At 46.5% G+C, this 143,499-nt stretch overlaps 3 protein-coding genes across 4 annotated transcripts; all 3 read right to left on the bottom strand.

Annotated features, from left to right (window-relative positions):
- Nucleotides 1–28,655: 28,655 nt before the first annotated feature.
- Nucleotides 28,656–31,155, bottom strand: RPLP1 (ribosomal protein lateral stalk subunit P1). Its single transcript, XM_032417719.1, has 4 exons — nt 30,929–31,155; nt 30,145–30,219; nt 29,008–29,125; nt 28,656–28,778 (listed from the first exon to the last, which is right to left on the bottom strand). Exons 1-4 carry the CDS (start codon nt 30,998–31,000, stop codon nt 28,699–28,701), a joined length of 345 nt encoding a protein of 114 aa, XP_032273610.1. The 5' UTR covers nt 31,001–31,155; the 3' UTR covers nt 28,656–28,698.
- A 15,693-nt stretch (nt 31,156–46,848) lies between these two features.
- KIF23 (kinesin family member 23) lies at nt 46,849–73,201 on the bottom strand. Of its 2 annotated transcripts, XM_032417470.1 has the most exons (23): nt 72,695–73,201; nt 71,449–71,577; nt 67,414–67,519; nt 66,865–67,001; nt 66,565–66,674; nt 65,946–66,116; nt 64,654–64,695; nt 63,849–63,961; nt 63,576–63,697; nt 62,194–62,296; nt 57,892–57,971; nt 57,683–57,802; nt 57,323–57,449; nt 56,808–56,966; nt 55,719–55,876; nt 54,851–55,024; nt 54,388–54,567; nt 53,788–54,099; nt 50,766–50,996; nt 49,809–49,891; nt 49,579–49,657; nt 48,851–48,921; nt 46,849–48,079 (listed from the first exon to the last, which is right to left on the bottom strand). In XM_032417470.1, exons 1-23 carry the CDS (start codon nt 72,770–72,772, stop codon nt 48,064–48,066), a joined length of 2,901 nt encoding a protein of 966 aa, XP_032273361.1. In that variant the 5' UTR covers nt 72,773–73,201; the 3' UTR covers nt 46,849–48,063. The 2 variants fall into 2 exon arrangements, with proteins under 2 accessions (XP_032273361.1, XP_032273362.1); XM_032417471.1 differs by lacking the exon at nt 64,654–64,695.
- A 7,925-nt stretch (nt 73,202–81,126) lies between these two features.
- Nucleotides 81,127–121,178, bottom strand: PAQR5 (progestin and adipoQ receptor family member 5). Its single transcript, XM_032417391.1, has 7 exons — nt 121,014–121,178; nt 103,083–103,210; nt 100,336–100,541; nt 95,523–95,649; nt 88,363–88,459; nt 86,368–86,509; nt 81,127–83,198 (listed from the first exon to the last, which is right to left on the bottom strand). Exons 1-7 carry the CDS (start codon nt 121,062–121,064, stop codon nt 82,957–82,959), a joined length of 993 nt encoding a protein of 330 aa, XP_032273282.1. The 5' UTR covers nt 121,065–121,178; the 3' UTR covers nt 81,127–82,956.
- Nucleotides 121,179–143,499: the final 22,321 nt, after the last annotated feature.

The following is a 143,499-nucleotide window of genomic DNA, read 5'->3' as shown; positions in this document are numbered from 1 at the left end:
AAAATACTTAGAGATTAGGGATAGTGGGACCTTAACCTAATAAAGCGTATTCTTGGGGCACCTGGGTGGCTCAGTCTGTTAAGCAACCAACTCTTGATTTAGGCTCAGGTCATGATCTCAGGGTGGTGAGATCAAGCCAGGCGTCAGGCTCCGTGCTCAGCAGGGAGTCTGCTTGAGATTCTCTCCCTCTCCCTCTGCCCCTCCCCCTGCTTGTGTGCTCTCTTCTCTCTCTAAAATAAATGAATAAATAAATCTTTTTAAAAAAATAAAGGGTATTCTTGAAAAGTATGCAGCAGCAAATGTGCTCAGTGATAAAACATCAGATGTGTTTTCTTTAAAATGACAAATCATGTTATCTAGAATTAAATCTAACAAAAATACTCAAGACCTATAGGAGAAAAATGTAAAACTGTACTGAAGGGCCTAAAAGGAGACTTAAATAATAGAGCAATATAGCACGCCCATAGAAGGGATGTCTCTATATCATTAAAAACAATGATCTCCCCCAAATTATGTCTATAAGTTCAATGCCATTCCAATCAAAATCTCAAAGGATTTTCTCATAGAGCTTGATAAGATGATCTTAAAATAATATGGGAAGAAAGAGGGCCAACAATAGCAAGGCAATTTTGAAAACCAAACTTGGAGAATAAGGAATTATTATAAAGGTATCTATTGTAATTAAAACTGTAGTACTGCTCCAGGAATAGATAAACAAGTCATGCAATAGAATATATAGAACCCAGAAATAAACCCATAAACATAGCTAATATGTACTAGAGGTAGAATTACACATCAGCATAATGAATTCTATAAATAATGAAGATAAATAATGAATAAAAGAATGAATTATTCTATAAATTGTACTGGAAAAATAGCCAATTGTTTGGGGGGAGAAAAAGTAAAATTGAGCCTTTCCCTCACATTGTATGCAAACACACAATCCAAGGTGAATAAAGATCTAAATGTGAAAAAAAAATCAACATTTTTAGAAAAAATAGGAGAAAAAAATAAATGTATAACATCAGTAGAGGAAAAAAATTAATCAAGATATATTAACTACAAACTATAAAGTTTTTAATGTTGGAATATATTAGAATTTAAAATTGCTGTCTGACAAAGGCTTTTATAAATGAAATGGAAAAGACAAGTCACAGATTGAAAAGATATTTTATTTTATTTATTTATTCATTTATTTTTTTAAGTAGGCTCCACCCCCAGCACAGAGCCCAACAGGAGGCTTGAACTCACGACTCTGAGATCAAGACCTGAGCTGAGATCAAGAGACAGACGCTTAACCAACGGAGCACCCAGGCGCCCCCAAAAAGGATATTTTAAACAACAAAGGACCAGTATCCAGAATATATAAAGAACTTCAACAAATCAGTAAGAAAAAGACAAACAACCCAACAAAATTGGGCAAGGCATACGAACAGAAGGGAATAGGGTGGCGAATAATCACATAAAAATAAGCTTCATCTCCCTAGTAATCAGGGCAACACATGGGAACAACAGGGATTCTAATTCATACTGATCAGATCGGCAAAATTTTGCAAGTCTGAAAACGGTCATAAGCAAAGGGCACTTTTATGCTTTTTGACAGGAGAGTGTGTTGGTACAATCACTTTGAGGAGGAATTTAAGAATACCTAGTAGATCTGAAGATGGTGAAATCTCACAATACAGCAAAACCAGTTCTAGGTAGCCGCTCTGAAAGGACCTTCAGGCGCATAAGGAGACGGGTATGAAAATGTCCATTGCAGTCCCGCTTGTGCTAGTGAGAAAGTGGAGATAAAGATCATTGGGAGAATGGAGATCTACAGATGTGGTTTATTCAGACAGGGAAATGTCATACAGCAGTTGAAATATACCAGATGCATACATATTCCCTCTCACATTTGTTCGCTACGCTTTATATATGCCACCTTTTGAGGTACGTCGTATCTATTCACTCCTTTCCATCTGCCCTGACAATTCCCTGCCATCTTTTAGACACCTAATAGGCCCCCCTGCTCCATCCACATTGCTCCCCGCGAGCTATCCAGCAGCCAAAGTCATCTTTCTAAGAGGCACACCTGACATCACTTTTTTTTTATTAAAGATTTTTATTTATTTATTTGAGAGAGAGCATGAACAGGGGGAGGGGCAGAGAGAGAGGGAGAAGCAGAGCCCCCGCTGGGCAGGGAGCCCGATGTGGGACTCGATCCCAGGACCCTGGGATCATGACCTGAGCCGAAGGCAGACGCTTCACCGACTGAGCCACCCAGGTGTCCTTGACATTGTCTACTTGACTGCTTAAAACCCTCTGATGACCGTGGCCTACAAAAAAGCCCAAATACCTGAGCCGAGCCCACCCAACTCTCACCGATCATCCTGCCCACCTTTCCAATCAAGTCTCACAGGATTGTTCATGGTTGACCAGACATGCCAGCTTTTTGGCCACCATGCCTTGGTCATAGGACTTGCTCCCTCTGCCTGCAGTGAGCTCTCCCTTCCTTAGGCCCTTCTCATCCGCACTGGTCCACCTGGCGAAGTGCATCAGTGTGCAAGTGTCCATACCCAAAGCTCAGCTCAAGAATCCCTGTGACTCCACACATCCACAGCCCCCATTCCCCACTCCTCTGTTCTCTGTAATCCCTCTGACCACCGCTCAGGTACAAGCCCAGGTTCTCTTTGCTGTGGGAACCAAGGCAAGTCATCTCCCACTCAGAGCCAAAACCCACCCCTGAGCAACAGCACTGATCTTCTTTCCAGCGTCCCATGTAGAGGCTGGTGCGCACAGAGAGCCCCAGACTGGGGTGAGAGGCCGGTCCTCCTGCCCCGATCCCGCTGCTCCTTCCCAGCCTTGTCAAGCTGCATCGCTATACATAGCTGTTTCCCTGCTTCCTTCCTCTGCATCCCTGCACCAAGTTCACACTCTGGGACCAGCACTGAAGACTCACCAGTTGAGCCCAAAGACCCAGGAGCTCCAGCCCGCTGGGTTCATCATGGGAGAACTTCCGTAGGAGAGAACCTCACCCGCCCCGCCCCCCAGGAGGTGCCCATGCCACAGATGCTCAAAGCCAAACTCCCATGTCCTTCTCCACTTTCCCACACACGTGGCCCAGAGAATCAGCCAAGAGGGAGGAGAAGGAGCCTGGATTACAGAGGGAGGAGGGCAGCCGGGAGAGCAAGATTGGACACAACCAGGGAGGAAGGAACAGCATCAAATGCTACTGAATATTCTCGTTGGCAAGTTTGTCCAGAGGACAGCACAGAGCCCAGCCTGGTGGACAACGAATCAGAGGCAGTATCTTCACCCTGCCCCCGCCCAAGCTGTGTCAGGGCTGTAGCTTTGTAAAGCTTTTTAAAAAATCGTTATGAAGACACCATTTTATGGAAGCTTGATCTGTGGAGTAGAAGTCTCTCCGCCTGGTGAGCACCCCAGGTTTGGGCATGTGCACTTGCAGGCTGGAGCCGCTGGGCGCTGCTGTGCAGAACAGAAGGAAAAGCATTTGGACATCCCCGAGGAGGGAGGGGGAGAGAATCAGAAAGGGAAAAGAGAGGGAGAAACCAGTCGGTAGGGGAAGGTTGGGCAGCTGGGGGCGAGGAGGCAAGGCAGAGTTGGAAAATAAGAGTGATTTTAAATCACCGCTGGGTGATGCTCAGTGTGGCCCCTCCCTGGGTGGGTGGAAGAGTCTGCCACGTTCCCGGATCCTAGTGTGTGTGTGCATCTCTCTCGGGAGTGGAGATGGAGTGGTGGGTTATGTGGGGTAAAAGAGCAAGAAGGTCCCTGGATCTGCACCTTGAGAGCGTGGGGTCCCTCCGGGATCAGTGGAATTCTTTGGAGGGTGGAGAGGTTTCAGAATGGGGATCTAAGATGCTCTGATCTAGATCTTAGGTGCCTTCAGCCGACATCTGAATCACTCTTGTTAACTGCAGAGCATCCAGTAAACTTCAAAAAAGCTGTTCACTTTTTCAGAGTACACTCAAGCCCTCCAGCATAAATGGATAGGTGTGCGCACCGACCACGTCGTCACAAGTGATGTTTAACATTCCTTCCCTGCACCTGGCCACAGCCCATGGTCACTCAGTTATAGAGGCCACAGAGATAACCCAGGTGAAAGCCCATTTACAGATGGGGTAGTGAAGGCCCAAAGAGGGAAAGCGACTTTCTCAAGACCACACAGCTAATGGGTGCAGAGCTAAGGTTTACTTTTCCTACCCCCAGGTTTGGGCTTGTTCCTCAGGGTACTGCAGCTGCTTGTGGGTTAGGCTGGAGCCAATTCAGGTTTGAGGGCAATTCATTAAAGCATGTCCCCAGAGTCAGAACAGAAGACAAGGAGGCCTTGTTTTCTAAGTGAATCTCCCAAGGCTATGAGCTCCAAGCAAACACATTCCTGAATGTTTGCCACCACATTTAAGACCCAAGTAGAGAAGTTATAAATGGGCTTTTTCTCTCTGCAGATAAGAGAACCACAGGACATCAGGTCTGCAAGAGACGGATTAGTGAGATGGTTCCCTGCCTAGACTCTCTACAGCCTGAGAATCTGAATTCTCTACCAGGCACCCTTAGAGCTTCATAGGCAGGGAAGATGCGTGTGTCTTTATAACTTTGTCAACAAACACGGGATATATTTTTAAATTGTGCTTACTTCTTTCATCAGAGAAAAACAATAGGCATTCAATGAATTACATTAAATGTTTTGCAAAATTCTAATTTATTTCACTCATCAAGAATCCATTTCTTAGGGCGCCTGGGTGGCTCAGTCGTTAAGCGTCTGCCTTCGGCTCAGGTCATGATCCCAGGGTCCTGGGATCGAGTCCCACATTGGGCTCCCTGCTCGGCAGGAAGCCTGCTTCTCCCTCTCCCACTCCCCCTGCTTGTGTTCCTGCTCTCGCTGTCTCTCTCTCTGTCAAATAAATAAATAAAATCTTTAAAAAAAAAAAAAAAAGAATCCATTTCTTTTTTTTTAAAGATGTATTTATTTATTGGGGGGAAGCAGAGGGAGAGGGAGAGAAAGAATCTCAAGCAGACTCCCCTCTGAGAGCAGAGCCCGACTCGTGGCTCGATTTCACGACCCTGAGAGCATGACCTGAGCTGAAATCAAGAGTCAGCTACCTAACCGACTGAGCCACCCAGGCGCCCCAAGAATCCATCTCCATGACCAAATGTTAATAACCATTGAAGTTAGGTTCTGGATACATAAGGGATTCATTATACTATTTTCTCTACTTTTAAGGTATGTTTTTCAAATGCCATAATAAAAAGTTAAAATTATATGCATATTTTTAGAAGTCTGCTTCTTAAATAAGTATCAAAAGGACTTCCATTGTAAACATTTGGCCTCTTGGTTAAAAAAAAAAAAAAAGCCAAGGGGTGCCTGGGTGGCTCAGTCAGTTAAGCGTCTGCCTTCGGCTCAAGTCGTGATCCTGGAGTCCTGGGATCGTGCCCCGCATCCGGCTCCCTGCTCAGCATGGAGCCTTCTTCTCCTTCTCTCACTCCCCCTGCTTGTGCTCTCTCTGTCAAATAAATAAAATCTTAAAAATAAATTAATTAATTAAATAAATAAACAAGTCCTAGAACTGTAACATCCAGCATGGTGACGATCACTAATAACACCGGATGGCATGTTTGAAAGTTGCTAAGAGAGTAAATCTTAAAAGTTCTCATCATAAGAAAAAGAAATTCTATAACTATGTATGGTGACGGATGTTAACGAGACTTACTGTGATCATTTTGCAACATATACAAATATTAAATCACCTTGTACACCTGAAACTAATATAATACATGTCAATGATACCTCAATTTAAAAAAATAGCTCTCATTTGAAAGATGAAATTAAAAGTGCTTCACTGAAAGTGGAAATTGAGACTCAGGACAGTCGGGGGCACTGCATAAACCCTACCACAAATTGAGACAGCAACTGCTTCTCGTCGCTCTTTGTCACACAATACTGGGGGTGTGTTGCTGGGTCCCATGTTGATCACTGACCCCGCTGGGCTCTCGGCGCCCCCAGCAGGAGTGGGTGCCCCCTCTAATCCACACTGGCCACATGATCTTAGAATCCCTCCCTCCCCATCTGTGTCCTCAGCTACCCTCTGGGCTCCTTGAAGGCAAGGATGAGGCCGGCCCATCTCTAGATTCTGGGCTAGCCCCCGTGCCCCCACACAGTGAGAGTGGGCACTCAGTAAGTAAATATTAGATGATTCTCAAGTCAAACCGGGTAACATTCTGGGGTTGGAGTCCAGAGTAGGGAGAAAGATGGGAGAGAAGTGACCTAAGAAGTGAGGCAAGACCCACGCTCCTCATCTCCACTACATTGCTTGTTATCCAAGGGGCCTCCGTCTCTCCATCAGCAAAATGGGAATAAGAAACTTGACTTTGGGGGCGCCTGGGTGGCTCAGTCGGTTGGGTGTCTGCCTTCAGCTCAGGTCATATCCCAGGACCCTGTGATGGAGTCCCAAGCCGGGCTCTCTGCTCAGCAGGGAGTCTGCTTCTCCTTCTGCCGCTCCCCCTGCTTGTGCTCTCTCTCTCTCAAATAAATAAAATAAATAAAATCTTAAAAAAAAAAAAGAAAGAAAGAAACCTGACTTTGCAGGGTCGTGAGGAAGAAGAGAGATGATGGATGTGCAGTGCCAGGTCCATAGTAGGTGCTAAGTAAAAGGCTGCCCATGACTAAAACAATGACCCTGGGATGAAGATGACGTCTGATGCTGAGCTTGGGCCAACGGTCAGTGTTTCCAGCAGGGGAATGCAGGGTTACCAGACGACATTAGCCAGAAGTTCAAGATCTTTTTATAAAAGCCAGGGAGGAGAGCAAATTCACAGGTGTTGAATGCTTTCATATGCCGTAACTTTAATCCTCTTGTCCAGGAGGGAAGTGAGTGTTTCATGCCCCGGTCTACAGGAGGGAAGGAAGACGTGCCGCCGCTCGCCCAAGATCTCAGGGACGGAAACTGGTGGCATTTCTGGCCTCTGGGGCAGGAAGTATTCCTGGGCTCCCAGTACTCTCCTTAGTCTCTTTAAATTAAATCAAGTCCTGGAAGCAGCTCAAAACTCACCCTTTTCGGCGCCCAGTCCCTGTGCCTTTGTTTAACAGCAAACATGGTTCCATTCCAGGCTGGCCTGGTTTGAGCTGATGAGGATAAGGCTGTCAGCCGGGAGGCGCACCGAGCTTCTCTTTTCCCTCCCCGCCGCCCAAAGAACACGACCCTCTCTCTCCTCCAGGCCTTGCTCGCCTTGGGTTCAGCTCTGAGCACTCCACCCTTGGAGACCCTTCCCTCCCTTCGGAATCTGGAGTGAAGAACTCCGAGGGGCTCAGAGGTTGGAGAGGACCTTGCCCAGAGGGACCAGGGAGCAAGAGAAAGGACGAACCCAGGTGGGCGATCCCAGCCGCCTCTTCACAGGCCATGTGATGCTTGGTCAAATGACTTCACCCCACTGTGCCTCAGTTTCCTGCAAAATGGGGACAACGGTGCCCGCCTCCATTCTCAAGGGTTGCTGTAAGAGTCTTTGCGATGACAATGTGTGGACAGTGCCTGGCCAGTAGCACGTGCTCAGTAAATACCAGTTTCCTAGTCTGTCGATCCAGAGCAAAAGGGCCTTGGCCGTTTCTGTGCACCACCAATAAGAGTCTCCTGTTTTTCTATACGATGATTCAGTTTTAAAACTCCATCTCACGCAAGCGGAAAGCCAGCAGCCCTTGGAAAGTTTTTATTTCTTTGTTTCATCAGTATTTGTTGAGTGTCCACCATGTACCAGGCACTGTTCTGGGCACTGGGGATACACGAGTGAACCCCAACCCCTCATCCTCACAGAGAGTACGTTCCAGGGGGAGAAACAGTGAACGAAGAGAGAGAGAACGTGACATCATTGACAGCGTCAGGGAAAAGAAACCAAGGCACGGGGTAGCCTAGAGAGACAGGGTACCTGTTTCATTGAGTGGGAACAGAAGTGGACTCACCCCAAAATTAATAAGGCTTACGCTTCAAGGCTTTTTGTGTGGTCAGGTCCCTTCCTGTTCCCATTCTAGATACTTCCCTACCAAATTTTGTAGCCCCAATTGGGGATGCTTTTTCCTAAAGAGCACTCTCCAAAATTAAATAAGCTTCAGGCAGGCCCCACAAAATCTGGTTCTGGGCCCGGTGGCCAGGGAAGCCCTCTCCAAGAAGGTGATACGGGAGCCTGGACCTGAATCCATAGAAAGGAACCATTCTAATGAGCAAAACAAAATTCTTGGCCCCGCGGAAGCCAGTGATTCTAAAAGGCCCCCAGTCTACCTGCTTTGCCGAGTGGAAAGGCTGACTCTGAAATCCTACCTCCAGCCAGGTCTCCAAAACAGGTGGAGCTGGAGAGTTCCTGTCTCCCCAGACCCCCCTCCCCACAGGCTATGGGCCTATGCCAGGCCCAAGCGTGGATCGGAGAGGGTGGGAGCTCGGGGAGGACAGGAAGCGTGGACCGGCCGTGGGCCCCGGGCAGTGGCAGGGACTCGAGGCCAGAAGGAGGAAGGAACCCGACAGACAGCATCCAGTGCCGATGAGAACATGGAGCAACTGGAACCTTCACGCGCTTCTGGTGGGAAAGCAGTGATCCAACCATTCCGGGAAACAGTTTGGCAGTATCTTGCAAAGTGAAACACGTACTTCACACATGACTCAGCAGTCACCCTCCCTGGTATGTATTTTAGAGAAATGAAGCCTTATGTTCAAACAAAAACCTGTACACAGATGTTCCTGGGAGCTTTATTCATAATAGCCAAAAACTGGAAAAAAGCCAAAAACGGCCCACATGTCCACGAGCGGGTGAATGCGTGAACAAACTGTGGTCTGCCCAGCAGTGGAGTGCTCCTCAGCATTACAAAGGCACAAAGTATGGATACACCCAACAGCACGCGTGAATCTCAGACATCACGCTGGCTTCTGGAAGAAACCAGACACAGCAGAGTTCATCTGTAGGATACCATCATGTGACATACGTTCTAGCTCTAGGAGCAGAGGGCAGATGACTGCCAAGGGGCAGATGGACATAAATCGTGATTGTGATGTACACGTTGTCAGAACTCATTTTATTGGATATTAATTGCTCATTAGAATGCGCGCATTTTCTTATATATGTTACAGCTTAATTGAGTGATAGCCTAATGAAGTTGACATGAAAGTTCCATCACCGTGGAGTCCAAGGGAAAGACCCTCCTTGAGCTCAGCCTTCCGCCCCCTTCACTTTATACATCGGGAAACAGGCCCAGAGAGGGGAGTGACTTTCTCAAGGTCACACAGTGAGTCAGGACTATTAACAATGAGCAATTGAAGGGCTACTTGAAGTTCACAGAGTGTTTTCCAAACCTGCTCTGACTCAGTGCCCCGGATACTTTGTGAGGCTGCAGCACTGTCATTATGCCCGGGTTACAGATGAGCACACTGAGGCCCAGAATGGTTGGAAGACTCACCTGAGGTCACAGAGCCCCCTTCATGACCTACCCTGTTGACGGAGTGGGAGTACAAACCCAGCTACTCTGCTCTCAAAACCGAGTCCTTCCCTCCTCCCTCAGCACACCTCCTCTTGCCCACTGAGTTGGTGTGAGCTAGAGACCCTTCACGGAAGCCCCAGGGCCCGGAGATGGAGGGAGGGACAGCATGGAGCTCCGGGGGGCTTTTCATTGTGGGGCTGCAAGCTGGGCCTGGCAGGGCACACCCAGGGGGCAAGGGGGTTGGTTGGGGGGGGCGGGGACAGCCCTGGCTTTGCTCAGAAAGATCCGGTTTCCCCTGGATGCTTTTTCCAGCATGGCCTGCCAGGGGAGATTAAGATCGCAGAGAGCAACATGATGCCGCTAGAGAAGGAGATTAGTGGGTTCCAGGGTATTTGTCTCTCTCAGAAAGGCGGTTTGTTTGGGATCTGACTCCAAGCCACGGGATGAAGCCACGCCAAGCCCTGCTGGAGCTGACTCCAGGAGAGAGACAGCCCCTCGGGCAGGGAGAGGGAGGGAGGCCAGACCTAACAAGACTGGGGTTTTCAGAATCCCGGAAGGACCATGCGGGGGTCCCTCTGGGGTCCCACGTAAGCCTCCATTTTAGCTGAGGCCGGGCTGCATTACAGACAGACCGCTGGTTGGCTGAAAACCCACCTGGCCTTGACCCTGTCCAGCCAGCCTGGAATGGGAGTAACTGGGGTTGTTTGCTCCAGAGTGGGAGGGCCTGGGCCCAGAGGGTAAGGGGGAGGGGGTCGGGGGGAGTAGCCACTAGCATGAAGGCTGGCAGAACCTTAAAAACAAGTAAAATGTGTAACACAAAACCTTACTGAGGTTCTCACTGACCCGAGCCCAGTGAGATATCGGCTGTATCTTCACTAAGGTTCCTGTTGCCCCAGCGACTTTGGAGTGGGAGACCGAAGAGAAAGACCTAGCCCAGAGTTTGGGTCCGCTCCAGGGAACAGATAAGGGAACAGCCAAAAGGAAAAGTGGGTCTCACGGAGGCAGGAGTCTGAGCCAAAGTGGGTGGGGACAATTTGCAGGAATTTGCATCTTAGAGGCTTTGTGTCCCCCGAGGGCTGACATGAGAGTCTCGGTCTATGTCATTCAAGTTTCCGGGGGCCGGGGACTCTGGCGGCCATCTGAGTCACATGTGTTCGTGCCATGGCAGTGGGGGTGGGAGTGGACACAAAATTGGATGTGGCGTGTCTCCTGCCCTCAAGCAGCACCCAGCGGAATTCCGCAGTTCCGGCAAGCTCGCCGCAAGCTCTGGGTGGTGGGGACAGAAAGAGCATGATGGGCAGGGGCAGGGCGGGTAGAGAAAAGCCGGGAAGAGGGAGGGACAGAGGGAGGGAGGTGGATTTTTTTTCCGCAACCTGGAGACAGTAACATAAGGAAGCCCTCTGAAATGAGATCACATTTAGGCCAAACAGTTGCCAAATCAGTAGGATATGGCCTTAGGGATATGTGGAGAGGGCCCCTCGGGGAACCTGGCGTGAGCACAGAGGGGCGAGGCACAGAGCACCGAGAAGCTGGGGCAATGGAGACATGAAGGGGGAGCCCTGGGGGAGCAGGTTGGCCAAAGTGTTAGCCCTCCACCTTGCCGGGCATGCCAGGACCTTGCTTGAAGATTACAGTCCCGGAAAGGAAACACCTATGAAATAGTCACACAAATAAATACAATGTTTGAAATACTGATAGTGTTGCAGGGCATACCATTTCAATAAGGCTCTTTCCAAGCCAACCCCAGAGAGCGTCAGCTTGGTCAGGGCAGCGATGTCTGCGATCAGAGGGGAAGCGTGGGCAGAACCAAGTGGCCGAGGAAGGCGGGGTGGGGAAGAGCGCTCTAGGCCGAAGGAATGGCCAATGCGCAGACCTCAGGGCTGGACAGAACATGGCACCGTTCAGGAACTGAAGTGAGTTCCTCCTTGCACCTCCCCCATTGCACTGCACACGGGCCTGGGCCTCGCGTGTGTGCCCGAATTCACAGACTCCCATGACTGCTAATTTGCTCCCACACTCATCCCTTTCTGCAACTTACACTGATCACCTCGGGGCACCACTGCATATCCCCGCAGCTGCATTTCTTAGCTCACGGCCACCAGATGCACACCAGTTTTGCTCAGTTTTGTGAAAGTGGGCCTGCCTGAGTCCTGCTTGGGTCCTCCCCGCTCACCCCTCCCCATCCTGCCTGGGAGGCGCGATGCCCACAGGAACCCCCTTGGTGCAACACAAATTCACCATGCCATGAACCCTGGATCAGAGGGGGCTAAATAGGTGGTACCCCTTTTTCTCCAGCAGGCCCTTTTGAGACTCATCTCATGAGGCTCTGTAGAAGGCTCTGGGAGACAGAACGGAGGCAAATCCGTCTTGCATCCAACAACGCGTGCACAGATGGGCTTTGCAGATGGCTGGGTCCCAAACCCCCAGCCTCTCTGCTCAGCTGCCACACCCCTGACTTGACCACGTTTGAACACCCAGTCTGGTCCCCATGCTGACTTCTCTTAATAGCCAGTCAGCATGTTTACCAAAAATGTGTTGACCTTTACTTTCCAATGGCAGGGACAACGTGATACATTACTTCCTTGTTTGGAGGTTGCTTGCTCAAAGGCTAAGTGGCCACTCCACCGAACCTATCTGGTAGCCTGTATTTTCACCGGCCGCTCCAATGCAGCCTGAGGTCCTGGTGTAGAGCCCAGCACCACTGCCTGGGTGCTGGGAGCCTGGGCTCCCAACCAAATTCGGCCATGCGTGCTATACGACCCTACACAAGTCCCGGGCCTCTTTGTCTCTTCCCTACGAACTAAGGTAGGATGGACGTTCTCCAAGGTCCTTCAAGCTCCAATCAGAGGATCACGCTCCTTCCAGTGCCCAGAGAAAATCAAGTTCAGGTCTGCCCAACAGACCACCTCCCCAGTTAACGTTCTCCCTGTAGATCAATCACTTCTTTATAGTACCTTTAATACCATGTATCTTTAATACCACGCTTTTTGACTGGGATTTACGGGAGGTGGGAGGTGGTAGTGTATGTGTATGTCCCAAAAATTCAATGCAACATTTTTTAACAAAATAGGGTGTGGGAAAAGAATCAAGACACACTCCAAATACAACTCGTAGAAGGTCCAAATCAGGTTGTGTTTTGAAAAACATGAAAACAGCAACAAAGTGGGCGGTGCTTCTTGGCTGTCACTGGCACCAAGAGAGGCCAGATTCCTATGTGGGAGCAACTGCTTGTGACTGTCCATATTAATTAGGGGGTGACCAGGAAGCCGAGCTTGAAGCCTTTGACAACCTAACGTGATTATTTCTTACATATAGAAGCATTTTACCATATTGTATAGTTAGATCTAGGATGTTGGTTGGGATTGGGGTTGACAGGTAAAAATAAAATGTTCCCCCTTTAAAAATAATAGAAAGAACATAAACAGAAGGAAAGGAAAGGAAAAGAAAGATGTTCCCAGAAGCATTTTCACTGAACAGCTCATTTTCAGAGATAAATTACTGACATTAAGCAGGAGATACTGTGAGCTCTTCCCATTTGCATGGTAGTAGTATTCCGGGGAAACGCAGTGTATATTAAAGCCTTGCAAATATATTTGGTGTTTATTACGTAAATCGGAGTTTAGTGTTTAGCTCAGATAATCATCTACATCAATGTCTGGAAAGACGTTCTAAAGTCATGTGGAATGCAAGACAATTCTTCATTGTGAGATGGGCCCAGGCACTGCAAAATATCTAACATCTGGCTCCTCCCAGGCTCCCCAATGCCAGCAGCACCTCTGTCAATCCTGTGACCCCCGGAAATACCCCCCCCCCAACATTTTAATCCCCTGGGGCTTTCCTACCTTCATGGTGAAATGATCTGAAAGAACACAGTCGCCAGATGCACTAGGGTGGGTGAGGACAGGGCTTGGGGATGGTTTCAAGGACCCCACCATTCTTTCCATGGGCATTTTTTTTTTAATTGAGTTATTCACATATCATAAAATTCACCCTTTGAAAGTGGTTTTTAGTATATTCACAAAGTTGTGCAACCCTCACCACTAATTCCAAAACATCTTTATCAGCCCAAAGCCTCGTACCTGTTAGCAGCCACTCCCATTCTCCCCTCCCCACGCCCTGGCAAGCTCTAATCCACTTTCCACCTCCATGGATCTGCCTACTCTGGACATTCCATATAAATAGAATCATATAACATGTGGCCTTTTATGTCTGGTTTTTTCACTTAAAACAATGTTTTTCAAGGTTCACTGATATTGTAGCATGGATCAGTACCTCATTCCATTGAATGGCTGAATACTATTTCATTATATGGATATACCACAACTCATTGGTTGATTCAGCCATTGATGGACAGTTTGACCATTATGAATAGTGCTGCTATGAACATTTATGTATAATTTTTTGTGTGGACATATGTTTTCAATTTTCTTGGGTATACACCAAGTTGTTGCTGGGTCATATGGTAACTCTACACTTAAATTTTTGACGACCTGCCTGTTGTTTTTTTTTTTAAGTGATTACACTATTTTAAAATCCCACCAGCAAAGTATGAGGGTTCCAGTTTCTCTACATCCTCACCAGCACTTGTTACTGACAGTCTTTTAGAAAACAGCCACCCTAGTAAGTGTGAAGTAATGTCCCATTAGGGGTTTTGTTTACATTTCCCCAGTGACCAATGATGTAACACATCTTTCCAGGTACTTATTGGCTATTTGTATTTGTTCTTTGAGAAATGTCTGTTCAAGTCTGTTGCTCATTTTTAACTGGATCGCTCGTCCTCTTGTTGAATTGTAAGAGTTCTTTATATATTCCTGATACAAGTCCCTTATCAGATGTGTGATTTGCAAATGTTTCTCCCATTCTGTGGGTTGTCCTGATGATGCCTTCTGGAACACTAAAGTTTTTAATTTTTAATTTTAAAATTTTAATTTTGATGAAATCCAAAGTATCTCTTTTTCTTCAGTTGCAGTATGCCATGGATCTTTGAACCAGCTGTCCCAGCAGCCCCACCTCACAGGGCAAGGCCAGGGAATGGAGGCTGCTGTGATTTGAATGTGGGGGCCACACTCTCCCAGCTTCAAAGCCTCTTGCTGGGATTCCATAAACAGGGTTTAATTTCTCTAGATAAAAAAACCTCTGTCCCTGCCCAAGTAAATAATGTCCCCAGAATGGGCAGCACCAACCTTACCAGTCATTCAAACCTTAGAGGCAACTACTACCCTCCTGGCCCTTTCTCAAAGAGCAAACCAAGCTGAGGGTATGGGGACCCTGAACCCCGAGTGGGCACCACGTGGGTCAAGGGACACCAGAGAGGCAAGCTGGACAGTGGGGAAGGCCAAGGTCACCGCTTTGCAGAGGGAAGTCATCACAAGCTGTGATGGGCCTCAGCTGGGAGCCCGCCCCTTCCCTACCTCAGGCCACGCTCGGGTTGCACAGCAAAGGGCCCTGCTAAAACGTAAAGATGTCTGCAGGCTGGGGACACATTCCTGGACAGCTGATGCTGGACTGCTCTGGGGAAATCAAGGAAATCCTGCAGCTGGGGAAATCGAGGCCCAGTGACACCAAGGCCCTTACAGCGAGTCCACACTATCCTCCTGCTCCCCCTGCTGACCTCCAGTGAGCATGTTGGCTGGAATGAGGTTCGTGGGTCTCTGGCAACAGGCAGGGCCCATGGGACATGAGCAGTTTGCTTGGGCAGAAGAGGCACAGAGAGGTCCATGTCCCAGCGGGTGAGCCCACTGACAGAGCAGAGCAGGGAAGCCTGAGCAGCACAAGGTCGTGACCCCTTGGCAGGCAGGCGACTCACCTCTTTGGGACGACCCCACAAATCCCATTGTCTTAATAACAGTAACAGCGGCCGTTCCTTAGTGCTTCCTTGAGCGCCAGGTACCGTGCTCAGAAATGTACACGCACCACGGCACGGATCCTCCCGACAACCCCACGAGACCCACAGTAAGTTTCTTCCACGAGGACACCGAGACTAGAAGAGGTTAAGTGACTTGCCCATGATCACGAATCGTAAGAGCTGAGCAGGCTTTCAAACCCAAGCCCGCCAGCTCCAAAGTCAGTGCTCATAATGGCCATACCTCCTGGGTTCCGGAGACCCTGGAGTTCTCAGCTCTCCAGTTGAAGATCCTCCCCTGAGTGAATGGGTGGGCTGTTACCCTTAGCCGGCTTCATCAAGCTGAGCTTGGCTCTGGAGCCATCAGAACCCTAGTCTGTTCCCCCAGGGAAACCTGGGCTCTCCTCTGGTGTCACAGCGCCCCCTGCTGCTCACTCCCCACTCTCTTCTGCAAGAATCTCTTACTGCCAAAGGGCCACCTGCTAACAGAGGCTCTGGGGGTTCCCCAGATGGGAGCCCCACTCCCTCACTAACACCCTATCCTCTTAAAGGTCCTCCGGGGGCCTGGAGCAAAGCAGAGAGAAAATATGCATGTTTGTTTCTGGGTGCTGAGGTCGGCCCCGGGGCCCCAAATCCCTCTAGCTTGCCACCCTCCCGTCACAGAGCAGGCAAGAGGAGCCTCCACACACTGGAGGTCAGCGACCCCACTCCAGCTCTTCACATTCCTGCAGACGTGTGTAAACCGAGTCTCGGTTCCCTCATCTGCCAACGGGAGACAGAATTGCCTACTTCCCTCCAGCACCCCATACTGAGCTCCTCCCCTTCCTGAGCCTCAGCTTCCTCATCTCCTGATGTTTCTTGGGCACCTGGCCTTCACCTGCATTACCTCATTCAATCATCACGGTAATACACGAGGTGGGATAAGGAAATCGAGGCTCAGAGGAGTCAGGCAAGTTGCCTGAAGTCACACAGCTGGCAGTATCTGGAGCCAGGATTCCAACCCAAGCAGCCTGGCTCCAGACACCCGGCTCATAACCACCATGTCACAGTGTCGTCCAGGGGCAAGATGCCTTATACACTATGAAATGTGCAGACTTGGCATGGGGTTGGGGAGATGCGAAGGAGGAAGAAATTAGAAAAATTAGTAATTAGAAGAATAAGGCCACAGTGGGAAGACTCCTGGGCTTGTATCCATCTTGGCAGACTTCCTGGAGGAGGTGGGGGCTGAGCCAAATCTCTCGGTGTTACAGGGTCCAGTGGTCAGAAGGACTGGTGGAAAAGGGCCTGCCTGCCCTCCATTTGCCCATCCGGAAAGGAGGGGTTCCCAACTTCACAGGAACCTCGAGAGAACAGGCATGAGGGACCATCACACTAATAAACACATTTGCTGGGTATCTATATGGGCCAGGCACAGTACTAAGTGCTTCATGCGGATCATCTTTTTTAATCTCCCAAGAGCCCTGTGGGGTAGGAACCATTAATACCGCCCCTTGACACTTGAAGAAACTGGACTTTCCGAGACTTTGAGTGTCTTTCCTGAGTCCTCACAACAACCAAGAGGAGAAGGCAGGATTTGAACCCAAGTAGCCTGACTCCATGCCCTGTGCTACACGCCCGAGTCATAGAGCTACACTTTCCCCAGGAAGAAAGTCTCTGGCAGCAATCCTCACTCTCCTGCCATCTCCGTGTGGGCATCCTTCCTAGATGTTCCTCCGGGTGACTTTGCTCTCGGCTGAAGCAAAACAAGGAGAAGAGGAAAGCCTTCCTTTCTCCCGTGTCCCAGCATCCAGAAGGTGTCAAATGGAGGATACTCCCAGAATGAAAGGTTCTTGCTTGGGGAAGGACAGATTATCTATGTCTCTGGCGCCCCCTGCTGCCCCAACAGAGAACTTCATGAGACGGCCTCGCTAGGGGATCACCCCAGTGCAGGCAGGCAAAGGGGGTCAGGAGCAGGCTTCTGACAAGCCATCTGTGAAGAAGGACCAGGTTGTCATTGTGGTTTTTTTTTTTTAACTTCCAGTCTGTCGCAGACTAAGACTTTTTGTAAGATGCAATACAAATGAATTAGGGGAAAAAAGGAAATGCGGCTTAAATATTATAGGCAGCCATGTCAAATTTCTATAAAAGCTTCTCAATGTGACTCTCAAGTTCTCAGTTCTCTAAGAATTCCCTGGGCCTGTCTTCAGGTGACAATGGTCTGTGAGCCAGCATGGGCCCAGGGATCTCAGTTTGAGTAGCACTGGTCCAAAGGGCCACTGGGCAAGGCCGGCCCAAGATCGATGGCTAGCTAGAAGGAATCCGTCCCCTGAGGCACTGCCTCAGCGGACAGCAAGGGTTCCTGTGCCATTCGGAGACTGCTAACACTGTTAGCTGCTGCTAACTCAGGGGACAGCTCTACACCTGCAGTTGGGAAAGAAGGAGTGGCTTCAGCCTAAGAGAGCCCCAGGGACAGCGTCCCACAGAGGGTGCGCAGAAGCCAGGCCCTGGACTCTGCCCTCCCCATCTGTAAGCAGGAAGGTGAGCCTTTCTGAGCCAAGGAAACCTCTGGAAATAGCTCTATCCTCTAACAAGCTGGGAGGTTGGGGGGTGGAGGTCTGAACCTGATGTGAGACCAGGATGGTGGATGCCCTGGTTTCTAGTCCAAATCACCTCCCCATTCTGAGTTTCGTCTTCCACAAATGTTAAAAATGAGGGGATCCAGGGGCGCCTGGGTGGCTCAGTCGGTTAAGCGTCTGCCTTCAGCTCAGGTCATGATCCCAGGGTCCTGGGATCGAGCCCCACATCGGGCTCCCTGCTCAGTGGGAAGCCTGCTTCTCCCTCTCCCACTCCCCCTGCTTGTTTCTCTCTCTCGCTGTGTCTCTCTCTGTCAAATAAGTAAAGTCTTTAAAAAATAATAATAATAAAAAAATGAGGGGATCGGATTGTCTCTGAGGTCCCTTCTAAATCTAACATGCTGTGTTTGTCCTGGAAGATCTACCGCCTGCGCTCGGCAGGGGAGGGCGGGGAGCGCAGCAAGGCTAATGCACAGCCAGGAGGAGAAAGCAGAGTGGAATGGAAATGTATTGGTTGTGCATTACAGGCTGTCCCCAGGGCTTCTTGAGGACAAGGGTGATCCAGGGCCAGGGAGACCAGACCCGGCTTCTGCGCGGTACCTTGGAGGGCAGAGGTGTGGCGGATCAGCTGGGCAGAGGCATTTGCTGGAACTGAAGGAGCACTTGAGGGAGGGGAAAACGGCTCTTTCCACTTTAGCTAGTGGCCACACACAGCCACACTCATCTTGTCACCAACCCCCCCCCCCCCCCCCCCCCCCACCACTCTCGGGCCCCGCTTGAAAGAGAGCAAACAGCCACGGAGCAAGGAGCCAGCTTCCCACCCATTCCCAGCCAAGGTGAACAGGCTGTGAGTTTGTTGACAGAGAAAAAAGTCATCAATTTTTCATTACCCAGTGAAGGCAACAGAATGTCTCGGGATGTCAACAGTTTCCAGGCAACAAAGACAAACCAAATACACAGTCCCCTCACCTAAAAAGATGTTTCCTTTACAAGCATCAGCTTGGATGGGGAGCCGGGGGAAGACGAGAGGCTGAGGCAAGGTGAGATCACTTGGCAGGCGCAGGGCCGGATTGATCCAGACGTTGGGGGTTTGTGGCTGTCTCCAGTGACCCTGTTAGCAGATCTTGTCAGACTATGACTCAAGCTGAGCCTGCTTTTGGAAGCATTCAGGCCCAAGACGTCAGAGCAAGACCCAAGAGATCAGCTGGTGTAGCTTATTCATCCCTTCATTCAAAACAAACATTTTGAGCATTCTTAGGGCCTTGCACTCAGGCCTGGGGCCCAGTCTAGCTGCGGCGATGCGTCCATAGACCACTTCCCCTCACCCTACAGATAAGAAAACTCAGAGCCAGAGAGAAGAAATGACTGTCCCAAGATGACGCAACCACGTGGAGGCCGAGCTGTCCTTGAACCCACAGCTGAAGGCGCTCTGCAGCCGTGCCGTGGTCCCCAGCAGGCTCAGGACTGGGCTCTTGGCAGGGGGCCCACCAAGTGGCTGGCCCAGAAAGAGGCTGGTCCAGAATCAACACAGGAAGCTTTCTAGAGACCCCTAGCAAAAGTGTTCAGATATCGAATCTAAAAACTAAAAGGAGATCATTAGAATCTCTTGTGGTGGGTATATTATTGTGATTTTTAACTCTCAAGGTGGTTCTAACCAAAACAGGAAGGATGGCCCTTTCCGGAGCACTTTGTCAGGCCTGCAGGCCTCCAGGATGTCTCCTTGTGTTTGCACTGACATTTCCCAGTGAATGTCAATGACGACTCAAGAATAAGTCAACACAGGTCCTCACAATAAATGCCAAAGCTTGTTAGCAGAGTAAACCGTGTGCTTAGCCTGTCTTAAAAGAATCTTTGCTGAGTAAACAGAAGGAAGGCTTTCCTTGAGAGCAAACAGAGCAAGGAGCTGGGTGCGCCCGGAGGGCTGGTAGGTGACTCCACTGGCGGACGCTGTAGAGCCATCTTCGAGGGGGGCCGCGAGGTCAGGGGGCTTATCTAATGTCACACAGCCCCTTCAAGCAGAACAGACCTCTCTCCCCAACAGCCTCTGATCCTTCAAGGAGCCACCTCTCTTGGGAAGGAGGCAGAAACCAAGACTGAAAGTAGAACCTAGAGATGCATCTCCTTTGCTCAGAGATGTCAAGGAACTAACGTCTTAACCTTCCCAGGACCATTTTTTATTTTTAAACACGATTACAATGAAAGGTAGCCCTAATGGTGGCTCGTCAGAAGGCAGTGGGAAAGATGTTTTTGGTCCAAATGGGCTACCAGCTTTCTGTCTCTAATTGTCAACACCGATTCAATATTATCCTTGGTGGTAGTGGATAAGGAAATGAACCTTAATAGCTGCTGATCTTTAGCTCACAACTTACCACTTCCTTCTTGGCCTTATTTACATGAGCTTCTCATTTTCCCAAGTAAAGACATATTACAGTCTGAAATCTTTGACCCATAAACTTGTTAGTCTCAAAAACCCAAGTGCAACCGCTGACTTAAAATCATCTCAAATAGCTTTTCACCAAAAAGAACCCCTCAAATATTCCATTTTCCATTTAATTTATGGATTCCTTGCCTCTTTCTTGAAAGAATAAGAGAGCGTAGATCAAAGTATAAATATGCAGCGAAATTATTAAAAGAGCCACACACAAAAACTTTTTTTTAATTAGCACCAAGTAAACAAGGAGGAAACATTACCCATCTTGGGTCAGTTTAACTGCTGAGAATAGGCATCCAGCCTGGCACTGTTCCTCAGTAGCTGAGACGGAGGGGCAAGGGTGGTAAGTCACAGAGCTCTTATTATGATAAAAGAGGCATGGCTACCAATTCCTCAGAGGATACGAACTTTCTCTTGGCCCTAAATTTTAAAAGAATTTTCACATGAGACCTTGTAACAACAAAACAGCCTCCACAAGTTTTATGGCAAAAGCAGAAGTGGTTTTCACGTGGCTGTTTCTTCCAACAACCTTGGAGGAAAGCCAAGGGCACGCCAGATAGCACAGCAGCTCAGCAACGTGCTTCTTTGTTTTTCGACAAGAAATGAACTTGAGCACGTTAAGAGGAAAAGTCAAATGTTCTAAGTAAATTACACAGGAGGCATGACCATATTAAATAAAGTGCACTTGGTTTCCTCTTGGCGGAGTCACTGGTGGGCATACAAACAAGCCTCTCCTTCCTGAGGTGGGGACTCACTTGCTCACCCCTGGGCCAACAGCCCACCACCCCAGCCTGCTTGACTCACACACCCCACCCAGCCCAGGTGTGCTCTGGTAAGAAAAAGCCAACTGATCTAAGTAGCCAGTCGGATGATTGGCCACTGTGGGGCAGCACTGAGCCAGCATCTGGAAAACAAACTTCCAAAAAATTCCCTTCGTAAGCAAAGCCATCCAGCATATATGCAATTCTACCAATCCACTAAATCCATTAATCCTGAAAATCCCATATCTGGTTATTTCCACAAATATTTAAGGGTGGAAAAATAAAATAGCCCCTCCAATAGTAGAAATGTGTTCTGTGATTCTCTTTTTAACTTTTTAAGTGTCGATCCATCATACAAAACAGCAAAGAAATACTAACATTTTTTGAACAGGAACTGTGCTGAGTGTCTTACATGTACCAGATCATGTAGTTCTACAAAAATTCGATGAGGTAGGTGTCATCATTATCCTTATCATGTAAGTGAGGAAACTGAGGCACCCAGGGTTTAGACGACTAGCCTAAAGTCACACAGCCCTATTCAGTGGCAGAGTGGGATTTGAGTTAATCCAGGTAGTGTGACAGAGAGCATTTAACCTACCTCCTTAAAGACCTGTGGTATCTTAGAGCTGCAAGAGACATCTAGTCCACACTCCTCCCAGAAGCAGACATCGTATTCCCCATCCCAGCCTCAGGCTAATGGCCAGCAAAGTTTTTCCTTACTTTTCTTATTTTGAGCTAAAACTGTCTCCCAGTTGGTCAGAGTTCTTCCCTCCAGAGCTACATAAAATAAATTCAGTTTTCCTTCCTTTTTTTTTTTTAAGGTTTATTTACTTATTTATTTATTTGACACACAGAGAGAGCACAAGCAGGGGGAGTGGCAGGCAGAAGGGGAGGGAGAAGCAGACTCCCCACTGAGCAGGGAGCCCAATGCGGGGCTCCATCCCAGGGACCTGAGCTGAAGGCAGATCCTTAACCGACTGAGACACCCAGGCGCCCCAAGTTCAGTTTCTCTTCTATATTGAAGCCCCTTCACTTTTTAAAAAAATTAACGATAGTGTTAACTGTTGCTCCCCAACCACCACCTCTCAAAAAAACCAGCCCTGTGGCAGGAATGGGTCATTATTCCTAATTTACAAATGTGCCCCATCCCATTCCTGCTGGTTAACAGCAAGTGCTAGAATCTCCTGATGGAGAGGTGTAGCAATAGATTAGTTGCTTTAATTGGCTAACCAGTGCCGGAGATGACAATGCCATTACCAAACCAGACTTAAAGGCTATTAAAAGTAATACGTGGTTGTGATTTTTAAAAATCCAAGCAATATGGAATGGATAAACTGAAATGGAAAAATTCACTCCCATCCTCCCAACCCTTCTCCTCAGAGGTAATCTTTTACCTTTTACTTGTTTTGTGTTTTTCTTTAACCCTTCCAGAATTTCCTTTACACATACAAACACATGCATGTGAATCTTTCAGGGTCATATTACATATACTGGTCTTCAACTTGCTTGTTTCATTTAACACCGTATTCTAGATATCATTCAATAACAGCACTCCTGTTAATAGCTACATGAAAGCTTCCTCACATGCAATTTTCTTCTCTCTTACAAAAATGCTTCATTGAAATTGTACATACACTTTTGGATGGATTTCTACAAGTGAAATTCCTGGATGAAAGAGTACTTCTAATTCTGAGGGATGGAACCCAATCACCCTCCTTAAAAAGTGGTAGTAATTTACACTCCAACCAACAGTCCATTTTCCAAGTGTGGTCAACGCAAGAACTAGCTTTTTTTTTTTTTTTTTAAGATTTTATTTATTTATTTGACAGAGAGAGACACAGCAAGAGAGGGAACACAAGCAGGGGGAGTGGGAGAGGGAGAAGCAGGCTTCCCACTGAGCTGGGAGCCCGATGCTGGGCTCGATCCCAGAACACTGGGATCATGACCTGAGCCGAAGTCAGACGCTTAACGACTGAGCCAGTTTATTATCCAACTGTTAAACCTTCCTTCAACATTTGAAGACAGTTACTAACTCAGTCATTCTTTCAGACCGTGTTTATCATGCACCCTGTACTTGTCAGGCACCGCGTGAGCAGCTGGCTTTGCCCTAAACCAGGAGCTCCCAGCGCTAACCACCAGACTCTTGCAGAGGGTGGCTGAAAACGCAGATTCCCCATCCCCCTTCGCCCGCCCCCCAGGTTTTGGTTCCTCGGCCTGTGAAGTGTGCAGGGGCCCAGGAAACTGGGTAGTTGTTGCTGTTTGTTTCATTCGGGTGTTTTGTTTTGTTTAACGGCTTCCCAGGTGACTCAGCTGGATGATGAGCAGCCAAAAGCAGAGCAAATCTCACTTCTTTCTCTGGGTGAAAACGCTTTCTGGAAATGAAGGTGCTGGGAAGAGTCAGTACCCACTTCCCTAAAGTAAAACAGGGAACTAGTTGGGGTGATATTAACTAGTAATGTCCAACCGCCCCTTCCGTCGAAAACCAGCCCTGGGACATTATTCCCAGTTTACAAATATGCCCCATTCCTGCTGGTTAGCGAAAGTTCCGGAATCTCCCGGCAGAGGGGTTTCACAACGGACTAGTTGCTTTAGTTCACCAACCAACGCCCAAGCCCGGGAAGCCTCCCCTAAACCAGACTTAAAAGCTAGTTGTCGGGGCACCTGGGTGGCTCAGTCGTTAAGCGTCTGCCTTCGGCTCAGGTCATGATCCCAGGGTCCTGGGATCGAGCCCCACATCGGGCTCCCTGCTCAGCTGGAAGCCTGCTTCTCCCTCTCCCACTCCCCCTGCTTGTGTTCCTGCTCTCGCTATCTCTCTCTCTCTGTCAAATAAATAAATAAAATCTTTAAAAAAAAAAAGCTAGTTCTTGCGGAACCATGTTAATGAGCATGCGCAAAAGGCTCCGCGGACCCCAGCGCGTCCCTAATGGACGATGGGCCTCGGTGCAATTGAGGAGTTCGGCTTCCCTCGGCCACACTCGGCTTTTAGCCCCGCCTCTCGTCCCGCCCTCCCAGCACGGACGTTGATTGGCGAACAGCGGCCTATAAAAGCTCGAGGGCGGGCGCACAATTCTCAGGCACCTGTGCGGGTTGAAGACCTTTTTTCTCCGATCCGTGAAGCCGAGGCGAGCAGAGGACCCTTCATCCAGCTGCCTGCCCTCCGTCTCCAAGCTCGTGCACCTTCTCCGTCATCCTAGACGACGTGGACGTGACAGGGAAGGTGACAGGTCACTGTGTCCGGAAGGCAGTTTGCGGGCTCCGGGGCGCCACACCTTTGCTTCTGCTGCCTCACCGGCTGAAAATTCCCGGTTCGGCACTGAAGCCTGGCTCGGGCCTCACCTGGGGAGATCTCCGGACGCCCCTGCTTTCCGTTCACGGAGCCGGGTCCCGCGGGTTCCCACCTCGGGGCCTGACCGCCCACACCTGTACCTGGCAACCTGGAAGGTGCGTATTAAGTGGGGAATGAATGAATGAATGAAGCTTGCGGTGGGGGGCAGGCCTGGCTTTGTGCCCCTGTACGGCCTGCTACAATGATAAGACCATTCGCTGGTCCAGAGACTTGGGTTCCAGTTCTGGCTGTCCCATTCCCTGCTGCTGAGCAAGGTCCTCCTCCGCTCTGGGCCCCGAATTCCTCACGTGTAAAAGGAGAGGGTTGGACAATGGGATGAATGCATATTGAACACCAACAAGGAGCCAGACATTGTGATAAGTATTGGGGATACAGGTGAGCAACACAGCCCCAGTCCCCAAGCTTACTGTATGGAGGAGAAAGATACTGAACAAACTCTCACAAACGCCTAATTACACATCTACTCTAAGCAGCGTAAGACAGGGAACTTTCAGCAGAGAATTTAATACAGCCTGGGGTGGGCTTCTGAAGGCTTGAAGGAATAGAATTAACTGGGGTAGGTGGTCAGTGGCCTGGCGAGAGTGGGGAATAGCAAGTGCGAAGATATGGAAGGTGAAACATGCACATTTTTTTTTCATTGTAATTGGATGTCCTAATAACCCTCAAAGTATACAAGCCAGAGGAGTGGAAGCTCTGGTGAGTTAAATGGAATAGAAGTTGGAGGGTTCTTTGGAAGCCCCTAACTATTTGAGCAATCCTGTGAAAATACGCAATGGCCCCTGACCCCGTGTCCTCATCTAAGTGTTCTGGAAGATTGTTCAATCAGACCTAACAGCTCAGGTTCGTGATGCAGGCTGCGTGGCCTCTGTGATCTGACTCTGAGGGGCATCTCCTGGCTGCTTCAGAAGAACCAGAAATACCAACGCTCTCTTGAAAGTGGCCCATGTCTACCTCGAGCTGAATTATCCAGGCTTCTTTGCAAAGACAAGAAGATGGAGAAGAGGCTTGTACGGTGACAGAAAAAAATCAAAGGCTCACCACCGAACCTTACAAAAGTGCACGTGTGGAGGGGACGCTGTGTCGTGGTAGAAATACTGGAGACAACAGAGGTGGCAGGCCCAGCTTTGCCTTCCATTAGCTGTGCAAACCTGGCAGGCACTCAGACTCTGAGCATCAGCCTGGTGTGTGACTAGGGCAAATTCTGTGCTCTTGACAGGGTCAAGTTCAGAATGGGAAAACCCGTGAAAGTTATTTCTAAATTATAAAGCACTATGCAACCAAACCCATAGGCACCTGGCTCACGTTGTTCCCTCAGAATTTTACTGAATATGCTCCTTCAAATTATGGGGAGAAAGGATTCGACATATTTTATTTGAATTTGTAGCAATATACCAAGTTGTTTTGTTGCATAAATATTTTGAATTCTTTCATTTTAATTAGAGTGTTTCTCTTTTCCAAAAGGTGGTTTTAGAATTTCATGTGTGGTTCTCTCATTTTTAGAAGAAAGAAGAAAAAAAAAAAAAGTAAAACTGTTGACAGGAGCTTTGGATTTTTTTTTATCCCATTGTGTAACACATTCAGTGACAATATGGATTTTTTTAAAAATTGTTGTTCTTAGATGGTTTGTCAGCAAGTCTGTTCCTAAAATTCTCCCCTACACCTAATCCTGGCTTCTTGCTGATGCAAGATTATAAAAGGGGTGAGTGAGCCAGCCACGGACCTGGGTATGCTTTCCTTGTGGCCGCCACAGGAGAGAGTTGAACAGAATCTTAGGAACAACGGAACTTATTAAACAAAGTAGAGTATGTTTGGTGAACAATCAGTAGCGCAAAACCAGTCATGAGAAACCAAACTTGCTGCCTGATTGCAAAGGACTGGCAGGGAGAAGTCTGAAGAGCACAAGGCTTAGGCTTGCTGGACCTAGGGATTCCTCAGAACTGTGTTCTTTGTACCTTACACAGAAGGGAAATGGCATCTACATACCAGCGAGCATTGATGGGCAAGTTCATTCCCCAATACAAACTAGATATTCCCATTTTGCAAAGAAGAAATAAAGGGTCAGGAGAACTAAAAGGGGAGTGGAACTGGGCAGACTTTTTAATTATCAAATGAATAAAAGGTTAGCATTTCTGCATGTATAAGTGGGTCTCCTACTTCATCAGATCATTCTTTGGAAAGGTTTTAGCTCTATTTAGATTTTTTACTACGTTAAAAGATATCTTTTCAAAAGCTGGGCCCACCCATGAGGCCATGTTAACACTTGAGTCTTGCTATAGTGAACATTTGTCACTGTATAGTTTGGGTAACCGAACTTGGTATTTATATCTCAATTTACCACTTAATTTTCAGCTGTTCTAGATGCTGTTTTCCTTTATCTTCTTGTTAAGTGTTCTTTTTAATCTGTTCAAAATATTTCCTTGGCTAAGTGAAGTGTCCATATTCCCTCCTCACACTTAACTGCTCACCGACTGCAAGGAATTCCTGTTATCTCAGAACTGTCTAAAACCCAGTGAGGCAGGCCTATCGTTATAGATGAGTAAACTGATGCAGGAGGGGAAAAAGGAGCAGCGGCACGGGGAAAGATGCTAAGAGCAGGCTTAGCAGAGCCTGGTCTGAATCCTTCTACCCATTTACTAGCCTTTACCTCATGTTAACCTCTGAGCTCCCACTGACCCATCTGTGACATGGGGTTACCATGGGATTGTTGTGCAGAATGACAGGACACGCTAGAGATCAGCACAGCATTGGCTGTTAGCTGATGGATGAAGATAAGGAGGAAAAACACTTAAATGTGGGCGTAGACCAATCTTTAGGTAAGCTCTTCACCGGTCGGGCTTGAACTCATGACCCCAAGGTCAGAGTTGCATGCTCTACCAAACCAGCTAAGCGCCTCACAATCGCTTTATGACCCGTTCCTCACGTGCACAAAGGATTCATCTCTAATACATGAGAACTCCAAAATTTGAATGACAGTAACATCTATGTACTACTATTCATTGCACTTCCTCAAGGTCCTAAATTGATCATCCCTTACCTTTCTTGTCTAATCCATCTTATTTTTGAGCTTTAGGAAAAGGGTAGTGTGCTGTATGCAGTTTACCAGGACTTGTTCTTTATCTAACCTTACTTTTAAGAATCCCTCTATATCCGGAGCTCATTTTCAGGGCTGATAATTTAGGATCATTTGTTTTCTGATTGATGGAACTTTGAGGTTTTTGCTATCTTTTAAGTACTGCTTTAAACATTCCCAAAAATGCACCGACATCCATAATGTAGCTTCTCTTGGGTAATAATACATAGAAACAGAATTGCTGGGTTGTGTTCAATTCTGTAAGGTACACGAGCCATTAACCCATGTGGTTCTAAAACTTAACACTAATGGTCTTACACACTGGACAGCTGGGGCTAGGAATCCTGCTTTTCACCAACTCCTGATCTCCTCTATTAAATGGAGACAGAGGAAAGGGCAAGATGTCCAGGTGCCTGGCACCTAACAGATGCTCTGAAGACAAAGTAATCATATTTTATAAATCCATCTTAGGGTGCCCTGGCATTTTGAAGTGAACCAGTCTCCACACCAGTGCTCAGCCTGCCCCCTTCCCCAAACCCTGCTTCGTTAGTGTCAAATACAGGTTTGAATTTTGGTTTTAGCCTTTGTGTAAATAAGGACCCAAACCTGATTTTTGAGAGTGAGAGCGAGAGATCAGAGGGAGAGGGAAAAGCAGACTTGCCGCGGAGCAGGGAGCCCAATGTGGGGCTCAATCCGGGACCCTAAGACCATGACCTGAGCCCAAGGCAGACGCTTAACTAAGCCACCCAGGTGCCCCATCAAACCTGAGTTTACACCACTTCTTCAGTACTGCTGAATTATCAGCCCAGGGACATAACAGTATTCTACCTCTGATGGCTCAGCACAGCTCAAAAATTTGTAACCAGGATTCTACTTGGGATTTTTAAGAGGCCTTGATTATACCACCACCGCTGCCTCTTATTCCTGTCAAGGGGACAAACCCTGTCATCGTGAACTCACACAGGTGACCCCGACAAGGCATTTGCTCTGATCCTTCTCCCACCTCTCCATGCAGTTCTAGATGCAATTATTAGGTACATTCTTGGTACAGCATGTGGCTGGTGTACTATTTCTCACCATGAGATGGTGGCAGGGGGAAAAAACTCAGCTGGTGTCATACCAGAAAAGGCTGAAAACCAGTGTTGCAGAAGGGAGATCATCCATACATAGCACATCCCCAAATAAATGGCAAAACCAACAGCAACCAAGAGTTCAGCTTTTTATTGAGCAGCTTATAGAAGAGGTTTAGTCAAAAAGACCAAAGCCCATGTCATCATCAGACTCCTCAGATTCTTCCTTCTTTGCTTCCACTTTCTTCTCCTCAGCTAAAAAAACAGAAAGTCAATCACACCTGCTCAGTATTTTAAACTCCAAAGAGCTCCAGGCCCTTCAACTTACATGGTTAAAAATACCCTAGCCTTCCTTCCAACTATGTCCCTGAGTTTAGGATTTCTACACATCATCTACTCTTAGCAAATTAAGTATTATAGGCAACATTGCTCTTCATCTCCACTCCTCCCTCCAATACCAAAAAAAAAAAAAAAAAAGGTCTACCTGGGGCAGCAGTGGTGGAAGGAGCAGGACCTCCAGCTGGCGCAGCGCCAGCTGCTGGGGCAGGTCCACCAGCTCCTACATTGCAGATGAGGCTCCCAATGTTGACGTTGGCCAGGGCCTGCAACACACGTGCATACACAGATCACACTCAGTTCTGGCCTTTTGTTATGGTACCGATCCCCTTTTTGAACTGACAGTAAGCAATTCCCAACACTATTACTGTTCTTCCTTCTTCGCTGGAGTCTGCCAGTGACGTTTTGTCTTCTGCTTGGATTAGACATAGATAGGGCCACACAGCTGTATTAAAAATTAATCACACACACAAAACTACTCAAGCTTTAAATCTTGAGTATTGCATTGCCATACTTAAGTAGCAAGGCAGAATAACTAACTGAATTCCTTCCTTTTATAGATGAGAAAACTGGCCCACAAAAGCTGGCTTAAGTTGTTGGCAAAAAAACTCAAGCTTCCTTAAACACTCAAACCAGGATTCTTTCCACGGTTCCAAATTTCTTAACAGTGAATTCAATTTTTCAGACTGCTAAGTCCAGGGACTTTATTAAAGGCACAATGTTTTCAATCATTCAAGTCTTTGGACACAACCTGAAGAGATGAAGCTAAAAGCCACTTACCAAAGATTAAGTAACATATACAACAGAAAAGGGAGCCAGTGCCAAGTTCCTTGGGTAGGAATCTTGTCTTCATTAGTCTTTTTGGATATCCCAACAAATAGTAAATGGTCAATGAAAGGCCACTACACCCGATTTCCATGAAATCAGAAGGAAGGATCTCCTTGGAACGGCATGGGTGGTGGTATCCCCTGGGTGACCCTTTTAAGGAGGAGTCATTTGGTGCGTGTGTATGTCATATATACATATACATACATGTACAAATATGTGTGTGTGTCATGGCTTCAGAACAGAAGGAAAGAGAAACCAGATTGAAATCAAGAAGGAAAAGACAAGATAAACTTTAATTAGGTTCTAGAAATGGAGCTATGAGGAAATAGAACTTAAAAAAGGTCCAGTGGAATACGGCACCTTCCAGTCTTTTTCGTGTTACGTGAGCACCTGACTTAATAAATCAGTAATGTCCCCAAATTTGCTTCTCCACATCACTTTGCTGCCACCAGCTTACCTTTGCAAACAAGCCAGGCCAGAAAGGTTCAACATTCACACCCGCTGCTTTAATGAGAGCATTGATCTTATCCTCCTAAAAAAGATGAAACAGCAATCCATCAGAGCAAAGTGTAGTTTTCGTAAACGTCTCCAAAATACTGCAACTGAAAGTAAATCACTCAAAACGTGTGTACAAAACCATGTTTAACCACTTCAAATATTCTATCTGTATTTCATGTATCCTTATTTAAAAGGACCATTTCGTACTCTTACGATTACCACGAGCAAGTGAAATGCACCCGGCTCCTGTGTGCCAGGCACCTTGCAAGGCGGCGAGCCCATCGCTGCCATTTCGCAGGCTGGGACTTGCCCAAGTCACGCCGCTATTTTAAGTTACGAGACAGGGCGGGAGGTGGAGCAAGCTAACGTGCCCTCCACATCACGCAGCCTGGCCCAACAAGGCCTACCAGGAGGACCACAGGAATTCCAGGCCATCACACCAAAGAGGGATAGTGACCTACGTGAGGGTGAGGATGCCCACACGCCGCGGAAGTTTCGCTGAAGCAAGCTTCCAAAGCCGGAGCGCGCAGCCCAAGTGTACCCCAGCCCCCCAGGAAGCTGCAGCACGTGGCCGGGACCCCAGGCCGCCCCGCACGTGGGCCCGCCCGCCGCCGGGTGCCCGCCCCGCCGCGAATGTCGATGGCCGCGGCTCCGGCCGGAAGGGCCTGGCAGGGAGGCCCGGCACGCGGAGAAAAACGGCCGCCCGCAGGCCGACCCCGCCGCCGGCCCGGGCCCGCACTCACCGTGACCGTCACCTCATCGTCGTGCAGGATGAGGGCCGAGTAGATGCAGGCGAGCTCCGAGACGGAGGCCATAGTACGGGCGAGTGCTGAGCGGACGCTGCCGGGCGCGGTGCTAGTCGCCGGATGAAGTGAGGGCCTCACCCCAACGCGGCCTTAGCTTCCTCGGAAGGACCGAGCACCTTAGCGGCAGCTGAGGAAAGAAGGTCCGGCGCCTGCGCGCAGCCTCTTATACTGGTCACGCGGACCAATCGGTGCCCGCGCCTGGCGGAAGAGGCGGAGCGAGAACCGCCCGCGCCGACCACTGTTGGCGCCTGCGCACAAAGTGCGACTCGCTCGTTAGTTAAAAAAGTTGGTGGGTTCCTGCAACTGCGGGTTCGTTGGGTTAGGCTAAAACTCAGGACTCGTGAACAGTAAAAATATTTTTAGGAAAAAGTTATCTAAGTAAATGGCTTTCACCCCCATCTACTGTAGCCCGTGTGACACTATTTGGACATATAATGACGCCGCCAGCCTCTCCTAGCTGGCTGTGACCACCTGGAGCGCAGGAGCTAAATTTCAGCCTGGCGGCCTCGGGTGCTTAGCACAGCGTCTCGGATGAATTAAGTGATGTAGGAGGAAATGAGAAGCTTCCAGCGTGACGATAGCAGTACCATTGGAGCGCCTACTGTGTCCCAGGCACTGAGCCACACTCTACAAGGATCCATGTAATCTTCACACAGCGTAAGAGGTAAGTACTATTATTATAAGTATAAAAGATCTATTGAGAATGTAGGGGAACTTTCCATATCAATTTCATTTTTTGTAACTAAGGCACTCTGTGTTTGGGTGGAAGTGTCTTGAAACTGCCCTTAAGACGTTCAAGACTTCTTGAAGCAACTGCAATCTGTCTAGGTGCTGCATTGCTATTTTGTATCTTTGAAGCTTAATAAAACTGGATTCATGTTGAGAGTTGGGCTTTTTTTTTTTGAAGTATAATTGACATAACATTTTTATTTCTGGTGTATAGCATAATGATTCGATATTTGTGTGTATTGCAAAACATATGTCAACCATTTTTAAGGTCTACTCTCAGCAACTTTTAAATATGAAACACAATATTATTAACTATAGTCTTCATGTTGTACATTACACCTAGTGACTTATAACTGCAGGTTTGTAACTTTTGACTCCCTTCACCCATTCCACCGCTCCCTCTGGCAACCACCAATCTGTTCTCTGTATCTATGAGTTTGGTTTGTTTATTTTTGTTTGTTGTTTGGATTCCACATATAAGTGAGATCATTTGTCTTTCTCTGACGTGTTTTGCTTAGTGTAATGCCCTCAAGGTCCATCCATGTTGTCTCAAATGGCGAGGTGTTATACTTTTTTACAGCTGAATAATATTCGTGTGTGTGTGTGTCGCATTTTCTTCATCCATTCATCCATTGATGGACACTTTGGTTGTTTCTGTGTCTTGGCTATTGTAAATAATGCTGCAGTGAACATCGGAATGAATATATCTTTTCAAATTAGTGTTTTTGTTGTCTTCCGATAAATACCTGAGAGTGGAATTGCTTGATCATAGGTAGTTCTACTTTTAATTTGGGGGGGAACCTCTGTACTGTTTTCCAGGGCGCCTGCACCAATTTATATTCCCACAAACAGTGCACAAATGTTTCCTTTTCTTCACATCCTTGCCACCACTTGTTCTTGTCATCTTTTTTTTTTTTTTTTTTAAAGATTTTATTTATTTGACAGAGAGAGACACAGCGAGAGAGGGAACACAAGCAGGGGGAGTGGGAGAGGGAGAAGCAGGCTTCCCGCTGAGCAGGGAGCCCGATGCGGGGCTCGATCCCAGGACCCTGGGACCATGACCTGAGCCGAAGGCAGACGCTTAACGACTGAGCCACCCAGGTGCCCCTGTTCTTGTCTTCTTGATGACAGCTTTTCTAATGGTTGTAAGGTGATATCTCACTGTGGTTTTATTGATTTCCCTGATGATTGGTAATGTTGAGCATCTTTTTCATGTGCCTGCTGGTCATCTGTATGTCTTTGGAAAAATATCTATTCAGATCTTTAGCCCATTCTTAATGAAATTTTTGTTGATATTGAGTTGTAGGGGTTCTTTATTCATTTTGGTTATGAACCCCTTATCAGATATATGATTTGCAAAAATTTTCTCCTATTCAGTAGGTTGCCTTTTCATTTTGTTGATGATTTCCTTTGCTGTCCAGAAATTTTTAGTTTAATGTAGTCCCACTTGTTTACTTTAGTTTCTGGTGCCTTTGCTTTTGGAGTCAGATCCAAAAAATCTTTGCCAAGACCAATGTCAGGGAGCTTACCGCCTATGTTTTCTTCTAGGAGTTTTATGTTCCAGGTCTTACATTAAAGTTTTTATTCCATTTTGAATTAATTTTTGTGTATGGTGTAAGATGGTGGTCCATTTTCATTCTTTTGCATGTTTCTGTCCAGTTTTTCCAACACCATTCATTGAGGAGAATGTCCTTTCCTGATTATATATTCTTGATTCTTATGTCATAAATTAATTGACCGTATATGAATGGGTTTATGTCTGTGCCATTGATCTGTGTGTGTGTGTGTGTGTGTGTGTGTGTGTTTAAGATTTATTTATTTATTTCGGAGGGGGGAGAGAGACAGAGAGTGCCTGAGCACACAGGGGGTGGTGTGGGGAGGGGCAGAGGGAGAGGGAGACAAGCAGACTCCCCACTGAGTGGGGAGCCTGACAGGGTTTAATCCCAGGACCCTGAGATCATGACCTGAGCTGAAACCAAGAGTCAGATGCTTAACTGACTGTGCCACCCAGGCACCCCTTAATATCACCCCCCTTTTCCAGTTTTACTGATAAAACCCTAACAGGGTTTTTGGAATGGAATTTGACCAGTTGACCTTAAATTTTCATGGAAGGCTCAAGGACCAATAAAAATGAAGGCAGTGTTTTAAAGTAGGAATAGAAGCTTTACTTAAATGTCAGTTCCATGGAGGGCACACACTTTGGTTTGCCACCACATCAATTGTGCCTAAACAGTGCCTGGCACATGGGGGCACTCAAATAAATACATGCTGAATGAATTAAAACTATGTTATTGATATACAAGTAGATAAACAGACCAATAGAACAGAGAACCTAGGAATCCACTCTCCTACATATGGGAACTTGGTAAGTCAGAGGTATGACTTTATAAATGGGGAAGTGAGGTGGTTAGGGGGAAGAGTACCTTTTCAAAAAAACATAACTGGAACAATTGATGTTCTATCCATATGGAAATGTGGAAAGAATATTTTTAAGTCCATCCTCATCATATATAATGTGAAAAGAAAAACTCTAAAATGTTAGAGGAAAACAGGAATCTGATTATAAGGGAATTCTAATCATAATTTTTTGGTAAAACTAAAATAATTCTAAAAATTAAGTTTATTTTTTAAAAAAACCACCATAACCAAAGTAAAAAAAAATGTCAGATTGGGAGAAGATACAAGGTCCAAAGTACCCAAAAGCTCTATAAAGTCCCACAAACCAGTAAGAAAAGACACAACTGTCCTGTTTTGCAAAACATCAGAAATTACCAAGTAAGGGGCACCTGGCTGGCTTAGTCCATAGAGCATGTGACTCTTGATCTTGGGATCCTGAGTTCAAGCCCCACACTGGGCATAGAGCTTACTTAAAAAAAACAAAACAAAATTATCAACTAAAAGTAACTATCTAGGGCTAAGAAATTTTTACTTAAACTGTAAAAATGAGACAGTCATTAGCTAAGTGGTTGAAAGCTTTGATGTCAGGCTCAGACTTGGGCTTAAATATCAGCTCCATCATTTATGATTTTGGGGGTCCTTGAGCAAGTCATTAATCCTCTCGATCTGTTTCTTCACCTATAAATTATAGATTACACCTGTACAGGGTGTCAGCTGCTGAGCACCCAGTTAACCACAGCCATTCTTCATAAATGTTTAGGAGAACTCTAAGCAAAACATCAATTGCCCATGCATTTCCCTTTGTTATGTGTAGTTCACGGACTTAAAATGGATTCAACATCATACTTTGACTTTAGACAAATTCTACTACCCTCATTCCCCTATCATAGTACAAACGTCCTGTTAAGATGTATTTTCAAAAGACTAAGCAATATGCCATTTAAAACATTAAAAATAAGAAATGGAGAGGTTAAATCCAGTAACATCTACTGAAATAGGATTAAACTTTAGTGCTCTGGAGCATTCTAGAAACACAATTGTGACATTGCTTACTACTATACTGTTAGTGACAAGTGGTTTTTGTGGACTAATATTCCACCTTCACTATTAATGTAACAGATTACCATTGTAGTAAAAAAAAAAAAAAATCAGCCTCCAAAGAAACCCTAATTTAATCAGAAGAAAAATGTGTCTTTACCCAGGTAATAATGTCTATTTCACCATGTTTTTCAGTAGTGCTTTTTCTAATTTATGTTGTCCCCATACCATGTTTTTTGTTTAAATGTCTAGAAGAGCATACTTAATACAAAGATATAACGGTTGTTACACAAAAAAGACATTATCAATTTATTGTCAAATTACTTTATATTTCCTACTGCCTTTTTTTTACAATTGCAAAAATTCTACTTTTCATTTTTTTCTATTGAAATGTGTTTGACATAATATTTTATAAACTTACAGTGTACAACACCTTATAGAATTTGATACATTTGTACATGGCAATATGATTGCCACTGTATAGCATTTCTATCAGATTACATAATTATGCTTTCTTCATAGTACTTACAATAATTAAGTCCTAGTCTCTTAGTAAGTTTGATGTTTGTAATACAGTATTACTGTAGTCAGTGTACTGTGCATTAGATCTCTAGGACTTATTTACTACTTGTTTTAAGTTTATACCCTTAAAAACATCTGTCTTGTCTCCCCACCCCCCATCCCTTGATAACCACCATTTTATTCTCTATTTTTACAAGTTTGGCTTTTTAAAATTGCACATGTAAGTGATATCATACAGTACTTGTCCTTCTCTGGCTTACCTCACTTAGTATAATGTGTTCAAGGTCTATCCATGTTGTGGCAAATGGCAGGACGTCCTCCTTTCTCACGGCTGAATAACACTCCTCTGTGTGTGTGTGCAGTGCATGCGTGCACCACATTTTTTTATCCATTCATCTACTGATGGCCACTTAGGTTGTTTCTGTATCTTAGCTGTTGTAAATAGTGCTGCAGTGAACATGGGAGTGCAGATATCTTTTCACGATAGTGTTTTGATTTTCTTCAGGTAAATATCCAGAAGTGGAATCATATTGTAGTTCTAATTTTAATTTTTGGAGGGACCTCCATACACTGTTTTCCACAGTAGCTGTGCCAGTTTACATTCCCAGCAACAGTGCACGAGGGTTCCCTTCTTTCCACATCCTTGCCAACACTGGTTATTCTTGTCTTCTTGACAATAGCCGTTGTAATACCTGTGAGAAGATATCTCGCTGTGGTTTCATTTGCATTTCCCTGATGATGTGTGATGTTGAGCATCTTTTCATGTACCTGGTGGCCATCTGGATGTCTTCTTTGGGAAAATGTCTATTTAGTTCTTCTCCCCATTTTTAAATCAGATTGCTTTTCTCTTATTGAGTTGTATGAATTCTTTATATATTTTGGATATTAAACTTTTTTTTTTAATATTTTATTTATTTATTTGTCAGAGAGAGAGAGAGAGAAAGAAAGAGCACAAGCAGGGGGAGCAGCAGGCAGAGGAAGAAGCAGGCTCCCCACCAAGCAGGGAGCCCAACGCGGGACTCGGTCCCAGGACCCTGGGATCATGACCTGAGCCGAAGGCAGACGCTTAACTGACTGAGCCACCCAGGCGTCCCTGGATATTAACCTTTTATCGGATGTGTGGTTTGCAAAAACTTTCTCCCATTTTGTAGATTGCCTTTCATTTTGTTAAATCTTTTGTTCAAAAGCTTTTAAGTTTGTTGTAATCCCTTCTGTTTTTACTTTTGTTGTTTGATGTCATATCCAAAAATCACTGCCAAAACCAGTCTCAAGGAGCTTCTTCCCTATATTTTCTTCTAGGAGTTGGATAGTATGAGTCCTTACGTTCAAGTCTGCAATCCATTTCACGTGAATTTTTGTGAGTGGTGTAAGATTGGTGTCCAGGTTCAGTGTTCTGCATGTGTTCAGTTTTCTCAACATCATTTGTTGAAGAGTCTTTCTTTTCCCCATTTGGTGCTATTGGCCCCCTTGTTGAATATTGGTTTAATGTATAAGCAGAGGTTAACGTTGGGCTCTCTGTTGTGTTCTGTTTGTCAATGTGTCTGTTTTTGTGCTAGTACCATACTGTTTTTAATACTATAGCGTTGTAGTATAGTTTGAAATCAGGAAGTGCAATACCTGTAGTTTTGTTCTTTTCCTCAGGATTGCTTTAGCTATTTGGAGTCCTTTGTGGTTCCATACAAACATTGCAGCTTATTTTCTATTTCTGTGAAGAATGCCATTAATATTTGATGGGGATTGTGTTGAATCTATAGATTGCTTTGAGTAGTATACACATTTTAGCAATATTAATTCTTCCAGTCCATGAGCATAGGTTGTCTTTCCATCTGTTTCTGTCTTTTTCTATTTTTTTCATCAGTCTTGTAGTTTTTGTTGTACAGAACTTTCACCTCCGGGGCGCCTGGGTGGCTCAGTCAGTTGGGCGTCTGCCTTCGGTTCAGGTCATGATCTCAGGGTCCTGGGATCGAGCCCCATGTCAGGCTCCCTGCTTGGCAGGGAGTCTGCTTGTCCCTCTGCCCCGCTCCCCCTCTCCGCCTGTGCTCTCTCTCTCTCAAATAAATAAATAAAATCTTAAAAAAAACAAAAACAAAAACTTTCACCTCCTACATTAAATTTATTCCTAAGTATTTTATTGTTTTTGATGCTACTGTGAATGGGAAAGCTTTTTTTTTTGTGACCATTATTACCTTTTTCTTAGACTTGACAATCATTTTATTGAAACATAATTGACATACAATGTTTTATTAGTTTCAAGTGTACAACAGATTGATTCCATAGTTCTGCACAGTACTCATTGCTCACCATGGTAAGTGTAGTCACTCTGTGTCACTACACAACATTATTACAGTATCATTGACTATATTCTCCATGCTGTACTTTTCATCTCTGTGACTTATTTATTTTGCAACTGGAATTTTCCTCCAATCCCCTTTATTTTGCCTATCCCTCCACCCATCTCCCTTCTAGCAGCCACCAGTTTGTTCTCTGTACTTAAGAATCTGTTTTGTTTTTTAGATTCCACATATAAGTGAAATCATATGGTATTTGTCTTTCTCTGTCTAACTTATTTCACTTAGCATTATACCCTCTCAGTCCATCCAGGTTGTTGCAAATGGCAAGATCTCATTCTTTTTGATAGCCAAGTAACATTCCCCGCACGCGCACGTGTGTATGCCACATCTTTATTCAACCACTGATGGACACTTGGGTTGCTTCCGTATCTTGGCTATTGTAAATGATCCTGCACTGAACATAGGAGGGAATATATCTTTTCAAATTAGTGTTCATTTTTGAGGGGTAAGTACCCAGTAGTGGAATTACTTGATCATATGGTATTTCTAGTTTTAATTTTTTGAGGGACCTCCCTACTGTTTTCCACGGTGGCTGCACCAGTTTGTATTCCCACCAACAGAGCATAAGTGTTCTGTTTTCCCCACATCCTTACCAACACTTGTTATTTCTTGTCTTTTTGATACTAGGCATTCTGACAGGTGTGATGTGATATATCATTTTGGTTTTGATTTGTATTTCCTCATGGTAAGTGATGGTGATCATCTTTTCATGGGTCTGTTGGCCATCTGGATGTCTTCTTTGGAAAAATATCTACTCAAGTCCTCTGCTCATTTTTAAATCAGATTATTTGTATTTTTTTTGGTGTTGAGCTGTATGAGTTCTTTACATATTTTGGGTATTAACCCCTTATTGGGTATATCATTTGCAAATATCTTCTCCCATTCACTGGGTTGCCTTTTTGTTTTGTTGATGGTTTCTTTTGCTGTGCAAAAGCTTTTTATTTTAATGTGGTCCCAGTAGTTTACTTTTGTTTTTGTTTCCCTTGCCTGAGGAGACAGATCCATATATATGTTGCTAAGGACACATTCCATGAGATTACTGCCTATGTTTTCTTTTAGATTTTTATGGTTTCAGGTCTCACATTTAGGTCTTTAATCCATTCTGAGTTTATTTTTGTGTATGGTGTAAGAAAGTGGTCCAGTTTCATTCTTTTGCATATAGCTGTCCAGTTTTCCCAATACCATTTATTGAAAAACTGTCTTTTCCCCCATTGTATATTCTTGTCTCCTTTGTCATAGATTAAGTGACCAGGTAAGTGTGGGTTTATTTCTGGGCTCCCTGTCATGTTCCACTGATCTGTGTGTGTGCTTTGTGCTGGTACTGTATTGTTCTGATTACCATAGCTTTGTAGTAAATCTTAAAATCTGGAATTGTGATACCTCCGGCTTTGTTCTTTCTCAAGATTGCTTTGGCTATTTGAGGTCTTTTGTGATTTCATACAAATTTTAGGATTAAAAATCTGTGAAAAATGCTATTGGTATTTTGATAGGGATTACATTGAATCTGTAGTTTGCTTTGGGTAGTATGGACATTTTAACAACATTAATTCTTCTGATTTATGAGCATTGTATCTTCCTATTTGTGTCACATCAATTTCTTTCATCAGTGTTTTATAGTTTTCAGAGGACAAGTTCTTCACCTCTTTGGTTAAGTTTATTCCTAATAATTTGTTGTTTAAAGCCACTGTTCCCTTACGGATTTTCTGCCTGGATGATCTAGCCATTGATGTTAAGTGAGGTGTTAAAATCCCCTACTGTTATCGTACTACTGTTAATTTCTCCCCTTATGTCTATTAATATCTGCTTTTATGTATTTAGGTGTTCCCATGTTGGGTGCATAGATATTTACAATTGTTATACCCTCTTGTAGGATTGGTGCCTTTATCATTATGTAGTGTTCTTCTTTGTCCTTTGCTACATTGTGTTAAAACCTGTTTTGTCTAGGGGCACCTGGGTGGTGCAGTCAGTTGAGTATCAGACTTGGTTTTGGCTCAGGTTGTGATCTCCGGTTCATGAGTGAGCCCCACGTCGGGCTCTGCATGGAGTCTGCTTGAGGATTCTCTCTCCCTCTCCCCCCACACATGTGCATGCTCACTCGCTCTCTCTCCAATAAGTAAATCTTAAAAAAAATAATGAAGTTTGTTTTGTCTAATATAAGTATTCCCACCATGGCTTTTTTTTTCTTTTTGCTTCCATCTGCATGGTATATGCTTTTCCATCCCTTCACTTTCAGTCTGAAGTGAGCCTCTTGTAAGCAGCATATAGATGGGTCTTGGTTTTTTTATTTTTTATTTTTATTTTTATTTTAAAAGATTTTATTTATCTATTTGACAGAGAGAGACACAGCGAAAGAGGGAACACAAGCCGGGGGAGTGGGAGAGGGAGAAGCAGGCTTCCTGCTGAGCAGGGAGCCCGATGCGGGCTCAATCCCAGGACCCTGGGATCATGACCTGAGCCGAAGGCAGACGCTTAACGACTGAGCCACCCAGGCGCCCCCTCTTTTTTAACCCACTGAGTCACCCTATGTGTTTTGATTAGAGCATTCAGTCCATTTACATTTAAAATAATTGTTGATAGGTATGTACCTATTGCCATTTTGTTAAATGTTGTCTGGTTGTTTTGTAGCTTTTCTCTGCTTTTTTCTACTTCTCTTCCTCTTTTCCCTTGTGATCTGATGGTTTTGTTTAGTGTTATGCTTGGATTCCTTTCTCTTTTTATTTTTTGTATATCTGTTATAAGTTTTTTTTTTTTTTAAGATTTATTTATTGAGAGAGAGAGAGCACAAGTGAGAGAGCACAAGCAGGGGGAGCAACAAAGGGAGAGGGAGAAGCGACTGCCCGCTAAGTAGGGAGCCGGACACGGGGCTCGATCCCAGGACCCTGAGAATCATGACCTGAGCCGAAGGCAGCCGCTTAACCGACTGAGCCACCCAGGTGCCCCTCTGTTATAGGTTTTTGATTTGTGATTACCACTGGGTTCATGTATAACATCTGATGTATATAGCAGTCTGTGTTTAAGTTGACGCTCTCTTAAGTTTGAACACATTCTAAAACCTCTAAATTTTTACTCCACTCTCCATGTTTTATGTATACGATGTCATATTTTACATTCTTTTGTGTATGCTTTGCTTAATTTTGTAGAGATAATTGATTTTGCTACTTTTGTGTTTTAACTTTCATATTGGCTTTATAAGTAATTAACATACTACCTTTATTATATTTTTGTTTTTATCTGAAATTTTTTCATTATTTTCTTCTAGTTATGGCCTTTTTTTTTTTTTCCAACTAAAGAATCCCCTTTAACATTTCTTACAAGGCCAGTTTAACTATAACGTTTGTTTGTCTGGGAAACTTTCTCTCTCCAGTGATAACCTTGCTGGGTAAAGTATTCTTGGTTTAAGTTTTTTCCCTTTTAGCCCTTTGAATATATCATGCTACCTTCTTCTGGCCTGCATAGTTTCTGCTGAAAAATCAGCTGATAGCTTTATGGGGTTTTCCCTTGTATCTTGTTTTGGTTTGCTGCTTTTAAAATTGTGTCTTTATTATTACTTTTTGCCATTTTAATTATTATGTGTTTTGGTCTGGACCTCCTTGGGTTCACCTTGTTAGGGGCTCTCTTTGCTTCCTGGACTCAGATGTTTGTTTCCTTCCCCAGAGTGGAGAAATTTTCAGCTCTTATTTCTTGAAATGATTTTCAGCCCTCTCTCTCCCTCTGGCACTCTATAATGTGAATGCTATTATACTTGATGATGTCTTTTCTCAGGTCCAGTGAGCATCTTTATGACCATTACTTGGAATTTTTTAATCAAGCTTATTATCTCGCTTTCATTTAGCTATTTTACTGTGATTTTGTCTTATTCTTTGATTTGGGACATATTCCTTTGTCTCCTCATTTGGTCTGTTTTTATGTATTCGGTAGATCAGCTGTATCTCCTGGTCTTTAAAACAGTGGCCTTGTGTAGACGAGGTCCTGTGGTGCCCTATAGTGCAGTGCCCCCGTGGTCAGCAGAGCCAGGTGCTCCAGAGGGATGCCCTTTGTGGGCTTGGGTGCCCTCGTGGCTGAGCCGTGACCGCCTCCAGCCCCGCTAGCTGCAGTCGGCCTGCATTGCGTGCTGTGGCGTCCTGGGCGTTTACTCCCCCGCTGTTGCGAGGCCTCTGCAGCGGGGCTTTCATTAGTGGACAGAGCCGGCAGTCAGTCCAGCTGTCTGCACTTAGCCTCTCTGCCACAGCTGTGGGCACACTGACGGGCAGGGCTTGCTGCATGCCCAGTCAGCTGAGAGGCTCAGTGCAGGGACTGCATGCATGTTGGTGCGTGGGCTTATTTCCACCACGCCTCAGGACAGGAGTCACTTTGGAGGGATACTGGGAGGCGGGCAGTTGGGTTGGGCGGGTCCGCAGGAGAACACTGGGGTAGGGGCACGCAGTGCTAGCAAAGTAGAGGGAGAGTTTAGTGCTGGCTCCTGCAAGCATCCAGCCATCTAGGCTGGGGAACCAGCACTTTTGTTCCTGGAGAAATCTCCTGCGGATCCCTACCTCTCCAAACACATTCTAAACTTAGTCAGGATATCTCTTTCAGGTATACCCTAGGTGCTTCTCAGACTGCTGTTTTCGTGCTGTGTCTCCAGCCAAGTTATTTAGTATATTGGCTCTTTAAGGGTGGGGACTCCGTTTCCTATCACCCGCCCTCTGAATTTTAAAGCTCCTGGGCTGAAGGCCTGTTGGTTTTGAAAGCCAGATGTTATGGGGACTCCTCTTCCCCAGTGTGCGTCCCCAGTGCTGGGCGTGCCTGGTGTGAGATCTCATCCTCTCGCTTCTTCCTGTCTGTGGCTAGTCACACTGGGGGTCTGGTTCCCAACCCCGTCTCCACCCCCCTGCACTTTCTGATGTGGCCTTCCCGATGATTAGCTGTGGAAGGTCTGTTCTGTCAGTCTTCAGGTCATTTTTGGAGTTAGTCATTTAGATGTAGCTGTTGTCGCAGTGTGTCCATGGGACAAGGTAAGCTCAGGATTCTCCTCCTCTGCCATCTTCCCAAAATTCCCTCAGCAAAAGTTTATTTCTTTTTCAGATGTTTCATACCTAGTGTATAGAAATGCAACTGATTTCAGTATGTTGGTTTTGTATACTGCAACTTTATTGAAATCATTGGTTAGCTCCAACAGTTTTTTGGTTGAGCCTTGGGATTTTCAGTGTACAGAATCCTATCATCTAAAAATAGTGACAGTTTTACTTCGTCCTTCTCAGTTTGGATGGATTTTTAGTTCTTTGTCTTGCCTAATCGCTCAGGCAAGGACTTCCAGTACTGTATGGGATAAGAGTGCTGAGAGTGGACATGCTAGTCTTGGTCCTGATCTTAGAGAAAGAGCTTTCATTTTTACCTCCACCGGGTATGATGTTATTTGTGGGTTTGTTGCATATGGCCTTTATTATGTTCCATTTATATCCCATCTACCAAGGGTTTTTACTATTGAAAGTATGTTGTATTTTGTCAGATTGCTTTTTCTGTGTCTATTAAGACGATCATATGATTTTTATCTTTCATTGTTTTAATGTGATATATTACATTTATTGATTGGCATATATTGAACCATCCTTGCATCCCAGAGATAAATCCCATTTGGTCATGGTGTATAATTTTTTTTTTTTTAGATTTTTTTTAATTTTTATTTATTTGAGAGAGAGAGAGAGAATGAGAGAGAGAGCACATGAGAGGGGGGAGGGTCAGAGGGAGAAGCAGACTCCCCGCTGAGCAGGGAGCCCGATGCGGGACTCGATCCCAGGACTCCAGGATCATGATCATGGTGTATAATTCTTTTTATGTGTTCTCAAATTCAGTTTGCTAATATTTTGTTGAGAATATTTGCATTTATATTCATCAGGGATACTGATCTAGTTTTCTTATGGTGTCCTTATCTCTCTTTGGTATCTGGCCTTATAGAATGAGTTTGGAACGATCCCTACCTCCTCAATTTTTTGCAAGAGTTTGAGAAGGACTGCTGTTAATTCTTCTTTGAAGGCTTGGTAGAATTTGCCTGTGAAGCCATGTGGTCCTGGGGTTTTCTGTGTTGGGAGGGTTTTGATTACTGATTCAATCCCTTTATTCCTTATTCATCCTTTCAGATACTCTATTTCTTCCTGACTCAGGCTTGGTGGATTGTGTGTTTCTAGAAATTTATTCATTTCTTCTAGGTTGTCTAAATTGTTGATGTACAGTTGTTCATAGTAGTCTCTTATGGTCCTGTGTATTTCTGTAGTATCAATTGTAATGTGTCCTTTTTCATTTCTTGAGTCTTTCTTTTTTTCTTAGTCTGGTTAAAGATTTTGTTTACTGTTTCAAAGAACTGGCCTTTAGTTTTGTTGATCCTTTCCATTTTTCTGGTCCCTATTTCTTTATTTCTACTCTGATCTTTATAATTTCCTTTCTTCTGCTAACTTTGGGGTTGTTTTCCTGTTCTTTGGGGGAAAGGTTATTTGTGATTTTTCTAATTCCTTAATGTATGCATTTATTGCTATAAACTTTTGTCTCAGAACTGCTTTTATTATATCCTGTAAGATTTGATATGCTGTATTTCCATTTTCATTTGTTTCAAGGTAATTTTTTATTTCCCCTTTGATTTCTTCTTTGACACATTGGTTGCTCAAAAGTATGTTGTGTAGTTTACACATATTTGTCAATTTTCCGGTCTCCCTTTTGTTGATTCCTAGTTTCATACCATTATGGTAAGAAAAGATAGTTGATGTGGTTTCAGTCTTCTTAAATTTGCTGAGATTTGTTTTGTGCCCTATCATGTCATCTGTCCTGGAAAATATTTCATGTGCACTGAAGAAGAATGTGTATTCTGCCTCTGTTGGATAGAATGCTCTCATATGTCTGTTCTTTTGTACTATAGTTCAGTTTAGTTTCTTTGTTGATTTTCTACCTGGATGATTTATTTATTGCTAACAGTGGGGTACTGAAGTCCCCTACTATTAATGTATTGTTGTCTGTCTCTCCCTTTAGATCTTTTGGTATTTGCTTAATAAATTTTGGTGATCCAATGTTGAGTGCATATATATTTACTATTGAGTTGTATCTTCCTGGTGTATTGACCATTTTATCAGTATATAATGACCTTCTTTGTCTCCTTTTGTTTTTAGGCTTGACTTGCGCCTGCTTTCATTTGGTTTCTGCTTGCCTGGAATATTCTTTTAATTCCTTCACTTTGAGCCTGTGTGTATTTTAAGAGTTGAAATGAGTTTCCTGTAGGCAGCATATGGTTGGGTCTTGTTTTTATCCATCAAGCTACTCTGTGCCTTTTGATTGATGAATTCAATCCATTTATATTGAGTAATTATTGATCTTAAGGACTTAATACTACTGCCTCTTATATTTTGCCTTCAGATTGTTTCTTTTCCCTATGTTTCCGTCTGCCTTTATATCGTGGTGGTTTTCCATGATGATTTGCTCAGTCTCCCTTTTTTTATGTTTTGTGACTTTTCTCTAGATTTTTGCTTTGTGATTACCATGTGGCTTACATAAAACATCTAAGGAGTCCTCTTTTTATGCTGATAGCACTTTATCTTCATATAAAGCTTCCGCCCTTTTACTCCTCCCCTTTTATATTTTTTATGTCATAGTTTACCTTTTTTTTTTGCTTTGAATTATTGAGGAATTATAGTGGTGGTAGTTTTTTGTTGTTGCTCTTAAGCCTTTATATTATAATTAAGTGGTTAACACATCATTCTAATATACAGTTTTCTAAATGTTTTTCACCTTTGTCTAGAGTATAGGTCATTTCATGTGCTTTTATGTCACTAATTAGCGTCTTTCCATTTCAGCTTGGAGAAATTTCAGTATTTCTTGCAAGGCAGATCTAGTGGTGAACCCCCTCAGTTTTAGTAGGGAAAGCCTTTATTTCTCCTTCATAGCTGAAGCATATTTTTGCCAGGTAAAGTGTTTTTATTTTTCAGCACTTTGAATGGATCATTCCACTCCCTCCTGTTCTGTAGAATTTCTGAGAAACCCATCATTAAGCTAATGGAGGTTCCTCTGTAGGTTACTTTGTTTCCTGGGTGCCTTTTTTTTTTTTTTTTAAACAGATTCATTATAGGGGCGCCTGGGTGGCTCAGTCGTTAAGCGTCTGCCTTCAGCTCAGGTTATGATCCCAGGGTCCTGGGATCGAGCCCCACATCGGGCTCCCTGCTCTGTGGGAAGCCTGCTTCTTCCTCTCCCACTTCCCCTGCTTGTGTTCCCTCACTTGCTGTGTCTCTCTCTGTCAAATAAATAAAAACTAAAAAAAAAAAAAAAAAAAAAAAACATTCATTATAATGTGTCTTGGAGATCATCTTTTTGCATTGAGATAATAGAGTGTTCTGTTAGCTTCTTGGACTTCTCCACTTCCTTCCCCAGGTTTGGGAAGTTCTGTTCTATTTCTCTAAATATACTCTCTGCTCCCTTTTCCCCTTCTCCTTCTGGTAGACTATTATATTTTTCTCATCATACGTGATAGCTCTTATAGGGTTTCTTCTTTTTTATTTTTTTTAATCTAAGCTCTCCTCTCCTGGGTCATTTCTAAATTCCTATCCTCCAAGCACTAAATTCCTTCTTCAGTCTGATCTGCCCTATTTCCTAAGCTCTCTAATGCATTTCTTTATCTCATTCACTGAATTCGTCAGCTCCAGAACTTATCTGGTTCTTTCTGAAAATTTCAAACTCCTTGGTAAGAAAACACCTCCTGTTCAATAATTTTATTCCTAAATAGATGAGCTTATAATAAAACTCATGTGCTTCAAATTTCTTTATAATAGCTATTTTGAATTATTTGTCAGTTAAGTCACAATATTTTGCACCTTTGGTTCAGTTGCTGGACCATATTACCATGATTTTTTATAGTGCTTGATTAAATGTACCTCTGCCATTGCATTGAAATAGCACACTTTTCTTAGTTGTTTACTTTGTTATAGTTCAACAGATTGGCAATTGCAGACCTTTCTTTTGTTTCCCAGAAGGTGGTGCAATAGCTCAAGTTTTTGGCTTCTCCTCACCTGAGCTGGTTCTGGAGCTGCACTCAGGACTACATGTAAAAAAAAGTCAGTCCAGAAGCTGGCAACAGAGGTAGGGAATGAGGGGAAGTGTAGGCTTAGCACCGTGCTTTGTGGTTGCCTACAGGCTGGTAGGGGGAGCCTGAAACAGGGTAGTCCCAGAGGTCCTTGTGTGGACCTCTTACTGAAATCCCAAAGCAGATAGCAGGGAATGTTCCTTCAATGTCCTTTGATAGTCTTCTAGTTTCCATTTCCTCTCCCTCTCCATCTCCCCAGTCAAGGAGGTCCCTCCTCAAAGCTGTGCTGCTGGGGTGAAATGCGTCCCTGGGCAGGAGAAGTACCCTGTTTTGAAGCTGTTCCTTTGTGTGCTTTAAAACAGGATGAGAGAAACAAATGAGCATCAGCTCAATGCAAGGCATGACGCTAGATGCTAGGAGTATGCGTTAAATGACTGTCGCACAACTGTATTTCTTAGTGTTTATTTCAATTCTTTTCGCATAGCTATAAGGTCAGAAAGTGGATATATACATACAAAATTCAAAACAACTTCCTAAAATGGCTTTAGTATTAGCCAGTTATTGACATCCTTATTTTGAAAGTTTGAATTGTCAAATGTGTCTAAAGTGCATTCTTGCAAGCTAATCTATAGCAGCATTTGTTCTGTTTATAAAACCTTAAGTATCCAGACAAGAGCAGGAAACGTCACAAAAAAAAGTGTGATCTACATATTATTTTTCCTTAAGCACCCAGGACAAAACACTTGTGTGAATTAGTTATTAAGTATATAAGAAATATACAAAACAATAGCATTATTAAAAAGTTCATATGGCAAGGCATGGAATATAAAAAGTGTGCTGAATCCTAGATATCTTTGGAACCATAGGGGGATCTCTGATCTGCACCAGTGTATGATGTATCTGAGGTCTGTGATATTCAGTATTCAACAAAGCTGCAAGATGACTCAGAAGACTCCTGGCATGGCTTTGGAGAAATCACCAACACAAATGAGATTGTCAGGTCATGGTTTCTTGCGCCTAAAACGTGAAAACCAGCATTTAGTATTGACTGTTGCAATCAGTGACACATTCATAGCAATTGGATCTCCTAGGAAAGGCTTTACAAGAACTCAGGTTTTACTGTGAGAAAGTTCAAATCCTGAGAAAGCAAGTAACGGTTATAAAATATATGTACCCAGTATTAAATTTAAAAAGCAGGATTCCTGCCTTCATCCTATTGCAGTGATTTTCCAACTTGCCTAAGGAATACATGTGTTAAAAATGGACACAAAGATTTGTATAGGTAAACATTTGAAAGGGGGTTTTACTAATATGGAAAATGAATAGACCAGACTCTTGGGTATGTGCTTTAATAGAAGGAAAAGTGTGATTCCTTCCCCTACCATAAATTCCACATTCCGTTTTATTTTAGTGAACACTTCGCACTATAACGAGACCAAGAGGCAAGTTTGGAAAGAATAAAGAACCGGAAGAGCTGTCATCCCTGACTAAAGCCTCCAGCCTCCCTCCTTACAGGTGATCTTAGTCCAGCCTCTGAGAGCTTTATGAGCGCTAACAGAGTATCAATGAGCATGAGCAATCTTCCGTCACCTCCTGTTAATGCTCTTACCACGCGTTCTGAGGTTCTCAGCCCTGCTGTTGAAGTCTGCTAGAGGACCCAGACAGTCCAAGGGGTAAACAGAAACCACATATGTCCTCTTAGAAGTGGATAGTAGGGAGAAGCGGTGATAGTGGAAATACTAGAGGAGGGAGAACACACACAGAAAGGCCCAGTTAGTCAGGACTCACTTGGGTTGTGCATGATGCTGATATCCAGGTCCCAGCTGAGATCCTGCTCTCATCTCCACAGCCACAGAACACTAATAGGAACATTACAGAAGAGGAAAAGATCAGCTCCTCTCTCTAGAGTCTATAAACACAGTTCTGCTCAGACGGGCTCAGCCCCAGTGGAATCCCACATTGCTTTCTAGTGCAGCAGAGACACCTATGTTAAAATACCAGATCCGTGCAGTTTATTTGACAGAGGCCCCAAAGATGGTGAGCTGGAAGGGTCTCTAGAGATCATGCAGGTAATTTTCTTGAGAAGGTTAGTGACCAGGGCCAGAGCTTGGCCTCCTAACACCATCTACCCTTCCCATGCTCTTTCTAGAGGAGCCTCTCATCAGGAGTAACAGTGAGTAACAGTTCCACAGGGCACTGTGCTTCTGTGAAGATTCATTCCCACCAATTTGATGTGAACTGTTGTTATTCTACAGGGATGCTCTCTGACTTGATCCTCGGGCCCTATCCCTCTACACTGAAAACAGGAACCTTGAGCCAGAGAGCTCCAGTAGGAGCAGACTAAACAAACAGGAGGACCTTGGCAGGTTCGCGGGGAACCATGCCTACAGGCCCCACTGGCAATGTCAGATCAGACCTCAGCTGCTTCAGAGAGCAGGAAAAGCTGGAGCTGGGGGCTTAAAATAGGTTGCCCCTAACTTTCATGAAGCAGACAAATATTTAATTTTTACCCCTACCCTTGTTTCTACATCAGTCCATTCCGACTCTGTACCATCTGGTGGGGCAGGTGCTGCTGTGGAAGATCTTCGTTTTCGACTGTGGAAAAACAGGAAAAATACTAGACATGGGATATCACTACACTCTTTCAGATAATTAATGCTACATCTTATAGGATATTGTGTTCTGCAAGAATAAGCAGCTAAGAAAGCTATAGCCCTCTGAAGAGAGACATCTGATGATCACTCACCCAGTTGGCGATTCTTGTTTTAAAGTCTCAATATCCGTAAACTGAACAGACTGTCCACCACCTCTTGTTTTATAAACATCACCCTGAAGCCGAGAGAAAGGTCAGCATTATACTTTGATATACCTGAATGATAAACATGTATTTCGAACTGAACTTAAGATTCCCCATGAAACAGTAAATAAAGCCCTAGTCACGAAAACCAGATGGTGCTGCAGACTGTGCTATTAAAGTACTTGAGAAATTCTCTCTCACTAAACAAAAGTCCAATGCAATATAATCAGTAACATTCTTAAATTGCAAAAAATATTCCTTTTTGTTCAGTCTATAATTTAAAAATACCAAGGGTCAAGAGATCTACCAGAAATTTCTAAATGTTCTAAGGCATTATACTGTCCTCTGGGTATACCACCTCCCTCATAGTACAGTCTTATTTGTAACTCTGGTTATAATTAAGAACCATCCTCTAAATTAAATTTTCTCCAGTTGGCTTTTACTTCCCCCATTATTCATTGACTCTCTGATCAAAGGATAATTTTTCTACAGGCGAGGGAAGGGAAAGGGCTCTGGGTAGCTCAGTAATAAGAAATGTTGATAGGTCACATTTTAACGTGGGCTTTTTATCTGGAACTGACAAATGGTAGGAGTTCTTTGTTTGGGTTTACTTTTACAGTAGTGGTTAAAACTAACTCTACAAGTACATAATAGATCTGGAGTTCCTCTAACAGAATCCTGAGGATCTGAGACTGTTCACTAGAGAGCAGCTGATTTAGTCCTGGTTTAGCAGATTTAGAGCCTGAGCAGTTCCTTTAGTTTTCTAAGAAACAAACAAAAAGGTTGTATCAACACCCATGTATCTTCGTTGACACTGCCTGTGTGTCATCAAAGGAACAGAATAGTAAGTGGTTTTTGGCGAAGTTGACTTTCTGTGTTTTTCGTCCTGTGTCAATTTGTTTTTACCTTGATTAGTTTAGTTTCAATCTCCCCATCGGAGGCTAGTTCCTGGTGGGTCAGCATGTACTTCTCACACTTAGCTAGTGCCTTTTCATTTGCAACAGATACTGTGATGGCGTGAGGGACATGTGGCTGCATGACTGTCTCAGTTTGCACGTTAGAGGCAGGCTTATGATCTACCCATCTGTCTCCTGCAGAGCGAGATCGTCTGTGGCGGAGACGAATTGGTGGTGCGTTCTGATCAGGTTGAAAGAGGAATCGAGAAACAAGCATAACCCAGCATTAATTTAAGGGTATTATTAGAAGTGCAGCAGGTTTGGCTACATTAGTTGAGGACAGTGTCAAAACAAATGCACAAGCCTTTCAAAAGCTAAATATGTTACTCAGGTAAGTTAAATGTTGTCTTTGTATTTAAGCACAAGACCAACAAACATCTTTTAATACCGCTTGTCTATTATACATTCTACACCAGGGAGCTTCCCTTTCAGCAAAACAATGGAAGGAAAACTTCTGGTTATGCTGCCAGGCTTTCCTGCGTAGGTGGTATTCAGGAGAATTCATTTTATATTCCCTATCAAAACCATTATTTGTGCCTGCCATTGTAAGGGACTTTGTTAGGTCCACAACTATGTTAAAAACTTCAGATGAGGTCAATAAAAGCCCTAAACATGCCACGGGCCTCTAAACAAAGAGGAAAACACTCCGTATACAAAGACAAACAATAAATAAGTAAAAACTAATGGACTGTATGGGCCAAAATGCTAAAGAACATAAGGTATAATAAGAAACCTATGTATAAAATGATTAAGAGAATATAAATGAAGTACTTCTGACTGCTTTGAGATCTTAAAATCTCAAACAGAACTTCATGACAAGTTCAAATACAATAATGGCTAAAATATACCAACTATTTTTTTTTCTCAAACATTTCATGAAGATTCCAAGAACCAAACTAAAAATGTAGTATCAAATCAGTCTCTATCAATCATATAATAAAAAACTAGTTGCTTCCAGTTGACTATCATGTAAATCTGGGAAAGTTAAATTTAGCACATTCAGTCCAAGAAAAAGTATTTCACATACAGAACATAGTTCCAAAGACAACTCATTGCTTCATACATCTCCTGTTTGTATAACTGACAGCAAATGAAACAGTCTGTCACAGGCCAAATCCTTCCAAGCTGGTCACATACGAAGATCCCAACTTTAAGATGCCTGTCTGGGGAACTGAAGCGTTTCCCCTATGTAATCACAATCAACAGCTGAAGTGCTAGTGACAAGTCATCGCTACTACAGAACCTGGGCCATAGAGTTGGCCACGGAAGATGCCCACGCCTCCAGCAACCCAGGAAACTTTCCATTCTTAAAGTGGCCTGATGTTGAACAAGAAAGTCAGGCTCTCGTGACCTACCATTTAGCAAAGGTGATCGTTTTCCTGAACACATTTAGCAATAAATGCATTATGAAACTAGCTTCAGAAAGATAATTGTTACAATCTACTATCATTTATGGAATCAAAGATATTTACAACTTCTTCCTCACTGAAGTATAAATTCAGCCCACCTGACATAATTTTTGGCCAAAACAAGCCTAGATATGTTGTTGATACTAGCCTAAACTTTGCTGCACTTCTAAAAAGATCTGATTTCAAGTGAGAAGTTAAAGGATCTCTAGTAAATCCTCTTAAATACCTGAGAGCCGAATTAGATACCACATTAATGTTGACCAGGCTTAAGCAGGCCTTGAACAGTGTTCACTCTGTAAACTTTCATGAAAAATAAAGGGGATTTATTAGAGTTGATCAGAAAGACCAGTCACCATAATTTGCTCCCTAAAAAGTTTTCAAGCAGAATTTGCAAAGTAAAGAACTTAGGCTTTAGAATCATCTGTTGTCTTGGTAAATACCTTGCAATTCATTAGTATCCCTTAATAAGCAGGAGTGCAGGCCATCTAAATGAAGCTTATCTGTACCCTAAATTATAGGAAATCTAAAGTAAAATACTATTAATTTGTTAAAAGACAAATTCTAAAAGAACTATAGTAAGATTTTACTAAATATAAACCCACAATATTAACTTGGTCCATTTATTCAGAGTCAAAGGAAAAACTTTAATCCTTAAGAAGAGAATTTAAGCGTGAATTTCTTTAAACACCCTTGACTGAGGCCGAGCCCTTATAGGTTTAGATAAAGGTCTTGAGATTAAAAACAATTTACTGGACATGCAAACCTTCAGTAGTTACAAAACAACAGGCCTGGACTATTCAAAAACAGTCAAGATCATGAAAATCAAAAAAAGTGTGTGGCCGGGAGACTATTTTATATTAAAAGAGATTGAAGATACATAATAACCACATGCAGGGCATTCACTTTGTTAGGATCATAGATTAAAAATAGAGGATATTTATTCAATTAATGTTAACTTTCTTAGATTTGATAAAGACTGTTTATACAGGACAATGTCCTTAGTAGGGATGACGTGTCACAGAGGGTAGGGAGTTCCTTTCAGAAGTTCAAGGAAAAAATGATTATATATCTATATAAATGACAATTGGTAAATCTAGGTAAGAGGTAAGGTAACTCAACTTTTGAGTTTGAAACTTTTCAAAATAAGTTTGAGAAAATAACTTTAAAAATAAAAGTTCAAAAGCAGCAAAAAATTTGAGGAAGGAAAACAAAGAAAAAATGGAAAATGTGCTCTGAGACACTCATGCGCTGATTTTGTGGCTGCTCATTAGCTTCTGCAAATGAAAAGCCCAGGTTACCCCGGGATGCGCCCCACTGACCCGTGTTCGCTGGCGGTCTCACGGTGGTGGCCAGACGTGTTACAGCTCTTTCAGATGAAGAGCTAGGCCTCAAGTTCAGGGTGGTTTTTCAAAGTAAATAACAGAAAAATTAGACCTTGTTTATATTTAGAGTTCGCCCATCTTTCCATTGAACTTTCTGAATGAATCAAGTCACAGAAACCCCCACCAAGCCCCGAGATTCGACGCTCCAGCTACGATGCTTTAAGAGAACACCAGCACTGACCCTGCAGCAGTGGTCCTCTTCTAGCTCTACCTCATTTCTCAGTGTGGGAACCACCTCCCTGCCTTCCGTCCAGTACATGCCTCGCCTTCTGTCTGACACGACACAAGTTTTACTTTGTCCTGGCTCCTGCTGCCTACGCCTTGCAATAGAGGTGACATGGACAGGTGTGTTGTACGGAGGCATTTTCTGCTCCCATTCCGAAATACAGGAAGCTACAGAAATGCTGCTGCAAGAGTTAGAGCGCCTACGTAGCTGCGGCTGGCTCAGGAGCTGCTGGCCGGTGGGAATCTGAGCAATATAGTTACTAGAAAGCTAAAAAAATGGAAGAGAAATTAATGAGCAAGACTGAAACACCGAGAGAAACAATTCACTGCTTTTCTGTCATTTTAGCACGTTAGAATTATTTTTACTGAGTTACTCAATGTTTTATTCTGAATTTGCACTAAATTTGTGTTTATGCTAAACTTAGAAATATTTACATAGTGAAGTTGGAGAAATACAGTAAGTAATCTAAAACAACAAATGGAGCGGCCTAGAAAGTTACCTAATCTGAACAGATTTTCTCTAGTGCACGTGACTCCCCAGCCACGAAGAACTTACAGGTACTGGTGACGGGGAGACAGCTCTTTGAGTGCCTTTTTCCCGGTCCCGCTCCCGAGAGGGTCTCTCTGGCTTTTCGGCTTTGGGTTCCGTAACAATAGCCTTCAGTTGTTTCAGTTTCTCATCTTTGACCCAGAGTTTATTTTGCATCTCCAGCTGCTTGGCTGCCACCCGGCGCTCCTAGGTTAGCGACAGGGACACATCTCTAATTCAGTCACACCAAACACACGCACCCAACCACCAAGCCACCCCATTTCCTAAGAATGACCGGCCTCCCGGAGTCCAGCACGTCTCATCATGCATTTTAAGGGCAGAGAAAGGAAATGGAATGGACTGAACAGAGGCTCCTGCTGCCGCCGCTGCCACCACCACCAAAACCCTAGGCCTGGGAACACGATTCAGAACACCTCGGGTGGAAATCAGTCCTCGTCCCAGAGGTAAGCACCGCGGGAGCGACACTCACGCATTCTTTCTCCCACTTCATGGTCGTTTCCGTCACCATGCCTTGCAGCCTGGCTTCCAGTCTGCGTTTGTCAGAAAATTGCCGCTGAAGTTTCTGGTTCTGAGTCTCGAGTTCCTGTTGCAAAGTGCGCTTATCTTCTTCATAGATCGTAGTTGTCTTCTCTAAAATCTCAATCTGGGAAGGCAGACCGTTCTGTTCAGGATCTGGCTTATAAACACTGCATGTAGCTGTGAACTAATCACTTTCGTGATTTGCTCATGCGGGCATAGTTGTGGAAAGAAAAATCATGGAGAAAACAGTTCCCTCTACAATTTCATCTGAATTCCCACCTCCATTCCTAGAAGTTAGAACTTCTAAACAAGGTCCTCACAGAAAAGACGAAGCTTTAATTGACTTCATGTGAAAATGATTTTCACCTAAAATTAGACCTGAATTTTGTTTTTAAGGCTGTTTTCAGAAGAGAGAACACTATTGGTTGAGATGAGCTTCTGTCTAGAATGAATATCATTTATGGGTACCCCCTAAATGATACTCTGTAAATAAAAGAACAAACCTATCATCCTAAGTCAAAAAGCAAGCCATAACCAGAGCTAAATTCATGAAAGCCCTCTAAAAACTCACTTGTTTGGTCCAAGAACATTCTCTCCAGTTGGTAAAGTCTAACGCAGAAAATTAAAAGAGTATATTACCCCTCTAAAGCTCTTCACTCACATTTCTTCTTCTGGGGTGAGGTAGAGATTAGTAAGGAGCCGGGTGCTGCCTCTCCCTCAGTCAGCAGTGGTGAAAGGCCGGGAGGGCGAACACTAGGTCACACAAAGCAGTGCTAACCTGCCAGCACGCACATCCACTAAGTCATGCCAAAACAAACCTTATACTCTAAAGTTTTGTTTTTCTTCTCCAGTCGTTCTATTTCCAATTTCTGTCCTGAGATCACCTTTTCTTTTTCATTTAGTTTTCCTTGAATGTAGTTTTCTTTATTTAAAACAGCACTGTCGAACTCTTGCAACAACGCTTTAAATGTAATAGCTGAAACAAAAGCATGCAGGCCAAGTTTACTCCCGATTCCAAAATAACCAGTGAAGTCAACTTTTCCTAACCGGTATGTAGCTATTCAGCCAATCATGAGGGTTAGTCTGTGGCAGAAAACACGTTGAGAAGGAAATCAAGAGTCTGGTTCCCAAATCTACATGAGAGATACTCCTAGAGGCTGGTTTATACTGAAAAACACGGAGTCTTTCATTTTGCACTACGGCATTCCTTGTCAGCCCTTACAGGTAAGTAATTTGCTTCAAAACAAATGCAAAAACAGAAATAACAGATTTAGGATCAGTTGGACTTGAAATCCCTGGTACACCAATTACTAGTTATGTGACTTGGGCAAGTTACTTAATTTTTCTGAGCACATTTCCTCCCTTCAAAACGGGGCTATAGATACCACTTATCTCACACCTTTCCACTGAAGATTCAAATGAATTGATGATGATAAAAATCGTAGACCTGCTCACTGAGCACTTGTATGTACCAGGCTGTTTGTTCACTGTTCTACATGATTCTCACATATTACCTCATTCCCACAACACCCTCTGAAGTAAGAACAGTTCAAATCCTCATTTTGCAGATAGGGAGACCAAGAAGTGGAAGATGAAGTCATTTGCCCAAAGACAGTCTTTAATATGTAGTATTTATGAAGTGCCTTGCCAAAGTAAGTAACTAGTAGGAACTGAAAGCAAAGTAGCTATTACTCCTTTGTGTCCATCACTGTAGATTTTAAAAAGGGAGAGAATACACACCCACCTGTTTCTTCTGTTTTATGACCTGTGGGAAAGTTCCTTGTCAGTCTAATTGAACAATTCCTTGAACACTACAAAGTGCAGAAACAAATAACCCTTCCTTAAAGATCTCAGATTCGTTAAAATTTCTGGAGTTGAAATGATCGCAGACCGCTTTTGGCCCTTACATTGTTTGTGAAACTCATCGATCATCATCTGCCGTAGGTGATGTCGTTTCTCTAATGCCTCGATCAGCCTGGGAAGAGTCTGCTCGTCGTTGATATCCAAAAGTTCACAGGATGGCAGAGGTGGAAAACTCTGTAAAACCACTTCTGTAACCAATGGTTCTGCATTGAATTATAAAAAATTATAAGTTACACAGGAGAGAAAGCTTATTTAAATAACTTAAATCCTTGTGATTAGAATAACCCCCAGTTCAATGAACCATGTACTTTCTTGAGTTGTCATGATCATACTTCCTTAAAAATGAGGTATAAAAAAGGAAAAGTGGGGAAAAAAAGAGTTATAGTATGTAACAAAAGAAAACTTATTTATCTCATTTATACTTTGGTTCTTTTTTTTTTTTTGCACTTGGTTCTTGAGAGGAAGGGAAGTAAGTAGTAGTTCTCTAATGTGAAATCGATCTTAAGGAGAGAGAGACTGACAGATATCAGTGTGCACATGATGTGACACCAAATCATACCATCTCCAACTGGACCTCCCCGAGCCTGGTTTCTGTATCTCCTTCCAGGCGTCAAACCACATATTGCCTTGTCCACTGGTCTTGCCACTTCAACTTCTTGGGTCACTTCTGCAAATCTCATAACTTGCTAAGATACAAAACACATCAGAGGGGGGTTTTTTGTTTTTGTTTTTATAAATCAGCATATTCAAGTCCTTCAGAAAATACTTAATGAAATAATAAATTGGTCATTAGTTCATTTCTGTAACTAATGGTTCTGTATCAGTTTTAAAAATATTTAAAATGTCATTCTTCACATCCAAATAGTTGTTTTCTCCATAGAAACTCTGAGACTTTATAAGATAAATATATCAAAATTACCAAGCTCTCTTCATAATCTTCAGCCTTTGGATTCACACACACGATCATGCGTACTTTACCTTCCCCATCGAAGTAGTTCTTGAACAGATGGGTTAACTTTGAATCTCGGTATGGAACCATCTGTAAATACATTCAAACCCAAATATATAAGGCACAAGAATGCACACAAACAAAGCTCTACAAATGATGGATGACAGGCTGTTGCTTACTTTGTTAGTTCCGTACATTTGGTTCTCTCTCAGGACTTCCATACATGTTCTTAGCGTCATTAATGACTGATTAATGTTACCTGACAGGAAAATATAAACAGGAGACATTTGAAAACAATAGAGTAGCTACAATGTGGTCTATCTGCCTATAAAATCCCCACTTCATAGAAATACTATATGGAAATTACAACTAACAGGTTTTAGTGGCTCAATCTAAGGAGCTGTCCTCACATGGCCTGGCAGTATTTCAGGAGTATTTTAATAGCAGTGTTTCAAGAGGGGGTTGAACACCATCCTTCAAGGATTCTATCAAAAGGACTGTCCATGGAATGCAACATTATATACTTCATGGCCCATAAAGTTTCTTCCAAATCTTAAATTCTATGAAAGTATATTAGATGCAGATGTTTAATATCCTCATATTAAAATATTATCTCAAAAGCATGACAATTTCAGGCTTCATCAGCACTGAAGTCCCCCCAGCACCCAGAGGGTCTCGTGTGTTAGGATCCAGCTAACTCTGTCCCCTCCACAGCCAAACAAGGATTCTTTTTTTTTTTTTTTAAGATTTTATTATTTCTAAGTAATCTCTACACCCAATGTGGGACTCGAACTCACAACCCTGAGGTCAAGAGTCACATGCTGTACTTGAGCCAGCCAGGCGCCCCCAAACAAGATTACTAAGGCAACACAGCTGTTACTTCTGACCACTCCTGTTTGGACTTCTGAGCCAAGGCAAGCCTGACTTCATCAAGCCTCCAGTAATGCAGGAGATCTCACTTGCAGAGACCCCCAAATACATCAGCTAACCCCCACCGTGCTCTCATTCTTGGTCACCTCTCAAAACACAGAGCTCATCTGTGCCTCCATATTGTCCCATGATTCATGATTCCTCTTCCTTGACCCCAACTCCCGGTGTCCTTCCTGCTTCCACTGTGCTCTCTGGAACCCAAATTCCTGTTAACAGACTTCACTACATCCTCACACCTCTCACAGAGAGCTCTACCCATCTCTCACTAATTGCCAGGGTTTCTTAACCTGGGGTCCATGTTGTCCATGGGTATGTTTCAGGAAGTCTGCATACTTGGATGGGAAATAAATTATACCTTTATTTTTTCCTGACTCCTGAAATTTAGCAGTTCCTTTCAATTATGAATGTAGGCCAAAAATATTAGTGGTACCTGTGATTTTTGTCAGTACAAATCATAGGTAATTTTACAGCACATTACAGTTTATTGCTGATCAAGATATTTATATTCATTACTACTTTGAAATTATGTAGTTATAAGACCTACTGGTGCATCTTTAATTAGGGCATTAATAAAGAAGCATGTAAATTATTGTAGTGACAAATGCCTTAAGAATACTTTTGGGGGGGCACCTGGGTGGCTCTGTCAGCCATCAGACTCTTTTTTATTAAGATTGATTGATTTATTTCAGAGAGAGTACAAGCAGGGGGAGGGGCAGAGGGAGAGGGAGAGGATCTCAAGCAGACTCCCTGCTGAGCGTGGAACCTGACGTGGGGCTCGATCTCATGACTAGGAGATCGTGACCTGAGCTGAACCAGGAGTCAGACACCCAGCCAACTGAGCAACCCAAGCACCCCAGGCATCCACCTCTTGATAGCAGCTCAGTTCTTGATCTCAGGGTCGTGAGTTCAAGCCCTGCCTTGAGCTCCACACTGGGCATGGAGCTTACTTTAAAAGGGGGAGGGTGGGTTGCACCTGGGTGGCTCAATCAGTTAAGTGTCTGACTTCAGCTCAGGTCATGATCTCAAGGTCCTGGGATCGAGCCCCACATTATGCTCCCTGTTCAGCAGGGAGTCTGCTTCTCCCTCTCCCTCTGCCCTGCCCTCTGCTCGTGCGCTCTTTCTCCCTCTTTTAAAACACATTTCCATCTAATCAGTTTCCTCTGTAATCCTGTGTATTTTAGGTTATTCACTCAGGATTATTCTGAGAAGTGTCCATGCAGTCATCGTGCAAAGCCCTGCAGGCTTACCCTCTAACTGTCAGAAGGACAGTGCTCCCTGCTGCAGCCCAAGTGAAAATTGCTTGTTTTCTGAAGCCTGACATTTTATAAGGATGGTGAGCAGAGGAGGCCAGCAACATTCTCCTAGTCCCTAACTGCTGCCCTTCCATGTTCCCCCACATGCCTGCTCCTGGGTCATTCTGGTGTCGGTGAGGACTACTCTAACATGCTGCCAGAGGACCCCCACTCCCTCAACTCCAGTCAGTCTCTCTCTTCACCATGGGAGCCGCACAGCTATGCCCACACCCCACATCTTTATCACTCAGAACCGCACCACCTCTAGAAACCTGTGCCCCAACCACAATCTCCTCTTCTTCCCATGCTCACGCCCTCATTTTTGTCCCACCTGTGACCTGTTCCCCATCCATATCAACACTGCTAGTCCTTTCTGGTTTTTTCCCAAAGCATCAAAACCCTCAAGCTTCTACTTTCTTCCACTGAGATAAACCTCTTCCCATCAAGGTGAATCCTTCCTCTCATGATCTGGTTTCCAGATTCTCTGTCTTATATACACATATATAATGTGGAGTTTTTTTTGTCATCTCACTTAGCTATCACCTTCTTTCTCCTTCCCAGGCTCTTCAAATCAATCACCTCAAGCATCTGTTCCTCAAGGCTTTGCCCTCAGCCTGTTCCCATGTGTCCTCCATGAATAATCTCATCTCCTCTGTTGCTTCCATCATATTGGCAAAACCTAAACCTATACACCTCAAGTCAAATCTCTCTCCTTGCAAATGCGTGTACATCCAGTGACTAGGCACTTGAACTGGAATAAGCTGAACACATCCAGCACAAACGCTGTAATGGCCCACACCTGCACCTCAAACTGCTCTCTCAGCCAAGATCTTGGATCTGCCCTCCCCTCCTGCTTCCTGTCCACATGCAGTTCGACTTCCTAACTAGCTCTCACTTTTCTCGCACCCTTGCCTCCAGGGCACAAGATTGCTCCTCTGAATTACTGCAAAAGGCTCCCAACTGCTCTTCATATCTCTAGACCTGCCTCGGTACATTAATCCTCTATATGGGAAAACAATCTTTCTAAAGATCTAAATCTTTGTTGACTTTAAGGGGAGGCTGTATAACCGTAGAAAGACACAGTGTTGAGAATCCAGCCAACCTCGGTTTAAACCCAGGCTCCAGTCTTAGGAAAATTACATAACCTCTCCCAACCCATTTCCTCATCTGAAAAATGGGTATGACACAATCCTGAAAGGTCAGAATCAAGAAATGGAGCCCATGCATTGTTAATACTGAGATACACACTAGTCCTTTAATAATTGGCAACCACCATTATTCCTTCAGGACAAAATTCAGACTTTTTAATATGACAGACAAGAGTCCTCTTGGCCTTGCCTTGCTCTGCCGCCTCAGTTGTCATGGGTCACCAACCCACACCCTTCCACTTCAGGGACCTTGACCCTGCCATATTCTCAGTTTACAAGTGGCTGCCTCCTCTGTCAAGGATGACTTTAACCCTATCTTCCATATAGCTCACTCAATTGAAGTGTCAACTTCATGAGTTTCCCCCCTAAACTTCCCCTTGCACACACCCCCAGACTGGATGAGTGTTCAAATACTAGTGCACAGTACACACTCCATAAATGCTATTATGTAAAACATAACATGAATGGCTACACTAATGAAAGATTAAAAAAAAAACAAACACAAAAAAACACAGATTTCCTTCTAATCCGCTTTGTGTTCAAAGATTTTTCCCACCTCTAAAAGCTAATTTTCACCAGTATGAATGTTGGAATCACTGTTAAACAATCACTTAATTTTAAGGATCTAGTAGTTTACTGACAATAGATACAATATGAATATAACTTGCTTTATATTTATTTTAATCACTTACCCTTATTTTTTTTTTTTTTTTTAAGATTTTATTTATTTGAGAGAGAGAGAATGAGTGAGATAGAGCGCGCACATGAGAGAGGGGAGGGTCAGAGGAAGAAGCAGACTCCCTGCTCAGCAGGGAGCCCGATGTGGGACTCGATCCCAGGACTCCAGGATCATGACCTGAGCCGAAGGCAGTCGCTTAACCAACTGAGCCACCCAGGCGTCCCTCTTACCCTTATTCTTCAAGAAGTCAGTGTATTGTAACATACTGATACCAAACCAGCATTACTAAAGAAACAGCAATGACCACTAAGCCTCTAAATTACCAAAATTGAAGACAATTATGCTTAAACCACCTATCAATAAGCAGATGACAGCCTGGCATTGCAAGTTTTTGAAAGTTGTAGCAATCAATCAGTACTATGCTGTGCTCACCAGCTTCACGTAATCTGTTCCCTTCTGCTTTTGTCCGGTTCGTTCTTTCACTTCCAGCAAGATCTACCAGGGACAACTGGCTTATAGTGATTTGTTCCTTTTCCTGAAGGGAAGATCGTAATGCCAATAACATAAGGTATAACTGGTTTACAATGTTCTTTAAATATATTCCAGTCAACAAATCATTAAGTCTTATGAATATCACGTTTGCACAAATCAAAACAGTAGGGTCAAACGATACAGGTTTTGGGGGAAGAGTCTGCTAAGAGCATATGCTCAATATACTCATGGTAGTGATGATGACTTGCCCACTGTCTGGTCTTCCACATTATACTCTAAGCTCCATGAAAGCAGGGACTGCCTGTCAACCAATGTGCTCATCTCTAGCACCCTGCACAGCACCTCATGCGCAAGATCTCAATCCATGTCTGCTAAGTAGTGAGTCTAGAACAGGCCTATCCTAAATTTTTCTATAACTAGATACTTAACAATTTTATAATCGAAAAATTTCATAATACTCTAATTGTATAAGAAATGAAAAGTAAGAGGTACATAACTGATTTGTAATATTAGAGGTGTTCAAAGGACAGCAAGCGTATATGGAGGCTTGACTTACAAGCGTTTTCTAGCTAACATTTATAAGTGCTGAGTCTGTGTTAAGTCAGGCCCTGGCCTGAGAACTCTAGATACATTGCCTCCTTTAATCCTCACAACATTATAAAGAGTTTATGATAGGTCAGACAGCTGGCAAATTAATAGGACTCAGAATTCGAATCCTGGTGGTCTTCAGTACGCTGCCGTACATCTTCTCATGACATGCGGAAACCTTCATGATAATGTTCACATGGAATTACACTTTAATAGCTTAAAGTTATTAAATGATTCCTATTCAGCTCAAATGCTTTTACTAATTGATGTAAGCCTTGTAGTGTGACAGGCCCAGCAGTAAAGGATGTTCGGCAAATGGGAGCCCTACTGGCCTATCAGCCAAGAGAAGAATAATTTAGAATTGTCATCTCCTAAACCATACCTACCCTGGAAAGTTAACCGCTGACATTTTAAAACCATTAACTGAATTCCCACATACAAAATGAGTCTTCAGAGATAAAATAATGACTCATACATACTCATTTTACCTCCTCTATTAAAGAGATTTATAAAAGATTTATAAACCTTTTTCACAGCAAAATTCCAGGTTCTCAGATTCAATTGCCAGCTTCCCAAAACTACACTCTCTAATGGAACAATTTTTAAATGTCATCACCCACATTTAATAATTCTAGAATAGTCTTCATTGCAGTCAAACTTCCCTGATTTAACTCTAGTTCCAAAAACTCAGGGTTCAGTTAAGACAAGAAAAACTCCACACACTACAAATTTACCTGTAAGACGTTGTCTCCATCCGCATCCAAGGGAGCCTGAACTAATTTAATGTTGAACACGCTATGGGAACGGCTGGACTCACGATTCAAATGTGTGTTAGCAATACGTCTCTTTTTCTGGCCTGTGATAACAGACATCACTGATCAAACCTGAACTCAGTCATTACAGTATACATGCTTTCTACGACAAAGTACTGCCATCAAATTATAGCAGCAACTCTCAGGATTATATTTATTGTTTCAGATTTTCCTAATTTTAGCTCCGTTTCTGACCTCTCCAGAAAACTTCAAAAGCCTCCTCAGTAGATTTCACTTCCACTTCTGTACATCCTGCAACATACATGTTATGGTTCTTATCTTCACGCAGCAATTTAGATTGTGGCGGTCTGTGAGAAGGAAAAAGACATCAGTCTCCTAGATGATGAGATCCTAATATCTCAGCTGAAGACTAGAACTAAAATGCCAGGCCACATGACATCGATTCTTACCATAGGAATAGGAATAGGCAAGAGCTCCAAAAAAATAGGAAATTTGGGTAAGTATAAGGGTATATAGTCAGGATTAGTTACATAACGGGGTCACAGGAATCTATGTTCTAGAAGCTTTGCTCTAATTTGTTCTAATAAAGCACACAAAACACTTACTAAACAAGTAGAGAACAAAACAGTATTATAGCAACATCACATGCACAGGTTAAGCATCAAAATCTAGGCTTTCCCTAATTTTAAAGATCAGTAGAGAGCTGGTTCTCACATCAGAATCAGCAAAAGACAAATTCAGAAAGAGTTTGGTATATACTAGGAGTGGCAATCTTTTCAAAGTGGCTGGTCAGGTTTTGATCTGCACAGTAGGATAAAGATGGAAAGCCTGCTGGGTCTCAGTCTCGTGAGCGGTGGGGGTAGAAATGTGTGCCAGCCACCATCACTCAGTACAGGGCAGATTCCCCAGGCAGCAGGGAGGGCTTAGAGGTAGCAGCCAGCCCGCGAAAAACCACCTACATGCAAACATGCCACAGACGCCAACCACTAGTATAACTGCACCCTTTCTCCTTAAGGAAAGAGTCAATGTCATCACATACACAAAATCTGTGTTCCTCATGGGCGTGCTGCAACTGTTCCACCTACCAAAGGAATAAGGTGTAAGTTACTGTTTCTACAGCAGCCAGGCTCAGTCCACAGTAGTGACGGTCACGATGAGTCGGCTCTTAAAAACCCTCTACTTATAATATTTCTTTATCATATTTTCAAGTTAACCAGCTCAAAAAAGCAGAATAAACACCACCTAACCAATTAAATCTGAATTCAATGCCAAATATGCACCCAGTGAGTTCATTCAAGGAGTTACCAGAAAGGTTACAAGGCATGCAAGGCACGTTTGTCAGTCTTCCTTTTGTAAGACTAAAACCAAGATAGGCTTCTTTGAAAATAATCTCATTTAAAACAAACCAAACATAAACTTGGCACGTGCGCAAAAAAGTGAAATGGACTGGTAGCAACGAATGACATCACAAAAGTTGAGGAAAGTGAGTACACACAACTGATACTCTGAAACAAATGGGAAAGGAAGTAATCCATAAATTGCTTAATGTAATTTATTAAACCTGTTCTCAGTCTCATGGTTTTCTAAATATCCAGCTGTTTCTCCAATAATGTTCAGTTTGTCTTCATATTATTTATGTTCTGAGAGGCCCTAACAAAGACAGCATTGAAGATAAGCATTTAGCTTAAGAACAAAACCATCAACTCAAGAACAAGATACTAATATGAAATGAGCCTCCAGAGTCCACTCTGGCACAAACACGGATGGTGATGCCAGGCTGTAACTGCTCTTCAGTCTGAGCCAGCCAAGACCCAAGGAAATCTAAGGAGTTGTCTTTTAACTCTGGTGGAATGATGATACAGATGTAACTTCATATTAATCAGGGATGAAAGATCTGTATTAGTTGTATGGACAACAGCTTTGGTCTCTGCTCTGTAGATTACCAACCACAGATGGTTAACGTGGCTATGAACTCCCAACACTAAGTGTTAGGTTCTTGAAAGGTAACCCCACAGGGACACTTCCTTACACAATTACAGTCCTTTCAAAATACAGCCCCAAGGCCAAGAGTTCTCAAAAGTAATGTCTAAGATGAGTATTCAGGTCTCTCTTCTCCTTAGATGCCTTAACCCACTGGTTCCCTAATATAGCTGCATGTCTGGTGAAGAATAAAACTATGCACTGAACACCAACTGCAGGATATACAAGTTTCATTTCATTGTGAAAACAAAAGCATTATCACCATTTATCACTGAGAAAACTAAGGCTCACTGAGGTAAAGTGGCTTCCCCAAGGTTAAGCAGCTAACATGGGACTCTCTTCACTACTTACTTAGGCTTTATGGGATCAAACGGCACCTCTTCCAATAGATCATATATGTAATTATTATATATTTCAATATAAGAGACAAATACACCATAGACGCTGTCTTCATCAACCTCTTCTGCTTTGCAGAATTCTTGTACATTTATCATATCTGCAAACTCTGGGTCTACTTGTCGTCTGAAAAAAGAAAAAAGCCAAAAAGTCTGTTCTTTCACACTGAGTCAGTATCAAAAGTAAATGATCTCAGGGGGAAACTAAAAGATGTAAGTTAAAAGACCTGTCACTGCAAGCAGAAATGCACAAAGCAATCTATTGATACTCATGGTCAGCCAACAGTACCCCCCCCCCCCCCCCGCCCATGTCCTTACAGATACACAACACCGGCTTTTCTACCCTCTCCCACCCAGAGTGGCACTTTCTCTAAATAGAAATTCAAGGACCATGTGCTCAAAACCAAAGAGAACATCTGAGCAAATAAACTTAACGAAGAACATTCCTCAACTCTGATCTCACTACAGTCAACTGTCAGACCAACTCCCCTTCATGTTCATCATTCCCTATGCCTGAGAAAGCCACCAGACAGGGTTCCCCTTAGGCTAGTGTCACATTGAATGTAATCACTTACTTGCTAGAGGGAGTCTTTGGATTGGGCATGGCTTCTCTTTTCTGCCGTTCTAACAAGGCGTCAACTTCACACTGTATATCCATGCTATTCCTGTCATTAGATTTAAAAACCTGAAGTGGGGGTAAAAATCGGACCATGATTTTTTAAGAATTTGACTTAAATAGCAAGAAACATATTTGAGAAATAAGAAACATTTACTACTTAAGGTTTCAAAATGTATCCAGTGAATTATTTTTCCTTTAACACTACTGTATCCACAGGTCTCTTGGTCCCTATGCCCTCAAGTGAAATTACACTTACGTATCGTTTAGCTTGAAATGACCCTATACTGTTAAAGATCATGTCCAAACAACGAGGAAGCAGACCTCCTTCTCCTGGAGAACCAGTCATCGTGTGAGTTTTTCCACTTCCTGTCACACCATATGTGAAAAGCAGACCTACAATGTAGCAAGTCACGTGGAGTTATATATTGAAAGTCACACTGGGTTATATCTTAAAAGTCCTCCACTTTTAATATTTCTTCATTGTATTAAGAAACACTTAAAATTAACCAGCTCAAAAAAGCAGGATTTAGGGGCGCCTGGGTGGCTCAGTCGGTAAAGCATCCGACTCTTAATCTCAGCTTAGGTCTTGATCTCAGGGTGGTGAGTTCAAGCCCTTCATTAGGCTCCACGCCCAGGGTGGAGCCTACTTAAATAAAAATTAGAAATTTTAAAAAGCAGGTTTTATACCACCCTAACAAATCAAATCTGAATTCAAGGCCAAACAAAACCAAATATGCAAGTATCAAAAAAGTTTTTTCAGAGGGGGACAAAAAAGAAAATGTAACAAAAACTCCAATAATCATACCATTTTTGCCATGAATGAGGTCATCTACCAAGGGATTAGCCACAACATCAAAGAGTTCCTTCTGGGTGGTATGAATGCCAAATACTTGTTTAAATGAATACTGAGTCTGTGAAGAAGAAGAAAAAAATAAAAAGCATATGAATGGAATTTCACTCTATCTAAGCTAGAAATACACCCGTTTAAATGTATTCAGTTGGGGGCTCCTGGGTGGCTCAGTTGTTAAGCATCTGCCTTCGGCTCAGGTCACGATCCCAGGGTCCTGGGATCGAGCCCAGCATCAGACACCCTGCTCAGCAGGAAGCCTGCTTCTCCCTCTTCCACTCCCCCTGCTTGTGTTCCCTCTCTCGCTGTGTCTCTCTCTGTCAAATAAATAAAATCTTAAAAAAAATAAAAATAAAAAAATAAAAAATAAATTAAAAAAATGTATTCAGATGTCTTTTAGTGAACATTTAAGATCTAGACATACAAAGAAAAAACATGAAGTCTTTAAACTTGGAACCCTTAAAAAAGTCATGACATAACTCAGTTATACCCCTTATAAAGAGAATGTAGAAGTCTTAAGTCCACTAATGCTTCACAGACCAAGGCTGATTTTGGACAACAAAGATCAAAATTATCATGACTCAGTCACAGACTTGTGAAAATCATCAAGCCTTTCTCCATATACTAATTTACCACTTGCTCTTTTAAAATGCCATAGCAGCATAAAACCAGTGTTTTTTGGTGTACCATTTTAAAATCAGAAATGAACTGTAAATATAATCTCATCTGAGTTTTTCTATGAAGTTTTAATTGTGACCTTTAAAAAAGTCAATACTTCAATTATCAAATCTCTATCAAAATATGATTATTATAATGCTGTAACTATATTACCAAAAATATTACCAAACTCCTATTTGGAAAATTTGATTGGGGACTGAGGTATATATAAATATATTTTCATGTAAACTAAATTGTCCTAATTGTCCAGAGCCTGAAGTTTTATTATTTGTTTTTGTTATTTTTTAGTTTTTTTGTATTGTAGACATTACAGTTGTTTCTGTGACCTTCCTGAATTTCGCAATTTTTACTTCACGAAGGTCAGTGCTTGCTGAGCTATTTGTTACATGAGCATTCACTAGAATTTATTATGGATTATAGCCTTTGTCAAGCAGCACCCCCTTTCCTGTTTTATACCCTTGTCCTTAAATTCAACCTGTACAGATATCACTACCATGACGCTTATGTTTTTAAAATTAGCAGTTCTGTCCCCCCAAAAGGAGACGTGTCTAGAATAGTACTCAAACGTACACTAATACAACACGTACCAAGCACTGCCTTAGCCTGGCAGTGAATCATTTCACTCTTACCTTCGATTACATACTATTATTATGCTCATCTGATAACTTGTTAAAGATCACACACCTGCTTCAGCTAGGCTAACTCTCACTTTGTGAAGGTTTTATTCCAATCCTGTAAAACAGCTGTAGAGTTCACAAGAAGAACAAAGAATCTTAGAACGGAAAGGATACACATAAAATAGTGCTGACAGATCAGTCAGATGACCTCCAAGTTCTTGTGAACAAACCCCTCCTTACCAGTAAAGAAAACCAAGGCCCAGAGGAGGAACTTGCCCAATCCTATGGTGCTGACTGGTATCCCAGCCATTTCCAGGCCAGCGCTGCCTTCTGTGACAAGGCAGTGAGGACTGCTAATCCTCACCAAGCTTTCTGTCTACTTATACATATGAAATTAATCTAATAGAGAAGTGAAGTTCTTCACAGTAAGGCAGTTCTCAATTATTTGACTTCTTTGAAGGCCCACTCCTCCATGAAGCCTTCCCAGACTATTCATTCATGCTTCATCCATATTCACTGAATGGGGAACAGGACAGATAAGGTGCATATCCCCGCCCAAGCTTACATTATAGCAGGGGAAAGAGACAATAAACATACCTCTTGATGTGCTAAGTGCTTTCAAGGAAGCACATAAAGGGCAGACCAGGACAGAAGCAGGGAAGACTGCCACTTCTGATAAGGTAGTCTGGACACTCTCTCTCAGGAGGTGATGTTTAAGCTGAAATCCACAGATGAGGAGCCATCCATGATAAGAGCCAAGAGAAAGAAAAGTCCACACCAAGAGAACTGCCCTGAAGCAGGATCCGGGCTTAACCAAGGAACTCAAAGGACTGGATGACTAGCAAGAGATGACCGTGGAGAAATAGATAGGAAACAAATTAAGCAGGATTTTGCCCATTTAAAGACTTTATGCCTTGAAAGATTTTAAACAGGAAAAGGGTCAGATCAGATTTACACTTTAAAAGATCTCTCTGGCGGCTCTGTGGAAAATGGACTGGAGAGTAAGATTCAGAGAAGAAGCAAGCAGTCCAGTTAGATTTCAAAGTATGGTCAGCAAGCCAGTGGCCCTCTGGAAACTGTTTTGTTTCCCTAGAAGGAGAGAATTAGAGAAATCTGGAGTAAGTTTAGAAACTTCTTTTTTTTTTTTTTTTTTAAAGATTTTATTAATTTTTTGACAGAGAGAGACACAGTGAGAGAGGGAACACAAGCAGGGGGAGTGGAAGAGGGAGAAGCAGGCCTCCCACAGAGCAGGGAGCCCGACGCGGGGCTCGATCCCAGAACCCTGGGATCATGACCTGAGCCGAAGGCAGACGCTTAACGACTGAGCCACCCAGGCGCCCCAAGTTTAGAAACTTCTGTAGCCATTTGACATGGCTGCCACATCCCAGCATGTCATCACTAGGCTCATCTCATTGAACAGATTATCAAATCACTTCTCTATGGACTAACTCAGATGGCAAAGCTACATGAAAGTATCAGTCACGATAAACTGAGAATCTTAAAAAGCTGTTCCTTCACCACAGATCATTTGAGAAGCACTAGTCTTGGTAATTATAATAGCAAGGCCAAGACCGGCGGTGGCAGTGGAGATAGAAACAAAAGGACAGTTTCACATTGGAGCAGAACTGATAGAATGGGATACGAGCAGGGATACATGGTGCTACCACTGATTGAGAGAAGACAAGGGAGGAAATGATTCAAAGGGGGAAACAAATCAAGAGTTCTTTTGGACACGTAGAATTTGAGATGCCTATATGACATACAAACAGTGGATGTTCAAGTTTAGAGGTGAGAAAAGGTCTAGGCTGAAGATAAAACTCCAGAATTATTATGTATAACCAACATTTAAAGCCGTGGGAAAGTGTAGAGAAGAGAGCCCTGGGTATAGCCCACCCCACTACTGAGAGGTTGGAAAAGGAAGAGGAGCCCACAAAGGATGGACAGTGAGAGCCGAGAACATGAAGACCTGGACAGGAGACAGGAGAGGGCTTCAGGAAGGATGGTCCTGCTGAGAAACAGATTATGAGGACAAGAGGTGTCCATCCAATATGAGCAGTCCAGAGGCCACTGGTAGGCTTCTGACAAGCTCACAAGAGCAGGGTGCACGAGAGTGAAAGGCTGCTAGAAAGTAGAGACAACAGTCTGAATCAATGCTTCCTCCTGCATTCCCATAGTCCATCTCTTTCAGCACACCGGTCTGTCTTCTATCTGTGCCTCCAACTCAGCTGTAAGCCCCGTAAAGGGAAGGATTGTGCCTTACTCATTTTTGAAAATCTCTTTCTGCCCTGCAGCTTTAGTGTAATGTTTGTTGAACTGAACTAAACTCAACTTTGCTCAAGATTTTACTAAAAAATAACACTTCATGAAAATACACAATGCCTATTGCTATTTTAATATGCACATGAAATTGTATGTATGTGTGTCTGTGTGTATAGCCACCCAGCACAATCATTCATTAAATGATCCCTAACCTATGCTCTTAAATAATCCAGTACAAGAAATTAACTTGTAAAAGCAATCCTCTAAACTCAAATATACCAAACATATGCCTATCCACACTTTATATATGGTGGTTATAGGGAAGTAAACAAGTTTTTCAAAAAAGTGGAAACATGAATTGTGTTAAATGTAAAAAATGGTAAAGCCCTTCAGGAGAGAACATCTCAAGTAAAAACAGCTTGGTTCCAATGGGAATTACCTCCTTGTAGTCTCCATTTCGGTTGAGTCTGTAACCCTCAGGAGTATGAAGCTGAACAGTTGTATTATTGATCACTTCTATGCAGCACTCTTGATCAGGAAGGCTCAGTGGGCGCACCCTACAGTACACCTGAAATTACAGGAAGGTGCTTCCAGAACGAAAGTTGACTACTTTTCATTTAAGCTTCCCATTCATTCATCCAACACTTGGTTTCTCAACATAAGAGATTTATATAAACTTAGAGCTATGAAAACCAAAACTTGCTACCAGAAATTGTCAGATGTAAACAGATATATCAGATACAAGGGATTTTAAATACACATAGAATTAAAACAAATTTGGATAACAAAAGCATCAAATCACACAGCTTCTCTACAGTATTATTATACTGGCACAAATTGAATAAAGCTGTATACTACCATTAATACAAAAATTTCTAAAATTAATAACATCATACAATGAGAATTATTTGAAAAGCTGTTAGAATTCTTTGAAATTGGATGTCAAATAAAACTTGGCAGCTTAACACTTAATATACAAGTAAATATATACAAATAAGTATAATAATATACATATATACAAATAACCGCAACATCCAAAACACGACTTCTCAATCAGTGATAGGGTTAAGGAAAAACTGTTCAGCTGTATGTGCAAAGTATCTGATTCCCTCAACTTAAAACAAGAGACACATTCCAGCGCCAGTGAAGGAGAGAGAGAAAAATATCCCAGAGCAAACCAACCTTCTTTTATTTGCCATTTGCCTTTAAAAGCAAGTTCCCAAGCCTGAAACTCATGAAATACATGCTATTATGATTAGTTACTGGACTGAATCAAACTGTTCTACACCAGAGTCTTTATGAAGTGTGCCATCAGTTACTATTTAACAGCCCTGAAGATGGGAGAGGACGCTCATCCAAGCAGAAATTTCCCTGCCTTCCGAGAAAGCAGGAAGAAATCTCCAGGACAGTTGAAGAATATTTTTCATTATCTAACTTTTCAAATTATAATTAGTTATAGGAGTTATGCAGTTGACAACCAAAGACTTCATTTTACTGGACTATGAATCCTCCATGGAAACAAAATTTTAAAGCTGGAACCAGCCTTACCTATTTCACTAAATGTTTTCGGACTCTGCTTCCACATGCCCAACCTTTCCAAGTATATATAGAAGACAGAAAAGGCCTGAAGAAACACACACACACACACACACACACACACACACATATTTATAAGGAGACCTTACCCCAACTGGGTCTTTAAGACTCGTTTGGGATCCTTTCTTCACTAGAAGTTTCCTGGGCGTCTTAGTCCTCCTGGTCATAGGTTAAAAAAAATTCAGTTCAAAATAACATACAAAAACCTTACCTGTAATTCATACAGAGACAACCTTCCTAGGGTTTATAAAGTTCTCCCTTAGCAGTTCCAAAACATTACACCCCAACATAAGAATAAGCTGCATTAGAAGAAAGTTTGTGGCACACAATGCAAAAGTAAGGATAACTGGGTTCAGGAGATGGTTTCAGTACTAGATAATAGTTCTATATTTAAAATAGCTTGCATTTTTTCTTGAAGGACAATTTTACAAAAGCACTGCAAATTTGAAAAATCTACAGATAACTGACCACGCTTATCTTGAAGGCATTTATCTATGCACACAAGCACACACACGGCTCCAACAGCCATTGCCAAGGCAGACTGACAAGGATTAACTTCACCAAATGATAAAAAAGTAGATGGGGAAATCCATTCTTTCATCAACATGTCTATACTTTTAAGAAACAATTGTTTATTGAGTTCTCCAAGCTATCATCTTGTCCCCAAACAAAATTTAGTCTCCAACCTGCAATTTCTTGATCTCTTAGAATCCAAAGAAAAAGACACTTTGACTTCACCAATTTCTCTAGCATGCGGCTTTCCTCCAAGGCAACCCCCACATTTATCTATGGTGCAGATGAACATTTAACACTAAAATTAAGTGTAATTATTGGCATGGACTACAGATTATTAAAATATTTTCTCAACACATTCCGAGATGAAACAAGCAAATTAGTGTTTTCAGTACAAAGTATTGTGGTTTTCCTTAAACTCAATTTTTGTTTTTTTGTTTTTTAAGATAAAAGATTTTGACTTCGGCCCCTTAAGAAAACCAGCTGCGTTTGGCAAAGTATTGCTTTTACCCAGGAGCGGTCCGGACGCGGGGCAGCGCGGGCGCCGGGTCTGGGGCAGGAATGCGGGCTTGGGCGCTCGGGGGCGGAGCGGGACGGTCAGCCGGCCCAGACTCCCGCCACAGTACCTGGTCTCGGCCTCCAGGCCACCGGCTGGGCTCGGAAGAGCACGCCGCGCTCGCGGGGGGCCAGGGCCCTCCAGGGACGGAGGCCGCCCGGCGCCCCCACTACCAGGGCACAGCCCGCGGGGCGACCCCCCGCCCGCAGCACCCGCGGCAGAGTGCAACCTGGGCGCGCCGGCGGCCGGGCGGGAAAGGGGCACTTCCTTAAGGGCTGGCGGCGGCGGTCCCGGAGCCAGGCGGGTGGCACCCCGGCTGACGGGAGCCCACCCGGCCCAGGGCTCCCCGTTCTCCTCCTCCCCCGACGTGGGCCGGCCTCTCCTGCCCTCGGGAGGCGCGGGGCGGGACGCCGGACCCCGGCGTGAGGGGGAGTCGTGGAGGGCGCGCCGCGGACCGATCCCCGCCACCCGGGCTCCCCCCTCAGCGGCCCACGCGGGGGCTCCCACTTTGGGGGCCGCGGCCCGGACAGCACAGGACTCGGTGCAGACCGAGGAGACGCCAGCCCCAGCCCCGCGGCCCGGTACTCACGCTGGCTTCATGGCAGCGGGCTCCGTGCTGGCCGGACGCGCGCGCGGGGCGCCGGGCTCGATCGGGCGGGCTGGCGAGGGCGGCGGGCCACAGGGACGGACCGCGGGAAGCGGGACTCGGCGGCTGAGGCGCGGCGCTCCGGGAAGCCGGCAAACGCCGCCGCGAGCCCAGGTGAGCTCGCGCCCGGCGCATTTCAAACGGGCCAATCAGCGCCCGCCCGCGGGGAAAAGGGCGGGGCCTCGGAGGAAATGACTGCTCTGCCGGAAATGGTGCTGGTCTCCTAGGCGACCGCCGGGCCAGAGCGCGCGGCGTCTGGGTGTCAGGGCTGCGGGCCTGGAACGGGGACCTCAGACGTAGTAAAATCCAACCCCTTCCCCTTTCCCAGGAGGAAACTGAGGGGTTTTTTTTCCCGACAGCACAAGAAGTCCAATGGAAGGGCAAGTCCAGGGTCGACTCGGAGGTCAAAGGCGTTCCCGCACAGGAGTGTCCTGTTCCTGTGCTGTGCCCCGCATCTCTCCCTCCCTGGCTTCCACATCACCTCATCATGTTGGATTTCGTTCTCTCCTTCACCTTTCCTGGGTTCTCCCTCTCTGGTTCCTCCAGCTCTTTCGTACATACACATTGTGTTATGAAATTCTTAACAATGTTTGATGCTGGGCGTTGTTAAAAAGAAAACCACAGGCCCAAAATGGAGTCCCTCATACTAGGCCAAGTCACCAAAAAGGGCCTTACTCTCTAACCTAAGTGCAGTTTCTACCTCCCCCAGAAACGTAGTCTGAACCGGTCAGTCAGGAACTTCCCCGTCGGCAGCCGCGACGTCATCTCCATCTCCCCTCTCCCCCAGGCCCCCACTAAAGGAAGATGAGATGATCCTCAAAATAAGACCCCCTGCCCTTCACCCTGAGGGAAGGTGACCTGGCCTGAAACAATCCCGTCTTTTCCTTCACTGATGATTTCCTTTTCCCACCCTCCTTCCTATAAAAACCTTTCGTTTTGTACAGCCCCGGGAGCATCTCTCTGCTTGCTAGACGGAATGCTGCCGATTCATGAGTCACTTAATGAAGCCAAGGTGATCTTTTAAATTACTCAGTTGAATTTCTGTTTAACAGCATACAGAGATGAATAAAGTTGGGTCCTTGCCCTTGAGGAGCAATGTCCAGAACCACTCTTTTCTCAGATGAACAGATTCTATCCCACTTTGACATTTGCCCCTAAACTGATGGCTATCAAATATGCATCTAGGGGCGCCTGGGTGGCTCAGTCGTTAAGCGTCTGCCTTCGGCTCAGGTCATGATCCCAGAGTCCTGGGATCGAGTCCCGCATCGGGCTCCCTGCTCGGCGGGAAGCCTGCTACTCCCTCTCCCACTCCCCCTGCTTGTGTTCCTGCTCTTGCTCTCTCTCTCTCTGTCAAATAAATAAATAAAATCTTAAAAAAAAAAAAAAAAATATGCATCTACACTGTGCTCTCATGGGGCTCTACTCCCACGTCCTCAACCAGGCACTAGTTAAATAAACATAATTTCATATCCTTGGCCCATGCTGTTCTACATAAAGATGTTTTTTCCTAATGCCTTTATTGCTTTGTTTTTTATATATGAGTCTTTGAACCATCAGAACTTTGTTGTTAAATGGCAGGTTGGGATTTGTATTATTTAGGAATTAGGCATCACTGCTGGCTACTTACCTCTTAGTTACCCTGCAGTCTGGCTTTGGCCTCAGTCTCTCCATTGGAACTCTTCTCACCAAGACCACCATCTCCTTCATGCTAAACCTAATTGACCCTCCCCAGCCCTATCTTACTGGACCTCTCAACAGCACTAAAAATATTTCTTATTCTTCTTTTCCTATGCCTTTTTTTTTTTTCTCCTAGCTCTCAAAGCCCATCTTTCTCAGAACTCATTTATGAGGTGTATTGTTTGTTTGGGGGATTTTTGTTTTGTTTTGTTTTGTTTGTCCCTTAAATGTAGCTTAGGGTTTTGACCTGGTCGCTAGCTGAGGCCTCTCCTCAGGCACTCCCAGGGCTTCACATACCATTCAAATTTGTTCTTCTCAGCTGCAGACCCATATGTCCACTGCCTTCTGGATTCTGCACTTGGGTGTCCCACAGGCACCTCATACCTACCGCACCCTAATCTCTTCCCCTGAACCTGCTACCCCTCAGTGGATGGTATCACCATTACCCAGCCACCCAAGCCAGGGTCCCAGGTACCATCTTTGACTTTTGCCTCTCCTTCTGTTCCAACATCCACTCACCACATCTTGACAGTTCTGCCTATTAAATAGCCTTCGACCCTCTCCTTCCACTTCTCTCCATCCCCTTGGCTCCTACCATGTCTTGTCTGGATGACTGCAACAGTAACCGAACAGGCTTCTCTGCTGCTACCCTCCAAATCCACTTGTAAACCACAGATCATGTCACCCTCCTGCTTGTAAAACCACAGTAGCTCCCCAGGGCTGGACAACCCCCACAGGGCCCTGAGGCTCTTCCTCTCCAAACCCATCATTTATCATTGCCCCCTGCACCCCTCCAGGCACGTGGCCCTTCGGAGCCCCAGGCTCACATAGCAGTCCTGCCTTCCTCTGACACTGCCTCCTGACCCTCAGTTCTCAGCAGATCTTCGTCAGTGACCTGGCACTGGATGCTGAACCCCTACTCTATACCCCCAGTCCCCTGCACCCTGTCAGCACGTGTTGCTTTGCTTCAGAGCTCCCATCCCAGTCTGGTCACTGTTCCTTCTTGTGTCCTCTACTGGCGTATCCCCAAATCCTCGCTAGGTGGCGCTCTTGCACCCCAGCGCCCAGCAATTTACCCTCTTGTAAATGTTGGGAAGGAATAAATGAATCCATCCCAGTTGAGGACCCGGTTACATGGAGCCCCCACCCCAGCTTTTCTTCTGGCCTGTTTCTTCTTCCTCACCTCTATCCATACTAAAGCTCTTATTTTCTTAAAAAAAAAAAAAAAGGCAAAAATGAAAACAAAAAAAACAGGCATCTCACACCTAACGCAGTCTTTATCTCTTCCCCTGAAGGGTTCCCCATAGCCAGTAAAGATTTGCACTTTCCCCTAGAATTAGAGATCCAGACCAGGGATAATGGTAGGAGATGGGGAGGCAGTAGAACCGGGAGGCTTCTACTAAGATCAGGTCATGGAGTATAATTTACATCCAGTAAAATCCACCCTTCTCGGTTGTACTGTGTATGTTATGTATTTGACAAACAGAGCATCCTGTAGCCACCGCCACTATCAGATGTGTAATACCCCCACCACTCCAAAACTTTGTGCTGCCTCTTTGTGGTCAGTCACCTTCCTCTACCCCCAGCCCTTGGCAACCACTTTTCTGACTTCCTCCCTTAGAGTTTTCTCTTTTCCAGAAGGTCTCTTCTCTAGCTGGGCAAAATGCTTTTGAGATTCACGCATGCGTTGCACGTATCAGTAACATGTTCCCTTTTTACTGCTGAGTAGTAATCCCTTGTATGAATACATGACAGTTTATCCATCCACTAGCTGATGGACATTTAGGTTCTTTCCACCCTTTGGCAATTGTGGTCTAATTATTTGCATAAAGGTCTTTAAGTAGATAGGGATTTTCATTTCTCTTGGGTGGGATTTCTGGTCTCATCGTAAGTGTAAGTTTGACTTTATAAGAAACTGCCAAACTGGACTGGGAGGGTTCTATGCAAATCACAGGGGAGACGCTGACTTCACCAGGTGGAAACCGTAATTAACTCAAACACCCAGCTACGTGAGTCCAGCTGTAGAACCGTATAACCACTAGTGACCAGAAACTGCCAAAGCCTAGAGTGTTGGAGGGAAGGTGGTACAATGAAGAGAGGGACACCTGTGGCATTTCCAACACACTCAACACTGGGGCGCTCTCTCGTGGCCCTGCTGTTCACTCCCAGTGGCTGCAGCATTCTCTCACATCCACAGGCCATGTGACTCGCCCCAGGCCATCTGAAAATGAATGACTGGATGTTAATGTTTTACAGACTCAAAATACAATAAAATCAGCAAGCTGGGGGCAGGGGGGAGGGAGGTTGTAAAATTGATACAAAAAAAGAAACAAATGATCTGAACCGTATTTCAAATGAATAACATACACATAAATGGGCCATAACTAACACAAGTAATTTAAACTCTTGAGACCATATGCCCTCAGGCTCAAGACAAAAAGAACTTGAAACATATATTGAATTCTAATTAGTAAGCCTTTTTGCAGACATGAGTTGGTAATTCTGAAATGACAGTCTCTACATTCTAAGATTGAGCAAATAATACATTGTGGATAATGGGAGCCACGTTTCTCACTGTTGGAGAAGAGAGTTATATAAATTGCAAAAGGGGGAAGGATGAAAAGTGCCTGAGAAGTCTCTTTTTCTTTTTTTAAGATCTTATTTTTAAGTAATCTCTACCCCCAACATGGGACTCAAAACTACAACCCTGAGATCAGGAATTGTGCTCTATCAACTGAGCCAGCCAGACACCCCAGTACCTGGGAATTCTTCATACTATTTTTCCCAAATGTGAAAAAAAAAGAAAAGAATGGTTGGACCAGACCAGTGTTTCTTAAACTCCCTTATATTAAAAATCACTTGGGGCTTTTGATAAAAATTTAAAACTCTAGGACTACTTTTCCCGCCCAAGGTTTTCTGCATCTGTCCATTTGGGCCTGACAATGTGCATTTTACATCATCAAACACATTTTTGAAAGGCTGGATTAAATTATCTTGGAGGTTCCTTGTTCCACGCTTTAGAGGAGGCAAGAATTAAGCCAATTTTAGAAATCTGTTGCCCCGAGTGAAGAGAATGGGTGTGGCAACTCTCTCTTTGTCTGAAATACATGTATTAGAGAGTTGAAGCATTCATACAAGTACCAAGAGGACAGAGGAAAGCCCCCTGCACAATCTCCCGGGGAGAATATCCAGGAGAAATTCCATAATTCTTCAAAAGTCAAATGATCCATACATTTTCTAGAGTTACACATTTTGGAATGAGTGGCTTGATTTCCATCCTTCCAACAGGACAAGTACTTACTGGTCTTGGGGCCTTTGCATATATGCCATCTCGACCCAAAACACCTGCCCCGCAACATGCTGGCAAAGTGGGCCCTTTTTTGCCCATCAAGGCTCTCCTCAAATGTCAGCTTCTCAGAGTGGCCGTCCAATCTCACCTGCCCTGTCCCTCCAACCTCCATTTCTCCTCCAGGCTTATTTCCTTTAGAGTACTCACCACTATCTGAACTGATCTATCTTTTCCTACTGACAATCAGCACATTTCCTCCACACAAGTGAGGTGGGTTTTCCTCACTTCTCTTATCCCCAGCCCCTAAAACAGTGTTCATTCTATATATATCAGACACAAAATAAATATTCACAGAATGATTTAGCAATGCACACGTGTATAGGAATTTCTTACAACGAACGAACACGTTTGCAGTGATAGGTGAAACATAACCAAATCAAGTGGGAAATAGATCTTTATTGTAATAAATAAATTTTATTTTCTTTCTCCCACACAATTTAAGAAAACCAGACATTGCTGTAAGTTGGAAGAACATCTGAGTTTGGAAATGGGTCTTTGCCTTTTTGTCCATGATGCATTGTTGGCTAGAAAATCAGAGGCTGGCATTCAACTAATGTTATAAAGTGTTGTCATACAGTGTTAATAGCTGTTTCATATAGTGCCATGGCCAAAACAAATTTGGGACACAACAGAGCCAAATGAAGGGTCTCTCCAACACATGTGACCTCACCGTTCTCTTCCACGTTGCCATCCTTAGAACTTCTCACGTAAACTGGGTTCCACAACAAGCACTTTGAGAAAGACTACAGCAGACCAAATATTTAGACCACTTTGTACTCAAATGATTTCTAAAACCTCCCACTTCTCATTCTAATCCACAGTGACAAATTCCTTTCTCTCCAAAACTGAGCAATGGAAAGTGAAACTCTTAAGATGAGCGGAGGAAGGTGAAGTTGACTACATGACCTCATTCAAACACATTCAAGTTTTATCCCAACTGTAGCAACTGGGAAATTTTGGAGTAGTGTTTCTCAAGCCAGGGGAGGAAGAACGGGGACATCCCATCAGGTGTCTGTTGCTCCCCACAAAATCCCTTTTGAGGCAGTGCCGTGGCGAGCAGTCCCCACCAATGGAAGAATGGCATATCTCCAGGGCGAACTGAGACACTCAAAAAACCCTGAGAGCCGCTACATGAAAAGACCTCTTCCCAGTGAGGTCTTCAGCTCAACCAATGCCAGCCTTTTTGACTTTCTGGGATGGCTTACGCAAAACTCTACCCCCATTACTCTTAATACCTAACAGTAATTAATATATGTGAACCCATTTTCCACATCTAGAAGCTTCCAAATCAGTATATTGGAACTGTTCTCAAATTTTAACTTGTAACACTGTCCAAAAGTATACCATGGGACTAAGTTTACCAAACATCTAAAAACATTATGAAACACTGCTCCTATTTTGTGGATTTAACATTTCTTTTCCATCATGCAGTATGATGAAAAAGCCACATAGCCAAAAATTAAATAATCTAAAGGTCCTTCAAATGAATCACCTATTACCTTTCAACTATTTCTGAGCTAAACAAAGAACATTATTTTACTCTCTCTAAATAAGAGATATTAAAAAAGCTTCATGTCGGGGCGCCTGGGTGGCTCAGTTGGTTAAGCGACTGCCTTCGGCTCAGGTCATGATCTCAGGGTCCTGGGATCGAGCCCCGCATCGGGCTCCCTGCTCGGCGGGAGGCCTGCTTCTCCCTCTCCCACTCCCCCTGCTTGTGTTCCCTCTCTCGCTGTCTCTCTCTCTGTCAAATAAATAAATAAAATCTTTAAAAAAAAAAAAAAGCTTCATGTCTTTGGCGTTACTAGAAGAGGGTATTTAAACTTTGTACTTCTCAGCATAAAATTGCAGTTACAGCAAGATGAAATGGAAGCCCACAGACCCTGCTGGAGTAAAATTCCACTAACAGTGTCGGATCATTGCCAAAAACGAAATTTTGTCATCCAACGGCAATTAATGTAACAAAAATTTACCAGCCCATATAATTTTATCAGTCTACCTTCCCCAGAGGAAGTAAACAGATAATAAAACTAATGAAATCATATTTCTTGACCACTCTCATCCAATATAAATTTTTACTTGTCCTTAGAGGATTGGACGATGAGCTATTCACAAGGCCATTTGGGTTTCTGGGCCAGTTAACCATAGAGGCAGTATTCTAAGATATGGGGGTGTTCCTGAGTCAGCAAAGAAGATCCTGCTTTGTGATGGACAGCCCCTTAAGTCATTAGCAAGTGCAGATCAGGGGTTGATGGGCCTCTGTTAAAAACTGTTTTGCATCAGCATTTCTGTACTCTCTGAAAACACCATGAAATACTAAACTTTAACTCCCAGTGCAAAAGATGAGAAAATGCTCAGTCTCATGCAGAGTAGAAAGCAGGGCAAACATCCTTAGGTGGTAAATTGCTGAAAATTAGGTCAATCCCAGCAAAGCTGATAGGCCCAGTGCCTTCTGGAATTCGTGAGGAAAGCATCTCTTCAAGTTGGGCCTGGGGCCCTTCTGCATTAGAATCACCTGGGGACTTGCTCAGATTTAGGGCAAATCTCCTCTAAAAGACCTACATTTTAAACCATGTACAAATGCAGAATCTCCTGACTTTGCCTGGAAATCTGCATTTGTCACAAACCCACCAAGTGTTTCTGATTCACGGTAAAGCTCGAGAATCACTACAGTTGACCAACACTTTAGCAAGGCCTTAGCATCCTCTGCACATGACAGTAACATCTGCAGCATTTAAAATGCTGAAGCGACATCAAATGTATAATATCCCCAAATATCGTGCTGCCACTGGTTTAAAAGGTGACAGATGAACACAGCCAACTGGGCTTAAGTCAGCCAGCCCCCACCCATAACACATTGGACCTGTACTACACAATACTGTGCAGCATCAAACTGGCAACAAGAAAACAGAAAAAAACACAACATGGACACCCAGCCATGTGGACCTTTAAGAAGATCCAAATCCACATGACATGGGAATTGGCACTTTAAGGCAGAATGGACTTGTGGGAAAGAGGACTCTTTCTATTCATTCCCTTCACTAGGTGGGGAAAGGAAGAAGACCCTTCCCCAAACCAGGTCTCTCCATTCTGGAGTGTTTGCCCTGTCCCCAGAGCTCCCACAGACCCCACTTCCTCTTACTCAGGTTCCTTACCCTGGTCTTTCTGGCTCGTTACCCTCCCACTGTGGAGCTCTCAGCAGAGGCAATGCTAGGTGGAACTCATCAAATGAAGCAAGTTCCATTTGCAAAGGGTAATACTACAAGGGTGGTAAAGCTTCATTCAAGTGTTTAATAGTCAAGCTACAATACAAGGGTGGTATGCTTAATCCAACTGTTTAAATAGAATTGAAAAACCCATTTTAAGTCAATTTAAAACTTAATGAAATATGAAGAATCTTCCCCTTTTAAAATCATAATACAGAATCAGTGCACCTCTAGAGAAATTTCCCCAGTTCAATATCTTATTGACATGAACCCACTCAAAAATGCCAAGACATCAGCCATTGTGAATACTTCAGACCTTTGGAAACGGGTACCCTGCTGCTGGTTTATGGTGGTTAGGATGTTGTAGCTTAAGGTTGACATCTGGCACGAGAAGCATATGGTCTGAATCATGTTTCTTTTTTATGTAATTCTGGCTCAGGAATCCGATACAGAGCAGCTGAGAAATAAATTATGTTGCTGAGGCTGAAGATGAGGCACAGAAGAATGGCTCCAGTTATCTGAGGGAAAGACAGGGGCCTGGAGTGGGCCAGGAGCCATTCCTTCCTCAGAGTCTTGTCCAGAAGTATGGCTTCCATCTGCATGTGAGTGGCCAGGATCACACACACATGGAACAGCTGGTGACTGTGACCTAAGGCAAACACAGAAAAGGCCACCAAGATCAGCAATAAAAAAGGAACAGACTGTTGATACTATACTGTGGCCTACAGGCCAGACACGTTATGCTGGGTGAAAGAAGCCAGGCACAAGAGACCACGTATTGACAGATTCCGTCTATATCACACATCCAGAAAAGGCCAATCCACAGACATGAGGTAGATTAGTGGTTGCTTCAGACAGGGGATTGGAATTGGGACTAACAGTACATGGGCATGAGGGATCTTACTGGGGTGATGATAATGTTCGAAAACTCATTTATGGGGATGATCGTACAACTTGGTAAGTCCGCTAAAAGTATCGCTGAATTGTACACTTGAAATTAGGGAATTGTTTGGTATGTAAAGTATGCCTCAGTACGTTTATTTTTAAAATGCGGTGTGAGGAAAAATAAAAAGGCCATCTGAGCAAACCAAGTCCATGTTTCAAACACCTTATCCACCAGTCCTGTATTTCACGTAAAGAGGTCTGGCATCACGTTCTGCCAGAGGTCACCTCTTCAGGGCCAGCACTCATCGGCTCTGATTCTGACTTCAGTGCCAACGGAGAAGCCCTCCAGACTTTCTGCTGGCCACTTTTGAGGTGGTCCTCTCCCACCTGCCGGTTAATCCCAGACATGACCGGGAGCTCTTCCTCCCCATGACCTGCCGGACCCTGGCTGGCCAGCTGTGAGTGCACGGAGGGGAGGAGCCAGCAGAGGGGGCAGGGGTGGGGGTGGGCAGGGATGGGCTGAGTTGGTAGTGGTGAGAAAAGGAGTCCATTGCCCTGGGCTGAGGACTGTGTGCGGGACAAACCTCAGAGACCAGAAGATGAGAAGACAGCACAGACAGCACATGTCATGGACTGACTTGTGTCTCCCTCCCCCAGGTCCGAAGGTCAACGCCCCAACCCCCCCCCCCCCCATACCTCAGAATGTGACCATATTTGGAGATAGGATCTTTTAAAAAGACAATTACATTAAAATGAGGTCACTAGATTGGACCTCTGGTGACTGGTATCCCTCTAAGAAGAGGAGGTAAGGGTCTGGGCAGGCACGTACACAGAGGAAAGACCATGTGAGGGGAGACAGAGAAGAGGGCCGTCCACAAGCCAGGGAGAGAGGCCTTGGGAGAGCCCAAGCCGGCCCCCACCTTGGTCTCAGCCTCCCGGCCTCCAAAATCCTGAGAAAATGCATTTCTGCTGCGTAAGCCCCCCAGTCTGCGATTCTTTGTTAGGGCGGTCCTAGCACCCGAATACAACACAAGAGTTCAAAAAGGATTCTTTCAGTAAAAAGAGAGAGAGAGAGGTTATACCCCCAGGACTTATCCCCGAGTAAGTATTCAATAACCGTGTCCCAGGAAGGGGACAGCCTGGGCACGTGCACTCGGGAGCAGAAGCAGAGTCGGGAATGGGAGTGTGGGAGCGAGAGCCCTCTCAGGTGGGTGGCCCGAGCTCCTTACCACAGCTCCTGCTGGCCCCCCAGGCTGTGTCCCCTGGGCAAGAAGGTGTGCCCGGACGAGCCGCCCCTGCCTCGCTCAGGCTACATACTCAGGGGCTGTGTAGGATTGCCAAATTCATTTGGGGTGCAGCAAAGTGGCTTCTCGTCCAGCAGAGAGCCCTGCTCTCCCAGGACACATCTCCAAGCAGAGAGAGGTGACTAGCTGAGCTCACCGAGGCTCAAACCTGTCTGCATCAGAGCAGGAGATAAAAAGACAAAACGCCATGGCCACAGGATGTATCTGCAAAGTGATGTCAGCACTCCGGCCCGACAGGAATGTGGAAGAGCTTCCTAGGGGCCAGCGCCTCCCCACTAAGCACTTTGGCCCGCACTGCAGAGGGAGGCCCGCGTCTGGCAGGCTCCATTAATGCAGGACAGAGAATTTTCCAAACCCCTTGTTGATGATCTGTCATTAACAATTGTCTGGCAAATGTCCCATTATAGGGGTGTCTTTTTGCTCTGCACCCTGAGGCCCAAGAGGATGGGACTAAGGTGATTGAATGAAACAACCAGGGAGTTGGCAAAACGAGGCCCAGGGCTACTTTTCCTGCAGCCCCCAGACTTCATATACAACCACCTCTGCTTCTTCGAGGCGGGGCTGGGCGTGGACGTGGCTCCCGCAAGCAGGTTCCAGTTACCAGGCCTTCTTGTCTCCCTCCTTTTTGGGGGAACCTGCCCTCCAAGCCTTTTGGTCTTTGCAATCCCTTCTGGTAGGAGAGAGTAAGTGAAGGAGATGAAGCTCTTATCAGAGTCCACAAAGCAAATCTGGCCACGTCTCAGGTGGGAGGAGATGGAAAATCACCGGGCAAAATGGGTTTGGGGAGAACCAAGGTCCCTGCCCACCATTTAAGGACAGGGACTGACCCTTGGATGCCCACGAAAGCTTATCTAAGGAACGCTCATCCCCGGACTCATCAGCCTCACCAGAAGTGGCCCAAGGGTGCCTCCTCCAGCCGGTGCCCACCCCGCTTCCCTAGACAGGGAGGGAAGGAACTCTCCCAGCAGGTGGAGGTCCCGTGGCTCGGACGGCCCCTCCCCCACCACATCACTTCTCTCACTGTAGTGAGCTCAGGTTCCCCTGGAGAGTCACACACCCTGAGTGAGTGCTGGGCCCCCGGCCTCAAGCCTCTGGTGTGGGATATCTGGGGTGGGGCCTGAGAATCTGCATGTTCCCAGATGCTGCTGAAACTGGTGGTCTGGGGGCCAGACCTGAGAACCACTGTTCTACCAAGACTCCTGGCCCCACTGCACCCACCTGAACACGACAGACACTCTCCCCTCAGCACGGCCCCTGTCATCTGGTCGCCTCAGAGCCAACTGCACTCTGTCTGTCCTGTTCCTCTCCTGGGCTGCCCTCAATGTCTGTTTAATAATGGGATTTCATGTTCTGGGTAATAATGGCACTCCCCGGGCCCCATAATCCATGGGAATGCCTTAGAATCCTAGATCCACCTGCTCTCCATCCTCCCCCACCATCCCCTGCCATCTGCTGGCTGCATACATCCTGGCCTCCAGTTCCACTCCCCTTGGCCTACTCCTAGACAAGCTCCTGAGGAACCACTTCTCTCTCTGCCCCTGCTTCCCCTTCACACTGCACACACTGGTGTCGGCGGGGGGCTCTCTCTGAGTTGGAGGACACCAGGCAACAGGGCCCCCGCACACTCACCGATGTAGTCGAAGCGTCCAGGTGCCAGGCGCTCTGGCAGGTGCGCGGAGTAGAAGAAAGAGGCCAGGAGGGTCATGGCCATGTGCTTCTGGTGGTTCAGGACGGCTTCATTCTGCACACTCTCCCCGGGGAGCAGGAACAGCTGCAGGCAGTTAGAGAAACATCAGGTCTTGAGGGGAGGCCCTCTCCCTTCTCATCTCCTGAAGACATCTCTACGCACACGTGTGGTCGTCATAGGCCAAGGCCCTCACCTCCTCAGGTCTGTGGCTTGGAAAGGAACTCAGGGACTGTGTGAGCAGAATTCCCATCCTGACGGTGATCATCTGAGAATGGGGGCAACTGTATTTTAATCCTCCAAATGCTCATAAAGCCTTCTGGGTTATTTAGAGTACAAAAGAAAAGGAAAGGAGTGAAGGAAAAGAAAAATCCTATTAGACTTATTGCTACTCTACTGTCTGGGGGTAAAATGTAAGTATAGTAAAAAGTGGTCTATTCACCCTTGAACTCACTTCTTACCAGCGCACCGCCCGGTTTCATGTTCCTCGTTAAGGCTTTAAGGCCCCGAAATCCCTGGAAGGCCTTCTGAGTCATCAAAATGTATTAATTACAGCCATGATGCTGTTTGAGAGCTAAGCCTAGTTGTTGTGTTACCATTATGAATAGCGACAGCAGCGGTCACTAACCTGGGGCACTGGGCCAGCCCCTCTCTCGTGGGATTTCATCAGCGCCTCGCCTCAACAATTACCATGAGGCAGACTCTAGCTTCCCATTTTTCAGATGAGGAAGCCGGGCCAGAGGGTGACGCGAACCACTAATGAGCAGTGAAGTCAGGATCTGGATCCAGACAGGCTGATTGCCGAAGCTGCGCGCTCATCAACATCACCATTCGGGATGAGGCCTCCCCTCCCCACTGCCCACCGTCAGCTGCAGCCGAGCGCCAGGAGCGCATGGTGTCCCTAATAACGCACACCTCAGCTATGCGACTGGGTGGGGCGTGGGACCAGCTTGTTCTCTCTGCTCTGGTTTCCTATGTGTGTTCTCTCTCCTCCAGGAAGGAGTCAGGGGGGTCTCCCCTGGGCCCACACAAGTGGAGCCAGCTCTGACCCTCCCCTTCCGTCCCTGCCTCATGCATCAAGCCTCAGGCTGCCCCTGGGAGGGGAACTCCACTCACCGGTGCAGGCCATGTGCCAGGCACAGCTGAGCCCTTCAGATCTGCGGATCTGATGAACCCTCTCCACCCCCCGGTGCAAGAGGGGATGTTAGCCTCCCTTATGGATGAGGAAACTGAGGCTCGGAGAGGTTATGTGCATTGCCTAAGGTCACACAGCCAGTGAGCAGTGGGACTGGGATTTGAACTCAGGTCTGTCTGATTTGAGAGTGCCTGGGCTCTCCCCCTTCTTGTGTCCTTCCTACACCCTCTTCCTTCGTGTTCTCTGTCTAATCCCCACTTATCCTTAAGACCCTCCTTCATACTTTTTCCTTTGCTCCTAGTATGTTAATTGATGATAATACATAATAATGCATTTATTGGACACTTGTCACCAGCTAGCATTTTATACGTTCTCTCCTGTAATCTCCCCCACAGCTGATGGACTGAGGTGTTACTACCATGCCCATTTTACAGATGAGGGTAATCAAGGCACAGAGACAGTACATAACTTGCCAAAGTCTTACAGTGAGTACGTATTAGAGATCTGCCTCCAGAGCCCACTCTCCTTGTCCCTCCACTAAACCCCAGGCTGCCTCCCCTACCCAGCCCTCCATGATTACTTCTGAGCCCCCAGTCAGTGCCGGCCATTGATGCGTCGCCTGTGGTTTTCACGGCGTCTATGTTCCTGCTATCTCCTCACTACTCTGCACCTGCTCTTAAGGAAGGTCTCAACTCCCACGTGTCTTGCAGTGACCAGCCTGGTGCTCTGACCCCCAGGACCTCAGGAAACAACAGATTCCCTGGTGTTGCCAACAGGCAGAGAAAAGACGGAGCTGGGCCCTTACCCTGTAGAAGATGGGGAGGGAGTCCCAGGTGTAGGGATAAGCAAAGGCCAGGACGCGAAGCATCTTACAGAGCCCGGGCTTCTGGATTTCAAGAAACCTAAATCAGGAAAGGAAAAAGGAGGAAGAGACTGGAATGAAAACAGTTTCAGTAAATGACACACACACACGCACATTACAAGTAACCGAGGGCAAGTCATCAACAGAAGGCAAGTATTTTGTGCAACCTCCTCCTGAGACCAGCTGCTTCTCCACCGGCCTCGTCCATTGCTCCCGCCCCCAGTGGTAGCATGTGGAAAGGCCTCAGGGGAAACCATCTCCTGGGGCCGCATCATGAGAAAGCAATCGTGTCCAACGAAGCCAGAGTGGAAGTCCTGGGCTGGAAAGGCCCTTCAAGAGGCAAGTTATCTAGCTGCTAAGGAGCCTTTACGAAGTCCAGTAACAACAGGACAGGGAGACATGTGGGGCGTGGGTGGCCCCCTGGCACAGGCTCCTGGGGCAAGCAAGTCTGGGAAGGATGAGAGATCTAACCAGTCAGAGCTGCCCAGCTGATCGCTGTGCAGAAGCCCCGGGTTCAGGGAAGTGTTTAACGACTTGGAAGAACTTTCTGGAATCCTTAGTGCCACACCCAGGGACACTGGCCTGGGGAAACAGTAAATGTGGCCTTTTCCCCTCTTCTTCATCAACCCGCCTCCAGTCCAAAAATGAAGCCAATGTTAAAATGAGTGGTGCTGACTGTAGGGCCTCTGGGATGGAGCGCCACGGGGCCTCAGCGGGCTTGGGCCCAGCTGGGGCGGGGCTGGCAGCCCGGGGCGTGGGGAGTGGGGCAGCACAGATGACAGGCTGGATACTGAGAGGACATGAGAGGAGCAGGGAGAATCTCTACACAAAATCACAGCCCTGAGCTGGGGCTCAGGTAAGGAGTGCTCAGGCCCCAAGCTGGGCTGCCCAGACAGGGGGGCAGGGCACGTCCCCACTTCAATACCACAGTGTACTGTGGAGGGCTGGGTCCTCTCTTGGTGCCCACAGGGGTCCCCACAAAGGTGGTGTGCAGACTCAGGGCTCCAAGGCCGGTGGGGTGGCTGTTCCAGGGCAGTCAGTCAGACAATGGAGACCCTTGGGCCCTCTCAGCCCTTCCTGACAGTCCTGCCCCTCAGCATGCTCTCCACGGGGGATGGAGTCGTGTCCCACCACTGCTCCCCACCCCTGTTTCCCAGACGCCCTGTCCCAGCCCACAGCCTGCCCTTTCCCCTACCAAACACAATCTGCTGCTCCACCCAACCCGGGCCCTCGGACCCGGGCCAGCGTACTCCTGGCCCCACAGCCGGTGCAGTCACCTGACTACAAAGCCCTCTGCTCCCCATGTCCTTTGGCATGGGACAGGGCAGAGACTCCCGCATCCGCCCCCTGAGCCCTCAGGGGACCCTCACGTCCCCCAGGCTGGTGTGTTATGCCTAGCCCTCAGGGCAGCCAAGCATGAGGATCCCTGCTCCAGAGTAAGAGGCAGCCACTGTGGGCCCCGAGAAGCCCCCCAGCTTATCCCCTCCAGGGATAAGCTCCAACTTCTCTCAAGCCTACTTCTGCAGGTCTCTCCTCTCCTGACCCCATCCTAAGTCATGGCAGGCATGGGGTAGCCAAGGAAGAGAAGCTGAAGGAAAAGGAGGAAGAGAAATAAGGGACCTCAATTTATCATCCCCCCCAAACAAGACCCCCAGCCTTGGAGTAAACACCAACCCTGGGAGAGGTGAGGCGGCACTGGGCCATGATTCATAAGCAGCGTCTGACCTGGACGGTCTGGGTTCAAATCCTGCCTCAACCCTCCGTGATCATGCGACCCCAACGGGTTATGTAACCTCTGTGCACCTCAAAATCCTCACGTGTAACGCAGGGACAACAACGGTACCCCATCGCGGGCTTGTTGCAAAGATTTGATGAAACCCTACTTGCGAGGAGCATACCCACCTCACAGAGGAATGCTCGCTAAATGGCAGCTTTTAATAAAAGGTGTGTAGTGAGATTCATTCTCTCCCCTTCCCCACCTTACAGCTATGCTGTGCCAGAAAACAGGACCAGGAGGGAACAGACAGGTTCTGGGTGACCTGCCTAAAGTCAGGTGAGCTGATAAGAGGCGAAGCTAGGATTTATACCCAGCGCGGTCTGGCTTCCAAGTTTCACACCCCCACCCCTCCAGCAGGCTGAGCAGGCCTCGGACCACCACCCAGCCTCCATCCTTGCCTATATCCCCTCTGCCCCAGGGAGCAAATGGGACACACTCCCACTGCCCCCCACAGCCAGAGCCTGGCTCAACAGCCTTCACAGCCTACCCTGGCCAACCCAGTCCAACCGCAAGCCCGCTCCCTCCTTCCCCATGCACGGCCACCGTCTATCCTTTCTGGGTTCAAAGAGGCTCACTGTGAAAGCATGCTCTTTCTGTGACCACTTACACAGGAAGAAAGCTGGCTCTGGCTGGCGAGGGCCATCCCCCAAACCATGGATTTCCTGTGACTTGAGACAACATTTCGCCCAGCCTGATAAAGTGCTTCCCCAGGGGCAAACGAACCAGCCTCTCCATCTGCAAAGCCGAGTCTACAGGAAAAAAAAGGAGAAAAAGCAGAACAGAAGAGAGACAGCAACACAGAATAAAAGGCGGAAGGGCCAGCAGCCACAGAGAGGGGCCTCCCACTACCAAGGTGCAATTCTACAGTTAGCCACAGGGTGTCGCCCCAGCCACAGATTCCAGGAAGGAGGGGCGGGAGCCACAGAATCCTCCAAAGCACTGGTTGCCCCCAAGTCTCGGAAGCCCCACCTGGGAAGACAGTCCCTGCACCGCAGAGCGGAGACACCAGTTTAGGGAAGTCAGGCCTCATCTGCCTAGAACCAGGTTGGCAGGAAACACTGGATTTTGGCAGAAGCCTCCACCAGGAGAGGGTCAATGCAATATCAGTCTGTTCTAAAACCTGATAAATCTTGTTGCAACAAAGCCGACAGGATGTGCAAGCAAATTCTGGAACCAGCGCTTGAAACTAGTGGGCCTTTGGAAACATTCTATTGCAGAGGGGGTGCGCGCACACGCCTGTGTGTATCGTGTGCGCGCGGTGTGTGGTTATGGCTGTTTTACTGCATGGGTGACATCACAGGAATGCGCACTTTGTCATCTGGCTGAGCCCTCCGACCTCCAGAGGTGTCTGAGAACCACTGACTGCCCGTGAGCCTCCTGACTCCAGCTCTGCCCTCCAAACCCTCTCCTGGCCACAGCACCACCCACCGCCAAGGGATGAAAAGTCACCTCTCTCCCTCATAGCACTGACCACAGGACATTTCACCGAGCAACTGTTTGTCAAAACAAAACCACTTTTGGACGCCTTGGATGAGTGAATAAAGTGCCTATGGTGACTTGTGATGGACAGCAAACTCTGGGTGACTGACGTCCCTAAGGGAGTGAGGACGCCTTCCTAGGCTTCTGGGTGGCCAGTAGGATGAGCAGGCAGGGTCTCCGTCACCCCACCTTGCTCTGAGAGCCACAGAGAGGTCATGCGTTCTCTCATCTCCCTTCTCAAATGCTACAGAAGAAGGCAGGCAGGTTTCTGGAACATTCATTTGAACTAGATTCCAGGGAGTCCACAGTGCTCGGTACTATAACGGAACGAATGCCATTTAGACCGTGATATTCTGGCAAGCACGTGAATAACTAAAGACCACTCAGGAGGTCTGTGCTCTGCTTCTTGCTCCGGGAAGGAGATGGCGGCTCTCTGCCACTCCTGGCCACACCATGGACTGATGGAGCCTGAGGCGGAGGCAGGGTGGCCTTGGGGAAGGAGGAAGGCAAGGAGGGAGATCTCGGAAAAGACTCTGAAGCCCTGGCATGGTAGAACACCCAGAGACATCTTCTCAGATGCCCTTGTTTAAGGTGAAGCCAGAAGTCCGTGAAATCTGGGACCCCAGGGGGGGTTCTCCTGAAGTGAATGGGGGCCGAGTCACTCCTGGTACAGGAGTCAGCCCTCTCACTCCTCAGACACTGAAGACAAAGGGGATGAAAACAGGAAAGAGGACCAGGCGAGAAGGGACCGCACAGGCCCCTCAGATGGGACATCCCACTCTGCCTCTGGCCCCCTCCCTCGGCTTCCATTCCAGCACAGGCCTCCTCCAGCCCCCACGCCGGCAGCCAGAGACACACCTGGAAGCCCCTCGGCTCGGAAGCTGAGGCCGTGGAATGGCCCTCCCACAGAGATCACTGTCCTTCACCAGCACAGGACCAGTCCGCTGCAGGACACACAAGGCACTTCAAATCCCAGCCACTGTGGGAGACCCTCTCTAGCCACGCTCCTCCTTCTAGCTGGGCAGCTCCGGCAACTCGGAAGCCCCTTGCCGCCTCCCAGGGCTGTCTTCTCTGGCCCCCTGGCCCTCTGCGCTGTTTGCTCTGTCCCAAAGGCCCTTCCCCCCTCTCCGGCTCAGGTGTTCAACCTCCCTCAATACTCAGTCCTAGTACCACTTTGCAGAACTTTGTGTATCCACGCGGGGGTGTCATTTTGTATTATCATTACTTGCATACATTACATTCTGTAATGCTATACTCTATATGCCATTTCCTTTGGCCTTTAGAGGAAACGATGACTCCATCTGGGCTTCTGGGGGGGTCTATAGTCGGCTTCGACTACTGCACTGGGTGCTCTCTCAGGGCAATGTCTGGGCCTCACTCCTCCTGGTATTCCCAGATCTTAACATGATGCCTGGAGTATGGCAGACATTTAAGGAATATTGAGTGTTTGGTTGGTTGGTTGGTTGGTTGACTTGTTGGTTGTTTGGTTGGTTGGATGGATGGATGGATGAATGGATGAATGAATGGGTGGATGGGTGCATGAATGGATGGGTAGGCAGATGGGTGGGAGGATGGATAGGCAGATGTATGGGTGGATGAGTGGATGGGTGGATGAGTAGATGGATGGATGGATGCGTGGATGAGTAGGTGGATGAATGGATGGCTGGATGGGTTAGGTGGATGGATGGATGGATGGCTGGCTGGCTGGCTGGCTGGCTGGCTGGCTGGCTGGCTGGCTGGTTGGGTAGGTGGATGGGTGAATGGGTGGGTAAGATGGATGGATAGGTGGTGGTTGGGTAGGGGGATGGTGAATGAGGAGGTGGCTGGATGAATGGTTGGAGAGATGGAATAGCAAGGGATGTGTCCGGTAAGTAAACAGAAATAATCCATTTCATTGACAAGAGAGAAACCTCCAAACACAGGCATCAGGAGATTCCTGGCCAGCCTACTCGGTCAAGTAAGTTTGTCCAAAGGTAACAGGCGTGCTACATCCAGAAGACCCATTTATTATTAACAACCAGGATGGACTTCTGGCTAGAAGAAAACCATCTACCCTGGTGGCTTATAGATGATTCAGGAAGCTTTAAGAAAAAAGAAAAAAAAAGGCAGCGAATTTGCATTGGGGGTTCTTAGGAAAACAGTCCTGGATCATGAACTCTGGGACTTCTACTTCAACACTCATGGAGCCTTCCATGCCCCCTCAGCCCACAGTGCTCACCTCTCACCCAAACAGCACAGCTACGCAGCCAACAGGAGCTAACCAGACAGGACTGTGACTCATCCAAGGACCAGAGCTAGGTGTGTCCACACATCTGGGCCCCGTGCCTCCAGGGCATGCTTCATCTCTGCTGGGCTGCTGCTGGCATCCTGGTTACTTTTCTACGTGTGTGTTATGCCTTGTCTCACCCAAGGCAGGGCCCCATCCCCTCCTCCCCATCACCCGTGCAGCCCTCGAAGCTCCACCCTGGCACAGAGGCTGAGCTCCAGAAAGAGTTTCTAATCGACAAGAGTCCTTGAGGAAGTGGGGAGGAGGCAAGAACAACCCGGTGATGTCTGATTCGGTTTCCACCCCAGTGGGCAGACCCTCTGTCCTCACAGCTGTAGGGGCGCTCTGCATTTCCAGGGAGAGGGAAGAGAGCTGAGCTCCCACTCCCTCCCCCAGGCTTGTTTTCGTGGGATGAACAAACCCTCGTTGTTGACACTGAACCTAGAAATGAGATGCCCTCCCACGCAAAGCAACTCCACGCTCCCAACCGGTCTCAAGACAGGCAAGTGGAGACAAGTTGGGGCAAGTATTCTTGATGCTCTTTAAGAATCTCTATCCTTCCATTTTTTAAAGAAAACCAGCTTGTCAAGTTTGTGAAACCTGCCTACCTTCGGTCCCACGACACCTTAGTGTCACCCAAGGAAAGGGAGAGCCACAGTCATTGCAGAGAAGGTACAGAAACTTCCCACCCCCTCCCTTTCTTCCTGGGAGGTGGGGAACAATGGTTTAATGGGGAGACTGCAGCTGGCTCTCTGGAATCGAGATGGGGGCAGAGGATTGGGTGCAACCTGCCAGCCTCCCATGGGCCCTTTCCTAAGCCAGCCCCCCTTCCCGAGAGCCCCCCAGCCCAGGGAGCACCCAGCACCCCGGCACCATCCAGACAGGGCTGTCCCCCCAACACCACCATTTGAGAGGTTTTCTAAATCATTTAGGGAAGCAGAAATTTGGACAGTTCGCTTTTACAAAGAGCTGAGTAAACTAGAGTCATTAGCCCCCAAACAATGTCTCTTGGATTCACGCTCCAATGAGCTTTCTGGAGTGAAACTGAGAAACCAGAGGGAATTAGAGCCAGTGTGAGTGGGTGAGACTCACAGCCATGGGGCTTCCCCAGGGACACAGCAGACACGTGAATATCATCGGCCAGGGAGCATGTGTGTCTAGACGCAGGCCTGCTCAGTCACGGTCAGCAGACTGCCCATCGATGGGGTGCCGCCTCGGCCAGACATGCCAGGCACGTTCCCTGCAACACTTACATCCCCCTCACAAGGTGGGTAGATGTGTGGGCCCCATTTTACAGATGAGCAAACTGAGCTTCAAGAAGGCTAAATAAGCGACCCGCCCCGCAAAAGGACCAGCTACATCATTTGTAGGGCCCAGCGCAGAAGGAAAGTGTGGGACCCCTTGTTCAAAAATCATTATGAAGTTCAAGACCGTGACAGCAGAGTGTTAAGCCAAGTGTGGAATCCCCTCGAACGTCCCGGATGTGTGCCCGTGGAGCGGGTCTGGAACTGAGCCCCAGGCTTCCGAGAGCCCCTCCCACGGAGCGTCCCCCCCGCCCTCCGAGGCCCAGCAGCCGGGTACCTGGAATAGCAGGAGAGGCCGGTGCTGACGATGGTGTTCAGCACGGCCAGGGGCACGTAGTAGTCGTGGAATGTGGTGCACACCATCACGTCCGGGATCGAATAGGCCGAGTATGCGATGGCTGAGCCTGGAGAGGAAAAAACCAGCCTTGGGCCAGAAGCCAGGCCGCAGTGTAGCCTGGACCCTTGGGAAGCCCAACCCCAGCGTCTGGCTGAGCCCTGCCGCTGCACGTCACTTGTGTCATGCCCCACCCCGCCGCCCCCGCCCCAGAACGTCCTACCTCTCTTCTCTGCCTACCAAACCCTACCCTGCGAATTTACTGTGAGCCCAGCATTGCCCCCAGGGCTTTACACTCAGTAACTCACATAATCCCGACAATGACCCTCTAACATACATCCTAAACTTATCCTCACTTACAGATGACGATGCAGAGGCAGAGAGGGTTAGCAACCCCCCTGGGGGGCACACAGCTAGAAAGCGGCAAAGCCAAGCTCCCACCTGAGGCAATTCAGTGACAGTCCCCCCTTTGATCCCCAAGCTCTGGTCCATGATGACACCTCAGAGTGCTCAGCTTTTCTGAGTGTGCACATCTCACCTGCCGATGACACGGGGCGCCCCTTGTGGAAAGACGGACGTCGCAGGGAGGGAGGGACCTTGTCAAGGGGAGGAGGCCTTTGGTATCAGGGGGCTGGGGGACTGGCCAGCTGAGAGGCAGGTGTAAGAGGCTAGCCTTGATGTTTCACTGTTTTAGGTTTGGGAGTCTGTGACAGGAGGGTTCCCCAAGGGCCCTCGGGAGACCCATCTGCTGCAGCTTTTCTTTGAAAGAACAGGAGAGATCACTGTCCTTTCCAAAGGGGCCACATGTGTCCGGAGGCCTGGCCCAGAAGGCCTCTCCAGCTACCCTCACCAGGTCTCCTCTGGGAGAGACAGCCACAGGCCTCTCCGCCCAGGGCCTCAGGGGTCAGCCCTACGCTCACCTGTTATTCCAAAGACACAGAGAAAGCTGGAATCCTAGCTCAAAGCTGAAGCAGGCCTCCACCACACAAGTTCAAGCTCTGCCTCTGACCCCATTTGACAGATGGAGTCTGGTGCAGCCAAGTGGTGTTCCCAGGGTCACACAGGCAGAAAGAGGTGATAATCAGCAGGCTGCCTATGGGATTTCAGCTGGGAACCGCCTCCTGGGGGACAGACTCTTCCTCAGCCTGACAGGAGCGGGAGGTTCCCCTCTGGACCAGGATGCATTCGCTCTGTGTATGCTGGCTGGGGCCAAGGTGCACGCCAATCTCCGCGGGCAACACAAGAGCGGGGGAGCCCCAGACCCTGCCCCAAACGGCAGTGAGAAGCCAAATGACTTCTAGTAAGAAATAGACATTTGGTCTTCTCCACTGTTCCTGGCACAGAGCGCCTAAAACCCCTGAATTTCCTAAGCCAAGAGAGCGAGGAAGGTGTCTTTTGTTATGTTAATGAGGTGATTTGGAAAGCAGGGGACTGGAGGGTTGACCTCTGGGAGGGGAAGAGGGGCTGGAGGTTGAATCAATTGCCAATGGCCAATGACTTCATCAGTCATGACGAATGAAGTCTCCATAAAAACCCAAACAGAGGTTCAGAGAGCTTCCAGGTTGGTGACCACGTGGTGATTCAGGGAGAGGGGGCGCACTCAGAGGACACTGAACTCCGAGCCCTTCCCCACACCCTGCCCTGTCCATCTCTTCCAACTGGCTGTTCCCGAGTTCTACCCCTTTATAATCAACTGGTAATCCAGTACGTAAAATGTTTCTCTGAGTTCTGGGAGCCAGGGTCATTGGAACCTCCGACGTATAGCCGGTCTGTAAGAACCTGGGCTTGCGTCTGGCATCTGAAGGGGGGAGATGGTCTTGTGGGACCAAGCCCTTCACCTGTGGGAACAGATGCGGTCCCCAGGACGGTGTCAGAAATGAGCGGAATTGTAGGACCCCCAGCTGCTGTTGGAGAATTGCTTGGGCTGGCGTGGGGGACCGCCTCCCCACCCCCACACACATTGTACTGATGCTCAGACCCCTTTAGAGGGCTTTCCAGGGAGCAGGAATAGAGGCAGCTTTGGATAGAGACTAAGGAAAGTAAACATCCTCTTGAGGCCATAGGGAGCCATGGAAGTTTTCTGAGTGAGGGACTAAGATGGCCAAAACCGAGTGAAAGTGCACAGGACGGCCTAGAGGGAGAAATAGCTGGAAACCAGGGAGGAAGTAGGCGCAAACACCACCCTCGGGACTGCGGGTTTCCACAGGGTAGAAGTGAGAACAGGAAGGAGAGGTGGCTGTGGACAAAGGGGCAGGGAGTCTGAGGTGGAAGCCAGAGGCCCTTCCGCTGGCGAGACCTTCCTTCCTTGTTCCCAGAACACCCCTGTGTCAGGCCCCAGGATACCGGCTGGAAGACCAGACTTGAAGGACCGGTGTCCCGTCCTCAGGGAGCCGTTCTGAGGAGCAGAAATGAAGGGCTCACTGATGAGACTGGGGCCCAGAGCTTCAGAGAGGGGGTCCCGGTCTGGGGGCTTGGAGGAAGCCGTGACTGGGGGCCCAGGCTTGAAGGGCCTGCAGGGAGGGAAAGGGGAAGATCCCGGGGAAGGGCCTATGGGAGGGTACCGGACCCTGAGGAACGCTTACAAATCCAGAAAGCCAGTGACGGGAAGGGAGACCGTTCAGGGTGGCGGCTGACCCCCGGGGCTTTGGTTCGAACCCTGGCTCTGCCATTTACAAGCCATGTGACCCGAGTCACTTCCCTTCCTGGTGCCTCATTATTCTCGCCTATGAGAGACACCATCCCAGGGCACGGACGCCAGGGTTCAGGACACAGCCGTGGTAACGGCCCCCTCAGATGCTAGGTGCCAGCCACTGCGCACTCCCCTTGCAACACTCAATTCATCTTCGTGCCGTCCCATGAGGAGGGCACGATGCCGAGTTTGTGGACGGGAGGATTGGGGCCTGGTGAGGTGAAGAACCTCGCCCAGGATTTCAGGGGTGGCGGCGGCTGGGCCACAAAGCAAGCACTACATGATGCCGCCCCTCGTGACCTGTCTCAGGTGCCGTCTAGGCACTGAGTCTGGGCAGGTGATCAAGGGCTCTGGAAGCCTCTAGACTAAGGAGTTCGAACTTCATCTGGGGTAACTGGGAATCCTGAAAGGTCTTAAGTGGGAGGGAGCCGTGGTCAGAAGGTGTTAGAGAAGCCTGGGGGGGGGGGGGGGAGGGGAGTCGGTGGCAGTCGGGGAGGGCCAGGAGGCAGAGAGGAGGCTGTTTTCAGGGTGCAGGGGGGAGGCGGGAGGGTCTGAGCAAAGGCCATGTTGGGGAGCCATGTGGGGAATATGGGGAAGAGACTCACCTGAACTACCCGACAGGGTGGCAGGGGCATGGGAGGGAGGGGAACCTGAGGGCTCAGATTCTGACTCAAGAGACCAGGTCGGGGTGGAACCACGAGCCAGGTGAGGTACTGCAGGAGCGGGGGTGGATGTGGACAGTCTCGGTCACAGGGCTGGACACGGCGTGGGCCTCAGGTTAGTGGTAAGCTAGGACGGGTTTGGGAGAGCCTGGTCCAGAGGTGTTCGGGGATGGTGTGAGGTCACCCTGACGCCGGACCACACGAGAGCAGAGGCCCAAGGCCTGATTCTGAGCTTGCCCACGGCCTGGGGAGCGGAGCAGGGAGCCAGCTGAAGAGAATGAGAACATGCACAGGCAGGAGGAGAGGCGGGAGTGATGTGACAGGGACCAGAGGAAGGGAGGTGGTTTGGGAGCATGGAGAGGCCCCTGCGTCAGAGGCTGGCGAGAGCGCCAAGAAGCCATGTGTCCGCAGGCGGGGGCCCAGCAACTGCAGCTTTAGTAAATGGTGGGGGCTGGACACAGAGCGCGGAGGAGTGGGAGGTGACACGGTAAAGCCCGTGTGTGTGTGTGCACGAGAGCACGTGTGTATGTGCATCTGTGTGTACGTGTGTATGCACGTGTTCGTGCGTGTGTGACTTGTGAGAGGGAGGGGAGGAACCAGGATGGGGACGGGATCCTCACGGACACCCCCGTGGGCAAGGGAAGACAATGCCTTTGCTTTCACACCTGGAGCAGGAGCAGGAGGGAGAAGAGGCCAGAGCAGGGGAGACCTGGGGACAAAGGGATGCCCACCAGCTGGGGAGAGAAGTGGAGCCAGAGGGGGTGACCCCATAATTGGAGGAAAAACCCGAGGAGGCTCAAGTATCGACACCCACCCGCGCCTGCTCTGGGCTCACCCCTCGGTTCCCATGGCACTTTGAGCACATTGCTAACTTGTCTAAGCCTCTCGACAAGCGGGGTTCATGAGCCCCCTTCTTTGTCAGGCAGGACAGACAGCAGCTCTGACGTGCAGAGCTGGCTCACCCTGGCCTGTGACGGCAGACGGATGAGGTTTCAGAGGTCTCGCAAGATGACTGTTAAACCCCGCCGACTACCTAAACTGACAATTAAATAACCACATTAACACAAGTAATAACTTTCCTTTAATGCCTCTCCTCTATCTGCATAGAGGAATCACTGCGTGATGATGTGCAGGGAGGTCCCACTGGTGGCCGGAAGTTGGCCATGGTGGGGGGTCAGCCTACCCCACAGATCAGGGCTTTTGTCCCCACTGAATCAGTTAATATTTGCCAGCACAGCTCTGGACAAGTTTCTTACCAAACATCAGGAACCTGGAGGAGGCATGGCATTCCCATGACTCTTCCGCAAGCCCATCAAAGCCTTCTGGTGAGCCCAGCTCCCGGGGGGGAGGGGGGGGCAGCTATCTCAGTCGCAGGGAGAGGAGGAGGACGCGGGGCCCTACGCACCCAGGCTGAAGAGGTTGACGGCCCCGTAGTCCAGGAAGTAGCAGATGTGCCGGGCGTTCTTGGACATGGAGCTGAAGGTGTGTGCACAGCTGGACGCGAGGGGGTACACACAGCTGGTGCCCATGTACACGAACAGAGGCCAGGAGTAGCTGTCATTCTGGATGTCTGTCACATACAAGGCGGTCACAAACCTCCACACGAAGAACCTGGAACACAGCGTGGCCCACTCGACCTCCGTGGCTGGGGGCTCCTCTGCACCCCTCACAGACTATCTGCTGCCCCCCATTCCCCTGGGATAACTGAACCCTGTGTGTTCTCACTTTGGTGAAATACTACGAGGGAGGGAGGGTGAGTGGGATCCTTTTACGGTTAGAACTGGGCAGAAGGGGCAAGAGGAGAGCCTTAAGATTTATCTAGTACATTCCTCTCCCCACCTTGCAATGACAGAATCTCTCTTACAGCATTCTGCCTAAGTGATTCTCCAGGCTCAGCTTGCATGCTTCCGGGGATGGGGAGCTCACCACCTCTCAAGGGAGCTCTAAGTGTCGGGAAATTCTTCACTGAGCTGACACCAGTCTCCCTGGGATCTATCTCCATTTGATCAGCCCGAGTTCCCCTCAACGGGACCACAGAAAACTAGCACATCAAATATCTAAGGCAATCAATCCTCATAACACCTCCTCACCTCTTTGAACCTTACATTAAAGAACCCCGTGGCACTCAACCACTCCTCAAAGGATCCATATGGGGCCGTGTCACCAGCCCTGTGGTTTGTCTTTGTCCCCTTGCAGGAAGGTTCCTCAAACAGAAGCAACCTCCCAGGAGGGGCCTGGAGAGTCTAGAAGACAACAGGACGATTGTTCTCCCTCCTCTTCATGCTATTCCTCCTCTCACACTACCATCGCCTTTCTGAGTGGCCTGGTCCCATGCTGCGATCTGCTGAGTCTAGCTCTCTGGGTCCACCCCCACACAGAGACACAGGACAGCTCCGCACCATATCTGCCTCCTCTATGACCCAGGCAAGGGGGGCCTGCCTGCAGAGCTGCCCACTTCCACAGACCAACCGCTGCTAGAAAGCCGGGGCCTCTGCCCACGGGCTCTCCCAGGGGAGGAGACTCCAACGCTTTTCCCACAGGAACCCAAGGAGCATCCGTCCACCTTCTGGTTACATTTGCGACCTTTCTCCTCCTGTCCCAGCAAAAACAGAGCTGAAGCTATGTGCTGGTCTCAAAACCTATCCGATCATCTCAAGATGACTCCCTGGCCCCACTTCCTTAGGGGCATCTTACTCCAGGCTCTCCCAACCCCTCCCCACCCTGTGTTGCTCAGTGGTGACCATCTCCCAGGGTCTGGCAGAGCCGGGGGCTCTATGCAGCGGGGAGCCTCGGCCCGAGTGGCCCAGCTTCGGGACAGCTACGAAGTCACCCCACAGGGATCTGTGCACAGGCGCCCCAGACCCACAGGCAAGCCGGGAAGGGCCAGTGCTCCTGGCGGCAGCACAAACTGCAGAACCCCATAAATCACCTGTGGTTCATCCACACAACGGAACACCATGCAGCCTGAGAGGCCTGGGGGCCAGACGGAGATGGGAGGGAAGAAAGCCAGGGAAGAGAGCAGGAGGCAAGGACTCAGAGTGGGGTGTGCACACGCCCCAGGGGCTCACATCTCCGGAGGGGCTCTGGGAGGACCGGCAACTCCAGGGAAGAGAACAGGGGCCAGGGGAAGACACTGGCTCTGTCCCCATCTGCAAGTTGCACTTTATGAGCATTTAGACTTTTTACTTACATTTACTTAGGTTGGCTTAAATTTAAAAGGACACACACACACACACACACACACACACACACACACATAAAGTAAAATGACAAAGAGCCCCCTTGAGCAGGATCTGGAGGCCACCCTGAGCAGTCTGCAGGCCCTAGAACTTCCTTCTGGATCTCCCTAATCCACCGCAGGCCTGCTCTCTCTTCTCTGGGGAGGCCTCTGGCACCAGCCTTGCCCTGCATTTCGGCCCTGGATCTGCCCTCTGACTTCCAAGCAAGCACGGCCTTCCTCGAGCCCATCTCTGTGTGCGGCACACCCTGGGGTCCCTCCTATTCCCTTGGCTTCTGGACAATGATCAGAGGAGAGTCCAGAGTCTGGCCTGTGCCAGGACTTGCCGTGCCCTTTCCCTGGGCCACACATGTGTCAGCCAACAGGGGTCTTAGTGGACCCCTGAGCTCATGGCTTCTCCATTAAAGTGCCTCCTGGCCGCTGTGGCTCCAGCATGATCACGGGGCCCCCACAGCTCCCTGCCCGATGCCTTTTCCAATGCTTCCCCCCACCCCCCACCCCCGGTAATCCTCACAGCAACCCTGGGCAAGGCACGGACCATCCCTCCCACTTTACAGACGGGAAAACATTAAGCTCAGAGAGATTGACTCCCTCGAGCTCATGACATTTTAACCAGGGCTTCTGGAGGACTCCGAAAACCTCCAAACTGAAGGGGATGAGATCAACCCAGGCCCCCAGTGCAGGGAAAGACTGGGGAGCTGCCAGGAGCCTCTTGAATCCTATTAGAATCCATATGCTAAAGCTCACCCCAGCTGCCGGCCCCAACATCTCCCAGCTCCGTGCTCATGTACCACGGGGGAGTCCCCAAAATCCCAGCATGGACTCTCAGCCTTCCCAACCCCCCTGGGTTTTAAAGAAGCCCCAGGCCCAGGGCTCCTGAATTGACATGGCCAGTCAAGGGGACTGGAAGGTACCAGAAGGGCAGCAAGTGAGTCCAGATGTTGAGAGTCTCATTGGTCATCTGGAAAAGGCTGAGGAGACAGGCAGTGGCGGAGCTCTGCGGGTGTCTGTAGCCGAAGAGGATGCCCTGCTCGTGGAACACCTGCATGGGGGTAAGAGACAGGAGCACTGAGGTGAGGCCAGGGGGTGGCCAGAGGGTCTCAGGAGGGGCAGCCCTGGTGGTATCTAGTTTTCTCCCAGGCTGCGCGCTTGAACGCTTAAGCCTGGAACACGTGACCCCAAGCCCTTGAGCTGTCAAGCTGCTTCCCTCCCCCACTTCTCTCCTCCTTCCCGTAGGTTCTAAAATCCCATGTCCTTCCAGGAGCCTGTAGCGGCTGGAGGAGGTAACTCAAGACCCCGGCTCCCTTTGGGAATCCAGCCAATCTTCGCATTCCCAGACAGGCACACTTACTCTTGTCATGAATATTGCCTAAGGATCTGGTTTTGCGCCCTCTGCCTGGGGCCTACAGCCCGGTGTCTGGATGCCTTCGTGGTTGGAAGACATATACGCTGTCTGTCTGAGCCAACGTGCCCCAGGTGTCAGGAGCCGGTGGGAAGATCTCTGCAGAAGATTCCCCCCCGCCAGTGCCAGGATATATTCACCAAAGCGCTTCATAAAGGCTTTTTGATGATGAAGACAGTGATGGCATTAGCCCGGGATGCAGGTGGAGCAGGGCCTGCCACAGCTGGGCCTGCCCGAGCCAGCCCCTCCCCACGCAGCCCACCTGGCACGTCTCTGGGTCACCAGCCCCAAGAAGACAGGTGGACTGGTCAGCTGACCTCTGGGCATCAACCCGCCCAGAAGACTCCATCGGACCCATTAAAAATGTAATTGTGAAAAGGAGGCAAGAGGGACGAAGCTCAGCATGTGCTATTAAGTGAAAACAAGTAGAATGCAAATTGTATTCCTGGGGCGATTGTAAGTATTAAAGAAGTTTAAGGACACAAGGCAGGGCAGAGGCTGGGGAGAACACAGGAAAGGGGAGAGTTTGATTCACTGAGGATCTGTAGGAGACTTTCTTTCCCTTTTGTGTTGATTTGAGCCAGGGTTTCTCAGTCTTGACACTATGGACATTTTTGGCCAGATAACTGTGTGTTGTGGGGGGCTGTCCTAGGCAACACGTGAGCGCACCCATGGCCTCTCCCTAATGACACCAGTGGCCCACACGGTCCCAAGCTGTGACAACCCAAAACGTCTCCAGTAATGCCAACATCCCCTGGGGGCAAAGTGACCCCACTTAAGGACCACTGATGTAGAGGAATGTTGTCAGAAGCTTTGAAAGGTAAACTAAAAATAAGTAGATTCATCGAGGCAAATAATGACAATGATAACACTAGTAGTCATAATATAAATCGAGTCACAAGAACATTTTACAGTTTTCCCTGTGGTTTTCTGGGGCTGAGGGAGAAAGGGAAGACAGAGAATGCCAACCTAGCCACCCATCTCTCCTCTGGGTTACAACTTCTTAGCTTAAGAGAGAATCTCCATTCAAAGGTACATAATAGGGGGCGCCTGGGTGGCTCAGTCAGTTAAGCAACCGACTCTTGCTTTTGGCTCAGGTCATGATCTCAGGGTCATGAGATCGAGCCCCATGTTGGGCTCTGCGCTGGGGATGGAGCCTGCTTGAGATTCTCTCTCCCCCTCTGCCCCTCCACCTCCCCCACCTCTGTCAAATAAATAATCTTAAAAAAAAAAAAAGAACACAGTGGGTAACATGTACTATGTCTTGAGGTTCTGAATCAAGTGGAGAGAGTGAGGGGTTACCAGGGTAAACAGTCAAATCTGGGCCACTGATGTGCCATGTGTCCTTGAGCCGGCCACGACTCTCAGTGCCTCAGTGTCCTCACCTATAAAACCATGAATACGCGCTCTTTCTCCCTCTCTGACAAATAAATTAAAAAAAAAAAATCTTAAAAAAAAAAAAAGGGACGCCTGGGTGGCTCAGTCGGTTAAGCATCTGCCTTCAGCTCAGGTCTTGAGCTCAGGGTCCTGGGATCGAGCCCCGCATCGGGCTCCCTGCTCAGCGGGAAGCCTGCTTCTCCCTCTCCCACCCCCCCTGCTTGTGTGCACACTCTATCTGAAAAATAAATAAAATAAAATAAAAAATCTAAAAAAAAAGCCATGAATACGTTCCCTTCTTAGTTCAGTTCTGGGTTCAACTGGTCAACCAGGGGGAGGGGGACCCATGAAGCTGGTTCATGGTCCAGTGAAAAAATACTATTTAAATTAGGTTTGGGTCTTAGCTGATTAAAGCAATTTGTTCCAGTTTTTGATTCACGGTTCAATCCTGCTGACGTCTCTGGTTTACAGCAGACAGGCCTCTGTCCCCAGCAGCAGGAATCCTGGCTTCCAGCTGCCCACCCCACCAGGGCCGCTGACAGGGAGGCAGACAGGCCCATGGCCTTCAGCCTTCAATGCATGTGAGGAGGGTAGCGTGTGCTTGGTGGACATGCGAAGGCCCTGCGGCTGAAATTGGGGGTCTAGCATTCCATCTCACATTTCAGTCTTCCCTTTATAAATAAAAATAATTTATTAAGGCATTGGCCTCTTATTAAAATGTAAAGACTCCAGAACAGAGCCACTGTTGTTGATGATTCACGCCTTCACATGAATGAGTTTAGCAGATCCTGTGTAGAAGGAGATCTCATGACCAGGCGGCCTGCAGAGCGCTGGCACATGGGGGGTGGTAGCACACAGGGAGGGGGGCTGCAGGACAGCTTGGACATGGGGCCCACAGGTGGGTAGTGGATGGACGGGAGCCAGAGGGGGAGACCGCGTACATTTTGCTGGTGGTGACGCAGGGTGTGACTACCGTTCTTCCCTCTTTGGATCCTGCATTTGGGGAAGCAAAAGAAAGCGCCAACACAGTCAAGAGCCCGAGGGGAACAGAAGGGCTGGGAAATTCACAAGCTGGACAACTTGACCGCACTCAAGAATCTTGCCCCATATCTGGGGAGGCTACTTGACCACCAACGCCAGGACTGGGCCTATATTAAGAGAATCTCCTCTGACCTGCTATCCTGACCCCAGACACGGATGGGAAGCCCACCCACTAACCGTGCCGTAGAGACAGGATTTAAAGCAGCCCTTCCAAAAAGAAAAGGACAGATAGATAAAGAATGGACAAAAGAATGGGAGTCCTTCAGTCCCAGAAGAGCCTGTTCTGACCTGCTCCTTCCCTCCTCAACTTGAACCTCAGTTTATTAGGCCAAAATGCTCGATGCGCTCTTGTTCTGAGCCCCTCTGAGCAGGGGAAAGGAGCGGCATTCCCTCCATCTTCCCGCTCTGGCCTCCAAAGCGCTTTGCATAGAGTAGATCTCAAAAGAAGACATGCTACGTAATTCTAAACAACAAATGAAACATTTGAAAACAATTTTGTATTCATACCCAGTCTCAACCCCCAAAGGCAAATTGCAATCATTGCCTTTAGTACTCCGTAGCTGGGTCTCATTCCTAAGCAGCCCCAGGTTAGCAGATGCTGGCTAATTTGCACAGTGGAACTGATTTGTAGGAATCCACCGCGCATCCCTGGTTGCAGGCTAGGCAGTTTAATAGGAAATGAAATCAAATTGTGTGCAGCCTATTATTTAGAAGTGAGAACGCCCAGGTTCTCGGGGTGGAAGGCCACAGCAGCAGGTTTTCCTTTTAGTGTCTGCCAAGGCTTGGCTTCCAGGAAAGACGCTGTGCACCCGCCAGCTGATGCCTGAAATTCCACTGCGACCATTTCAAACCCTTGGTTTTTCTAGCCATTAATCACCTGGGGAAAATCATCGCACGTTCTGGCTCGCGGTAAATAGGAGCAGATTCTGACAGCAGGCCGAGGGGCGAGGCAGAGTGGGGGGGTCAGGTGCTGTCAGGGGGGCAATCTGCATTTCCCACCCAAATCTCAAGGAGTCCTCATGACCTTGTGAGGGACAGCCTTTCATTGTCCCCATTTCACAGAAAAGGAAACTGAGGCCCAGGGAGGTTAAGACATTTTCCAAGCTCCCAGAAGCGGGGGGCGGGGGGCAAATCTGAAAGCTGCATGCACACCTCCGACTTCATTTCTTCGGCCTCTTATGCTATCATGGGCCTCTCAGAAGGGCTCTGGAGGAGAGGAAGCGCTCATCTCTTGACCTGTGGTGTGATTTTGGACTGTCGGGTACTTCTCTGAGCCTCAGTTTCTTCTTCAAAGTGGTGTCACAGGCTGAATTGTGTCCCCCACAAAATTCAAGACCCTCACACCCCCCACCCCCGTACCTCAGAATGTGACTGTCTTTGGGAGACAGGATCTTAAAAGAGGGGATGAAGTTACAATGAGGCTGTTGGGGTGGATCCCGGTCCCATCTGACTGGCATCCCTTAGAAGCAGGGGCGACACCAGGGGCGGGTGTGCACAGAGGAACGGCCACGTGAGGGGCAGCATGGAGGCCGCGTCTACAAGCCAAGGAGAGAGGCCTCCAGAGAACCAACCTTCGCCTGCACCCTGATCTTGGACTTCCAGCCTCCAGAACTGTGAGAAGTAAATTTCTGTTTGTCCAGTCAGTCTGTGGCACTCTGTGATGGCACCCTGAGCTGGCTGGTTGGGTGACAATTTCTCTAAATCGGTGCCTCACAAACGTTCTTCCACAGGTGTCGGCAGATGGCCCGGGGATCTTGCTGCAACTCGGTGGGGCTAGGGGAGCATCTGCCACTCCTCACAAGCTCCCAGGGCATGCAGGATGGGCCCATCCCGTCCCTCAGCATCCAGCGGTCCCCTCCCTGCCCAGAATCCAATTCATTGCCAAATACGAGGTTCCCTTTAGGTAAGAGGGACAAGATGCACCTAAAGACACGGGCACGAAAAGCCAAAGCAGGAGAGAGAGACAAGGGAGGAGTCTGGTGAGGTGTTTGCAGGCAGAAGGCATGGAGGTAACGGAGAAGGCAAAGGGCAGCCCACGAGCTGATGCACCGATTACAACCTGCCATTTAGGGAGTGCCTACAGTGTCCTTGGCACCGGGTTGGACACAAAGCCACTGTCTTATGCAGGACAGACCACGCTTAGCCCTGGCAAGAGGGAGCATTTAGGATTTCAATAAAATACCATAAAACCGCTTGTACACAACTCACATGCAATTACTAGAACTACAAATAGGCTGAAGTAATAGCCAACCATTGTCGGTATTAAGCAATGACAGGTGAATGTCGTTGAGAACTTTGGTGTCGTGTTTTTAAAAAATTAAGCGTGTGATGTTCAGTCAAGAAGAAGGATGCTTTTTGTACATGTGCCCCAATATTTACAGAAAATGAAGCTAAATTTCTTCTGGCTGAACATAAAAGATGGATAAAAAGTAATTAACCAAATTACATCTCACTATCTAAGATGGAGGATCCAAAGGATATTAGTAATTTAATAGACAATAAAGTGACAAAAAACCACATAAAATGTCTTAAAAAATTAGTATTGCTCAATTCAGGTGTGGTGTACCAGGGGGAAAAGTCCCACTGAATGACTAGCACTGCACACAGCACAGACCTACAGAAGCAGCAAGGAAGTTGAAACAATGGCACATTCCATCGGTTTTCCCTTTGTTGTAAAAATGCAGTCTTTAAGAACTAGGAAAACAATTTTCAATTGTAGGTGCTGATTTAAAAATCTGCCATGGACTAGGCTGTGGTAACAGTGTAACATGATTGGAAAGTCTGCGGCAGGCAGGATTACGGCCCCCCAAAGCTGTCCACGCCCTCATCCCAGAAACTGTGACCATGTGAGGTTAACGTGGTAAAGGAGAATGAAGGTCACAGATGGAATTAAGGCGGCTGATCAGCTAACCTTAATATAGGGAGATGATCGGGATTATCCAGGTGAGCCTGGTATAATCCCAGGGTCCTTAAAAGCGGAAGGAGAGGGCAGAAGAAGAGGGGCAGAGGGAGATGAGGCCATAGAAGAATGGACAGAGATGCCACACTGTTGGCTCTGAAGTCAGGCAGGGGCTGGGAGCCGACGAAGCAGGTGGCCTCGAGAAGCTGGAACAGGCAAGAAAATAGATTCTCCCCTCGAGCCTCCACCAACACCTTGATTTTAGCCTAATGAGACCCATGTTTTAAAGCCACCAAGTCTGTAGTAATTTGTTCTGGCAACAATACAAAGTCAGAATTTGACAAAACATCCAAAAGCAATCTGAGAGCTGGAAATAAATGGCAATACATGGTCTCAGTTTCTTACTGGGAGGACTGATGACTTCCTTATGGAAAATTCAAAGATGGTGTGTAACATTCTCTGAATCTTCTCCAATATGGGACATTTTTTTTTTAAGATTTTATTTATCTGAGAGAGTGAGAGAGCATGTGAGCATGAGCAGGGGAAGAGGCAGTCAGAGGGAGATGTAAACTCCCTGCTGAGCAAAGAGACTGATGTGGGGCTCGATCCCGGGACCCTGGGATCATGACCTGAGCCAAAGGCAGATGCTTAACCCCCTGAGCCACCCAGGCGCTCCCAATATGGGACATCTTGCTGAAACGTATATCAAACTTGACCATAAACCTCTGATTCACACCATGGGAATGCCAAATAAATGCCATTACATTCTTAGATTTCATCTAGACAAGATGCAAGATGATGGAAAGAAATCAGTGAAACAGAGGGTCCTCAAATACAGAGCAAACCCCATCTTGGGGAGGAAATGACATTAATTTTGAGTCTGAGCACTTCACACGTATTCATTATGGGATGTTGTTAGCAAAAGCTTACAAAAATATCGAGGTTTGGCTATTTCACTTTTAAAGGGATTCAAAGTACACATTTATTATCTTAGATACATATAGGATTTTTCTAAACCAAAGGAGCCACATGTGAAATATGTAACAAAAATGACGTTTGAAGAAAACAAAACTTAAAAAAAGGAACAAAATCATCTCTGAACTATGGAAGAGAAGATTCACATACAAATAATCCTGAAATTAACTTCCATACAGATTACTTTTCTGAGCATTATACATTATAGTACAATTTTCACTAAGCAAAACATTGCTCTATCAGTTTTCTTTATGGTATCTTTTTTCTTGAAAAAAGAAAAATCAAATTTAAGTACTTTATGGATCTAGGTATTGTGTTAAGAGAGAGTAAAAACAGCCATATAGAAGATTGTAATGTATATATAATTAAAATATGATATAATTTTTCTTCTTAATTGTAATTATCATATACAACTTCACTGTGTTTGAACTTGATAAAATTTATACTTCATTTCTGATTCTAAATATGGCTTTAAGAATATTTTCCAATAATTCCAGTTGCTCTACCTTTAGCAAAACTGAGCAGAAACTCACCAGAAGTTTCTCCCAAATGAAATTAATTAAAAAAAAAAAAAAACTAAGACTCAGGGACTCAGGAATAGTGGTCTAATTTGGAATTACTGTTAATAGAATACAAATTATGTGATAATGTTGATTACAGCAGTATAACCCATAATTTTGCTGAAATAAAGGCAAAAAATAAATTTAATGGAATAAACATGTAGTAACTCATAAATTATGTACGTTTTTATTTTATTACGCATCCAAACATCACTAATCCATCAATAACATACAGATATGTGCAACAATCATTAAATTTAGTTATCTTTGCTATTTTGCTGACTTCTGCTATATAAAAATTAGAGCTTTACATATACTCTTTTGTGATTATGAAGGGATATTTGTCAAGGGAGAACAGAACCATTCTATAGAACTCTTTGCTAGCTCCATACATAACTTCTACACATTCTGTGGTCTCCACGGTTCTCCTGATTCAGACCCAGCGCATGTTAGGAGCAGACCCTGTTTCACTGGATCATCATGAGAGGACTGCACGGTCAAGACTGTCAACCCCATTTTACAGATAAGGAAACTGAAGCTCCATGGGAGACGTTTCCAAGGCCATAATTAATAGCAGAACCAAGATGTAACCGCTAGTCTGTTGGCTTGCAAAAGCCCATCACGCTTCACTGCATCTACCCAAGTGAAACAAGCGATTGCTATAGTGGATGGAAATGCTAAGTGTGAGCAGAGTTCTCAGAAGGGAAAGATCACTGGGACCCTCTACCCATGATGGAGGAAGAACCAGAAAGAATGGCTGGGGGCCTTCTGGCTTGGGAAGAATGATGGACCACTAGATGTCACGAAAGATCCTTCTGACTAAAACAACGAAAATGCCGGATGAACTCTGCATCGTCTGCTGGATAAATGTATCAGCAAGATGACAACAAAAGTAAGGAAGTCACAAAGCCCCCTAACAAAGGGCAACTGGGAGCCCCATGTGGGAAGCTGCCTTCAACATCAGAGTTTCTGCTGCTAGGCTCTGCAAATAAAAGATGAACCCTAAAGCCCACCAAAGGCAGACCTTGCCATTAAGGCTAGGACTATAAAGGTGAGAGAATGTGAAATAAATCCAACCAGGCAGAAGGAGACAATAAGGAAAATTGTCTCTCTGAAACAATCTCTCCCCAGAATTCAGAACCATCAGCTAGATTTCATATGGCTTTCTGATCCAAACCCACACTACTTCTATGGTCCAAGAAATCTCCAGTAGTAAAATTAAAGTGGTTACAAATAAATAGAGGTCAAAGTTTTGTGGCTCCCTCAGGTAAGTAACAAAATCAAATGCAAATCCTTTCTGGAGGATTTCTGCTTTAACACAACAAGCATGCCCACGCCTGCAAACAACACCAGGCCTCAGAAACAGCAAAAACCATAGGTGGCAGAAAGAAAGCTCGAGGAATAGATGCTGAAATATAAAATCAGTATGTTCAATATGTTTAAAGAAATAGCTTAAAAATATTAATGAAAATAGACTTAAAAAGAATCTAATATAACTTGGAAGTTCAACATTGAAATAAAAAGTCATTGAAGGGATAAATAGCAGACTATATCTCACTGAAGAGAAAATTAGTGAACTGAAAGCAGATTCAAAGAAAGCAGTTCAGAGAGATTAAGAGGTAGATATGAAAAACCAACGGCGCCTGGATGGCTCAGTTGGTTAAGCATCTGCCTTCGGCTCAAGTCATGATCCCCGGGTCCTGGGATCGAGCTTCGCATTGGGTTCCTTGCTCAGCAGAGAGCTTGCTTTTCCCTCTCCCTCTACCCCTCCCCGCCACCCATGTTTGCTCACTCTCTCTCTCTCATAAATAAAATCTTAAAAAAAAAAGAAAGAAAAACCAAATTAGAGAATATTTCTCCAGAAAGAGAAAAATACAATGGTTTTGTTGTGATATTTGAAGACAAAATGCTTCTAGGAGTTTTTGAACATTGCCAGTCCTCAGATCCAAGAAGTTAGGTGTGGCAGGGACAGTTGGGGTTCACCAAATATCCCATTTGCTTTCCTATGTTTCTCAGCCTTTTCTGCAGTTAGGTTGGGGCCATGTGACTATTTCTACTTAATGTGACATCTAGGTCAGGTCAGTTAAAGCAGGGTGTCTTCTTGTAGGAGATATCATGATGCATCAGCAGGGAACACTGCCCTCCTTCAGAACTGAGCCACCCATCCCTCTATGGGAACTTCTTTTGGCAAAGCCCACTACACTGACCACGTTATACTCCCTGCCCAGCGGCAGCACACACATCCACTGATGGTGGATATGAAGTCCTGGCTTCCTTTTCTCATTTGGGACAAGTCTGAAGCACAAACCCCATTCTAGAACATTCTGTGTGATCAGCTGAGCCCTTGCCCTTCCTGCCTAGTATAATTTTTCATGTTATAATGCTGGAGTAGCCACCAAGCTAATAAATATAGAGCATGTTTCTAGATATTAACTATAAAACAAGTGGAGGAGAAAATCAAATGTTAAAAGGCAAAAAGAAATAAGGATGTAAAACTCAATCCAAAGAAAACAAGAAAGGAAAGGACAACTCAACAGAGAAAATAACAAATAGGAACCACATAAGATGATCAAAATAAATGTAAATATATCAATCATCTTTATAAACAGACTAAACTGTCCAGTTAAATGACAAATACTGTCAAACTAGATAAAACCCAACTGTGTGCCATTTACACGAGATACAGTTAAAATATAAGGACAGGGAGGCATTAAAAGTCAAAGGAAGGAAAGAACTAAACCAGAAAAATAACAAAAACAATAAAGTTGGAGTTGCTACATGACTGTGAGACAGATTCTAAGATAGAAAGCATTACTACTTAGCAAAAGAATCACTACAAAATATTAAGAAATTTACTGCACTAGGAAGATATTACATAAATTCGGATGTACCTAAAAAACACAGGCTCAAAATATATAAAGCAAAAATTGACTTATGCACAAGGAGTAATTCACAAATCTGCCATCATGGTGGAAGATTTTCACATATCTCAATGCTGGATAGATCAAGCAGAATAAAATTAGTAATAATAGAAAAATTTTTGATCTTACAGTACACATATGCAATACTGCCCCCAATTGAAGATTATACATTATTTTTGGGCACACTTAGAAGATTTATGAAAATTGATCATGTGCTAAACCATAAAGCTAGTCTGAACAAATTTCAAGGATGGGAATTACACAGAGGACACTCTCAGTCTGCAATCAATTAATTTAAATCAATAACAAAACTCCAGACTTTGGGGGAATTAAAAAAAATACACACACACTTCTAAGCAATTGTAAGTTACATAAGAAACCAAAATGGGAATTAGAAATGAATTCAAAAAGCACATGTGGTCTGCAGTTAAAGCAGTACTTGAGGGAAATATATGTACTCAGTTGCTTACATTAGAAGGCAGAGTATGATTAACTTAAGAAGTTAGAGAAGAAACAGCAAAAGGAATCCAAAGCAGAAAGAAAATAATAAAAAATAACAGACACTAGAGATATAAAATACATAACAGAGAGGCTCCACTGAGCCACAAATCCACCTCTTTTCAAATATTAAAAAAAAAAAAAAAGACAAACTGGCAAGATTAATTAAGAGGAGAAAAAAGCAAAACCACATGATTATGTCAATAGACACAGAAAAAGCATTTAACAAGATCTAATACTCTTTCATGACACAAAGACACTTGACAAAATAGGAATAAAACTTCTTCAACCCAGAGGCACCTGGGTGGCTCAGTCCATTAAGCCTCAGACTCTTGGTTTCGGCTCAGGTCATGATCTCAGTGTGTGAGGTCAAGCCCCGTGTGCAGCACCCCCCACCCCTCCCCTTGGAGCCCTGCCTTGAGCCTCTCTTTGAGCCCCATGATGGGCTCTGTGCTCAGCGAGGAGTCTGCCTGTGGTCTGCTTGAGATTTTCTATCTTTCCCTTTCCCTCCCCCTCTTCCCCTCTGCCCCTCTCCCCGCTCTCTCTCTCTTTCTCTCTCTCAATAAATTAATAAAATCTTAAAAGAAAAATTTTTTTAAACTTCTTCAACCCAGTAAAGGCCACCTATGAGAAACTCACAGCTAACATACCTAGTGTTGGAAAATGGAATGCTTTCCCCCTAAGATCAGGAACAAGATAAGGATGTCTGCTCTCGCCACTTCTATGCGATATCAGAGTGGAGGTTCCAGCTAGGTCAACTGGACAAGGAAAAGAAAGAAAAGGCATCTAGATAGGAAAGCAAGATGCAAAACTATATTTTCAGGTGATATAATCTTACATATAGGAAATCCTAAAGGATCCACTAAAAAACTATTAGAACTAATAAATGAGTTCAGCAAGGTTGCAGAATGTAGGATCAATATACCCAAAATTAGTTTTATTTTTATATACTAGCAATGAACAATCTGAAAATGAATTTAAGGGAATAATTCCATGTACAGCAATATCAAAAACAATACAATGCTTAGGAATAAATTTCACAAACTCTTTTAATGGTATGAGACCTGTGCACTGAAAACTACAAAATATCACTGAAAGAAATTAAAGACCTAAATAAATGCAAAGACATCCCATGTTCATGGATTAAAAGACTTAATATTGTTAAGATGGTAATGCTCCCCAAATTGATCAACAGATTCAATGCAATCCCTAAAATAAATCCCAGCTGCATTTCTGTTCATTTATTTTGCAGAAATTGACATGCTGATCCTTAAATTCATATGGAAATGCAAGAGATCCTGAACAGTCAAACAATCTGGAAAAGGAAAAACAAAGTTGAAAGATCCACACTTCTCAAGTCTTATTACAAAGCTACAGTAATGAAGACAGTGTGGTACTGGCATAAGAACAGACAAATCAAGAGAATAGAAGTTAGAGTCCAGAAGTAAACCCTCAAATTTATACTCAATTGATTTTCAATAAAAGGGCCAGGAGAATTTATTGAAGAAGGAATAGTCTTACCAAAAAATGATGCTGGAGCTACTTGATACCAACATATATATACATAAAAAGAAGAAAGTTGGACTCCTATCCCATGCCGCATACAATCATTAACTCAAACATGGATCATAGACCTAAATGTAAGAGATAAAACTCTTAGCAGAAAATATAGAACTAAATCTTCATGACCTCAAATTAGCCACAGGATTCTTAGAATCTAGGACGCCAAAATCACAAGCAAGAAAATAAAAAAGTAGATAATAGCAAAATTTAAAACTTTTGTGCTGCAAAGGATACCATCAGTAAAGTGAAAAGACGGTGCACAGAATGGAAGAAAATATTTGCAAGTCATATATCTGATAAGGGAATTATATCCAGAATATGTAAAGAACACTTACGATTCAACAAAAAGACAAATGACTCAATTTAAAAATGAGGAAAAGTCTTGAACAGGTATTTCTCCAAAGAAGATATATGAACAGACAATTAGCACAAGAAAAGATGCTCAACCTCACTAATCGTTAGGGAAATACAAATTAAAACTACATCCTACACAGTGGGATGGCTACTATTAAAAAAAAAAAAAAAAAAAGAACCCAAACAAAACCAGAAAACATGTGTTGACAAGGATGTTGAGAAACTGGAACCCTTGTGAACTGTTGATGGGAACTTAAAATGGCGCAGCCACTGTGGAAAACAGTATGGTGGTTCCTCAAAAAATTACAAATAGAATTACCAAATGATCCAGCAATTCCACTTTTGGTTATATACCCAAAAGAACTGAAAGCAAGATCTCAAAGAAGTATCTGTACACCTATGTTCATAGTAGCATTATCCACAATAGCTAAAACATAGAAGTAATCCAGTATCTATTGATGAGGGAATGAATAAGCAAAATCTGGTAGATACATACAAGAATATTATCCAGCCATAAAAATGAAGGAATTCTGACATATACAACATGGATGAACCTTGAGGACATTACGGTAAGTGAAATTAATAGGCCAGTCACAAAAAGACAAACACTGTATGATTCCATTTATAGAAGGTACTAGAATAGTCAAAATCATAAAGACAGAAAGTAGAAGGATGGTTTTCAGAAGCTAAGGGGAGGGGGAAATGGGGAGTTATTGTTTAATGGGTATAGAGTTTCAGTTTTACAAGATAAAAAGAATTATGGAGATGTATGATGGTGCTTGCTGCACAACAATGTGAATATATTTAATACCATTGAACTGTGCACTTAAAATTGGGTAAGATGGTAAATTTTATGTGAAATGTATTTTACTACAATAAAAAAAATAGTTCAGCATAGAGTTACCACATGATCCAACATTCCGCTCCTAGGCATGTACTTAAGAGAACTGAAAACATGTTCATGCAAAAACGTGTACTCAAATGTTCATAGCAGCATTATTTGTAGCAGCCAAAAAAACGGAAACTCAAGGGTCCATCAACTAATGAATGAACAAACAGTGGTACATCCATACAATGGAATATTATGCAGCCACAAAACAAATGAAGTACTAACACATGGTACAGCATGAATGAACCTTGAAAACATTTATGCTCAGTGAAAGAAGGCATTTGCAGAAGGCCACCTATTATACAATCGCGTTTATACGAATTATAAAGAGGCAAATCCACAGAGACAGAAAGTAAATCAGTGGTTGCCATGGCAAGTAGGAAATGACTGCTAATGGGTACAGAGTTTCTTTCTAGGGTAATGAAACTGTTCTAAAATTGACCATGGTGAGAGTTTGTGCAACAGACTTTGTGTATGTCACCATACTAAAACCCCCAGGGCTGTGTATTTTAAAGGATGAATTTTATAGTATGTGAATTATATCTCAACAAAGCTGTTATAAAAAAAAAACTTCCCACACAGAAAATTCAGCTGCAAGATGAGTCATTCCATCCACCACTCCACAGGCTGCCATACATGTAGATTAGCAGGTAACGGTGCTCCCCTGGGTGGGAGGGGCACAAGGTGGTGGCCTTGCGGGACAATCGTGCAGGTACATTCTACGACCCACTCAGGAACACAGAAATCTAATATTATACAAAGTTTTCCACAGAACAAATAGGCAAGGCTCTCCAACTCATTGTGGTTGGTACAATCATAACCCAAATCTAGACAATGGCAGTATCTGAAGGAAACATTACAAGTCAACTCATTAGAATTAAGGCTCCTAAACAGGAGCAAGTGGGTGGCTCAGTCGGTTAAGCATCTGCCTTTGGCTCAGGTCATGATCTCAGGGTCCGGGGATCAAGCCCCTGGGATCAAGCCCCGCATGGGTTCCTTGCTCAGCAGGGCTCCTTGCTCAGCAGGGAGACTGATTCTCCCTCTCCCTCTGCCCCTCCCCCTGCTTGTGCTCTCTCTCTCTCTCTCTCTCTCAAGTAAAAAAAAAGTTCCTAAACAAAACACTAGCTGATTCAGCAATAGATTAAAAAGATATTACATCATGACCAAGTTTTATTTAAATGCAAGGTTAACTTAACATTACTAAATTGGTCAGTATAATTCACCACACTAATAACTTAAACAAATCATACACGACCATCTCAAAAGATGCATTGATAGGGAAAAAAAGGGTTCTGTAAAATTCATTCTTATTTAAAGGGAAAAAAATTCTAGAAAACAAGGGGTAGAAAGGAATATCCTTGACTCGATAAAGGTTATTTACATACACACACACAGACACACATAGAGCTACATTATCTTAAATGATGAAATGTTGAAAGCATTCTTTTTTTTTTTTTAAGATTTTATTTATTTATTTGACAGAGACATAGTGAGAGAGGGAACACAAGCAGGGGGAGTGGGAGAGGAAGAAGCAGGCTTCCCACTGAGAAGGGAGCCCGATGCGGGGCTCAATCCCAGGACCCTGGGACCATGACCTGAGCCGAAGGCAGACGCTTAACGACTGAGCCACCCAGGAGCCTCTGAAAGCATTCCTTTTCATTAAAATCAAGAACAATATGAAGATGCCTGCAATCATGCTTCATATTGTATTTTTTTTAAAGATCTTATTCATGAGAGAGAGAGAGCACATGTGAGCAAGAGTATAAGCAGGGGAGAGGGGCAGAGGGAGAGGGAGTCTGCCTTGGGGCTTGATCCCAGAACCCCAAGGTCATGACCAAGCCAAAGGCAGACGCTTAACCAACTGAGCCACCCAGGTACCCATTCATACTGTATTTTAACAAGCTCCTGATGATTCTGATGGCGGGGATCCAAGCACCCACTTTGAGAAACCCTGAGCTGGAGAAACCATTTGCCTACTGAGTTGGCTCCTGGGTCCTCAGGGCCCAAGCCCTCCTACCCAAGACCACACCATCTGGCTATGCTACCGTTCTTTCATAATAATCCCACTGTTCTATTTCATTTTTCTTGGATCCTCACAATAGCCCTGTGAGACTAAATTAACAAATATTATCTCCACTTTACAGATCAGGAAACTGAGGCTCAGAGAGGGTGGGGAAGTGGCCCAGTCCACACAGCTCATTAATATGCTAAAGGAGAGGCTATTCAGGGCCCCGTATGAAGACCTGATGATGGAAATGGCAGCCGACATTACTGACTCGACCCCATGTGCCAGGCACTTCACATGGGCCATCTCATAACCGTAACCCCAGGAAGCAGATATTCCCATCACCCCATTTTACAGGTGCAGAAACTGAGGTAGGGAGATTAAGTATCTTGCCCAAGGTCACTCCACAGACTGGGTATCAGAACCCAAAGAGCCCACTGAAAATAAGCTTAGCGTTTGTAGGAGGTCTATTCTAAATATTCATGCAAATTACATATGCATTTTTCTCCTCAATATACTTGCACCTGTTTTAACAACAAACGTTCCTGTCCCCCTCCCCCAGCAAATCTTCAAATAAAAGTACCCTCCAGGCAGGCAGAGCCACTGTTCGCTCCACGGCCGCACGAACCTTGAGCATGGGGCCCCAAAGCCCGGTAGTGGATGTAGGCGCCCAAGGAAGGTTTCGAAGCAAAAAACAGTGGATGTGAGGTATGATGTTGGTTCTCCGCCTCTGACTAGCACCATTTTACTAAAAAGGATACTGTCACCTCCAACCTCTATGAAAACCTGGACAGAGGAGACACGTTCCTCTTTAGCACTCCAGGGTTTTCTGGTCCTCGTCTTCAGGATCCCCACACTTCAGAAGCCCACAAAGTAGCCATTGAGACCTTCACTTCCCCTTCACGTCTTTCCTGGGCACATGCTCTGAATGCGACCTTGCCCAAAACACCCAGGGAGACATCTCAGCAGCACCCATGACCCCTCTCCCAAGAGTCCCCACGCCTGCTCGCTGCTTCCCTGTCCCCAGGCCTTTGTCCATGCCAGTCCTTCCACCTGTTCTGGTCGGCCCACCTCCCACCTCCTACCCACCCTCAAGCCATCTTAAAGATCTCCCTGAGCCCCTCCTCCCCCATGATGGAAGTGACCGATCCCTCCTCTGGGTCTTTCAGGACATACCCTAACCCACTTTGCAACAGAAGTGCGCATCCGTATTTTAAAATCCTCAGGGGCAGGATTTGTATGGGATTATTCCGAGTCTGGTGCGGAGTGACACCTTGCACATGGCAGGGCGTCAAGAAAAATTTCATGAGTGGATGAATCAAAGAATCACCCCGTGCTCCCACTAATCGCAGCCACTAGCAGTCTGTGGGTAGAAGCCAGCGGAGAACTGCACCAGGAGGAGGTACGGCCCTGGGAGCACACAGGAGGCGTCCTGCGAGGCCAGCCTCATTTTAATTTGTCTGTCACCTGCCGTGTCCCTCGCCTCTTCCACCAGACTGCTCTGCCCCGTGTCCCATCACCCCCCAGTGCCACCTAGCTGCAGCCACCCAGCCGCACAGGCTTTTGGGACAGAGCCTGGCAGGCTGCCCGCTCCTCATCTCTGTGCACCGGGCTGAGCGCGCCCAGGACTTAGGCCCCTGAGGGAAGTCAGAAGAGTGCTTGGCAGTCAGCAGCGTGGAAGGGTCTCCCTTCAGTCTGTGACATCCTCCAGATGAAACTTCCCACCCTGGCTCGTCTTCAGCCAAAAAGGAAGGGAATGTGACGCGGCAACAGGAGTGCGCAAGAAGTGGTGTTTGCTCCGCCAGGGAAGGGGGTGCGCCAGCAGAGGGGCCTCACCTCAGGCCGCTTACAAATGCGGATTGTCAAGGCCTGCCGGGTGTCTCGGGGTGGCCGCCTGTGAGCTCCCGGGCCCAGGAGTCCACGATGGGGCCAGGCCTGAGGCCCACGAGACACCCTCCTCCTCGCCCCAAGCCACACGGGGCCCGAGCCTCCTGCAAGTGATACGGACAAGGGCAAAGCCACACACCCGAGGCGACCTGGCCCCTGGCCTGCTTTCCAGCACCCCAGGGAGGGGCCCAAAGGAAACGTCTACCCAGCCAGATGCCACTGACTACATGGCTTCAGCTCGGATGTGGAGTCTCAAGAAAGACTTGGCTTCGGGATAAAATACAGATGTCACAGGGAAGGGTTACGACGTCAACAGTCTCAGGATCCCTCCCATTTCCAGGTTCAGTGTAGGTGGGGGAGACGGGGCTGCTGGCTGAAGACAAAGCCGGCAGCCCCCCACCTCGCCCCGGGGCAGAGGCCACAGGGCGCCCTCATCACTGCCTGGAGCTCAACCACCGGACCCACAGCACATACCTGGGGCATCTGGTCGATGCTGAACAGCCGGGGCAGCTTCAGGCTCAGCATCTTGAAGCTGGGCTGCGGGGGAAGGCCGGTGGTAGACAGCAGGTCCCCGTCACCGGCTCAGAGTCCTGACAGCGCCCGGGGTGTCTGAGGCCAGTCGGTACCCGGGCTACTTCCCTGAAAGAGGACGGCGTGAAGAAACCCAGTCAGCCTCAGCCCAACTCCAGCTGGATCAAGACTGTCAGATTGTTTAACCACGGAACAAACACTTGCTTGTGATGGCAAAATAATCAGGCTTCCTTAAAAACAGCAACAGAACTATCAGAGTGCTGAGTCATTTATTCCAAGAGTGCTGGAGGGGGGTCATTCACTCATGATATGGGTGATCATAAAGTTGGAGAGCCGGAAGGGCCGCGGAGACCACTGGGTCCCCTCACGTCGGACATCAGGGCCAGAGGGGCGGAGTGACTTCTCTAAGGTTGTGTGGCTAGGGGAGAGCAGGAGTGGCTGGCTCTCGGCTGCATCGTGGGCAGACCGTGTGAGCCCAAGTCTGCGTCCACTCAGTGGGCAGAGGAGGACAAGGGCCATGCCCCAGATCACCCAAAGAAAAGCAGCTCTTCCAGAAGGCCGACGGGGGCATTGTTGCCCTGAGACACACACACGAACCAGACAAGCAAATCCGAGGCACTTGTTGGAGACACAGCAACTCCGAGTAACAAGGTTGTTTAAATGCAGGATTAAGACTGCTTAACCGCTGTGAGTAATGTGAGCTAGAGGGACCCGAAGCCCTCAGGACAGGCCTAAGAAACAGAAACTTGCCAGCTGGGTTTAGCTGAGAAAGAGCAGTGCTAGGAATTTACCCTAGTTAATGCCTCGCCTGCTCCCATCACCACTGGGCCAAGATCTGCCACCTCCTTAGAGCCCCCCCTCCCCGCCCCGAGGAATTCTGTCCCTGCCTCTGAAGGTCCAGAGACCTTGCCTGTATCTCTCTTGTGACACCAACCGCCCCTGCCTGCAAAGCAAAGCTACCTGCCCAGGTGCTTGGAAAGGAACCTCCTGGGATGGCTGGAAACTCAGGGTATATGCGTGGCTCAGGCTGGGCCTTCAGCGAAATGCTTGTTTAACACCATTCATTAAAGCAATGGTGCTCATCCCCTGAACTTACAGTGTGTTTTGGTTTTTGTGGTTTGTTTATACTTTTGCTGCTTATTATAGTTCCTTATGTTTTATGTGTTATTATCTGGAACTCTGTAACAAAACACAATGTATTTGTGTTTCATTGCCATAAATTCGCTTCTTTCTTAAAACCATTGATGTAAGTATTATTCACAATAGTCCAAAGGCGGAAACAACCCAAGTGTCCACCAGCAGACAAAATAACAAAATACGGTCTATGCACATATGGAATATTATTCAGTCTTAAAAGGGAATGATATTGTGATCTGTGCTTCAACATCAATGAAACTTGAAAACATTATGCTAAGGGAAACAAGCCAGTCACAAAAGGACAAATGTTCGATGATTCCACTTATACAAGGTACCTAGAGTAGGCAAATTCACACAGACAAAAAGGAGATTAGAGGCTGGGTTGGTGGAAAAATGGGGCGTTGTTGTTTAATGGGTACTGAGTTTCCATCTGGGATGATAAAAAGTTCTGGAAACAGGGGTGGTGATGGTTGCACAACATTCTGACTGTGATGTCACTGAATTATACACTTAAAAATGGTTAAAATGGTCAGTTTTACATTGTACATATTTTACCACCGTAAAACCTTGTGTAATATTTCCAAGTTACAGAATAATGCAGAAAATACGTTTTTAAGAAAATAATTTTTTAAAAAGATTTTTTATTTATTTTTTAACAGAGAGAGAGACAGCGAGAGAGGGAACACAAGCAGGGAGAGTGGGAGAGGGAGAATCAGGCTTCCCACCGAGCCGGGAGCCTGATGAGGGACTCGATCCCAGGACCCCGGGATCATGACCTGAGCCGAAAGCAGACGCTTAACGACTGAGCCACCCAGGCGCCCCAAGAAAATAATTTTTAAAGCATATTTTACTTAGGTTAAAGAAAATAGAAGTTAATACTTTGCAAACAACATCGATGTGAGTGGGTCACAGCACACCTTGGTTCTCTCGGTTTTACAGGCCTAATTACCAAGACTCCCACACTCTCCGAGGCACCATGAATTCACCCAGTGGCAGGCCACAGGGTGGAGGTCCGGTACTGGGGGGACCTCAGGCACACCAGGAAATCCTCCAACAATAATGGGACCAAGGCTGGTCTCCACAGACCTGCCCACCTTGGTCCTCTGGTTCTCCCTCGAGTATCCTCAATGTCATGGGCAAGACAAGCAAACGGAATGGTCCCCTACTCTCCCAGCACACACCATCCCAGTAGGATGACCAGAGTAAACGGCAAACATAAAGGGTAATGACAATAGCATATGAGTCACCCATTTCTTCATTCAGCCACTGTTTACGCATGTCTGTCATGTGACAAGTAGGGGTAAGGCTAAATGAGTAGTTAAGGATTCTCTGTGGGTTGCTACAGCTTGAAGGACAAGGTGAGACTTTAACAGATATAAAAATTGTATGGGTTTGGGGCGCCTGGGTGGCGCAGTCGGTTAAGCGGCCGGCTCTTGGTTTCGGCTCAGGTCATGATCTCAGGGCCGTGGGACTGAGCCCTGTGTCGGGCTCCATGTTCAGCGGGGAGTCTGCTCAAGGATTCTCTCTCTCCCTCTCCCTCTGCTCCTCCTCCCCCTGTTCATGCTCTCTCTCTCTCTAAAATAAATAAATAAATCTTTAAAAAATTGTATCGGTTTGTGACACATAGAATGGAGGGAAGTAGGCATTCTCCATACCATTCTCTTCTTTCACTGCACAGGGAAACAAGATGAATAAGACAGTCACTGTCCCCAAGAAATGTATAAAGAAAGAGAGGAGACACCCAACTAGCCAGCACAAGTCACCCTGAGAAGGAGGGAAACTCTCACCCACTGCACCAAGCCCGTACTGGTCACCTTGCCCCCCAGCCCATCTCATTCACCCCCACTGTGGCCATCTCAGGAGGCGAGGCAGGGCGGGGAAGGGCCTGGGTGCTGGATTCCAGCCACTTGCATTCAAAGACTGGTTCATCATTTCCTGTGCAACCCTGGGCAAGAAACGTTAACACCCATGCCTCAGTTTCTCTAAGGGTAAAATGGAAATAACAGTAGTACTTTCTTCATGGGGGTGTCGTTATGATTAAAAGACAGAACCCATGTGAAGGGCCTGCCATAAAGTAAGGGTCCAACAAACACTTGCTATTATTATGAATTTTCAGAGAGGAAAATTCATTTTCTATTTTACAGGCAGGAAAATGGAAGCGTGGAAAAACTATGGGGCTTGCCCAAGATCACATAGCTAGTGGCTAGTAGAATTGGATTTGATTTCTGGTTTCGTAAGTTTCCTTTTCAAAAGAAAATGGACTTTGAATAAAGGTTATGAAGAGCACAGAGCACTAGGTCTTATTTTCCCTTTGCTACTGAAAGAAGGTGGACAACGCAGAGTGTTTACGATGTTTATAACCCAGAGGCTAAAGGATGGCGCTCCTTGTCTGTTAATCAGGTTGAGACAAACTCTCAGGTAAGACTTGACCTTGGCTCTTTCAAAAGCGGGAGATTTCTCGTGTCCTGTCTTTCTGCCAAGGAGGTAAGAACTCTTCCATTAAACTATTGTTAGGTTGCATCTGAAACGTAAACCTTTCTGTCTGTTGAAATCGTGAAACATCCCTGGATGGTCATGGAAAGTCAGAAAGCGTGGCTGATGATTCATATGTCGTATCCCTTCTTAATCACGGCAGATAAAATTGAACGTCAAATGAACTCACTGGTCTTTTTAGTTCCCATCACACGCCAAGCTCTTAATTTCACCAACACTATAAAAACCAGAGTGTAATTTCCAGTATTTCAAACAGCAGCTTGGTTTGCTCTCTCTGTCTACAGAGGCCTAGAAACAAGAGTGAATAAAACAAAAAGGCTTCGGACAGTTCCCATTAGAGACACAATGTGAAGCTTTGCCAATATTCCGTTGGTATATTGGCTTTCCATGTTGAGATTTCATTTAAATGAGGGCTCCACAGCTTAAAGATATGTTTTAAAACAGCTAGAAAGGGGAAAATGGGCTATAACATACTCTCCAAGACCTGCCAAGTTCTCCTGAAATAGCCCTAAAAAACACTTAAAAAAAAAAAAAAAGGCCAAATTATCACAACAAAATCACCATCAAATTTCTGGCTAGTCCTCTCAGATTTCTCAGATTTAAGACCAAACAAAATTAATACAAGGTGAAATTTGCACCTGACCACCTCATCCCTCTCAGGCTAGCACTCCATCCATATTCCTGGAGGTCCCTCCCCCCAGAAATTTCATGCTATACACTGTGGATCCCAGACCTTGAGGACTTGGCCAGCAAAACCTGTAACCTCCCAAATATGTCTACATATAAGGTTGCTGAATAGAAGTTGATGGCCTATTTTCCCAATGAGAGGGTCCAAAAAATGTGTAACTTCTAGGGATGCAAATGAACTAGTACACAATCTCTCTCTCTAACATTAACTTACTAACGTGGCTAGACGTATTAGAATCCCTTCCTATATCCAACATATTAATTTTAAAATACTGCTTTTTCCACTCACATCTCACAGAAATAAGTGTATTCAAAATCTTCACATGCATCTTCGATAACAGTATCTTCATAACTACAGCCATGTTTTGGAATTACTAATATAGTTTAAGTGAAAAATATTCTCATTTCCATATAAGTTATTTGAAGTCTGTGCTTTTTTTTTTAAGAGAGAGAGAGAACACGTGGTGGGGGGAGGGGCAGAGGGAGAGGGAGAGAGAGAATCTCAAGCCAGCTCCACGCCCAGCGCAGAGCCCGACGTGGGGCTCCATCTCACAATCCTGAGATCACGACCTGAGATCACGATCAAAGCCGAAATCAAGATATCAAGAGTCAGGACCCTTAACCAACTGAGCCACCCAGGAGTCACCGAAGTCTATACTTTAGAGAAACTGCGTTTAATTAAGCTGCTGCTACAAGATGTATCCTGAGTCAGAAGTATTCATTTGCTATTATTATACTGCCCATGATTTGCTTTCAAACACGTGACACAGTGTGATATGAAATTGTTAGGTCTAACCCATACCCCTGGGGTGGTGGTGAATTAGCATTTGAAAGACTAACCATAAACTCACACTCCAGAGGCCACACCTTTGGTTCAGCTGGGGTTATTTCTGAGCCACACCAAAGGGTTTGCGAATTAGCACAATGGGTGCTGTTTAATTGGAGAAATGAGTGGAACAGAAGACATGGGAGCTGATGAGAAGGATGGCCCAGGCGCCCTTCCTCTTGCATGAGCGGGGATGGCGACGGATGCCCCAGGGTGGCTCCCCTCTGCATGAGCCCAGGTGTGCCCTGTAGGGAGGATTCAGGAGCCTGAAGCCAGGAAGTCCAGCTGATACAGGCCCCCAGACAAATGTTGTATCAACCTTGCACGCGCTTACAGAAAAGGTGCGCAAAAGTGATCCTAAAAGAGCAGAGGGTTGGGAATCCCCTGCCCACAGAATAGGCCGTCCTGCTTTTGCACCTGCTGAAAAATATGTGCATGGCAGCGGAACTCGGCCTGAGACTCACTGTGCCGTGCCACCTGGCCGTGAGGGTGTGGGGGTCCCCTCGCTCTCAGGTACCTCTAAACACTGATAGAGCCCACGACTGCATCTCAACGCACTTTCAGACACTCTCAGCTGGAAGTCACACCACTATTTTGTGTCCCAGGGGAAAAAATGCTGCCAATCATAATCAGGAGATGGTATCACTGATTGGCAATGAATCCTGATTTCAGAGCTCGTAAAACAGCACCACATAGGAATTGAGGAAATACAGAAATTGTGAATGAGCGATTGGCTTGGGTCAGTTTGCAATGGCTACTCTTTCCATCTTCCTACTCTGCTCTTGAGAGGGATCAAGGTCTCCTTTATAACAAAACCAGTTCTTACAAATGGGAGGTCAGGCCCCTGGGAATAAATCTCAATCTGGGTTACACTTTCTGCCTAAATCTCCATCTGTATTACATTTTCTGTCTCTTTCCGTTGCTTGTGTGTGTCAGGTGCCCTCTCGAAGGATCCAAACAAGCACGGCCGGGAAGAGTTTCGGGTTACCGTATCTCCCCCAAACAGGTCATACAGCCAGCCAACTGTTCAAAATAAAGGAATACACTGGCCCCAAATGTAAAAACTCTGGATGGACCTATTATGCCACTTCCTCTTTTCTGAAAAAAAATTATGCTGGAAAACAAAAAACTCATAGTCGGGCATATGTAGCAAAAACAAAGAAGGCTCTTTGGTAGGGAATTTTTCCCATGCTTGCTTTAGAAAACTAGAAACATGAGATCAGGAAGCTCCTGAGAGGTCTCTAATCCAAGTTACCACTGGATGCATGAATTTCATCAATGGCGTTACAGACAAGAAGTCAGATATTTGACCCAAAGAAGCAACGTCCACAGAGGGAGTTCAGGATCCATGAGTAGACAGTGGGGAGCGCAGGAGAGAGGACGGTCGCCCCTTTCTGCCCACACTGGCCGGCCAGCCCACCTCTGATTCCCCCCTTCCCCTGGGGCTCCTGTTTAGGTCTCCTTCATGTTAAACAGAAAACAGCACAGAGCCCAGGAGGCGACTGGGGCAGAGTTTCCGTCCCATTACTGTGCCAGAAGGCCCCTCTCAGAGGACCACCAAATGGTCCTCACCGTCACAGAGGGTTGAACTTGCACTAGGGAAGGTGGGGGATAGGAGTGGGCAGAGTCTAAGAGCAGCCCCAAGCCGCCTTCATACTCCTGCTTTACCTTAAAAATGCATATGAAAATCAAAAATTTTTGTGCATCAAAGGGTACTATCAAGAGAGTGAAAAACAGGCGCCTGGGTGGCTCAGTCGTTAAGTGTCTGCCTTCGGCTCAGGTCATGGTCCCAGGGTCTTGGGATCAAGCCCCTCATCGGGCTCCCTGCTTGGCGGGAAGCCTGCTTCTCCCTCTCCCACTCCCCCTGCTTGTGTTCCCTCTCTTGCTATGTCTCTATCATAAAATCTTAAAAAAAAAGAGAGTCCAGAGAGAGAGTGAAAAACAGAAAATATTGCAAACCATACACCCGATAAGATTAATATATATAAAGAACTCCTACAACTCAACAACAATAACCCAATTCAAAAATGGGCAAAGGACTTAAGTAGACATTTCTCCAAAGAACACATACACATGGCCGATAAGCACATGAAAACCTGTGGTTCAGCAGCACTAGTCATTAGGGAAATGTGAGTCAAAACTACAGTGAGATACCACTTCACACCATTAGGATGGCTATTATCAAAAAAAAGTAACAAGTGTTGACGAAGATGTAGAAAAATTGGAACCTTAGTGTATCGCTGGTAGGAATGTAAAATGGTGCAACCACTCTGGAAAACAGTACGGCGGTTCCTCAAAAAATGACCCAGAGAATTACTATAGGATGCAGAAATTCCACTTCTGGGCATATACCCAGCAGGGACCAGATATCTGTACACCTATGTTCAGAGCAGCAGTATCCACAATAGCCAGAAGGAAGAAGTGCCCCAAGTGTCCACCAGCAGATGACTGAGCGCAATGCGGAACAGACATGCAATGGGATGTTATCCAGCCTTCAAAAGGAATAAAATTCTGACACGTGACCACACGGACGAACCCTGAAAACATCATGTTAAGTGAATAAGCTAGACAAAAAAGGACAACCACTGTGTGATTCCACTTATAAGAGGTCCCTAGAATAGGCAAATTTATAGACAGAAAATAGAATAGAGGTTGCCAGGGGCTGGAGAGGGGGGGAAATGGGAAGTCGCTGTTTAATGGGTAATGATGAAAATGTTCTGGAAATGGATAGTGATGATGTTTGTACAACATTGTGACTATAAGTAATGTCACTGAACTTAACACTTAAAAATAGTTGAAATGGTAGGCACCTGGGTGGCTCAGTCGGTTAAGCATCCGACTCTTGATCTCAGCTCAGGTCTTGATCTCAGGCTAGTGAGTTCAAGCCCCCTGTGGAGCCTACTTTAAAAAAAATGGTTAAAATGGTAAATTTTATGTTATGCATATTTTGTCACAATAAAAAAAGTATCTAAAAAAAGCACGTGAGTTTTATAGTCTGCTCCACCACTGGGCTATGTTTGTATTAACATAAAAATTTATTTTCTCCAAATCTTCCAGAAAAATACAAATCATAAATATATACATATTGTCTCAGTCCATTCAGGCTGCTCTAACAAAAAACCATAGAGTGGGTGGCTTATAAACAGCAAACAGTTGGAGCACCTGGGTGGCTCAGTCGGTTAAGCATCTGCCTTCGGCTCAGGTCATGATCCCAGGGTCCTGGGATCGAGCCCCGCAGCATCGGACTCCTTCTCCCTCTCCCTCTGCCTGCCGCTCCCCCTGCTTGTGCTCTCTCTCTCTCTCAAATAAATAAATAAAATCTTAAAAAAAAAAAAAAAATCCAGCAAACACTTACTGCCCACAGTTCTGGAGGCTGGAAGTCCAAGATCAGGGGGCAGCATGGTCGGGTTCCGGTGAAGGCCCTCTTCTGGTTGCAGACTGCGGAATCACTGCCGCGTCCTCACAGGGGAAAGGGCCTCTTTCCTAAGGGCACGAATCCCACACGAGGGCCCCAGGCCTCCCTCCCTTCCCTCTGGAGACTTTTGCTACAGATTCAAGCATCCCGCTACCCACAGCTGTGTGTGTCCTCAGCTCTCCCCCTTGTAGAGCTGTTCTTGCTGGGATAACTCCTCTCCCCTCACAGCACTGCTAAGACCTGAGATTTGCCCAGCTCTCTGTCACCTACCACCACATGCTTGCTCTCTCCCCGTTGTCAACTGCACCCAAATCAGTTTCCCTGGAAGCCCCAGCCTCAGCGCACGTCCAAGCACACAGCGAATCCCAAAGCCCTCAAGGTCTGTCCTAGGCACTGGAGGGATGCAGACTGCTACGCTTTCAGACTTCTCTGAGTGCCTCAAGGAGCTCCCAATCTGCTGCAGACCAGAGAGCCAGCACACTGTCCCTGTGCGGGGACAGGAAGCTCCCGAGTCCAGAGAGGTGAGAAGAGCTGAACCCAGGGGCCGGGGGGAATGAACAGGAGGGGTGTGGTGGGCTGAAAGAGTATGGAAAGCAGAGGCTCTGGGCTTCCAAACTGTTTCGGAAATAAGAGGCAAGAAAAAAACAAATTGCTGGCATGATACTGTAGAGATGGATACATGAAACTATATGCTGTGAAAGCGCACTGAATGGAAAGCGCACTGAATGGAACGTACAACAGCATGACAGCGTGAGCCCTGACGTAACTGTGTGCGTGTTAATAATGTATCAGTGTCGGTTCATCAGTTGTAACCAATGTACCACGCCAGTGGAGGCTATCGATAATAGCGGAAGGGGGTGGGCGGGAAGGGGAATTCTTTCTACTTCCGGCACATTTTTTTTAAAACCTAAAACTGCTGTAAAAAGAATAAAGTCTATTAAGAAAAACAAATGTAGGTCAACATCAAAAAATAAGGGACCTCAGAAAAACCTGGACTCCAGTTTCTCTTGACAGATCTGAAGGTCAAGTTCACATATAGCTAGAACTTGCTGTTCCTTCTTTCTGGGTAAACGGGGTAAACACAGTCAGGTTCATGGCAGAACACCCCCCGCCCATGCCTGCCAGGCTTGGCCCCGAGCTCTGCATTTTGGGCTCTGGTGCTCAAGATCAGGTGTCTGATGACAGAGGGACAGCCAGGGTCTCAGAGTGCCATGTCCCACGGGCTGGGAAATAATGACACCCATGAAGGAAGGGAGTAAGACCAAGGCAGTTTTCAGTCGAGTTGAGTTTGATTTGTACAGATTTGCAGTTTAAAAATACGTGACCACATCTTGAAGGAGAGATCAAGGGTGCAGATCGATTTAGGAGGCAGAGAGAGGTGACTTTCAAAGGTCCTCCAGAGGGAGAAGAGCAGACAAAAGATCCAAGGGATGAGAAAAAGTCAAGTTCATGGCACTGATGGAGCAAAATTAACAGAGTTGGGGGAGGGGGGCAGCAGGAGCAGTGATCTAGAGGATTCGCCCAGTACCTCGTTTCCCTGGCCGGGCAAGGTTAGGAACTGTGCAAGAAAGCTGTGAGCCAGTCTGGAGGAGGGTGGAGGCTGGGGGGTCCAGTGTTGAGGGGCAATGTTGGGGAACCAGCCAGGTGAGAGGCGGGGAAGCTGGGAGAGCTGTTGGTAGACAGGGTGCTCATCCAACATGCCTGGGTTAAACTCATCCCTCTGCTACCCCTGGGGAAAGCTGCCCAGGGCAAGGAGCAGAAATGGAGAGTAGACAGGAATATGCTCGGCCATTTACTCATTAAGCACCCACTTACTGAAATACCCACTATGTGTCCGACACTATATAGGACATGGGGATGGACCCTTCCATCCCTTAAGAGCTCACATTCTAGTGCAGGAGATCAGCACCGACACGTGACACAAAACACATCTGAAGGTTAGAACCATCAGCTGCTTCTGGGGGGAACACAGAGGAGGGGCATCACACCAGGGAGTCAGGAAAGACTTCTTGAAGACATAAAGCTTGAGCTAAGTCTTGAAGAATAAAGAGGAGTGCAGCAGCCGTGGAGGACAGAGACCGCTCTGAACTGAGGGTGCGGCTGGAGCCAAGGCGCGGGGGTGGACGCTGTGCACGTTCCGGGAGCTGTCCACCGTTCAGCATGGAGCCTGGAGAAGAGCCACATGAAGGCTCAGTGTGCACCATCTGAAGGCAGTGGGAGTGAATGCCCGAGAGGGCGGGAGTCAGGACCGGAGGTCTCAGGGATGGTGACGGGGGAGAGCCTGGCATCCCAACGTATGGTAAGGAGAATTCTGAGCGGTGGATGCCAGACAGTTTCAAATCCTGGCTCCATCACTTCCTGTGTGCCCTTGGGACCGATCACCTAATCTCTTCAACTTGCATTTTCTTATCAGTTAAATGAGGATAATGAAAGTCTCAATGACTCTTGCGAGGATGAAAAACCAGAGTATCTACCAGATAACCAGCACTCAATAAAAAGTGCCTATTAATACCACTGCACCCTAACCCGTCTCAGTTCTGCATTAACACTCCCTCATGCTCCTTCTGCCCTGGGTTTAGAATTTTGCTAGAAAATAGACTGTTACCTTTCGGGGTCTGACCTACCTCCCTGGCTGGAGGTGTAGCTAATGGGCGCTCCACGCGGGGAGAGGTTGCCATGGTGACCTCCCAGCGTGGCTTTAGGACTCGGTGAGTGAACCAAGCCTTTCCTTTGTTCCAGCTATCCCAGCTATTCTAGATATTTACTGCTAGGCAATGACTGCACATCTGAAAAAGCTGAATGATATTCTTCAGCACATTGTGAAAAGATGGAAACAATCCAAATTTCTGGCACTGGAGAGCTGGCCGGGTAAGTTATGCTAGAGCCATGCAAAACTGCACATCGCGCGGCTATTAAAAATGTTACAGATCTGCGGTTACTGACAGGAAACGGTGTCATGACATGTTGTTAAATGAAAAAAGCAGGTTATGGAGCAGCATAAATCTTGTAACACCATCCATATAAAACCGTGTTACAGTTAACTGCTTATATTTATGGACAGAAAAATGTTTGGAAGGATGTTCCCCGAAGTGTTCAAAATGGCTCCCTCTAGACGGTAGTGGTGAGCCCAAGGGATTTGCTCTACTCTCTTCCTCCTCCTTTTCTATGACACCGGCGTTTGCCCACAATGAGCATGGGTCATTTTTTTTTCACCAAAGCAACAATGCTGTTAAAAGGAAATAAGGGAACCCTTGGTGAGTCTTGGAGACGTTAGCTTTGTGAACCAATCCACGGGTTGCAAATACCAGCATTTCCTCATATGCCCACCTGAGAATCTCGCATCTGAGCCTTCCTCCCTGCGCCCCACCCTGCCTGCTGGCCCAGGGGCAACCCTGGCCTTGCAGTCCCCCATTCAGGGTAAGTGGGGCACAGATGCATAAAGCCAAATAGCTCACCCATTTTGGAAAAGCCACCATATTTCCCCCAGCTGCAGCTTAAGGGGGCTCCCTCTGTCATGACCATGGTGAAGGTGGAGGTGGGCAAGAGTGCCCTCGCTGGGAGCACCGGGAGGTCATCAGTCAATGGACGCATAGTGAGCGCTTTGTGTGTGCCCCGCTCCAGGCCAGCCCCAGAGATTCATGGAGTTGAAGGCAGACAGAGGCCTGCCCCCCACATGCGGGACTCCCGGTCTAGTGGAGGGCTCCAGGAAGGGCTTACAAATCCAAGTAACTCTTCATAGTTCCTACAAGGCTCTGCTCTCCTGACTCATGGTCCAAACTTAATGTTCCCATGACAAAGTCTTGGGGTCTCCTCTGGAAGGTCCTAGAAGACCCCACTCCTTAGCATATCCTCAAACCCTCCAGAGCCCATCCAGCCTCGGCATCACCTCCCACCAGTCTTGCCACATGCGCCATACCCCATCACACCCCTTCACTCTGCTCTGTCCTTGAACTCCAAGTTTTTGCACTTGCTGTTTACTAGGAGTGGGACACCTCTTCCTCCACCTTCTCTTCTTGATGAAATTCTACCCATTCTTCAAGGCTAAACTCAAGTATCATTTGCAAGAGTCTCTATCATCCCATCTGCAAATTTCACAGTGAAATGCCCGGGCTCCCTGCTGGCAACACTGGCCGAGTCTGCCCGGTTCACTGCTATGTCCACGGTGCCCAGCCCGGGACTGGGCACGGTATCGCTGTTGACTGAATGCATGTTTGCTGAACAACTAAATGACTTCCCCCGCCCACGACACTCTGAACCCCAAAGGCAGGGTCTGGCCCATTTATCTAGAACCTTCTTCCCAGTGGTTGCCAGGTTCTATTCATAATCCTGCACCTCGGTGCCAAAATGGTGTATTTTCGTTTGGTCCAAAATGTTTATTTCCGAATTTTTAAGATCTGAAATCTCATACCAACTGTAAAAAAGAAAATGTATGAGACAACCGGGGAAATCTGAATGCCGGATATTTTATGACAGTGAGAAATGATCAATTCTTAAGGTGCAATCATAGAACCACAGCTGTGTTTTTTAAAGAGCCCTTTTCACTGAGAGATGAACAGTGAAGGAATTACAGATGAAATGATACAGTATCTTAGATCAGCTTCGACAGAATCCAGCTGGGAGCAGGTCAGGGTAGAGATGAAGGAAGACTGGCCGTGAGTTGGTCACTGTTGAGGTCAGGCATGGAATTTTTGTATAAGTCTCAATTTTTGTATATGTTTTAAACAGGAGACAATAACAATGTCAAGGGGAAAAAAACCCCAACCAAAACCCTTGAAATGTGACCTACGTCTCGAGTCCTCCTCAGACACTGCATGGCGGCAAACAAAGCAAAACTCTGTTGCTAGAATAATCATTACTCTATTCACTGACCTTCCTAACATGGGGAATATCAGCACGACAGTTCCAGAACTGAGACAGGAAATGCTGCCTCAGACTCTCCATCTGAACAAGATAAAACCAAAGAATTTGAGGACAAACCGGAAATGCTTCAGGAACAAGAGCTAGGGCTCCTTACAAATAAAAGACAGCAGTCCCTGAAAAAAAGCCAACAGGCCTTGTCAGCGGAACATATTTGAAGGTATCTCACAAATCTATCTTCTCACCGTTCCCCGGCTAGGGTAGAGACAGGAAAAGCTTTTTCTTGAAAGTTTGATAGGAAAAAACCATACTTGAGATACAATGATACCCCAATGTACTTTTCTAAGATTCTGCTTTAAAAAGGGATCAAATAACATTTCATCTTCAATTTTTCATGACTAGATTTGGTGTTTTTGAAGTGTGTAGATTTTAACGTTTTTATTACCTCATTTTTATCTGTGACTTTAGATCTGTAATGTCTATTTTTATCAATTTTACATTTATTTGATGTTCTAAGGCATTATACATAAATTTATGTATTTTTGATTATTAAATATTTGGTTTTACTGACTTAAATCTTTTAAAAATATTTATTTATTTATTTGAGAGAGAGTGGGGGGGGAGGGGCAGAGGGAGAGAATCTTAAGCAGGCTCCACACCCAGCGAGGAGCCCTACATGGGCCTCCATCCCACAACCCATGAGATCATGACCTGTACTGAAACCAAGAGTCACACACTCAACTGACTGAACCACCCAGGCGCCCCCTGACTTCAATTTTTAAATACCTTTTTACAAAATGTATAAAGTACCTATGTAATATAAAATAACATTTCAGTATTATGGGATATACAGAGTAATAGGGCCCTGGCTCTTTTACTCCCATGTAACTATCCCCATGCATAGTTGGAGCTAGCCTGATGGGTTCCGGACATGTAGCCCAGTGGTCCTCAACTCAGGATGCACCTTAGAACCACCTAGAAAGCTTTAAAATATAGTGCTTCCCTGGGCCCACCACAGCTCAATCAAGGTAAGCTCTCTAAAGGTCAGGGAAGGAAGGTGAAGCCCAGTGACCACAGGCATGGCCAGAGTTGAGACTGCTGAGATTCTAGTCCAAGGGGAGAGCAGAGCCCACTCAGAGCTAGTCTGCCACTGAGCTCTGCAGGGTGAAGACCCAGGCATCCACACCTTGCAACTCGCTGGTCTCCAGGGTAGGTGCATAGGTGGGTTCCTCCCCCCAGGCTGAGAGAGGGTGAGTCCCTGCCAGGTCGATGGAAGGTGAATACAGGTCCTAACTGTTGGGGTCAAATGTCAGGCTGCTAGAGAATGCACGATCCCATCTTTACCCGCTTCCCAAGCCTCTAATCTGATCAGAAACTTAAAGTCTGAGATAAGGCTGTCAGCCTGCAAGAGAGCCCAGACCCAGGAGGAAGGAAAGGAGGGGGACCCGGCAAGGACGAGGCAGCCAGCACCTTCCCACATGCTGGCAAAGCAGGTCTGGAACCCCGGAGGAGGCCATGCAGCCCGTAAGGTCCGAACCAAGACCCCCAGAGGGGTTCTTCTGGGAGGCAGGTTCTGCTCACACCGCAGAGGCACTGTCCCCCAGGGAGGAAGGCCCGCTCCGTGGGCACTGAGCTCCCCACCTGGAAAATATCCAGATGGGGCCTGGGGCACCTATCCTGGGCAGGAGGGTGACGTTACAGGTCGAAACAGGGGCCTGGAAAACCTCTCTCACGTGAAGTTCCAAGCTCAACCGTGCATCCAAAGACCCAGAGGTTAAGCTGAATACACAGAACAGACTAGGTGAGCTCACCTCAAGCCTTCGCAGTCAGAATCCTCAGGGGGGCCGCCCGGAAACCGGCCTGGTTATCCAGCTCCAAAGCTGAGTCCCACACAAGGCCCAGTCCTGAGAGCACTGCCCTGAGCTTCTGGGACTGTCCACCTCTACTAGCCTAGGTCCACTCGGGAGACAAGACACTCCGAGCCCAAAGTGAGAGGAAGAACGGGGAGCTGGGGATCAGGGCCAGCAGGAAAAGGTGGAAAGCGTGTGCCCAGAGGGGAGAAAGGCCGAATGAGAGAGGGTTTGTGATGGGCCGTGAAGGAGGCAAGTTTTAGATTCAGTTCCACATCCTCTCAGGGAGCAGGTGCCCATGACTCAGGCCTTGCTGAGCGGGATGTCAGAAATCATGGCGGCCCTCCAAGAGATACCTTCTTTCTGAGGAGACAGACGTAGTAATAAGCTGTGAGGGATCCATGGGAAGGAAGGAGACAGACTTCTCCGAGGGGCCACCTCCCTCCCGGACACACCCACCTGGTGACTCACAGGTGCGCATCCACACCCAAATCATCATCTGACCACCCAATCGTGCTTCTACGCACTACTCTCTCCGCTTCCAGACACCCGTACCCTCAGATTGTGTCTGCCTGGAAAGTTCTCTCTCCCCCTTCAGTGTCCGCCCAAGCCCCTCAGACTGCAGCCCCTCACCTCCCCTCCGCCTCCGGGCCTCCTCGGGCCCCCCCGCCATACCTCGGGCTGCATGGGCGCTCCCGGGGCAGCGTGTCTACCCCCTCCTGGATGGCAGGCTCCTGACACGCTCACTGCTGACTCCCAGGAGCCAAGCGCAGTGCCTGACATGCTAGGGGGAGCTCAGGAAAAAAATGTGCCCAATTGTGCAGGGGAGTTCAGAGACGGGGCCCGGAGCAAGGATGTCGGGTAGTCAGAGAAGGCTCCCGGAGAAAGTAAAGCTTGAGAGGAGAAGGGCTGGCTTTGGCAGAGGAAAGAAGGGTGCCCCCAGGGAGGGGGACCATAAAGCAAAGGCCCGGGGCGGGAGAGTGGGCGGGCAGACTGGTGGGGCTGAATTCAGAGAGATAAGAGCTGGAGAACAGGAAGGCGCGAGGGCAGTGGGGGGCACGGGGAGCAGGCCCAGACACTGGGTGCAGCCCCCCCTCCAGGCCAAAGCCACCTCCCTCCCCGACTTCCTCCTCAGATGATTCGAATTCATGAGCCGATTTCCTGAGCAATCATTAACCCTGAGCTTCACACACCGGGCCTGGCGGGGCGGGGGGGGGGGGGGGGACTGTTAACTGATCCGACTGGTGCGTGAACCAGTCCATGTAATTATTACCCAAGGAACACAGCGCACTGGTGCCAGGGAAATGGTCGGGGCGGCAAGGAGCCAGGGAAGTGTGAACTGGCAGAAGAAAGAGGTTCACATGGACTGGGGGGGGGTGGCAGGCATGTGCCCAACTCTCAGCTGACGAGAGGACACTGAAAGTCAAAGAAGGACAGAGGGCCCTGACAGGAAAAGGCGTGACTTGCGAGGGGCCCTGCAGGCACTGAGCAGTGTAGACAGGCAGGAGCCTCCATCACACACAACACACACGATCGTTCCCACCCGAGACGGGGGAGTCCGGGCTCTGGAGTCAGGTCGACCTGGCTTTGAGTCCCAGAGTCTCTTTCGGCCTCACTTTCCTCCTCTGTAAAATGGGGATGACATTGATTTGAAGTCCCATTTATTGAGCACTTGGTCTATTCCAAGCCCTTATGGGCATTTTACACTCTGCTGAATTTTCACAATATGGCCCCGTGTGGGCGCCTTTATAAGGCCCAGAGTGACTACCTCTTGGGTCTGTTTCAGGCATGAAAAGGAGCCAATGGATAAGCACTTGGTACGCAGTGGGTGTTCAGTGGTGCCCGAGCCAACAGGATGTCCTAATGTCTCGGGCCGGCCGCAGGCTACTAGGTAGATCACAAAACTGACCCTCCTTCCTCCTCGATGGAGTGGTATTTTTCCTGCTAGCCCAATGTCATAAGCAATATATTTCCCAATATTTGAATGCAGCAGTGGATTAAGAGCCCCAGTGGCTGACATGTGACACAGGTCATTATTCTAACATTAATAGTAAGCACAGGCTTTGTTCAAGGGCTGAGGCAAAATGCATTATACAAAAACCTCTGAAAAATGGGAATAAGAGGTCCTTCCAAATCAGCCCCCAAGACCGTGTGGCCGGAGCTCAGGAGGGCATAAAGAGTAAACCCCCACCTTCCCGGAGCCTCAGCTGCCAGACCACCTCTGAGGCCCCAGCGGGCCTGCACTCCTGCTCTGAGGTCTGCCCAGAACCCAAGAGGGCCCACCAGAGTCTGCGGCGTGGAACTGGCAAGCAGGGCACAGTGGGAAGGGGGGATTCTAGCTGCATCTGTCCCTGAGCTCTGGTCCTCCCTTCCTGCCCCCGAAAGCCCCTACAGCGGCTGGTTAGCGTGGCCACAGACTCACTTTGCCCAGGGAGGGAACACCAGGCCTCCATACGAAAAGTGAGAAGGAAAAAATCACTTTCATGCTGAAAACACCTCTCCCAAACACATGTCCCTACAGTGTCCCCCAGAGTACAGTGAAGCAGGAAGCACCGTCGAGGTGGACATACACCTGGAAAAAGGTCTCTCATTTCTTGGCCCCGGGATGCCACACTGGTTTGGCATCTGTGTGAGGAGGGAGGAAAGTGGCCATCTCAACTGTGCGAATTGCACTATTAGGGATTCATTTGTTGGGGTCTTACGGGAAGGGCCTCGGGTGCATCCCGGAACACTGGGGACAGGGGAGGTGTCACGGGGATGAGCTGAAATTATTAGAGGAAATCTTTTTCCTCTCACTTCTCCTACAGAGGCTCAGCTCTTCCTCCCTGAGCAAAGTGAATTCACTCCCACAATCACTGGCGCTCCAGGGGGATAAATCAGAGCAGAGAATGCAGCCTCCATAGGGCCCATCATAAACAGTTTGCGGGAAGACACCACAGGCAAGGAGTCCGAAGACCTGGCTCACACCTGACCGAACTGTCCCTGGGAGGCCCAAGGGCCTCTAACTGAGCTTCGTGACTTGCTTGTGCCTTGGTTGCTCACCCCGGCGTGAGGACATGGGAGGGGGTGCAGCCGCCCACAGCAGCAGGCGCTCGGGGAGGGGTGCTGCAGGCATGACCGGCCACGCACGACCAGGTGCATGTAGCGCTTTGCCCCCCCCGCGCCCCCCCGGAGGAGCCATGTCACCCACAGAGCCCTCAGCCTCTGCCCTCACATCAGCACAGGGGCCTGAACAAAGCCGGCTTTACTGGAACGAGGCCCACCTGATCAGGACAGGTGCTTTCCCTTTGAAAGTCAAATCTGAGGCCGTGGGACAATGAAGGGTGGGTGTTTGCACTCCGCACACCCAGGCAGGCCGGGTGGAGGCCCACGGGTCCCGGGCCCAGCCCGACAGCTCCCCCGCAACCCCGAGGAATTCACTTCCTCAGACCCCTCTTGCGCTCTTTTCAGACCCTTAAGGAAATCTTGAGGATGGCAAGCCAAGCTAAAAGACAAAACTTCTCTTCTCCAGGAGAGACACCAGGCGTGAAACCCGGACCCGGAGAGGTTGGGCTGCTTACTGGGGATCACACAGCAAGCTGGGCCCTGGGGAAAGTCCAGAAGCCCCCAGTCTTGTGAAGCAACATTTCAACATTCAAGCGTCTGTTGGACTTGGAGGAACTGTCCCCAGGAGGACAGTGAAGATTAAGCCAAACCGGACTGGGGTGGGGGGGGCATCAGAGTGTCACTTTCTCCCTCCCACATCCTCTCTCCAGCCTCACAGTTAAGCCAAGTGTTTCATCTTCCTTCACACAATTTCCTTTTTTCACCACTTACATTTTTTTTCAAACCATCAGTCAGGTTCTAGAGAGCGTATGTACCAAAAACATCTAAGAAATAAACTACCGACATCCCACATTTCGAAAGCCGACGCCCTCCCCCCTTGGCACCCTCTCTTCCTCCAGCTGCAGCTCCCCACCTCTGCTTTCAAAAGGATCCCCCGCAGAAGCATCATGGAGCCCTGATCTGGGGAAACACTTGTTTCCTGCCCTGGGGGCAACCGAAGGATCCTTCGGGAGGCAACAAACCCTCACTGGACTCACAGAAGTGCAAGGTCACTGAGTCCATCCCTGTCCCATCTAGCTCCTGGGTCCCCAGGCCTCCCTTGCAAGCAGAGAGGGTGCAACATGCACAGCCCCCCACACACACACATACTAACAAAGCACAGGGACTCTGCAGCCTCCTGTCCCTTCCCATCCTAGTGGCTCACCTATTGCCCCCAGGGTAGCCATCACCATCCTCCTGCCACCCCGGAGGCCTGACCCTCAACCTCCCCTCAGACGGCTGGCCTGTGGACTGCCAGAAATGTGGGGGCCTCCTCACCAGACCTCCTGTCTCCTCCTTTCCCCTCTGCCAACTTTTCCACACCTGCTGTCTGCTTGAGCTCTTCTTCTTTCTAGAAGTCTGGTCTGCCAACCACAGCCCAGCTGGCTTCCCTTTATTCTCTGCAGTGGCAGCCGGGCCTGCATGGCATGTTGGTGAATCATTACATGGTATCTTTCCTGGGGCGGGGGGGGCGCAAAGCAAATACAACACGATTCTAAGCCCCACAGCCCACAGCCCAGTTCAGAGTTCATCAGAACTAGATGGGTGCCTGCTGAATAGGAGATTATTTCCCCACAAATTCCACCCTCAAAAAGGTAAATAATGCTCTGGGCAACAATAAAGGAATCGCAAGGTAGCATGAGTAATCGCCAACTGTGTGCATGGGTTCATGAACTCCCTTTGGACTCAATGACTTAGAGCGCACAGGATGGGGATCTAGACCAACATTATTAGAAGAGGCAACTTCTGCCCCCCATCCCCAAAAAAAGACTCTGTGTGACTTCCGGCAGTGTGGATCAGGGCCCCCAGCAAACAAGGCCATAGCTATTGCTCTGCTTGCCGTGTTTCCAAGGCTGTTTGGTCTTCAAGAATTCTCTTCTCAATTCAAATGCCATGAAGCTGAGAACGAGCTGGCCAGTGTGGCATCTGATCCTGAGGGAGAGAGGCTCTGGAAGAGAGGGGCGGGTGCTCATGGAGAGGGCAGAAGCCACCAGGATGGTGGAGGCTCCCTTGAGACAGGAGGGGAAACGTGGCCACCATGTAACAGGCAGAAAGATGGGAGCGGGGTGCGGGCGTGGGGCTGCTGGCGGTAGCACGTTGAGGGAGTGAAGACGGAGGGTTGAGTTCACCCAGGGATGGGTGCTGTCAACGCGGCATCAAAAAAGGAAGGGGGCAGGGGAGTCTGCTGTCTTAGCAAGAGTTGGGTTGGACCACCGGGCACTGTTTAGACCTTCATCATAAGCAGCCCCACCCGAACCCCCGGAGGGCGTTAACACAAAGTCAAATTATTCCTGAATTAAAAAACTGTTTTCAAACAGTACCCACAGGACCCGCCCTGCATTATGAACCCTATCGCTTCTTCTCCCCCTACATGGTCACACCTGCCTCCTCTCGTATCTTTCTCTCCAGCCTCGGTTCTGACCACTGCCCACCCTCGTCCACAGACACTTCCCTGTGTCTCCTAATTGGCGCTCCTGCCATCCCCACCATGAGGCCTTGCCTCATCTCCAGACCACCTCCTCCAGGAAGCCTGCCCTGAGAGCCTACTCATTTCACCACCCACACTGTGGCATTCTAGAGCCTCCCCGGGACCTGCAGTTTATGGGCCCTCATACTCTGTCCCTGTCCTAGGGCACTGTTGTCTCAACTGTACGCACAGGATTTTAATTTATGGAGGTGACCAAGTGACAGGAAGAGAGGCTAATGCCATTGAAAGAGGATTTTCCTTACTCACATTTCCTGAGGGGGGCGTGTTACGCCACGCAGGGCCATGTGGAGAAGCACCAGTGCTGGTCAGGAGGCAGAGAGGAAGGAGGGGAAGGCGAGGCAGGGCAGGATGACTGGCTTCGTGTTGGCTAGTTTGAAGTTCAGGTGGGCTTCGGGGTCCAGGGGCTGTCCCTAGTTGTCTGGTCATTGGGCCTGGGTGGTTCGGGGTGGGAGACGTTGGCATGGCGTGTCAGAGTAAGATAAGGAAGACGCCAGATCACAGGCAAGATCTAAGCAACTGCCGCTGTCAGTCTGGCCCCACAACTAAAGGGTGCCCAACAGACAAACAGAGCCTGAGAAAGCACACCACACCATCCACTCACTTCCCCACCTCTAGCTCAGTTTCTAGGGCTTGTTAATCCAATCGCTCTTGCTAATACCATCATTCTCCTGCCCCTCTAACTTTCTGATACCTCGTCAACACAACCCCATCCCTGGACCAACTCAACTATCTGCCCGGCAGCCTCCTCCCTCCGTCTGTTACACAGCAGAGAGGAGTCTTCCAATCTGGAACCCACCCCAACGCTTCCTCAGGGACCTCCATGCCAGGGACCTGCCACTCAGGTGACTCTCCCTGTCGGCATCCATAATTCTTAAAAAAAAATAGCAGCAACTGCAAAAACCTTGATCGACTGTGGAGGAAACACTCGTAATTGATATTCTAGACAAAAGACTAGTTTCCTTAATATATAAAGATCACCGCCAATTCAGTAAGACAGAGACCAACGACCTGATAGAAAGTAGGCAAAACAGGGGCACTGGGTGGTGCACTCGGTTGGACGTTTGACTCTTGGTTTTGGCTCAGGTCGTGATCTCGGGGTCATGGGATCGAGCCCCACATTGGGCTCCACGCTCAGCATGGAGCCTGCTTGATATTCTCTCTCCTTCTCCCTCTGCTCTTCCCCCTCAACCCGTGCCTCAAAAATAAATAAATCTTAAAAAAAAAAAAAGTAGGCAAAACATATGAATAGACAGTTCACAGAAAAGAAAACACAAGTGGTTCTCATGTGTGTGAAAACATGTTCACCCTTATTCATAGCCAAAGAAATGCAAATTAAAACTCTACTGAGAAACTATTTCTGTCTTCCAGATTGGCAAATATCAGCAAGTTTGGTAACACTTCACGTCAGAGGGTGTGGGAATCGAGCACCTTCGCACATTGCTCCTGGCAGTATACCTTCCTAAAAATTCTATGGAGAGCAATTTGCTGATTTCTTTCAAAATACAAATGCACACACCTTGTGGCCCTTCAATTCCACTTCTGAGACTTTATCCCATGGGTAACCACCTGCACTGCAAACTGACTAAAGCACA

Source organism: Phoca vitulina, unplaced genomic scaffold, assembly GCF_004348235.1.
Source record: "Phoca vitulina isolate PV1807 unplaced genomic scaffold, GSC_HSeal_1.0 scaffold20, whole genome shotgun sequence".
Taxonomy (NCBI): domain Eukaryota; kingdom Metazoa; phylum Chordata; class Mammalia; order Carnivora; family Phocidae; genus Phoca; species Phoca vitulina.
Note: the sequence above shows the minus strand (reverse complement) of the source record. Positions and strands in the feature narration are given on the sequence as shown.

Bases quoted from the DNA above. Each gene is read 5' to 3' on its own strand.
- RPLP1 (XM_032417719.1), bottom strand. From the start codon at position 31,000: ATGGCCTCCGTCTCGGAGCTCGCCTGCATCTACTCGGCCCTCATCCTG. The intron at 30,220-30,928 runs GTGAGTGCGGGC...CATCTTTTTTAG, and splicing joins ACGATGAGGTGACGGTCACG to GAGGATAAGATCAATGCTCT. The intron at 28,779-29,007 runs GTAGACCTTTTT...CTGTTTTTTTAG, and splicing joins TTCCACCACTGCTGCCCCAG to CTGAGGAGAAGAAAGTGGAA.
- KIF23 (XM_032417470.1), bottom strand. From the start codon at position 72,772: ATGACCAGGAGGACTAAGACGCCCAGGAAACTTCTAGTGAAGAAAGGA. The intron at 66,675-66,864 runs GTAAGTGTAATT...CCCCCACTTCAG, and splicing joins CATTTCAAGCTAAACGATAC to GTTTTTAAATCTAATGACAG. The intron at 57,450-57,682 runs GTAATTTTGATA...TTTGTATCTTAG, and splicing joins AAGATTATGAAGAGAGCTTG to CAAGTTATGAGATTTGCAGA.
- PAQR5 (XM_032417391.1), bottom strand. From the start codon at position 121,064: ATGCTGAGCCTGAAGCTGCCCCGGCTGTTCAGCATCGACCAGATGCCC. The intron at 100,542-103,082 runs GTACCTTCCAGT...GCTGTGTTCCAG, and splicing joins ACTCACTTGCTGCCCTTCTG to GTTCTTCGTGTGGAGGTTTG. The intron at 95,650-100,335 runs GTGCGTAGGGCC...TTTCCTCTCCAG, and splicing joins CGTCAACCTCTTCAGCCTGG to GCTCAGCCATCGCATACTCG.